At 36.9% G+C, this 144,179-nt stretch overlaps 4 protein-coding genes across 10 annotated transcripts; 2 read left to right on the top strand and 2 right to left on the bottom strand.

Moving 5' to 3' along the window:
- Nucleotides 1-43,488: 43,488 nt before the first annotated feature.
- LOC127127606 (1-aminocyclopropane-1-carboxylate oxidase homolog 1) lies at nucleotides 43,489-45,287 on the bottom strand. Of its 2 annotated transcripts, none has more exons than XM_051056893.1 (3): nucleotides 44,504-45,285; nucleotides 44,093-44,414; nucleotides 43,489-43,996 (listed from the first exon to the last, which is right to left on the bottom strand). In XM_051056893.1, the coding sequence occupies exons 1-3, from the start codon at nucleotides 45,028-45,030 to the stop codon at nucleotides 43,757-43,759; spliced, it is 1,089 nt and encodes a 362-aa protein (XP_050912850.1). In that variant the 5' UTR covers nucleotides 45,031-45,285; the 3' UTR covers nucleotides 43,489-43,756. The 2 variants fall into 2 exon arrangements, with proteins under 2 accessions (XP_050912850.1, XP_050912904.1); XM_051056947.1 differs by having other exon boundaries at nucleotides 43,831-43,979; nucleotides 44,504-45,287.
- A 7,240-nt stretch (nucleotides 45,288-52,527) lies between these two features.
- LOC127127843 (1-aminocyclopropane-1-carboxylate oxidase homolog 1) lies at nucleotides 52,528-88,935 on the top strand. Of its 5 annotated transcripts, none has more exons than XM_051057251.1 (4): nucleotides 52,528-52,681; nucleotides 52,766-53,362; nucleotides 53,441-53,762; nucleotides 55,548-55,930. In XM_051057251.1, the coding sequence occupies exons 2-4, from the start codon at nucleotides 52,839-52,841 to the stop codon at nucleotides 55,785-55,787; spliced, it is 1,086 nt and encodes a 361-aa protein (XP_050913208.1). In that variant the 5' UTR covers nucleotides 52,528-52,681; nucleotides 52,766-52,838; the 3' UTR covers nucleotides 55,788-55,930. The 5 variants fall into 5 exon arrangements, with proteins under 5 accessions (XP_050913208.1, XP_050913263.1, XP_050913314.1 ...); XM_051057199.1 differs by adding an exon at nucleotides 55,975-56,360 and having other exon boundaries at nucleotides 52,585-53,362; nucleotides 55,548-55,824; XM_051057306.1 differs by lacking the exon at nucleotides 55,548-55,930 and adding an exon at nucleotides 88,576-88,935 and having other exon boundaries at nucleotides 52,563-53,362.
- Nucleotides 88,936-94,376: 5,441 nt separating this feature from the next.
- LOC127127753 (1-aminocyclopropane-1-carboxylate oxidase homolog 1) lies at nucleotides 94,377-102,243 on the bottom strand. Its single transcript, XM_051057054.1, has 3 exons — nucleotides 101,602-102,243; nucleotides 101,191-101,512; nucleotides 94,377-94,719 (listed from the first exon to the last, which is right to left on the bottom strand). The coding sequence occupies exons 1-3, from the start codon at nucleotides 102,126-102,128 to the stop codon at nucleotides 94,480-94,482; spliced, it is 1,089 nt and encodes a 362-aa protein (XP_050913011.1). The 5' UTR covers nucleotides 102,129-102,243; the 3' UTR covers nucleotides 94,377-94,479.
- A 25,288-nt stretch (nucleotides 102,244-127,531) lies between these two features.
- Nucleotides 127,532-131,593, top strand: LOC127128166 (elongation factor 2). 2 transcript variants are annotated; one of them, XM_051057427.1, is made up of 4 exons: nucleotides 127,532-127,692; nucleotides 128,412-128,460; nucleotides 128,556-128,643; nucleotides 128,946-131,593. In XM_051057427.1, exons 2-4 carry the CDS (start codon nucleotides 128,458-128,460, stop codon nucleotides 131,384-131,386), a joined length of 2,532 nt encoding a protein of 843 aa, XP_050913384.1. In that variant the 5' UTR covers nucleotides 127,532-127,692; nucleotides 128,412-128,457; the 3' UTR covers nucleotides 131,387-131,593. The 2 variants fall into 2 exon arrangements, with proteins under 2 accessions (XP_050913384.1, XP_050913435.1); XM_051057478.1 differs by having other exon boundaries at nucleotides 127,591-127,697.
- The last annotated feature ends 12,586 nt before the right edge of the window (nucleotides 131,594-144,179 follow it).

Raw genomic sequence — 144,179 nt, forward strand, 5'->3', positions numbered from 1 at the left:
TATGAGGAAGACACTGCCCCAGTAGATGCACATCCTGAGGTTCAATACCCAGGATACATACTTTATGTTCAGCCACCATCGTTGGTGCAGTCAAATGTGATCCGGGAAGTACTACCTCATCCACCTCTTAACCTCCCCATCAGACATCAGAATCCGTTCGGATTCAGGGTCAAGCCCCTCCTCCGGGATCGGTCACTCTCAATCTTTCGATTTGAGTACCTCGAGATGTCCTCATCAGGGACCTCAAACTTCCTTGGTTGATAATTCTCCATGGGTTGTTGGGCAAGATAATCAGGCCTCACACTTACTGCTTTCCGGGAGGTTTGAACACCATGTTCAATCAACAGCATTCGCCCTCATCCAGTCACTGCTAACTTCTCAAGCACACACTTGACCATATCCATTTTGGACATCCACAAAGTGGTATGAATCAGCATACACTGTCTCAGTCGGCGAGCAGCCTATGCCAAAGTACATCAAGTTTTTTCGAACAGTGCGTGTATTGTTACACAGTTGATAAACTTTTTGCTAAGGTAAATTGCATGCTCTTTTCGACAAGACTAGTCATACTGACCCAATACGCGCCTCATAGACCCCTCGAGGGCTGTCAAGTACCAGATTAATAGTCGTTCCTTTTACTGGAGTATCGGAATCAGAGGTCCCTGCAACTTACTCTTTTGTTTTTTTTTCAATGCCCCTTGGCGATCATTATTCACCTGACCGTCTGATCTCCTCTTCTTTTTTTGGTTTCGGTTCAGGCATTTCTTGTATTGTTGTGTTTTTTTTTTTTTTAAAAAAATTTTTTTTTCAACAGGATTAAACTTGATTCCTCTGACTTACTCACAACAAGCCTCGGTAGCTTGACGGGCAGCACTCCATAAGTGCACTGATTCGGACTCAACAGTATGAGTGAACTTGGTCGGCCAAACACCTTGCCCCGGCCTGCCGGATGCTCCTGTTCTGTTTGGGACTTTGCCATCATGTCATGAAACAAAGTCACCGTAGACTTCTGATACGTGGCACCGGCCTCTTGCGACTGAATGGCATCCCTTCATACCAAGGAGGTGCCCCTTGTGTGATGGACATTGTTTACTTCATATCATTTGGCAGCAACGCAATCTGGTCTTGGCCAAGAATCCATCCATGAAGATAAACACTGAGACTTGAGCTGTATAATCAACCGATACTCATTGTGACGTACCGGGAATCCATCTTTCAGATTAGCTCCATTCTCACTTTGGGGGTCCATACACCTTTTCTCTTTCTCATCCTTTTCAGGCCTCAGCTTCTGTTTCAATGGAGAACAGTTTTCTCTTGATGGTAGGTTGTGCCCCACAACATTAGTATTCCACCTTGGTGTATCATGATACAACCAGGCACAACTATCAAACTGCTCTTTCAACAGGGCTACCACTCTGTTCTTGACTTGTCTCTGAAGCGGCCTCAACTTTCACTTCCCTTCTGACCTCGGCGGTACTTGGGATTACCATCTTGACTCGCTCCTCGTGTGGTTGAATCACCTTCTCCTCTTGTTTCAACAACCTGGCTAATCTTCCAACAGATCACAATCTTCTTCGCCTTCTCCTTCGGCATGATAGCTTGGATTGTCGAAGCCATATAGAGGTGTAACCAAATTGTTATCGATGAGATCAGGAGGGTAATCACTTTTGTGGTTGGAACAAGACAAGTTCAAAAGAAAAACGAAAAACATTGCCATTTTTATTTTTTTAAAACTGCAAAAAATGAAAAACAGGGAACACCGCTTTTGATCACAAAAACATCCATTTATTACTGATGCAAAATGTTGCAAAATGAGACACATGAGATGGCCCTTACAATGGACCATTACGTTTCGGGCAAAACGTATGGCTTTCATGCAAACAAAATTAACATAGGAAAACTACTCTTCCGGATGAGCGACAATGATGCTTTTGGAGGCTTTCCAATCGCCTGGTACGCACGACTTTATCCACAGCTCGAGCTCGTGGTCACGGTCGATCCCTTCACTCACTGAACAAGCATGATCAGAATCCAACATTCCTGCACTGACAAAGATGTACGGTGGACGACGTCCTCTGTTTGGTCTAGACGACTCTTGATCTGGCCGATAACCGATCCCGAACATGTCTGCCTTTACCACTATATCGATGATTCTCCCCCAGCCTTGGGCCTCTTGGTTTTTCACCACTTCCAGAGCTTGTTTATAAGAAGAAATGGACAGCTTCTTCTCTTTCTCAACAACAAGGGCGCTCTCCACCTTGACGGTTTCGATTGCTTGACTGGGTGCTTCAACTTTTTCCTTGTCTATTTCCTCTTCCTTGATCCTCTGGGTGGTATCCCTTGTCAGCATACATCCCTCTGTGGCGACGGTTGCACAAGTATTATCAACAACCGGGAAAGCTCCATCCTGCATCAGGGGCTTTGAGACCACAGCCATTGGAGCTTTTAGCTGATCCTCCTCAGTCATCTCTATTCCTCTCTTGGCCTTCTTCACCATCTTGAATTTCACAGGACCCCGCCTGGGCACAGGGTTGACATCTCCATCCATGATCTGGGCCAAGCTGATGATCTTGGAGTCCACCATGTCCTGGACAGCATGCTTAAAAGCTCTACAGCCCTCAATGCTATGTCCGGGCATCTCAGAATGAAACACACAACTAGCATTCTCATCATAGTTTGGAGGCCTATTCTGCCGCTCTATGGGAATCAATATCCTCGGCCGTACCAAACCCAGATCCATCAACCTCTGGAATAGGAGGGCATAAGTCACAGGTGGCTCCTCAAACTGACGTTCCTCCTTTTTCTTCTTCACCTGGCTCCTAACCCTTGGCGCCTTCTGTTGAGGTGGTGGTTGTTGCTGTTGAGCAGGTGTATTACCAACAGGAGTGGTTACAGAGCCAGCGTAAGGGTGATAACGATCCTGACTACGTTCCCTTTTTACCGTCCTACCAACTGGCTTAACCTCCTTCTTGAAAGGACTTCTGTCAGAAAGTTTCTTTACTACAGTGCTAGAGGGTTTGTTTACTTCGGAGGACGGAACCTGGTCCTGAACTTTCTCCACCATCAGCCGCTTCTCGATCTTTTCCAATCTCTCGGCCATGGCTTTCTGCCCCAAGGCAAGCCCTTGTACCATACCGAACAAGTCCCTTACCATCTCTTTCAGCTCAAGGATGTCGGCGTTGGGAAGATCCATCAGCTTGGATTTGTTGACCCCAGCAGGTTATCTGAGCAAACGAGCTATGCGCACCGGTTGAATACTGAACCCTACAAAACAGCAAACAAGTTAGTATGACTCACCCATGCAATGTCTGTCCGTACTAGGAATGTTCTGTCCTTTGATTCCGGTTTCATTGAGACAGATAAAATTTTATCAACAACATTCTGACATCTGGATGTCTCTCGACCTGAGTCTCAATTAAAAATAATGGACCCTGAGTACGGACCGACATGAGTTGAATGCAAATGAATGCCAAATGAGACCAATGCAAATGCATGTATGCAGGCCACTGTGCCGCCAAGTCATCTGAAGACCCAATACTTCTCTGAACCAGTCACAGTTATCTGAGGGACTAGGTCACCATCAATCCAACTTAGGGAGTTCCGAAATAAACGGAACCGGAGATTACATTACTATCACAGGAACATCCACTGAACGGATGACAGCCAGATCCTCTGAACTGGTACTTTCAAATTCAACCCGGGGATCCGAAATAAACGGAACCCGCTGATAAACCACGGACAGAACTCCGGCGTCCCAGAAATAAATGTCCACAATTCACAGTCACCATCAGTACCAAGAGTCACCAACAAGTCACCAACCAGTCAGCAACTGTACCTGTAATAATCATTCCCTCCCACTCACGGGTGTCATCTAGGCCAGGGTAAGGTCGAGAGAAACGCAGCATAAATAACCTTTCGCAGAATATCATCCTGTGCACACCCGATGTATGCACCGATAATATCCCACCAGGGTCTGAACTGCTCGTGATATCAATGTTCCGCTAAGTGGCGCCATACCACCCGCTTCCCATGAATCACTCTATTCCTAGGTTTCCTAGATTGCACTCATAGCCTGGGTATTGGGCCTTTTACCTCGAGTAAATCCCACCCCCAATCAGAGAAAACACAGCCAGCACAGCAGATGGAATGAATAAATGCAAACATTAATGCACACATTGAATGCAAACAGTAAACGACATGAATGCAATAAATAAAGCAGCATATAACAACCAAAGCCCTAACCTAGAGAGCGCTAGGAGAGACTCGCTTAGGGAAGAAGGACCAGCACAGGTCAACTTCTCTAAAATCCCCAGTGGAGTCGCCAGCTGTCGCATTACGCGAAAAACCGGCGGGAGAACGAAACAACAGAGCCGCCACCGTGCGTTATTTATCCCAAAAGAGGGAAAGGAAACGCTCAGAGTAAACCTGGAAAAGACGTGGTCTCGCGACCAAAGAGAATGGGATCGGGAGTCGGTTATGCGAAGGGAAGGTATTAGCACCCCTACGCATCCGTCGTACTCGACGGGATCCACGCACAATAAGAAGGAAAATTGGTTGCTAAAACACTGCTCACACACACACACACTGGCTGAGAGAGACACAAGAAACAGACTGAAAGTGACTCGGCAGGATATCGCATCCTGGGCCTACTTAGTCTATCAGGCATAGACATCAGAGTCGAAGTAGTTCGGACTGGGGAAACGACACATGCTCGCTAGGATATCGCATCCTATGCATACGTATCTCCTTTGGACGAAGAAGAATCAGAGCATCCGTAGCTCGGCTAACACGCACACAAACAACCACAGGCAAAGGCAAACGTGGAGCCTGAATGCCAATCACTGGGCTTACATCAGCATCCGAACCAAAACACACACAAGGAGGCAAACGTGGAGCCTGAATGCCAATCACTGGGCTTACATCAGCATCCGAACCAAAACACACGCACACTGGAATCCGAATGCCACTCGATGGACTTACATCAGCTTCCAAGCACACAACAAGAAGAAGAGTCTCGATTGCAACCAGGGCAAGAGAACGGGAAGGTCTCAATCGCAACGAGGGCGAGAGAAAAGAATTAGTGTTAGTCGTTAGTCAAACTCGACAAGACATCGCATCTCGTGCCTACGTATCTCACCTGAACATGAGAATCAGAGTTGCCGTAGTTCGGCTAAACTATTCCTGTTGGTTTGTGTTTTTTAAGTGGATAACGTCACTACGCAATCTACCGGATGCTCGACCTTTGGAGACTTACTCACCTATAGTAGAAGGAGTTGACGTATCCTTAAGAGGGGACAATGTTTGTTTGTGTTTTAGGAAAGCTCAAGCAAGAAAGGAAGTCCTATACGAAGGAACCGTGCTACCTTAATTGTCATGCAAACGAGACTACGCGGAGTCTAGCAAACCTAGGGGATACAATCACACCACACAAACATATACAGCATGAAATAAACACACCAACAAGGGGGCTCAAACATCAGGGTTAGGCTTTAGTCGAGGGGTCATATCAACCTCAACAAACAAGCCTCTGTATCGGGGTCAAGTTAGCTCTTAACCTTGCCATTGAGGGGCTAAGGTGAAGCTAGATGAAAGGTGATGAGGGGTGTGCCTCATTGCTTCTATCTCAAGTCAGAGAGAGCATCAGACAAGGGAGCGTGGGTCCAGAATGGGGGGACCCTTCTACGCTCAGGACATAGACTCGACTGTACAATGTACAAGATCTTGGGCTTGGATCTCAATGCTACAACCATGTAATGGGAGCAAGGAGAAGACTCACAGAATAGTGGGGGATAGATTGCTTATCCCTACCTTCCACCAATTGCCTCAAATGAGGACTTTTCCTGCTTGGGACAAATATAAACATACACAAGCATTGCCTCTTAAGGAGGACTTCAGACAGTTTTGCCCGGCCCGGTAACAGCCGGGTCTCCAGACTACATGAAGAAGAAAGTTCTATACCTCAATGCCAATTGCTATTTAAGCAAAGCAAAGCAAGTTCTTAAGAGAACTGAGCGACTAAAGGGTACCTGGAAACAATCCAACATAATCAGCATCCCATTCATAATCAGATAACAGCATAAGAATCAATTAACAAAGTACAATTATACGAATAATGATGTGCATAGCACAAGGCTCACATGAACCAAACATCCTACAAAACAAATACATTAGTCATATGTGTCAAGTAACACAATCCATAATGTGGAGCAAATTCCTTAATCATTAACTCCTTAACCTGAAAAGGCACAATCACATTCAAATGTAAGTAACATGACCACTAGGACTAGCCTAGGGTCAAAAAGATGGAAAAATCCTAAAACAGCAACCAATTCATGATCAAAGTCAAATTATATCAAATACAAAGGGATCCCCAGTGGTCCCATATCCAAACTATGCACACATTTTAATTTATGCAACATATAAGGCAAAAGGTGCAAATATGAGTCACATACAAGCAACCAGCAAGATCACATCCAAATAAATGCCAAAAAGGATCCAAAAAATCCACAAAAATTACATTCTAACCAGAAGACATTCAACAAGCTACATGTCAATTTTCAAGCAATTTGGACTAATGGAACAATGGGAATTAATTCAACATATCTAAGCATGCGAAAACACAATCAAATGAAGTCCTTAAATGTACATCCACTTCAATTAAATGGTAAACAGTAATGGTGCATTAGAAACTAGTGGGACCAAAGCCAAAAGATAGCTACAGGGGTTAAGAACTATCCTATCAATTTTCAAGGTCATTGGATTAATTATGAGAATATGGCAACATACTAAAAAATGTGACACTAGCTAGGTTCAAAAATTGTTAGGCAGCAAGCAAAATTCTTAATCAAATTGAAAATGGATTGTAAAAATCCACAAAAATTCATAGGGGATGTTAACATGTCAAACAAGCTTCATGCAAAAAATTAGGGCCATTGGCCAGAGGGAAGCATGGTAAATAATTAGGGGAATACAGCATGTCCAACTATGTCACATTTTTACACATCCAAATTCAATAATTCATATATAATAAACCATAGGCCTAAAAATTACCAAACCTATGTCAAAAAATCCAGAAGGATGTCAAGAATCAATATCTCAATTTTCATTTAATTTGGATATAGCATGTAGTTTATATAATTAAAATGGTAAAGTATGTGGAAATATGTATGCATTAAGAACATTCTATGGCAATTCCAATTTCTACCAAGCACACATTTATTTTGACTTTTATAAAATAATAGAGAAAAATGATGATCAACAAAAAAAGTCTTGCATTTTTTGGATTATTTTTGAAGATTATATGATTTTTAGAAGCTTTAAAAATAAATTTAATATTTGTTTGGAGTTTATTAGGATTTATTTAATTAAATTAGGATGCAGTGGCAAAGTGATAATAATTGAGTCTGCGCCTAATACACTGCCGTTTCAATTAGATGAGGTGTCAACACCGGATTGGGCCTGGCAATTAGAAACAAGAAAATGCAAAGCAATCGGACAGAAGCAAGATCTATGAGCGATTTTTCCAGAAAAACTATGAAGTTCAACGCGTTCTTCGTCAGTTCTTCGTCCAGATTTCCAGGTTTTCGCAAATGGCGATGAGAATACCCAAACCACACACCGGTCGAACCGGTTTTGTCTCAGGAGCATGAATATGTATGCGATTTCATCTATAGATCACTACGCAATGAGAATCGATGGAAAGGAAGAAATGCTTCGAAACTTCAATCATGGATTACTCACTCAATTTTCAACGAAAATACAAACCACAAATTGATACATGATCTATGAGCTATGCACTACACAATCCCTAACTCAATTGAGGCGATTACGAATTTTGGAAATCCAACCTTTCTTGACGACAGCAACGGAATCGCGCGGTTCAGGTCTTGATGATGCGAAACAGACGCAGCAAGTTAATTCATGAGGTGCGCGGAATGATTCTTGTAGCTCAACGATGCCGTATCCTTCAGGAATCTTCAACTGTCATGGAACTTGTACTTGCTTCAATGGCGAAGAACCTTCAAATATTTTCCACTTTCTTGCTTCCAAACCTGCAAACAGAACTTCAACAGCAAATGTAATTGACGAATTCGCCAAAGATTCGTGCAGAAAATGAAGGATTATGGATGAAATTTTGAAAAAAAGTATGAAAGTTCAAAGTGAAAAGTGAGAGAGAGATCCAAAATTTTCTTGAGATTTTCTGTTGTAAATGATGAATTATGATTAGTTCTTAATTTCTGTTATGGATTAAATATATATACCAAGCACTTAAACCATTCCTTAATGATGATTAAGCAAAAATGGTGATTAGTGCAAATGAGCTTATGTCATGCACTTGGAATTTTGGCTCTTGATCATTAGAAGCTTCTTAACAGCAAATTAACACTTTGAGCAAACCACAAATATCATTTGGGAGCTGTAGGTATAGGCCTTATTTTCAAATTCCCAATATTTTCCAATTTCACCATGTGATGGCTTATGTGTCCATTTTTTCCAATTCATTTTCAAACCCAATTCTCAAACCACAAGGCCTAGGCATGTTGTGAATATTCCAACAAATTTCAAATGCCATTTGTGAGGTGTTGCAAAAATCCCCACTCAAAAATTCCAATTATTTCACAAGTTGGACGATTTTGCCCCTGGTTCAATTAACAGTCCAGTTGAAAAGTGACTTTTTGCATTGGCCATTTTTGGAAAAATCCAATGATGCACCCTTGAAGTACATGTCAAATGGAGTTTGTGCATATAAAGAACTTGCAATTTGGACAAAGTATGTGGTAGTTATGGCCTCCTGATTACGGGTCTTTTCTGAAATTCACTGAGCCATATCTTGCAAACCGTACATTGGATTTTCAAGTTCTTGGACTTTTTGGAAAGGTGAGAGCAAGATCTACAACTGTCATGTTGAACAATTTTTCATTTGAAGCTTCCTTGGACTTCTGTTTTTGAGGTCAAAACTTTCCATTTTTGGAAACTTCAGTTACAGGTCACCTGCTATTTTTGGCAGTTTTTGTCCTGACTTCAATTCCTTCAACCTTGGTCTTTGATATGCCAAATGAGACTTATATGGACATGAATGAGGCCTTTCAAGCCATTTCCCACCTTCCAATCCATAAAATCGGGCACAGTTGACCACGGTTGACCACAGTTGACTTTCTAGGGTTTCTGGCTGACTGAACAAGGACTGGTGACTTCTGAGCATCCAATCTTTGGCCAAACCACTTCAAAATGATCCTTGGACCATGTGAGCTTGAAAAATCAACCCTGGGGCTTTGTCTCAATGCAAATGGCACTTGCTTGCTTGATTGATTGATGCTCTTGATCAGTTGGTCCTGATTCATCAACTGAGCTTGCACTTGGGCACATGGACAATGCAATGTTATGCAGTGGACATTGTTAATGCTATGACCTAATATGCAATGAATATTCACAATGGTAGGGTGCAAATTTGAGGTGCTACAACAGGACATCAAACAAGGATGTTGATAGGACATCAAACAAGGATGTTGACAGGACATCAAACAAGGATGTTGACAGGACATCAAACAAGGATGTTGACAGGACATCAAACAAGGATGTTTACAGGACATCAAACAAGGATGTTGACAGGACATCAAACAAGGATGTTGACAGGACATCAAACAATGACCGACCAGACATTAAACAATGACTGGGAAGAAACTCGACGTTTACTGGACATCGAACGATGATGTTTTCTAACACCAAAGAAAGCTCGACCAGACACTTACTGATGACTGGGAAATACTGTTACTCACAATGCTGAACTCCTCGGAGTATCGTCTTCACTATCCGGCAAAACCAAATCCCAAGCGGTAACCACGGCTTGAATCGCGCTGATCGCGTAACATTCTCCAATCTTCATTCCCATCTCGGCCCGACGGAAAAGCTCCCTCCAGTATCGCACTACTGGGGTACATCTCTGATCCAATCATGAGGCTAAACTCTTCGGAGTAACACCTTCACTGTCTGACACAACCACTTCTCAAACGGTAACCACGGCTTGAGACTAGCTCTATGCTTGCAACAATGATGCATGATCTTTTTCTGCGTAATGCTCCATAATTATGGAAATGCTACGCGATTTATTATTATTTTTATGCAACATGCTATGCTTATTCTACATGATGAATGCATACAAAGTATCCCCTCAAGGGACTCCTTTGGGGAGCACGAGACACTCTGCTGAGGAACTCGTCACTGCTCTGATTCCACCCTGCTGGGGAATAGCACTGCTGCTGGGAAAAGGTAACCCTTGCTGGGGAAGAACCTCCTTTGCACCCAATCCTACTCGAGAAACCGCTGGGGATAAGAACCACCAACACTCTGTGGGGATACAACAGCTCTTGACTTGCTGAGGATATCAATCCCAACTCTGCTTTGAGAACCCTCACAGATACCCAACGACTTCACTGGGGAAATGCTCACAGATACTCCGCTGGGGAAATAGCAACCTCCAGGCTCAACTGGGGATGCATCACTCTATCATCTGCTGGGCAACCCTCCTGACCCTGCTAGGGAAACGAATACTACTCCGCCGGGGACAACCCACGCAACCCATTGGTAGAATCCGCTCAGTTGGGGATGCAAAAATCCATCCGTCCGCTACGGAAACTTGTCCGATCCGCCGGTAGGATGAACACTGCTGGAGATATTGTCGCATCCTGCGAAAAATCAACCGGCGAGGCTCAAATAAAAACACAACACAGAGCCGCCACTAAACGTTATTTATCCCAAGATAGGGAAAGGAAACGCTCAGAGAAACCTGGAAAGACATGGTCTCGCGACCAGAGAGAAAAGGTTCGGGAGTCGGTTACGCAAGGGGAAGGTATTAGCACCCCTCACGTCCTAGGTACTCCTAGGGATCCACGTCCTAGAATAAAGAAAAGGTTGCTAAACATCACACACACACGGGGAACGCAGGTGGGGTTAAGAGAAACGGGCTCGATAAGGTATCGCACCTTATGCCTACATATCTTGTCTGGAACAAGAATCAGAGCCACTGTAGTTCGGCTTACGCACGCCAAACAACACAAAACATACAAACAAGGGTGGCAAACATGGAGCCCGACAACCACTGGATGGAATTACGTCAGCATCCGAACCAAAATATGTACAAAACGGCAAACGTGGAGCCCGACTGCCAATCACTGGGCTTACGTCGGCATCCGAGCCAAAACACACAATCAGATAACAAGTTAACGCACGCAAAAAAGAAAAAGGTTGCCCGGAGTGGTCTCGCACGACCACCTGCCTACATACCTCGTCTGGCACGAGGATCAGGGCGATGTAGTTCCCCTGAAAGGGACTAAATTGCTAACCAGAAACCGGGGAAAGACACACAACTAGGGAGCTGAGACTCGAGCCTAATGTTGTCATGCATCGTTAACCCTAAGTTCGGTTTTCTATCCTACTTGCATAAACAAGCCTATCCTAACCAGGAAAGAAGCTAGCACACAAGCATACAATCATATCATACATCAAATGAGAACAGGCATCTCAAACAAGCATGTCAATCAGATATCCATATAGCACGCACTATAACCACACAAGGGGCTCAATCAATCAGGTTTGACTGCCTAAGCAAGTCGTATGTACAGGCTGGTTTTGCTCTTAACCTTGCCATTACGAGGCTAAGGTGAAGCAGATGAAAGGATGAAGTGAGGATCAGACCTCACAGCTCTTATCCCTAACCAGGGAGAGCTGACAAATGAGCATGGGTCCAGAATAGGGGAACCCTTCTATACTCAGTGACTCTGACACAATGTGCACTGCACAGGATCTTGGGCTTTTGATCTCAATGCTACAACCATGTAATGGGAGCAAGGAGAAGACTCACTGAATAGTGGGGGACAGGTTGCTTGTCCCTACCTTCCACCAATTGCCTTACTTGAAGGGCTTTTCCTGCTTGGGCTTGAAAAATAAACATACACAATCATTGCCTCTTAAGGAGGACTTCAGACAATTTGCCCGGCCCGGTAACAGCCGGGTCTCCAGACTACATGAAGTAAGAAGGTTATACCTCTATGCAAGTTGCTTAAGCAACGCAAAGCAAAAGTTCACAAGGAACTGAGCAACTAAAGTACCTGGAAACAATCAAACACAGTTAGTACTCAATCAGACAAACTATACAGCAAACAATCGAACAGTTTAAACAAACTATGCACAACACAAGGCAAGCTCAAGGCTTAAGCCCAAGCTCCAACACCTACAAAACAATGTTATGTTAGTGTACAAACATCCACAACATCAATTAAAATCAACTTGTATCATTCTCCATGTACATTATGCTTTTGATCCTGAAAAACCAAGCAAATATTAGTAACTAGACCACTAGGCCAAGCCTAGGGTCCAAAAGCAAGAAAAAACTCAAAACAGCAAGGTATTCATCATCCAACATCAAATTATCATCAAACACAAGCAAACATCATTGGTCTCATGTTTATATCATACATCATATTCAATTCATGCACAAAACAATCCATATGAGGTCAAATGAACCACCAAGCATACAAACAGAAGTATTGCATTCAAAACCATACCAAAATAAATCCAAAAATTCTCAAATTAAATACACCTAAACAGGGGTCAATCAAGGTCTACCATGTCAAATTTGGGCTTAATTGGGCAAATGGAACCATGTCAATGAAAATCATCAAAAACAGACACAATTTCATGCTTCAATTCACACCATCAATGCATACATCCACTTCAAAAATTCATAACTCAATGAAAACAAAAAGAAATGGATGAGACCAAAACAGGGAGGTCCTATCATGTGTCTATTTCATGCATATCAAATTTCATGGCCATACAATACAATATGAGGATTTCCCAATCAATCTACCAACATGTATCACATGAGCTTGCAATTTCAACAACCAGAAATGAAAAATCAAGATTAAATTGAAAATACAGTGAAAAATCCTACAAAAATTCATCAAGCATCCTAACATGTCAACAAGTCATCATGCAAAATTTCAGCCAATTCCAACATGCATAGGTCATCCAATTAAATTCAACAAGTTGACATCAAGAGGTGTGACACAAATTGTCACACCTAAGTTCCAGAATTTGCTGCTCTCTAACCAGGTATCAAAAATTCATGAAATTTACATATAAATAATCCTCAATGAGTCAAGAACCACCACAAAAATTTTCAGCCATTTATTTTATGATATGAGTATTTCATGATCAAATTGCCAAAATGTATCAAAATGTGACATACATTAGAAAAGCCTATGCCAAATAAAATATTTGCCAAGCACAACTTTGACCAATAGGTCAAAAAAATCCTACACAAGTCAACAAAGTCAAGGAAAAAATTTCCATATTTTTAGGAATTTTTTACTATTTTTAATGAATTTTTCAAGATCATATGAATTTTAATAATTAATTAAAATTACAGTGGCATAATTTTTTACAATTTTATGAATCAATATTAATTAATTGAAATCACTAACGGCAATATGGTAATTACAGCAATTTGGCGCGGTAAACGGCTTTCAAATTTCACAGCCAGCGAAAACAGATCAAACTCCACATATTTTCCAGAACTGCTTCGTCACTTTCCTAGGACTCAAGAACGCAAAGAACATTAAATCTCCACCAAAACTAACAAATCAATACTCGTTGGAAAGGTCTCAGAACAAGGAACGCGAATATGTCCACGATTTCACCTAAATGTTCCTAAATTCTTCGAATCGATGGAGTTAGGGTTTGCACACGAAACTTCAAATCCAAATTGCATGAGCTACAGTTCACCATTCACAAATCTAAGAGTATCATGATGCTCTACAATCAACAAACTATACGAAGCATATAATGATTTGGAAAACCGTGACGTTCGAAAACTCACGTACCTGGCATGGCAGCAGTGGAAACGGACGAATTCGTGAGTTTTTGCTCCAAACAGTCCAACTAGAAGCTCCAGGGAATGGAATGATGCGCTCAGGTTCGAACAACTCCACTCCTATTGCGCACGGTTTGGATTTGCCATTGATGATGTGAGATAGAACAGTCACGAACCAGTGCTCTACTCCTTCCAAACTTCCAAAACAGTTGATGTTGATGATGATGTGAGTTCAGATCAAAAGAAATTTCGAAAAATGGTTGAGAATTGGTGAAGAATTTTTGAGTTGAAGCTTTGTGTTCTTGAGAGAAAACTTGAGAATTTGGAGAGTTTTGAGATCCAACTTTGGAGAATGTGATTTTTGTTATGATTAGGCAATGATTTAGATTATATATGTGCACTTAATCCAAGCTCTAATCACATAATTAGCAATTTGGACATGTTAAGTGAAATTGGTTATTTTGTAAACAAGGGCAAAATGGTAAATACATCATGACAGCTAGTGCCAGCTGTTTTGACAGCTCAAGCAATCCCCAAATGACATATGTAATGTGTAGAAACTTGTTTCATTCCAATTGGTTGAGTATTTCTCAAAATCACATGTGTGTGGTAATTGATCCATTTTTGACCATTTCATTTTTCAATCCAAAACTCAAACCATGTGCATTAACCACAAAATGAATATTCAAACACACTTAAAATGCCATTCCTGAGGTGTTGGAAAAAGTCCCATTCAAAAATTCCAATTATTTTGACATTTGGACGATTTTGCCCCTGGTCCAATTCAGCTGTCCAGTTGAAAAGTGACTTTTTGCCTGGGCCATTTTTGGGAAAATCCAATGATGCACTCTCAAATTACATGTCAAATGGAGTTTGTGCATATAAAGAACTTGCAATTTGGACAAAGTATGTGGTAGTTATGGCCTCCTGATTACGGGTCTTTTCTGAAATTCACTGAGCCATATCTTGCAAACCACACATTGGATTTTCAAGTTCTTGGACTTTTTGGAAAGGTGAGAACAAGATCTACATCTGTCATGTTGAACAATTTTTCATTTGAAGCTTCCTTGGACTTCTGTTTTTGAGGTCAAAAACTTTCCATTTTTGGAAACTTCAGCTACAAGTCACTTTCTATTTTTGGCAGTTTTTGTCCTGACTTGATTTTCTTCATTTTTAAGCTTTGCAATGTCATTCAACACTTGTTCCAACATGAATGAAGTGTGTCTAACTTGTTTCCACCTCCAAATCCACCAGATCATGTACAGTTGACCACAGTTGACTTTTCAACTGACAGATGAATCAGGCAATGCACAGATCAATTTGAACCCCAATCTCCAACTGAAATGGCTCAAGGGTGAAACCCTAGCCTCAATAATCACCATATAATCACAAAATGAAACTCATAACCATCAGAAACCTCATCTCCTGATCCAGCCCTGATTGGCCCAATACAGCTGATTAGGGTTGACCAGTGGTCAAAACCCTAATCTCAAGGAACGTTCTTCAATCTCCTGATGACATCCAACCATGATGATGATGATGTATCAATTCAAACAATATGAAGACCAATACCCTTGGAGAATCATAAAACCCTAATCCACAGCCCAATCCTCAGATGGCCCATGATCAATCAATAAAACCCTGACTTGCACTTGACTTCCTCATCTTCTGATCAAGACTTGGGAGGATAGCTTGCATAACGTAACCACATGATATGCAACATGAAATGCCTAATGTCCTAAAATGATATGCAAATATGTTAATGCTGGTCCCAAAAGAGGAGGGCGAATTTTGAGGTGTTACAGCTGCCCCTATTCAATCCACTGTGAACCTGTCGATACGAAATAGCCTCGGCTTTCGGATGATCAGGATGAAGAGTGATTGAATACCAAGAACAGACGAACAATTTGCACTCTGATGGGATAATAATTAACAACGCCTGTCAGCATTGGCGAAGAAACAAACTCTGAACAACGTCGACCTGGATACCAAAATAAATGGTAACACAGGGATAACCATGGCCTGATCACCACACACACTCGGGATTCTTATTCTCTTCTTTTTATGCTTTTCTTGAACCCTAAAAACTTTCTTTGCGCAAACGATCCTCGGATCTCTGCATTTGAACCCCAAAATATCTGATAATCCTGCTGGCAATGTCGGAAATAACACCAATCACCACTCTGAGGGCAACACGTCAGAGGGTACCCCTTCAACCAGACACTGACTGATGACTGGGAAGAAACTCGACGTTTACTGGACATCGGACGATGATGTTTACTGACACCAAAAAAAGCTCGACCAGACATTAACCAATGACCGGGAGGAAACTCGATGTTTACAGGCACCGAACAATGATGTTGACATGACATCAAACAATGATGCGGACAGACATCAAACAATGATGCGGACAGACATCAAACAATGATGCGGACAGACATCAAACAATGATGCGGACAGACATCAAACAATGATGCGGACAGACATCAAACAATGATGCGGACAGACATCAAACAATGATGCGGACAGACATCAAACAATGATGCGGACAGACATCAAACAATGATGCAGACAGACATCAAACAATGATGCGGACAAACATCAAACAATGATGCGGACAGACATCAAACAATGATGCGGACAGACATCAAACAATGATGCGGACAGACATCAAACAATGATGCGGACAGACATCAAACAATGATGCGGACAGACATCAAACAATGATGCGGACAGACATCAAACAATGATGCGGACAGACATCAAACAATGATGCGGACAGACATCAAACAATGATGCGGACAGACATCAAACAATGATGCGGACAGACATCAAACAATGATGCGGACAGACATCAAACAATGATGCGGACAGACATCAAACAATGATGCAGACAGACATCAAACAATGATGCGGACAGACATCAAACAATGATGCGGACAGACATCAAACAATGATGCGGACAGACATCAAACAATGATGCGGACAGACATCAAACAATGATGCGGACAGACATCAAACAATGATGCGGACAGACATCAAACAATGATCGACCAAACACTTACTGATGTCTGGGAAGAAACGGTGGTTCCAAACTCCCAATGCTGAACTCCTCGGAGCATCGTCTTCGCTGTCAGACAAAACCAAACCTCAAGCGGTAATCACGGCTTGAATCGCGCTGATCGCGTAACGTCTTCTGACTGTATCCCCATCTCTGTCCGACGGGAACATTTCCTCCAATATCGCACTACTGGGGAACATTGCTGATCTGACGTTGTGATGCTAATCTCCTCAGAGTAACATCTTCACCTTTGGTGAACCCCAAATCTTCAAGCGGTAACCACAGTTTGGGTTGCGTTGAATACATCCCTTTTCCATCTCCGTCCGACGGAAGGAGTCTTCTCCAGTGTCGTACCACTGGGACAATACCTGTGATCCAATCATGAGGCTATACTACTCGGAGCAACACTTTCATTTTCTGGCAAAATACCTCTCAAACAGTAACCACGGCTTGAGACTAGCTGACGTTTGCAATGATGCATGCTTGATTTCTTCTGCGTAATGCTCCATAATTATGGAAATGCTACGCGATTATTTATTTTTCTATGCAATATGCAATGCTTATTCTACATGATGAATGCATAAAAATATCCCCCTCAAGGGAATTTTCTGGGGAAAACGAGACTCTCTGCTGAGGAACTCGCCACTGCTCCGATTTCCACCCTGCCGGGGATAGCACTGCTGCTAGGAAATAGACAACCCTTGCTGGGGATACAGATCCTTTGCACCCAACCCTCTCGAGGACATGCTGGGGAATACCTCCTTTGCACCCCACCCTCTCGAGGACATGCTGGGGATACAGATCCTTCACTGCACTCTGTGGGAATACCACAGTCTTTGACTTGCTGGGGATATAGATCCCAACTCTGCTTTGGGAACCCTCACAGATACTCCCGCTGGGGAAAAGAGCAATCTTCAACCTGCTGGGGGAATACCATCCAGACCCTGCTAGGGGAACGACAACTACTCCGCTGGGGAGGACCCAATCAATCCACATGTAGGATACCCTCGGCTGGGGATGCAGATATTCGTCTGCTACGGAAACTCGTTCAATCCACTGGTAGAATGAACACTGTTGGAGAGATATGTCATTGAAAAAACCCGCTCCACTCGGGGACTAGCTGGAGATATATTTCATTGAAACCCGCTCCACTCGGGGGACTGTTGGAGATATATTTCATTGAAACCCGCTCCACTCGGGGAGCTGCTGGAGATATATTTCTTTGAAAAAGACCCGCTCCACTCGGGGAACTGCAACCTTCTGGCCTGGCTGCTGAGGAAACAACGTTGTAACCTGTCCGGGATAACCATCCCGACTCGGCTGGAGAAGTTCACAGACCTTGGATCTGCCGGGGAGCTAGTCCTGTCAACTCTGCTTGGGGACCTAGCTGAGGAAATGAGAAAAGTTGGTACAGAACACCCGTCGACTCGTCGAACCACGGTATCCACCTCCCAATCTCGTATCGACTTTCCACTTTTGAGAATTCCCAGACTCGTCTGGACCTTTTCTGCTCCATCATCTTGTATTTCAAGTCGCTCCGCGCTCGACGAGAAACGTACTCCTGGGGTTTATACAGAAATTCGATTTTCCGACTTGGAAGAGTCTTCTTGGTTAATTTCAAGGGCCGTCGGACGTCTCTCGTCGTCTCTCCACCGTTCCTCCTTCGTCCCTGATCGAACTCTGCGGGGAATTGCAAACTTGCAAGTCTCTCGACTTTGAAGAGTCTTCTTGATCATCATCAAGGCTCGTCATACGTCGCAACGTCGCTTCGTCGTTTCTTCATACGTTCGTCCCTGATCGGACTCTCATGGGGATCTCCCTTGTCAAAGCTTCCACATCACAACCCGCAAGTGAGTGAAAAACATCTAACAGTTCCTGCAAAACAGATCGTTAGATAAAACCGTGCCCCAGGCGTGTCAAGATTTCAACACTCGGGTCACTCAACCTTCCAAATAAGATTTCAAGCTTTCAATCTTATAAACATGCATTGGAAGGAACCTGTATGTTTTAAAAATGCAAGATTCTTCATCAAAAATATCTGGATGTTTTTGCAATCAAAGCGGTAATGAAAAACAAAAACAAAATTATTTGACTGAATTTGCATTTTATTGATTGAAAAAGTGTGGCTCCAATGAGCAATACAAAGGAAGCAATTCCTGAAAAGAGGTAATTGCGCACAAAAGGAAAAATCTATCCTAATGGCAACGTGAAACCCGTAATCTCATCGAGTTCCAACTCGGTTACACCCCATATGTCCTCAGACTCTCCATGCTTTCTGCCTTCTGAACAAGACGATTCCAACTGATCCCTACCGGGTATTCTCCATGATGCTTTAACCAAAGCGCAAACGATCATGCTAGACGCAGTTGTTCGTTTCAATCCCTCTTTTGCCTGGACCGCCCTTTCGGGTTTTCAGTCCACCGGGATACCCATTTTTGCCCAAGTCGCCTTCTCAGGTTTTCGACTTGCCGGGTGTACATTTTTTCATCTTATCCCTAATTTTTGCCCGAACCTTTCTTTCTGTCTTTGGTTCGCCGGGATGCCCATTCTTGCCTGGACTATTTTGTTCTTTTCGTCCAGCGGGTCTTTTTATACGAAGTATTTTTTAACTGCGTCCGCATTCACAGGGGATGGAAAATCCTCGCCATCCATGGTCATTAACAACAAGGCTCCTCCAGAGAAAACCTTCTTGACCACGAATGGACCTTCATAATTCGGTGTCCATTTGCCCCTTCGATCATTTTGAGGAGGAAGGATCCTTTTCAGCACCATATCACCTACGTGATATACCCGAGGTCGCACCTTCTTGTCAAAAGCACGCTTCATCCTTTGCTGGTATAATTGCCCATGACAGATGGCTGCTAGCCTCTTTTCCTCTATCAGGCTCAACTCTTCGTACCGGGTCCTTACCCATTCAGCCTCTTGCAACTTCACATCCATCAGGACTCTCAAAGAGGGAATCTGAACCTCAACAGGTAATACCGCTTCCATCCCATATACCAATGAGAAAGGAGTTGCCCCAGTAGATGTACCGAAGATCAATACCCAGGATACCAGTTTCCTACTCAATCACACCGTCGTTGGTGTATTCAACGTTATCCGGGCAACAAAATCTTATTCTCCTTAACCTCCCCATCAGACATCAGAATCCGTTCGGATTCAGGGTCAGGCCCCTCCTCCGGGATCGGCTACTCTCAATCTTTCGATTGGAGCACCTCTAGATGTCCTCATCAGGGAACTCAAACTTCATCGGTTGATAACCTCAATGGGTTGCAGAGAGGTGTAATCAGACAATACACCCCTTTATTGCTTTCTGAGAGTGTCACAAATCAGTCAACATTCTTTTGCACTCTTGCAACCCGTCCGGTTACTGCTGGCTCTTTCAAACATCTACCTGATCAGATCCATCTCGAAATCCACAAAGTGGTATGAATCAGCATATACTGTCTCAGTCGGCGAGCAGCCTATGCCAAAGTACATCAAGTTTTCTCGAATAGTGAATGTACTGTTTCACAGTCGACAAACTTTTTGCTAAGGTAAATTGCATGCTCTTTTCGACAAGACTCGTCATGCTGATCCAATACACCTCGTAGACCCCTCGAGGGCCGTCAAGTACAGAATTGATAATTGCTCCTCCCACAGGAGATATCAGAATCAGAGGTTCCTGCAACTTATTCCTTTATTTCTTTCAATGCCCCTTGGCAATCATTATTTCACCTGACCGTTTGATCTTTTTTTTTTTTCAACATCTTGAATATGGGTTCACACGTGGCGGTCTAGATGAGATGTGAACCATGACAGGTAGTTCAATCTTTTTAAGAAACCACGAACCTCTCTTTTTCTTTCTCGGTTCAGGCATTTCTTTTTATTTTTTCTTTTTGTTTTTTTTTTTTTTTAGCAGGATCAACCTCGATTCCTCTCTTACAACTTATGATGAGCCCCAACAGCTTACCGGCCCGCACTCTGATAGTGCACTTATTCGAATTCAACCTCAGTTTGAATTTTCTCCACTGGTCAAACGACCTGCCCCGGTCTGCCAGATGCCCCTCTCCTGTTTGGGACTTTGCTATCATGTCATAGCATAGCATTCGATTTCATGACGAATCATATCATGAAACAAAGTCACCATGGCTCTCTGACACAGGCACTGGCGTTCTGCTTCTCCAGAGGACAATCTTCTCTCCATGGTAGCTTGTGTACAACGACATCGGTGTTCAACCCTGGCATATTCTGACATGACCAGGCGAAGGTATCCACATGCTCTTTCAACAAGGCTACCATTCTGCTCTCGACTTGCCTCTGAAGCGGCTCCAATTTTCCTTCCTTTCTGACCTCGGCGGTGCTTGGAATAACAACCTCAACCCGCTCCGCATGCGGCTGAATCACCTTCTCCTCTTGTTTTGACAACCTGGCTAATTCCAGCAGATCACAATCTTCTTCACCTTTTTCTTCGGCATGATTGCTCGAATTGTCGAAGTCATATGAGAGGTAACCAAATTGTTATCAATGAGATCCGGAGAATTATTTTTTTTGAAGTCGGGACGAGACAAAACAAAAGGAAAAAACAGAAAATAAACATTGCCATTTTTATTTTGTTTTTAAACTGCAGAAATAATTGAAAAACAGGGAACACCGTTTTTTGACTGAAAAACATCCATTTATTAATGATGCAGAAATGCAAATTTAAACATGAGGTGGCCCTTACAATGAACCATTACGTGTCGGGCAACACGTATGGCTTTCATGCATATAAACTGAAAACAAGAAATAATACTCTTCCAGATGAGTAACAATGTTGATCTTTCAAACCCTCCAGTTCAGGATTTGCTGCCCTGGTGCACACGGTTTTACCCAACCATCCAGCTTGCAGTCACTGTTGGTCTCTCCACCCACTGCACAGGTGTAATCTGAATTTTCAGCAATTGCACCCACCATCGTCTGTCCATGCGCTGGCATGGGATTGGCATCAGCATTCAATGACAATGTAAAATTGAGGGCCTTGGAATCCACCAGGTCTTGGACTACGTGCTTAAAAGCTTTGCAGTCCTCTACACTGTGCCCGGGAGCACCCGAATGGAATTCACATTTGACATTTTCATCAAAATTGGCTGGCCTTTGATCAGGTCCCATAGGCGCCAAAGTCCTCAACTGTACCAGCCCCATATCTTTCAACTTTTTCAATAGGACAGAGTATGTCACAGGCGGCCTGTCAAAATTCCGATCACTCATCCTCCTCCTGACTGGATATCCTACCCTCGGAGACCTCCGCTGTAATGGCTGACGCTGCTGTTGCTGTTGTGCAGGCTGATTGTCAGCAGGAATAGTTACCGCAGCGGTGTGCTGGTAGTAACGACCCCTACCGTGTCCTCTCTGGGCGTACACAGCACTCGATTCACCCTCATCCTTGTGCTGGTCATTACCAAAAGATTTCTTCGGTCCAGACGACGAAGCGTTTCCTTGCATGTTCCCCATCTTCAGCCAGTCTTCAATCCTCCCCACCTTTTCGGCAATTACTTTCTGCCCAAAGGCGAACTCTTGCATGACATTGATCAGCTCTCCCATCTTCTCTTTCAGTTCGAGGATGTCAGCGTTGGGAGGATCCATCAGTCTGGGAGTATTGCGCCTGGTGTAATATCTGTGAGGGCGTGTTGAGTGCAAAGGTACGGTTCTGCGAGCACGAGCAATGATTCCTGAAACAGACAAGCACGTTAGAACCCGACACCTGCAAAACAGCAAACAGGTTAATATGCATGAATGCAACGTCCATCCATATGAGGAAGCTTCTGTCCTTCGATCCTGGTTTCATCGAGACAGATAACATTTTGACATCCGTATTCTGAAATTCAAGATGTCTCTCAACCAAATTCTCAATCAATAATACTCCCCATATGGCTAGACATAGGTTAGGTGCAGATGAATGCAAAATGAGAATGATGCAGATGTATGCAATGCACTGGGCCATCCTCCAAGTCATCTGATCATTTGTTGCTCTGAGTCACAGCCTTGATTTCTGAACTAATCATAACCATCTGAGGGAATATGTAACCACCAATCTGGCCCACGGGTTCCGAAATAACCGGAAGACAGATACATCATCATCATCATCTGACAATCTCTGAGCAGACATTCTCAACCATCTGAATCGGCCCGGGGAATCCTGAAATAAACGGATCCCCACTGATAAATATCTCGGCCCGGGGAATCCTGAAATAAACGGATCCCCACTGATAAATCACGGACAGCACTCCGGCGTCACGACAATAAATGACCATAAATCCGACTTATAAATAAGACCCACGGAACAAATAGTCACCATCTGAGTCACCATCAATCACCAACAGTCACCATCTGTACCTGTTAAAATGATCATTCCCTCCCCACTCACGGGTGTCATCTAGGCCAGGGTAAAGTCGGAAGAAACGCAGCATAAATAACCTTTCGCAGAATACCATCATATACATACCCGAAGTATGTAACGATAATATCCCACCAGGGTCTGAACTGCTCGTGATGTCAATGTTCCGCTAAGTGGCGCCATACCACCCGCTTCCCATGCATCACTCTATTCCTAGGTTTCCTAGATTTCACTCATAGCCTGGGTATTGGGCCTTTTACCTCGAGTAACTCCCACCCCAAAACAGAGGAACCACCTGTACAGAGGACGGCAACAACATGATAGTATGATGCATGCAGACATTAATGCAAATATATATACACACTGGTTAGAATAATAAATGCAATAAATAACACACAACAAGCAACCCAAACCAATCCTAAAACGCTAGGAAGGACTCGCTTAGGGATGATGGACCAGCACAGGTCTACATCCGGGTCCCCAGCAGAGTCGCCAGCTGTCGCATCCTGCGAAAAATCAACCGGCGAGGCTCAAATAAAAACACAACACAGAGCCGCCACTAAACGTTATTTATCCCAAGATAGGGAAAGGAAACGCTCAGAGAAACCTGGAAAGACATGGTCTCGCGACCAGAGAGAAAAGGTTCGGGAGTCGGTTACGCAAGGGGAAGGTATTAGCACCCCTCACGTCCTAGGTACTCCTAGGGATCCACGTCCTAGAATAAAGAAAAGGTTGCTAAACATCACACACACACGGGGAACGCAGGTGGGGTTAAGAGAAACGGGCTCGATAAGGTATCGCACCTTATGCCTACATATCTTGTCTGGAACAAGAATCAGAGCCACTGTAGTTCGGCTTACGCACGCCAAACAACACAAAACATACAAACAAGGGTGGCAAACATGGAGCCCGACAACCACTGGATGGAATTACGTCAGCATCCGAACCAAAATATGTACAAAACGGCAAACGTGGAGCCCGACTGCCAATCACTGGGCTTACGTCGGCATCCGAGCCAAACACACAATCAGATAACAAGTTAACGCACGCAAAAAAGAAAAAGGTTGCCCGGAGTGGTCTCGCACGACCACCTGCCTACATACCTCGTCTGGCACGAGGATCAGGGCGATGTAGTTCCCCTGAAAGGGACTAAATTGCTAACCAGAAACCGGGGAAAGACACACAACTAGGGAGCTGAGACTCGAGCCTAATGTTGTCATGCATCGTTAACCCTAAGTTCGGTTTTCTATCCTACTTGCATAAACAAGCCTATCCTAACCAGGAAAGAAGCTAGCACACAAGCATACAATCATATCATACATCAAATGAGAACAGGCATCTCAAACAAGCATGTCAATCAGATATCCATATAGCACGCACTATAACCACACAAGGGGCTCAATCAATCAGGTTTGACTGCCTAAGCAAGTCGTATGTACAGGCTGGTTTTGCTCTTAACCTTGCCATTACGAGGCTAAGGTGAAGCAGATGAAAGGATGAAGTGAGGATCAGACCTCACAGCTCTTATCCCTAACCAGGGAGAGCTGACAAATGAGCATGGGTCCAGAATAGGGGAACCCTTCTATACTCAGTGACTCTGACACAATGTGCACTGCACAGGATCTTGGGCTTTTGATCTCAATGCTACAACCATGTAATGGGAGCAAGGAGAAGACTCACTGAATAGTGGGGGACAGGTTGCTTGTCCCTACCTTCCACCAATTGCCTTACTTGAAGGGCTTTTCCTGCTTGGGCTTGAAAAATAAACATACACAATCATTGCCTCTTAAGGAGGACTTCAGACAATTTGCCCGGCCCGGTAACAGCCGGGTCTCCAGACTACATGAAGTAAGAAGGTTATACCTCTATGCAAGTTGCTTAAGCAACGCAAAGCAAAAGTTCACAAGGAACTGAGCAACTAAAGTACCTGGAAACAATCAAACACAGTTAGTACTCAATCAGACAAACTATACAGCAAACAATCGAACAGTTTAAACAAACTATGCACAACACAAGGCAAGCTCAAGGCTTAAGCCCAAGCTCCAACACCTACAAAACAATGTTATGTTAGTGTACAAACATCCACAACATCAATTAAAATCAACTTGTATCATTCTCCATGTACATTATGCTTTTGATCCTGAAAAACCAAGCAAATATTAGTAACTAGACCACTAGGCCAAGCCTAGGGTCCAAAAGCAAGAAAAAACTCAAAACAGCAAGGTATTCATCATCCAACATCAAATTATCATCAAACACAAGCAAACATCATTGGTCTCATGTTTATATCATCCATCATATTCAATTCATGCACAAAACAATCCATATGAGGTCAAATGAACCACCAAGCATACAAACAGAAGTATTGCATTCAAAACCATACCAAAATAAATCCAAAAATTCTCAAATTAAATACACCTAAACAGGGGTCAATCAAGGTCTACCATGTCAAATTTGGGCTTAATTGGGCAAATGGAACCATGTCAATGAAAATCATCAAAAACAGACACAATTTCATGCTTCAATTCACACCATCAATGCATACATCCACTTCAAAAATTCATAACTCAATGAAAACAAAAAAGAAATGGATGAGACCAAAACAGGGAGGTCCTATCATGTGTCTATTTCATGCATATCAAATTTCATGGCCATACAATACAATATGAGGATTTCCCAATCAATCTACCAACATGTATCACATGAGCTTGCAATTTCAACAACCAGAAATGAAAAATCAAGATTAAATTGAAAATACAGTGAAAAATCCTACAAAAATTCATCAAGCATCCTAACATGTCAACAAGTCATCATGCAAAATTTCAGCCAATTCCAACATGCATAGGTCATCCAATTAAATTCAACAAGTTGACATCAAGAGGTGTGACACAAATTGTCACACCTAAGTTCCAGAATTTGCTGCTCTCTAACCAGGTATCAAAAATTCATGAAATTTACATATAAATAATCCTCAATGAGTCAAGAACCACCACAAAAAGTTTCAGCCATTTATTTTATGATATGAGTATTTCATGATCAAATTGCCAAAATGTATCAAAATGTGACATACATTAGAAAAGCCTATGCCAAATAAAATATTTGCCAAGCACAACTTTGACCAATAGGTCAAAAAAATCCTACACAAGTCAACAAAGTCAAGGAAAAAATTTCCATATTTTTAGGAATTTTTTACTATTTTTAATGAATTTTTCAAGATCATATGAATTTTTAATAATTAATTAAAATTACAGTGGCATAATTTTTTACAATTTTATGAATCAATATTAATTAATTGAAATCACTAACGGCAATATGGTAATTACAGCAATTTGGCGCGGTAAACGGCTTTCAAATTTCACAGCCAGCGAAAACAGATCAAACTCCACATATTTTCCAGAACTGCTTCGTCACTTTCCTAGGACTCAAGAACGCAAAGAACATTAAATCTCCACCAAAACTAACAAATCAATACTCGTTGGAAAGGTCTCAGAACAAGGAACGCGAATATGTCCACGATTTCACCTAAATGTTCCTAAATTCTTCGAATCGATGGAGTTAGGGTTTGCACACGAAACTTCAAATCCAAATTGCATGAGCTACAGTTCACCATTCACAAATCTAAGAGTATCATGATGCTCTACAATCAACAAACTATACGAAGCATATAATGATTTGGAAAACCGTGACGTTCGAAAACTCACGTACCTGGCATGGCAGCAGTGGAAACGGACGAATTCGTGAGTTTTTGCTCCAAACAGTCCAACTAGAAGCTCCAGGGAATGGAATGATGCGCTCAGGTTCGAACAACTCCACTCCTATTGCGCACGGTTTGGATTTGCCATTGATGATGTGAGATAGAACAGTCACGAACCAGTGCTCTACTCCTTCCAAACTTCCAAAACAGTTGATGTTGATGATGATGTGAGTTCAGATCAAAAGAAATTTCGAAAAATGGTTGAGAATTGGTGAAGAATTTTTGAGTTGAAGCTTTGTGTTCTTGAGAGAAAACTTGAGAATTTGGAGAGTTTTGAGATCCAACTTTGGAGAATGTGATTTTTGTTATGATTAGGCAATGATTTAGATTATATATGTGCACTTAATCCAAGCTCTAATCACATAATTAGCAATTTGGACATGTTAAGTGAAATTGGTTATTTTGTAAACAAGGGCAAAATGGTAAATACATCATGACAGCTAGTGCCAGCTGTTTTGACAGCTCAAGCAATCCCCAAATGACATATGTAATGTGTAGAAACTTGTTTCATTCCAATTGGTTGAGTATTTCTCAAAATCACATGTGTGTGGTAATTGATCCATTTTTGACCATTTCATTTTTCAATCCAAAACTCAAACCATGTGCATTAACCACAAAATGAATATTCAAACACACTTAAAATGCCATTCCTGAGGTGTTGGAAAAAGTCCCATTCAAAAATTCCAATTATTTTGACATTTGGACGATTTTGCCCCTGGTCCAATTCAGCTGTCCAGTTGAAAAGTGACTTTTTGCCTGGGCCATTTTTGGGAAAATCCAATGATGCACTCTCAAATTACATGTCAAATGGAGTTTGTGCATATAAAGAACTTGCAATTTGGACAAAGTATGTGGTAGTTATGGCCTCCTGATTACGGGTCTTTTCTGAAATTCACTGAGCCATATCTTGCAAACCACACATTGGATTTTCAAGTTCTTGGACTTTTTGGAAAGGTGAGAACAAGATCTACATCTGTCATGTTGAACAATTTTTCATTTGAAGCTTCCTTGGACTTCTGTTTTTGAGGTCAAAAACTTTCCATTTTTGGAAACTTCAGCTACAAGTCACTTTCTATTTTTGGCAGTTTTTGTCCTGACTTGATTTTCTTCATTTTTAAGCTTTGCAATGTCATTCAACACTTGTTCCAACATGAATGAAGTGTGTCTAACTTGTTTCCACCTCCAAATCCACCAGATCATGTACAGTTGACCACAGTTGACTTTTCAACTGACAGATGAATCAGGCAATGCACAGATCAATTTGAACCCCAATCTCCAACTGAAATGGCTCAAGGGTGAAACCCTAGCCTCAATAATCACCATATAATCACAAAATGAAACTCATAACCATCAGAAACCTCATCTCCTGATCCAGCCCTGATTGGCCCAATACAGCTGATTAGGGTTGACCAGTGGTCAAAACCCTAATCTCAAGGAACGTTCTTCAATCTCCTGATGACATCCAACCATGATGATGATGATGTATCAATTCAAACAATATGAAGACCAATACCCTTGGAGAATCATAAAACCCTAATCCACAGCCCAATCCTCAGATGGCCCATGATCAATCAATAAAACCCTGACTTGCACTTGACTTCCTCATCTTCTGATCAAGACTTGGGAGGATAGCTTGCATAATGTAACCACATGATATGCAACATGAAATGCCTAATGTCCTAAAATGATATGCAAATATGTTAATGCTGGTCCCAAAAGAGGAGGGCGAATTTTGAGGTGTTACAGATATATTTCATTGAAAACCCGCTCCACTCGGGGAACTGCTGGAGATATATTTCTTTGAACCCGCTCCACTCGGGGAACTGCTGGAGATATATTTCATTGAAACCCGCTCCACTCGGGGATCTGCTGGAGATATATTTCTTTGAACCCGCTCCACTCGGGGATCTGCTGGAGATATATTTCCTTGAAACCCGCTCCACTCGGGGAGTAGCGACCTTCAGGACTGGCTGCTGAGGCAACACCGTCGTAAACCTACCGGGGATAACCATCTTGACTCGGCTGGGGAAACCACAGACCTCGGATCTGCTGGGGATTTGGTCCTCTACTCTGCTTGGGGACCTAGCTGGGAAATGAGAAAAGTTGGTATAGAACACCCATCGACTCGTCGAACCACGGTATCTACCTCCAATACTCATATCAGCTTTCCTCTTGAGAATTTCCAGACTCGTCTGGACCTTTTCTGCTCCCTCATCTTGTATTCCAAATCGCTCCGTGCTCGACGGAAACGTACTCCTGGATTATACAGAAATTTCAATCTTCCGACTTTGAAGAGTCTTCTTGATTAATTCCAAGGTCGTCGGACGTCTCGACGTCGTCTCCCCGTTCTTCATTCGTTCCCTGAGCGAACTCTCTGGGGATCTGTCACAAAGCTTCCACATCACAACCTGCAAGTGAGTGAAGAATATCTAACAGTACCTGCAAAACAGACCGTCAGATAAAACCATGCCCCAGGCGTGTCAAGATTTCAACACTTGGGTCACTCAACCTTCCAAATAAGATTTCAAGCTTTCAATTTTATAAACATGCATTGGAAGGAAACCTGTATGTCTTAAAATGCAAGATTCTTCATCAAAAATATCTGGATGTTTTTGCAATCAAAGCGGTAATGAAAAACAAAAACAAAATTATTTGACTGAATTTGCATTTTATTGATTTGAAAAGTGTGGCTCAAATGAGCAATACAAAGGAAACAATTCCTGAAAAGAGGTAATTGCGCACAAAAGGAAAAATCTATCCTAATGGTAATGTGAAACCGCGATCTCATCGAGTTCCAACTCGGTTACACCCCATATGTCCTCAGACTCTCCATGCTTTCTGCCTTCTGAACAAGACGCTTCCAACTGATCCCTACCGGGTATTATCCATGATGCTTTAACCCAAGCGCAAACGATCATGCTAGACGCAACTGTTCGTTTCAATCCCTCTTTTGCCTGGACCGCCCTCTCGGGTTTTCAGTCCACCGGGATACCCATTTTTGCCCAAGTCGCCTTTTCAGGTTTTCGACTTGCCGGGTGTACATTTTTTCATTTTATCCCTAACTTTTGCCCGAACCTTTCTTTCTGTTTTTGGTTCGCCGGGATGCCCATTTTTGCCTGGACTATTTTGTTCTTTTCGTCCAGCGGGTCTCTTTTTACACGAAGTATTTTTTAACTGCGTCCGCATTCACAGGGGATGGAAAATCCTCGCCATCCATGGTCGTTAACAACAAGGCTCCACCAGAGAAAACCTTCTTGACCACGAATGGACCTTCATAACTCGGCGTCCATTTGCCCCTTCGATCGTTTTGAGGAGGAAGGATCCTTTTCAACACCATATCACCTACGTGATATACCCGAGGTCGCACCTTCTTGTCAAAAGCACGCTTCATCCGCTGCTGGTATAACTGCCCATGACAGATGGCCGCTAGCCTCTTTTCTTCTATCAGGCTCAATTCTTCATACCGGGTCCTTACCCATTCAGCCTCTTGCAATTTCGCGTCCATCAGGACTCTCAAAGAGGGAATCTGAACCTCAACCGGTAACACGGCTTCATTCCATACACCAACGAGAAAGGAGTTGCCCCAGTAGATGTGCGCACCGACGTTCGATACCCATGCAACGCAAACGGCAACATCTCATGCCAGTCTTTGTAGGTTACCACCCTTTTCTGCACAATCACGCTGTCGGTGCATTCAGACGTTATCCGGGCAACAAAAGCTCATTCACCTCAACCTCCCCATCAGACATCAGAATCCGTTCGGATTCGGGGTCAGGCCCCTCCTCCGGGATCGGTTACTCTCAATCTTTCGATTAGAGCACCTCGAGATGTCCTCATCAGGGAACTCAAACTTCATCGGTTGATAATCCTCAATGGGTTGCAGAGCGATGTAATCAGACAATACACCCCTTGATTGCTTTCTGAGAGCATCACCAATCAGTCAACATTATTTTGCACTCTTGCAACCCGTCCGGTCAATGTTGGCTTATCAAACACATACTCACTCGGATCCATCTTGGAAATCCACAAAGTGGTATGAACCAACATGTACTGTCTCAGTCGGCGAGCAGCCTATGCCAAAGTACAACAAGTTTTCTCGAACAGTGAATGTATTGTTTCACAGTCGGTAAACTTTTTGCTAAGGTAAATTGCATGCTCTTTTCGACAAGACTCGTCATGCTGACCCAATTCACCTCGTAGACCCCTCGAAGGCTGTCAAGTTCCAGATTAACAGTCTCTTTCCATAGGATGTATCAGAATCGGAGGCTCCTGCAACTTTTCTTTTATTTTTTCAATGCCCCTTGGCAATCATTATTTCACCTGACCGTTTGATCTTTTTTTTTCAACATCTTGAATATAGGTTCGCACGTGGCTGTTAGATGAGATGTGCACCATGACAGATAGTTCAATCTTTCTAAGAAACCACGAACCTCTTTTTCTGTTTTTCCTCGGTTCAGGCATTCTTATTGTTCTCTTTTTTTTTTTTTTTTTTTTTTTTTTTTTTTTTTTAAGCAGGATGAACCTCGATTCCTCCCTTACAATGAACCCCAACAGCTTACCGGCCCACACTCTGATAGTGTACTTACTCGAATTCAACCTCAGTTTGAATTGTCTCAACCGGTCAAACGACTTGCCCCGGTCTACCAGATGCCCCTCTTCTGTTTGGGACTTTGCTATCATGTCATAGCATAGCATTTGATTCCACGATGAATCATATCACGAAACAAAGTCACCATGGCTCTCTGATACAGGCACTGGCGTTCTGCTTTTCCAGAGGAAAGTCTTCTCTCCACGGTAGCTTGTACACAACGACATCGGTATCCGGCCCTGGCATATCCTGACATGACCAGGTGAAGGCATCCACATGCTCTTTCAACAAGGCTACCATTCTGCTCTCAACTCGCCTCTGCAGCGGCTCCAATTTTCCTTTCCTTCCTGACCTCGGCAGTGCTTGGAATAACAACCTCAATCCGCTCCTCATGCGGCTGAATCACCTTCTCCTCTGGTTTTAACATCCTGGTTAATTCCAGCAGATCACAGTCTTCTTCGCCTCCTTCTTCGGCATGATTGCTCGGTTTGTCGAAGTCATATGAGGTGTAACAGAATTGTTATCAACGAGATCCGGAGAATTATTGTTTCGAAGTCGGAACGAGACAAAACACAAAAAGAAAAATGAAAATAAACATTGCCATTTTTATTTGTTTTTAAACTGCACAAATAAATGAAAAACAAGGAATATCGCTTTTGACTGAAAAACATCCTTTTATTCATGATGCAGAAAATGCAAATTTAAACATGAGGTGGCCCTTACAATGGACCATTACGTGTCGGGCAACACATATGGCTTTCATGCATATAAACTGAAAACAAGAAATCTTACTCTTCCGGACGAGTGTCAGTGCTGATCTTGTTAAGCCTTCCAGCTTCCTGGTACGCACGGCTTTATCCACCCATCAAACTTGCAATTACCATTAGTCTTTTCACCCACTACACAGGCGTGATCCAAATCTTCAGCAATTGCGCTCACCATTGCCTGACCATGTGCCGGCATGGGATTGGCATTAACATTTGGAGATGGTGCAAAGTTGATGGCCTTGGAGTCTACCAGGTCCTGGACCACATGCTTAAAAGCTTTGCAATCCTCAACATGATGTCCGGGTGCCCCAGCATGGAACTCGCACCTGACATTCTCATTGTAACCGGCAGGCCTCTGATCAGGTTTTAACAGAGTCAACATCCTCGGCTGCACCAATCCAAGATCCTTCAACCTCTTAAACAGAGAGGTGTAAGTCACGGGCGGCTTATCAAAATGGCGATCAATCCCTTTACCTCTCACTTGATACCCGGCTCTCTGTTGAGGTGATTGACGTTGCTGTCGGACTGACTGATTACCAGCAGGGATGGTTACAGCAGCGGTGTGCTGGTAGTAATGATCCCTACTGTATCCTCTCTGGGCATACATAGCACTCGCGCCATCCTCCTTCTTAGGCTGACCATCACCAAATGATTTCTGCGGTCCAGACGACGAAACGTTTCCTTGCATGTTCCCCATTTTCAGCCAGTCTTCAATCCTCCCCACCTTTTCGGCAATTACTTTCTGCCCCAAGGCGAACTCTTGCATGACATGAATTAGCTCTCCCATCTTCTCTTTCAGTTCGAGGATGTCGGCGTTGGGAAGATCCATCAGTTTGGATTTGTTGCCCCTAGCAGGATATCTGAGCAAACAAGCTATGCGCACCGGTCGACACCTACAAAACAGCAAAAGGGTTAATATGCATGAATGCAACGTCTATCCATATGAGGAAGCTTCTGTCCTTTGATTGATTTCATCGAGACAGATAACATTTTGACAATAACATTCTGACATCCGAATGTCTCTCAACCAGATTCTCAATCAATAACACTCCCCATATGGCTAAACGTGGGTTTGGTGCAGATGAATGCAAAATGATGCTAATGAATGGATGCAATGCACTATGCCATCCTCCAAGTCATCTGATCATCTGTTGCTCTGAACCACAGCCCTGATTTCTGAACCGATCACAACCATCTGAGGAAACTGTAACCACAAATCTGACCCACGGGTTCCGAAATAAACGGAAGACAGACACATCATCATCATCACCATCACCAATCTCTGAGCAGATACCCAAAACCATCTGAATCGGCCCGGGGAATCCTGAAATAAACGGATCCCCACTGATAAATAACTCGGCCCGGGGAATCCTGAAATAAACGGATCCCCACTGATAAATCTCGCGGACAACACTCTGGCGTCTCGGCAATAAATGGCCATAAATCTGACTCATAAATAGGACCCACGGAACAAAAGTCACCATCTGAGTCCATCTGATCATGCATCTGAAAGAATCACCCTCCCCTCACAGGTAAATTCTAATCAGGTCATCCTAAGGCGGACAATAGTCTCGACAATCGGGCAGAGATACTCAATGGGTTTGCCCTTTCGGGTGTGCCATTGTAGCTCCCTTAAGACCGTCTAAACCAAAGATCCGGGAAATGATCGGTCACCAGAGTCAACAGTTCAGATGAAGTAACTCAACCAAAGTGGAATACCCACAGAGGAGAGCACTATCAAATGAACCTCGTCCAGCTTGTGGTACATCATGCTGCCAGGCACATATTGACCTAACATGAAAGAGGCAACATGAGACCACACTAGTCCTAGGTGTATACTCGGGCCTGGGTTTTAGCCCCACTCGGAACACCCACCCCACACAGAGGAACCACCTGCATAGAGGACGGCAACAACATGATAGTATGATGCATGCAGACATTAATGCAAATATACACTGGTTAGAATAACAAATGCAATAAATAACACAACAAGCAACCTAAACTAATCCTAGAACGCTAGGAGAGACTCGCTTAGGGAAGATGGACCAGCACAGGTCTACATCAGAGAGTCCCCAGCAGAGTCGCCAGCTGTCGCATTCTGCGAAAAATCAACCGGCGAGCTAAAAATAAAAACACACAGAGCCGCCACTGCGCGTTATTTATCCCAAAATAGGGAAAGGAAACGCTCAGAGAAACCTGGAAAGGAAATGGTCTTGCGACCAAAGAGAAAGGGTAAGGGAGTCGGTTACGCAAGGGGAAGGTATTAGCACCCCTCACGTCCGTCGTACTCGACGGGATCCACGTCCTAGAATAAAGAATAGGTTGCTAAACATCACACACACACAGGGAACGCAGGTGGGGTTAGGAGAAGGGAGCTCGATAGGACGTCGCATCCTATGCCTACATATCTTGTCTAGAACAAGAATCAGAGCCACTGTAGTTCGGCTTACGCACGCCAAACAACACCAAACAATCAAACAAACAAAGGTGGCAAACATGGAGCCCGACAACCACTGGATGGAATTACGTCGGCATCCGAACCAAAACACACGCACAAAACGGCAAACGTGGAGCCCGACAGCCACTTACTGGACTTACGTCGGCATCCGAGCCAAACATACAGTCAGATAACAAGTAAACACACACAAAAAAGAAAAAGGTTGCCCAGAGTGGTCTCGCACGACCACCTGCCTACATACCTCGTCTGGAACGAGGATCAGGGCGATGTAGTTCCCCTGAAAGGGAAAAAGATTCCTAACCAGAAACCAGGGGAAGACACGACACTAGGGAGACTACGACTCGAGCCTAGATGTTGTCATGCAAAGTCACCCTAAGTTCAGGTTTCTATCCTACTTGCATAAGCAAGCCTATCCCTATCCAGGAAAGAAGCCAGCACACAAGCATACAAAATAATTCAAGCATACATCCAATGAGAACAAGCATCTCAAACAGATATCCACATAGCATGCACTATAACCAAACAAGTGGCTCACACAATAGGTTTGACTGCCTCAGCAAGTCGTCTGTACGGGCTGTGTTTGCTCTTAACCTTGCCATTACGAGGCTAAGGTGAAGCAGATGAAAAGGTGAAGTGAGGATCAGACCTCACAGCTCTTATCCCTAACCAGGGAGAGCTTCTGACAAATGAGCATGGGTCCAGAATGGGGGAACCCTTATATACTCAGAGACTCTGACACAATGTGCACTGCACAAGATCTTGGGCTTGTGATCTCAATGCTACAACCATGTAATGGGAGCAAGGAGAAGACTCAACTGAATAGTGGGGGATAGATTGCTTATCCCTAACTTCCACCAATTGCCTCTTTTAGAGGACTTTCACCTGCTTGGCACGAAAAATAAACAACCACAATCATTGCCTCTTAAGGAGGACTTCAGACAGTTTGCCCGGTCAAATAACAGACCGGGTCTCCAGACTACATGAAGTTAGGAAGTTATACCTCAATGCAAGTTGCTTAAGCAAAGCAAAGCAAAAGTTCACAAGGAACTGAGCAACTAAAAGTACCTGGAAACAGTCACACACAGTTAGTACTCAGACAGACAAAACTAAACAGCAAAAGTTTTAATCAGTTAATCTATACAGATCAATGCACAACAAAGCAAGCTCAAAGTTCAAGCCCAAACTTCACAACCTACAAAACAATGTTATGTTAGTGTACAAACATCAAACAACATCAATTGCATTTAACTTGATTCATTCTCCATGTGCATTATGCTTTTGATCCTGAAAAATCAAGCAAATATTAGCAACAAGACCACTAGGCTAAGCCTAGGGTCCAAAGGCAATAAAAATCCCTAAACAGCAAGGTATTCACAAACCAAAGTCAAATTAATGTCAAACAAGAGCAAACACACTTGGTCTCATGTTTATATCATTCATCATGCTCATGTTATGCACAAAACAATCCACATTGGTCCAAATGAAGCATCAAACATGCAAACAGAACTATTGCATTCAAATCCACATCAAAACACTTCCAAAAATTCTCAAATAAGTTACACCTAAACAGGGCCTAATCCAGGTATGGCACACCAAATTTCAGCTTAATTGGGCAAATGGAACCATGTCAATGAAAATCAACAAAAACAGACACAATTATAGGCTCCAAATCACAACATCAACACATACATCCATTTCAAAAATTCATAACTCAATGAAAACAAAAAAGAAACGGATGAGACCAAAACAGGGATGTCATATTATGTGCCTATTACAAGCATACCAAATTTCATGAACATTCAATACCATATGAGCATTTCACATCAAAATTACAAACATGTACCACATGGACTTGCATATTTGACCAACAGAAATGAAAAATCACAATCAATTTGAAAATGCAGTGTAAAATTCCACAAAAATTCATACAACATCTCAACATGTTAATGATTCACCATGCAAAATTTCACATTATTCTACCAAGCCTAGGTCACTCAATTAAATCCAGCAAGTTGACATCAAGAGGTGTGACACAAATTGTCACACCTAAGTTCCAAAATTCATAACTCAATGATCAGGCATCAAAAACTCATGAAATTTACATGGAAATGAGCATCAATCAGTCAAGAATCATCACAAAAATTTTCAAGAATTTATTTTACATTGTGAGCATTTCACATTGGATTTGGTAGAATGTATCCAAAATGAGTACATGTGAAATAAGCCTAAGTCAAACAATAATTCTACCATGCACAACTTTGACCAATAGGTCAAAAATATTCTAGAGTCAACAACAAAGTCAAAGAAACAATCCTCATATTTTTCTGATTTTTTTACAATTTTTTATGAATTATTTCATGTGTTAATGATTTTTAGAATTAAATCAAATTTAATTAAATGAACAATGGCATAATGGTAAATACTGCATGGCGGGAGCGGTAAACATAGAATTCAAAAATTTGAATGAAAAACAAGATCAAACACATGAATATCATCTTCTTCAGTCCAGAAAATTCAAGAACATCCAAGAACACGAGTTTCTCAAATCATCACCAAAACGAGCAAACAAATAACCGTTAGAACCGTCTGAGCCTAAGGATCACGAATATCAACTTATTCTTGGCTAAAAGTTCCTAAATCGAACGAATCGCGCGAGCTAGGGTTTGACATTAAAACTTTGAATCTAGATTTCGCGCGCTACAGGTCACTATTCCACAAACCAAGCACACCACTACACTCTACGTAGCAAGCTCTTTCAAACGCACATAAGCATGAAGCAAATCATGATGATCGAAATTCGAAGGTACCTGTTATGGCAGTGATAATCGAGCGGTTCTTTGTGCGAATCAACCTCAAACAGATGCAGCATACACTGGTGGAAGGTGAGTAGAACGCTTGGATTCACTTGATATCGCTTCTAATGCTCAAGAACTCGATTCACCATGGGAGATGCTTCACGTGGACAGTTGCAATTGGCACGGTTTTGGATGATGGAACACGAAAACAGATGGAGTAGAGGTTGAGGCAAGATGAATGCAAAAAGAAATTCGCAAATTGATCCACGATTGGTGAAGATTGATGAATTTGAAGATTTGGTGTTCTTGAGGGTTTGAGAGAATTTGGAAAGGTTTCAGATCTGAATTGTGGTGAAAATGATTCTCCTTTTCTGTTTAGGAAGTGATTAAGAATATATATGTGACCTTAATCCATGATTAGCCAAGTTAATTAACCAAATTGGAATGTAAGTGAAAATGGTAATTTTCAAGAGAGGGCAAAATTGGAATTTCCATAGGACAGCTCATGCCACCTCAATGACAGCTCACACAACTTCCAAATGCCATGTGTGAGCTGTTGAAACTTGTCTCACTCTCATTGGTTGTGTAATTTGCAAAATCACATGTGAATGCCACTTTGTCCATTTTTGCCATTTCATTTTTCAAGCCAAATCTCAAATTACAAGCCTTTTCCATGAAATGATGATTCCAACAAATTTTAAATACCATTCATGAGGTGTTGCAAAAATCCCCACTCAAAAATTCCAATTATTTTGAAAGTTGGACAATTTTGCCCTTGGTCCAATTTAACTGTCCAGTTGAAAATTGACTTTTTGCATTGACCACTTTTGGAAAAATCCAATTATGCACCATGAAAGTACATGTCAAATGGAGTTTGTGCATATAAAGAACTTGCAATTTGGACAAACCATGTGGAAGTTATGGCCTCCTGATTATGGGTCATTTCTGAATTTCACTGAGCCCTAACTTTCCAACCATTCATGGGATTTTCAAGTTTTTGGACTTTTTGGAAAGGTGAGAACAAGATCTACAACTTTCATGTTGAACAAATTTTCATTTGAAGCTTCCTTGGACACGTGGCTTTGAGGTCCAAAACTTTCCATTTTTGGAAACTTCAATTACAAGTCACTTTCTATTTTTGGCAGTTTTTGTCCTGACTTGATTTCCTTCATTTTTAAGCTTTGAGATGTCAAATAACACTTGTTCCAACATGAATGAAGTGTATCCAACTCATTTCCACCTCCAAATCCATCAGATCATGTACAGTTGACCACAGTTGACTTTTCAACTGACAGATGAATCAGGCAATGCATAGATCAAATTAAGCCCCAATCTTCAACTGAAATGGCTCAAGGGTGAAACCCTAGCCTTAATAAGCTCAATAAAATCACATAATGAACCCCATATCCATCATAAACCTCATCTCCTGATTATGCCCTGACTGGCCCAATGCAACTGATTAGGGTTGACCAGTGGTCAAAACCCTAATCTCCAGGAATCTTCTTCAATCTTCTGATGACATCCAACCATGATGATGATGATGTATCATTGCAATCAAGATGAAGACCAATATCCTTGGAGAATCATAAAACCCTAATTCACAGCCCAATCCTCAGATGGCCAATGATCAGTCAATAAAACCCTAGGCTTGCACTTTGACTTCCTCATCTTCTGATCAAGACTTGGGAGTATGGTTTGCACAATGTAACCACATGATATGCAATATGCAATGCCTAATGACCTAAAAATGTATGCAATATGTTAATGCTAGTCCCAAGAGAGGAGGGCAAATTTTGAGGTGTTACACTTCCATGCAAACTTTGCATTACTTTTCAGGCTTCTTAATTACAGGAATTCCATGTACCAACTTCTTTGAATTCAGATGTTTTAGGCTTCTGAAATTCAAATGACCAAATCTTTTGTGCCACAACTCACTCTCCTTCTCAGCACTTGTTGCACTAAGACATTCTGAGTCTGCAGTTCTGACATTCACCTTGAATGTTCTATTCCTTCCCTGTTCTGACTCCATAATCAACTTCTGATTGCAGTCATACAGCTTCAGAAGATTGTCCTTCATGGTAACTGAAAAACCTTTCTCAATTAATTGTCTCACACTCATCAGATTGCTTCTGATGCCAGGTACATACCACACGTTCTGAATCAATGTTGTTTTCCCATTGTTCAGAATCACTCTGACATTTCCCATATCTTCTGCATTAAGATATTTGTCATCAGCACATCTGATCTTTGTCCTCTTTTCAGAGTCAAAGTCAACCAGCCATTTCTTGTTTCCAGTAAGATGATTTGAACAGCCAGTGTCCATATACCACCAGTCTATCAGATCCATATCATCAGATTCAGAGGCCATCAATAGCACAGATTCGTCATCAGAACTTCTGGCTATATTTGCTTCTTCTGATTTTCTCTCCTTGTTTGACCAACAGTCTCTAGCAAAGTGACCAAACTTCTTACAACAGTAACATTGGATCTTCTTCTTGTCATACTTCTCTTTTCCCTTCTGAGCATTCTTTTGTCTATCAGAGGTTGAGCTTTCTGACTTCTGACCACCATCAGATCTTCTCCTGGCTTCTGACTGCTTCTGATACCTCCTATCAGAAGTTTCTTTCAGAGCCTGCTGCTCTACTTCCCTTTCAGAAGTTCTCTCAGTCAAACGCAACTCTTGCGCTTCTAGACTGCTCTGCAGCTCTTCAATTCTCATGGTGCTCAAATCTTTGGAATGTTCTATTGCTACCACAATGTAATCAAATTGAGAGGTAAGGGATCTCAATACCTTCTCCATGATTGTTTCTTCAGAAAGAGTTTCTCCACACACTTTCATCTCATTAGTGATCAGAATCACTCTGGAGATGTATTCAGAAACTTTCTCATTATTCTTCATGTTGAGATTCTCATATTGCTTTCTCAAGGACTGAAGCTTCACCTTCTTCACTGATGCGTCACCACCATAACATCTAACCAGTGTGTCCCACGCAGCCTTTGCTGTCGTTGAATCTGCAATCTTCTCAAACACATTTACATCAACACATTGATGAATGAAGAACAATGCTTTCTGATCCTTCTTCCTTACTTTCTTCTGCGTGTTTTTCTGTTCATCCGTCGCATCTCCTGCTACCGGAACATAACCATCAGTGACAAGATCTAGAACATCTTGAGCACCGAACAGTACACGCATTTGGATCATCCAACGATTCCAGTTTTTACCGTCAAATACTGGAAGTTTGGTGTTCATGTTGCCGTTTCCGTTCATCTTTCTCACAGTGTTTCCCAACCCACAGAATTAAAATTCTGATCAGATTTTGTTCAAGATTCAACACGAATCTAAGAATCAAAATCAAACACACAAGACCTCACGTTCACTCGTGTTTCCCGTGTTTCCCAATGAATCCGAACCGGAGCTCTAGATACCAATTGTTGGTGCAAAGGTAGAATAAATGATGAACGGAAATATTCTATTAAGAGAATGACGGCTACAAAACATGATAAAAGTTACAATGATTATCACCCTATTTATAAGCTAAAACTAGGGTTACTAGAATAGGATAAAATACTAAAATACCCTCTAACAAACTTAGGGGCTAAGAAAATAGTACAACTAATATATATGAATTACTTCTAATATATCTCTGTATCCCCATTTACTTCATTTGTTTTTGAGCATTTTGGAAATGCATTTTCGAATTTTGCTATGTTAGTTCAAAACAGAAACAAACATAAATAATGATAGAATGAAAAACATAAATTAACTCCAAAATAAATATTACATAGACAAACATTACATAAATTCAACATTACATGTTATTAAAAACAGGTTGTTCGGGACGTTATAACATTTTAATAATATATTTGACTGATCTTTGAATCGTCACATCCACTTCAATCAAACCATTTGTTGAGTAACGGTAAAAGGTACTTCACACCACCTTCAAATCATTTCAATTCAAATATTGTGAATCGTATCTTCTCTTCGTTGTCTACCGAGAGTAAAAGGTACTCGAGCTTGACAATTCTTTGATTTTCTAGATATCGTAAGAGAGTATTGAGTTTGGTTTTCATATCGACGAGAAGTATGTTCTCGCAGATCCGAAATTGAAGTGGGGTTTAATGCCATTGAAATACACAAATGGAAGATGAGGATATGTAATCATTTTTTGTGTAAAGAAAGTGGATTGAGAGACCTTATTTATATAAATTGTAGAGCAACAAGGACCTTGCATATTTGATTATGTATGTAGTGTGGTACATCAGAGATATGTCTTCGGATCCGCCTTTTATTTTAAAAAAATAAGGGTCTCTCCAGAGAAGCAACTCTTAATGCTTCCCTGATTGTTATTTTTAACTTTATAAAAAAGTGTGTCCGGAGATGCATCTCTACTTCCACCAAAATATTATTCAGAATAGAACCATGCTAATTATGCATAGTAGAATTTGAAAAATAAAAAATGTCAAAAAAATACCATCCAATTTTATAACATTATACGATATGTCACTTAGAAAAAAATGTGTTACATTGTTATATCACAACTAAAACACATCAAAAGTTTGGTCATTGCCTAAATCTATTGGTGGCTCAATCTTAGACATTTCCTTATTTGCTTCTCGTTCAATGTCTCTCAATTTGATGAACTAATCCATCATTTCAAGAAAGTGATCCGACCATCTTTCAACATCTTGTGTGAAATGTGTCGTCCATTACGGTGATGTCTTTTGTATAGGACATCGCAGTTTCAAATAAATTTGAACAAAATATTTTTTTAAGTCAACCAATACAAATGATGCGTTGGGATGGATTATGAAGTGACTTACTCCGAAATGGAAATAATGTTTCCGAGAAACCATATCTGTTAAATCAATGCACACTCTATCTTAAACATTTGCTATAAGATGTCTCATTTCGAAGAAAAAAACGCATTCATTTGTCAAATGGAGACAGACCACTGAGACAAAGAACAAGAGCATTAAGAATTGTATCGTAATTTGCTTTGTTCTCATATAACTTTGTGTATGATTCCATATGTGTCGTCATCTCTTATATAAGATGATGGTGGGCAAATTGGTGGTCCTTCTCTCCTTTACCAAATAAACACGAAACAATTTGAAAAACACAGTTGTCATCACCTTCAACATCTACAATTTATTCGATGTATTTGTGCATAAAAAATGACATCTCTTCAATATGTTTGATTTTTTATAACGGCGAAGGAGAAGATGAATTGCTAATGCAAGCACTATTGAAAACACTTTATTTTTGAGATTTTTTGGAATCGGAGAATCTGAAAAATATGAGCCAACATGTTCAAAATAAGGAGATGCATCTCCGAAAATATCACTGAATCGTCAAACTCATAAATGAGTTCAGGAGGTATTTCAGAGATGCATCTCCGAATACATCTAAATATGATACGGAGATGTATCTCCGGACTATTTATTTTCAAAACTTTGAGTGAAACTCAAGAAAGAGAAAATGTTCTTGATTTTGGATGCGTTTAGAGATGCATTTTCGAATTTTTAGGTGTATCACCATAAACACTGGAAAGAACATTTCCCTATTTATTTTTGTAACATATATGATTTTCAAATGCAGGTAAATAAAGTATGGGTATTAAGCAACTCATATTTGATGAAGAATTTAGCTGATGTTCTAGTCAATTAAATTGTTATTTTGGTTTTTAATGTTCAATATCTTTAAGTATAGTTTCTTGTATTAAAGATTTTTAAGAAAAGTAACTTTATGTTTGTTTATGATCTCCAAATGACTATAAGGGCTCCATGAATGGTAGTTACATCAATCATAATACCACCTATCTAGTCTAGCAAAAGTATGGTTTCAAAGTCTTGCATAAATTGTTTCATTCATCATCAATGGCAACATGAGACTGTTCAAAAAAGACATGTTCTTTGCACCATTCTAATGATGTATTGTACGCTTTGGATTTTCAGTAGTTTGTTGCAAGACATAGGCATAACACAAATTTCAAGTCTAGGAAAGGATTTACAGACACATTGAAAATTGTTAATATTTTCCCCTACTTATTTAGTTTGTTTGTTTATCATGCTAAACAAACCAACTAATTCCACAGTTTCAAAATCTCAAATCTTGAAATGTTGAAGAGCAGAACTGCCATCAAGCCCTTTTGCAACGTAGTAAGCTACGTAGTTAGTAAAAGTGGTTTCTCTGTATTTGGAAGGATTGTCTTTTGATAATAATTCTTTTATAGGTCCGTAGAGCTTTTCTTGTCCCCTAAAAAAGCATGCAACAGATACTCTCGGACCAATGCTATTTGCCATTACTCTGTGTTCAACACTCTTGAACCTATCATTTGTTACAAGCTGCATTACAATACAAATTATAATCATCTACATTCATGTTAAGCTCATTTCACACACAATAATAACTGAATTGTAAAGTACTAATAGAGAACTTGCCTGCAAAAGATCACCAATATTAACAACAAGAGCCTCAGGGATTGGAGATACATCGATCCACTTGTCCTGATGAAGAATTTGAAGGCCACCAATATGATCTTGGAGAAGCACCGTGAGAAAGCTACCGTCAGAGTGTTTGGTGCTTCCCATAGTTAACTCTGGTTGAGGACAAGCAGGATAGTAATGACCGAGTAACATAACCCGCTTAGAACAATCCATGTCTTTTAAATGGTTTGGATTCAACCCAAGAGCTTCTGATAGTAACTCAAAGAGTGTCATTCCAAGTTTCTCTACATGTGCTCCATATTCTAGAACTATATCCCTACAACAAGATGAAAAACACCACTGGCAAATATATACAATACCAATTAATGTGGCCTATAATATATATATAAAACAAAAAGAACTCACCTGCAAACTACTGGCAAATCTTCTGGGTTCGGAGCATTAGGAGCAATGTTGCATTTAAAAGAATCCCTCCAATTATGTGCAGGTGAACTATACAAATCAAAATTACTATTATAAACAAATGGTCTTGTCCAATCTCTAGTATACATCTCTTTTTTTACTTCAGTATCTTGTTCAAAGAATCTAACCACACCATCTTTCATATCCTCGAGAACATTCAAGGGAATGTCGTGATTAACCACTTGAAAGAAACCCCATGTCTCAGAAGCTTCCTTTATGCTGCTTATAATATGTTGCCTTGTATTCTTAAAGTCTATAACAGGAATGATGTGTTCTGTGTTGGTTGAATTAGTGGAGTATGAAAACTTATCAGGTGGATGATGAAATAAGGTTGGGATTTGGACAACACCTTCATCAACAAGGCCTTTAACACCAGCTTTAGTCTCATCAAATGCTTTGAGCTCATCCATCCTATTATCAGAATTCGATTTCAACTTGCTTTCAGTTTCATCTGTAGTAATAGAACCCATTTTTGTTTCTCTTGTTTTTCTTTGCAGTGGCGTTGGCGTGAAAAGAGAGAACTATTTGTTCAAGTTGTTTAAGACTCAAATTTATACATTGTATAAATTGTAAAATCCCTAAATCCTTGGTAGCTACTATTATTCTATACAATTATGGTGAAGTTTCTGGTAAATTGTTGGTGGATCCATTTTAACCACTAATTTCCCTAAGAGTTTCCAAACAGCTTTTGGATTCGTTTCTTTAATATTCAATGTAAGAGATGTGTTTTTGGGGTTATGTTTACTATCAGATACTTTTCTGACTTGTTAAATCTTTAGAAAAAGATTGTTTTGATAAAAATGTCATATTAGTTATAAAATCCAGGTCGTTGTCGTAATGACTTTTAAATTCTTTGAAGTTTACAACCACCTATTCCAAAGTTAGAAGCTGAACTTGAATAAGCATTTACGTTCCAGCTACAAACAGCTATCGAAATCAAGTCACTAATCCTTGTAGGTAAAGTGTATTTAAGAAACAAATAGAAAATAGTAAAATGGTGTGACAGGGAGTCAGTAATGACAAACAATTCCAGTCCCAATCAATCTGTTATAACTTTCCACAAATTCTGAGCTCCCAAACAGAACACAAATAGTCGCAAAACAGTGAGGGCAGACCAACTGATATATATATATATATATATATATATATATATATATATATATATATATATATATATATATATATATATATATATATATATATATATATATATATATATATATATATATATATATATATATATATATATATATATATATATATATATATATATATATATATATATATATATATATATATATATATATATATATATATATATATATATATATATATATATATATATATATATATATATATATATATATATATATATATATATACATATATATATATATATAATTGATTAATTTTGTTTTAGTTAATTATTTTTGTTAATTGATTTTTAGTTAACTTGACTAATTGATTAAATTTATTTTAAGTGATTAATTTTATTAATTAATTTTTATTAACTTGATTAATTTGGTAAATTGATTTTTAATCGGTTTGATTAATTGATTAATTTCATTTTAATTGATTAATTTAGTTAGTTGATTTTTAAGTAGCTTGATCAGTTGATTAATTTCATTTTAATCAATTAATTTGATTAAATAAATTTTAATTAGTTTGATTAATTGATTAATTTCATTTTAATTGATTTTTAATTAGTTTGATTAATTGATTAATTTCAAAAAAAAATCACTACTATAATCAAATTGTTTTTCAAAACTAACGCGAATTCATTGAAGGTGGCAAGAAACACAAGAAATGGGTATTTGAATTGGGTTTTTAAAATGAAAGTTTTTTCAACCCAACACAATCAAACAGTAAACAACGAACAAAAATAAATGAAACAATTACTTTTATCCTGGTTCGTTGTTAACTAAGTTGCCTCCAGTCCACCCACCAAGATGATTTTGTCTTATCAACAAGGATTAAATCCACTATAACCATATTGATTACTGATACATAAAGACTACTCGTCAATGTCTTCTTGAGTAATTCTGACTATACCCTAGTCACTCAAGGAATATAAACTCAATCAATGAGATTTACAAGATATGTGTTTACAAGATTGCTTCTAAGAAAACAGAATAACACAAGTTTAAGTACAATAAATTTATCATACAATAACGAACAAAAGTTCTACGTGTGTTTCTTTTCCCTATACTTAATAATATTCAGTTCAGCAAAAATGTTGTGTATTAGCGTGAAGTAGCAGCATGAACTAACAAGTTCTTCGATCTTCCAAGTCTCCTTTATATAAGAAATAAAAAGATTCGTTGGAGGATAGAAATGGAATACCAAAAATGCAGTTGTATCCTTTCATAGCGGCTTGCATAATGGGAGGCAAAATGGTATAATAATACAGTCCTTAGACCACAAAATCAATGTAATGGAAGAAATATTTGATTTTGTATTGTGTACTATTTTTCTTACGCAAAACTTTTCAATCTTATCTTCTAATCTTGAGGCTTCTGAATAAATGATGTTGGAGCATGTTTAGAAGGATCAAGATTCTGGTTGGGAGAAACTTCATAACCTTGGTTTTCAGAGTCTTGACACAGCTCCTCATAACCTAGTCTTTAGAATCTTCAGAGAGCTTGTTCTTCATATATTTGTATGGTGGTCAGTGTAAAGCATCACTTTTTATATATATATATATATATATATATATATATATATATATATATATATATATATATATATATATATATATATATATATATATATATATATATATATATATATATATATATATATATATATATATATATGGGTCAGGATCAAATGTCATCAAAATATCAAATTTCGGAATATGACAAATTTTATAACTCTTTACCGCATATCCATAAATAAAATATATTGTTAGATTGAAATGTATTATCATATAGATTCTCTATAAAATTTAACATCAATCGAGAATCATTTGATATGTTAAAGAGAATGATCAAAATTAACGGTTTTGTTAAAGTTTTGGAAGATGTTAATTTTTATGCATCTCGTTGACATATCAAATTATTTTTGATTAATGTTAAATTTTATATAGACGATCTATATGATAATAGTTTTCAATCCAACGGTGAATTTTGTTATATGAATATGTGATGAAGAGTTATTGGAGGTGTTATGTTTTTTTAGATGAAGATACCGTGCATGTTTGACTCATACATTATATAATATTTTATTTGGGATAACTAATATATATATATATATATATATATATATATATATATATATATATATATATATATATATATATATATATATATATATATATATATATATATATATATAACTTAGATAATAATGATAATAATAATACTATTAATAATAATTACAATAATAACAATTTAATATTATTTGTATAATCTGTGTTTGGGTTCTGAATTAGAGATAAATAATTGGGTTATTTGGCTAACCTAAGTTATATTTAATTTTGTTAGAGTTGTCCACAAAGTTGTTAGAGTTGTCGGTTGTGTTCATAAAAGTTATATTTATGTACAAGAGTTGTCAGTAGAGCATTGTTGAGCATTTTAGAGTTGTTTTAAAGGTGTAAGGATTGTTGTAGAGTTGTTTAGAGGTCTTTGGAAACTTTGTTGAGTTATAATTATGTATTGCTATAATTTTTACCGAGTTAAGAGTATTGTGTTGAAGATATTGTGAACTCATAAAAATGTATTTTTTATTCTTTTGAGTTTTTGGGACCGTTGGGTGTGACTTAATGTATTTTATTATTTTATCATTAAATGATTTTTGAGTTAACCATCTCTCATAAAAATTAACAAAAATCTTTTGGGGTTTGAGTTAAGGGTTGTTTGGCGTGACTTAAATGATTAAAAATAATTTTTAATTAATTTTATGAGACATGGTTATGTATAGACGAGTTGATGATGTTATGTCGGATTACTATACTTTCTCTTGAATATTTGTTGATTTTATAAGTATCTTGTTGTGTATTATTGAGTTAAAGGTGAGTTAGATATATGTGAATTGATAATTTTATTGAGTTGAATTATTATACGTGTTGGAATTGCGTCGTTATGCTAAGTATAGTGTGAGTTGTTCTGGTAATCTAGAAAAGAGGATTTCGCGAGTTTGTCAATGCATGTAAGTTAGGATCAGAATATGGGTCTTAACATATTGAATTTTGTTAACATGTGCATACATTCATGTGAGTTGTGTCATGAGGCATGTTCGCTAGTTCAGAAGATGAGACTAGTGGCTTGTCCCAAGCTCAAAGAGGGGGCTTAAAGCTCAGAAGATGATGATCAGGGATTCAGAAGAGGGGACCAGGTTCTAGAGAGAACCAAATATTGAGTTGGTACCATATGCATATGCGTAGAGTTGCATAGTCGAGTTGCATAATGAGTTATATCTATGCTTGTTGAGTTATATTTGTTGAGTGACGATTGATTGGTAGATTGAGCATGAGAATATAATTGATATACTGTGATCGAGATTGTGTAGAATATGTTATGTGTTGATATCCTACCTTGCAATATATACTTATGATTATTAATTTTGATTTCTCATCCCTTCTGTTTGAATGTTGCCTTTACATGAGCATCGTACATATACTCAAGAGTAGAGACGCTGTTGTGAATGGAAGCTAGCTCTTAGAGCTACTTCTTTTAGTTTCATTATTTTAGTTTTGATCATGCTCTGATATGTAACACTACGGAGTGACTTTTTTGTTTTATGTTGAGCTTTTTCTGAGAGACAATGTATGTTCTCGTATGTTTATATTTTGGTGTGATAAACATTTGGAGAAGACTTGTGAGTAGATGCTTTTAAATTATAATATGAAGTTTTACTATGGGATTTAATTTGAATAGTGTGTTAATTATGATTCCACTGCCATGAAATCAGATAAGTTGGATGTCGTGTAAATATCCCAAGTACAAATTAGATGAATTGATATCGTATAAATATCCTAAGTGTAAATGTGTGTATTAAATTATTTTATTGTAACCCGTGTTACGAAGAAGGTTATGTGTTTGTTGGGTGTGACACCCTGAGTGGTTGTATTGTGTTTAATCAATTCCATGACAATTTTATGTGCAGAGAGTTTAAGGTGTTACATAAGGAACGCTCGAAATATAAATAAAATAGAGTCACCACCGAACTTTATTTATTCCTGAAGAGGGAAAGGGAAAATATCGATAAAACTCACAAAAAACAAAAAAGAAATGATCGTCACAACCAGATCAGGTTCTAGAGTCAGTTATGCAAGGAAAATGTATTAGAACCCCTCACATCTGTTATACTCAATGTGACCCATTTAATTAGTTGCGTGCAAGAGTGTTAGCGTGATATCATTTGCGATCTTCTACTTATCGAGTCAGAAAAGAGAAAGAAAGAAAGGAAAGACTTTTATTAAAAGGGTGCTTTTTATTAAGGTGTGCTTCACAAGATTTTAAAATCCTGCTCATATGTATCTCTAGGTGCTATAGAGAACTCAGGGCTACGTAGTTCTTGATAATAAAGAACTACTAGGTTGGTTGCTTTTAATGAGTGACTCATTAGACATATCGAGTGACTAAACATTTGCTTGTTAACCACTATTGGAGGCGGAAACTTTTGTTTGTTTCACATCGATATGATCAAAACATACTCATTTCTGAAAACGTTTTCAAAGTTTCGCAAGGACGAAAAAGAAGTCTGATTGGTTGTTACTTTTAAGTGGAGACATGCATCCAAACAGGGAACTCTACAACAATATTTAAATGCCTGGAAAGGAAGAGGCCTAAGCGCAATCATTCTATTTTCATCCAAGATTTATTATGAAAATGTGTGATGAATTAGGTCAAAGTTCATTAGTTAGGGTCATGATCAACATAGACGTCATTTTCGACAAAATAAAAGAAGTGCGGTATCCTGTAACTGGTTACCAACGGGCTGTAACCGGTTACAATAGTGAAAAACCGTTCTTGTGGTTCTAGAAAATGCAGAAACAATCCCACATCGAATCCCGAATCAACAAGGCAAAGAGGTTTGCATGCAATACTCCAAGATTGTGATATATTCCAGGACAACGAAGTTAATGACGATGGTGACTTCATCCATTTTCACTTATGGCTGAATTTGAACCCATTAAAATAGAGGGGGATTTGAGTGATATAAAATGGATTTGTGCTATAAAGGAGGAGTTAGAATTGATTGAGAAAAACAAGACTTGGGAGATGGTTGATTTTCCTCAAGGGAAAAATCCCATATGTGTGAGATGGGTGTACAAGGTCAAAACTAATCACAAAGGAGAGATTGTGAAGCACAAAGCTAGATTGGTAGGTAATGGATTTTTGCAAAATGAGGGAATAGACTTTAAGGAAGTATTTGCACCCGTAACAAGAATTGAGACCATATGATTGGTTGTTGGGATAGCAAACAACAACAATTCGTCAGTTTATCAAATGACGTCAAATCTACATTTTTGAACAGACTGTTGGAATATGAGGTATATGTGGAGCACCCCCAATTTTGTTGTGAAAAACCAAGAATCAAAGAATGTATGCTCTTGAGATTTTGAAAAAATATGAAATGGAACATTGTAACAGGGCCATTACTTCTGCTGAACCAAGGTTGCAGATGTCAAAGAGTGAACATGAGCAAGATGTTAATCCAACTCAATATCAGAGGTTGATCGGATTCTTACATTACTTGTTTAATACAATACTAGATTTGGCTTTTAGTGTTGGAATTGTGAGCATATTCATATAGAGATCGAAGGTGTCTCATTTGGCAGCAATCAAGAGGATTCTAAGATGCATCAAAGGTTCTATTGGCTGTGGAATTTTGTTTCCTGCAATGGATAAGGGAAGAAAGTGCAATTTACTGGGATACATCGATTCCAAGTGGTGTGGAGATAAAGATGATAGAAAATACATAGTTGGATAGATCTTTATGTTTGGAGAAACACCAATCTCATGGTGTTTGAAGAAGGAGCTAATAGTGGCAATCTCTTCTTGTGAGACCGGATATATTGCACCTTTGTTGCGTGTGTGCAAGCCATGTGATTGCTGAATTTGTTGAAAGAGTTGTGTTGTGAAGATGGTGAGGCTATAACGCTCATGGTTGATATCGTTTACGCTATAAACCCTGCTAAGAATCTCATTGCACATGAGAGAAGCAAGCATATTGAGATGAGGTTTCATTATTTGGGAGAACTTGTTAATGAAGGAAGATTGAAGTTGGGGTGTTGTCGAAGTGAAGACCAAGTAGCCAATTTACTAACCAAAGGAGGGTTAATTGAAGAAGCATATGGGCATAGAAGACTTGAAGCACATAAATTAAGGTGGTGTATTAAGTGAAAAAGTGTAATTCACGTGTCTGTAATCGATTACTGTGGGACTGTAACCGATTACACCCATTTGAAGAAAACAAACAAAGAGTTGTTGCAATTGATTACCGAATATAGATAATCAATTACAGCAAAAACATAAGTGTTGAGTAACCGCCTACACTTTGTCTGTAATTAATTATAGCTTTAATTTTTTCTGGTTTTTTATACCTCACTCAATATAATTGTCTGTATATACCCTAGTGGATATCTCATGGTAGGTCCTATTTTTCATCTTAATTATCATTTTCTCTCACTCTCTATGTTGAAAATCACAAGTTTTTTTTTGTTCCTTGTCCCAACATTACATTAGAAATCACGTTTGTTTTTATTAATCAAGGATTGAGTTTGTCTGCAGTCATGCAGTTATGCGTTTTTAACCGTCTGATCAAGATTAGACGGTTGTTATTTAAAGGACACGTTTTTAAATTATTATATAAAATTTATCTGTTTGTTTTATAGTATCTGATTAAGATCTAACATCTAACGGCCATAAACATTAATTACGTGGAAGACTTGCCCGTAGAGAATCCATTTTCATTAATCACAACCATTTATAAGTTTTTCCAATTGTCCAGCCAAACAATATTATGATAATACGTAGCGGCAAAAATCAATAGTTGCATGGAGACTCAAATGCAAGTTGACGTGTCCTTTTCATCCTACAGCACTTTGGTCCACCTTATGATTAACACTTTGGTCACCTTATGATTTATGGAAGAAGCGAGTAGTGGCGAAAATCGGTAACACGCTAACACAAAAATCACCACACAACTTTTTATGGATACTTATTGTATAGTACTCAAGATTTTTTCTCAACATTGTAGGATAATTTAAACAATTCTTCACAGCTTCCACAAACACTTTTCACTCCAAGGTCACTACCAAAAAAAAACTAACATGGGATCTACAACTACAAATGAAATTGAAAGCAAGTTCAAATCGAATTCTGATAGGATGGATGAGCTCAAAGCATTTGATGAGACAAAAGCTGGTGTTAAAGGCCTTGTAGACGAAGGTGTTGTCAAAATCCCAACCTTATTTCATCATCCACCTGATACGTTTTCATACTCCACTAATTCAACCAACACAGAACACATCATTCCTGTTATAGACTTTACAAATACAAGGCAACATATTATAAACAAAATAAAGGAAGCTTCTGAGACATGGGGTTTCTTTCAAGTGGTTAATCATGGCATTCCCTTGAATGTTCTCGAGGATATGAAAGATGGTGTGGTTAGATTCTTTGAACAAGATACTGAAGTAAAAAAAGAGGTGTATACTAGAGATCAAACAAGACCATTGGTTTACAATAGTAATTTTGATATGTATAGTTCACCAGCACTTAATTGGAGGGATACTTTTAAATGTAACATTGCTCCTAATGCTCCAAAACCAGAAGATTTGCCAGTAGTTTGCAGGTGAGTTCTTGTTTGTGATTTACTTCCTCAAATTATAGGCCTCATTAGTTATGGCTCGGTTGTTTCATCTTGTTGTAGGGATATAGTTCTAGAATATGGAGCACATGTAGAGAAACTTGGAATGACACTCTTTGAGCTACTATCAGAAGCTCTTGGGTTGAATCCGAACCATTTAAAAGACATGGATTGTTCTAAGTGGATCATGCTACTTGGTCATTACTATCCTGCTTGTCCTCAACCAGAATTAACTATGGGAACCACCAGACACTCTGATGGTAGCTTTCTCACAGTGCTTCTTCAAGATCATATTGGTGGCCTTCAAATTCTTTATCAGAATAGTTGGATTGATGTTTCCCCAATCCCTGAGGCTCTTGTTATCAATATTGGTGATCTTCTGCAGGTAAGTTCTCTATTACTATTTGGCTTATGTATATTTTATGCAACAATTGAGTTCCTTTTTACCCACTAGTGTCCTTGATGTGAACCAAACAACAATTGTGTGTTTTACCAAAGCATAATTCTCCAAATTCCATAATCAGTCATATCTGTTCTTGCTTGCATCTTATTTATTTGTTTTCTATAAAATTCGTTAGTATGACTCATATTAAGATAACGAGGAACACAAATATATGTAAATTCGAAACATGTTTTAAGTCCAACTAGTTATAATTAGGTGATTGGGGTGTGTGGGCGGTAGGTCTGCGGTACGTGAAGGGGGTTCAAAATCGTGGGCATAACAAAGGTAAAACAAGTCCTAGAAAGAAGAGGTCTAAATCCAAGAATCGAAAAATAGTTGAGTGATATAGTAGCAAACATATTGAACATTGAAAGAGGGATTTTCCAAACAAAAAACAATGTTCTTCCAATTCTACAGATGTGGTTTAAATCAATGATTCTTTCAGTGAAAGAGATATGATGTGTGTTTCATCCCGCAAAAGCAGTATGCGCGGATTCTGAAATTTTGTTGTTCTTACCACATGACCCGTCACCAAAAATGGTTCACTACATTCAACTCATATAATTTTGAATTTATTTATCTGGATGAGGATAAAGCATATATTATCACTAGAATGAGCTAAATTAAATTTCCGTAAAAGATGGTAGCGTGCGAACATTGAACAATGTCACGTATATTTCAAAATTGAAGAAGAACTTGATTTCCCTAGGTAATCTATAGGAAAATGGTTTCTCCTACAATTTTGATGGAGATAAAGACATTTTGAAGGTTAGCCAGGATGCCTTGATTGTGATTAGAGAAAGGACTGTATATAACATCTATAAACGGTTGGAAAATACTATTTTAGGTGATGTTGCATCAATTTAGTATGATAATGATGTAACCAAACTTTGGCATATGCATATGGGTCATCTCTGTGAGCGTAAGATGATGAAACTTCTAAAGAAAATCTATTAAAAGGTGTTCATAGTTGTAAGATGGATTTGTGTAAGTATTGTTCACTTGGGAAATAGTGTTGTGTTTGGTTCAGGACTTGAAAGCATAAAACAAATGGAGTTTTAAACTATGTGCATTATGATGTGTGGGGGCCTACCGAAGAGGTTTTCATGGGTGGTTCAAAGTATTTTTTTTACTTTAAGAAATGATTTTACTCGCAAGAGGATCCATGAAGAACACGGTATTCAAATAGATTTTTCTCTCCGTAAGACACGATAACAAACTGTTTGGCAGAGAGAATAAATATGTCTCTAGCTGAAAGAGCAAGATGTCTCTGGTTAAGTGTTGAGCTATCAAAATGTTTTGGATAAAAAGTTAACACGACATGATATCTTATCAATAGGTCACCACATGTTTCATTGGAGGGGTAGGATGAAGAGGAGGTATTGACATGTAATCGTATTGATCTTGACAATTAATATATTATTGATGTCTAACTTATGTGCACATATCTAAGATCGATCCAAACTTGATCCAAAATTTATTAAAACAATTTGTCTAAGGTTTGGAGTTGTTGAATATTTATTTTTACGTTTACATTTTTTAATTGTGGTGAGGAGTGTCATTTTTATATCATCAAACAATACCTAAACAATGCCTTATTTGCTATAACTTTTCAACCATGTGATGTGAAAGGTTATATACTAATTTACTATCTCATAATTAAATTATCTTATATGTGAAATTAGCTTAACATGAATGTAGATAATTATAATTTGTATTGTACTGCAGCTTGTAACAAATGATAGGTTCAAGAGTGTTGAACATAGAGTAGTGGCAAACACCATTGGTCCGAGAGTATCTGTTGCATGTTTTCTTAGGGGACAAGAAAAGCTTTATGGACCAATAAAAGAGTTATTATCAAAAGACAATCCACCCAAATATAGAGAAACCACTTTTACTGATTATGTAACTTACTTCAATGCAAAAGGGCTTGATGGTAGTTCTGCTCTTCAACATTTCAAGATTTGAGACTTCCAAACTGTGGAATTAGCTGTTTTTTTTACATGTATGCAGATATTAACCATTTTCATTATGTCTGTAGATCAATTCTTGGACTTGAAATTTTTGTTATGCCTATGTCTTGTATCAAATATATTTATCTTCTAAACTCACTAAGACAGCATTTAACTAAGGAGAAAACTTTGATAACTTACAGAAAATCCAAAGCATACAATACTTCTTAAAAGCGGTGCAAAGAACATGATGTATTTTCTGGACTCTCGGGGAGTTTGGCAAAATCAGATGTGGAGGTTTGAAATTTTTCAAATGTCGGTGGTTTTGGTTTTAAAACATGATCATGTGAGGTGAAAATAGTGCCCATGTTGATTATTATTTTCAAGTGAAGCTTCAAGTTGATTTATGCTCTACTGCAAATACTAGCCAACACTCCTCAATTACTCAAATTCGGAGGGATGAACTGCACTAAAATATCATGCAGAATTAAAAAACTTTGATTTGCTGAAATTATGTTTAATTAGTGACTCACCCAATGTAGAAACTATAAGTTGAGAATATATTGCGTAAGTTGTTACTTTCATTAAATTGAGATTTCCTACTTATACACAGTGAATATGACGGTTTCAGAGATTTGCTAAAATCTCTCTATAAAGCCACTAACATAACTTACAGACCACGTATTCAGCACAAACTAAGGAACAACATTGACTGAGTTTATTTAAATAAATAACATTAAATGAAAAAGGTAAATACGATTAATTTGATTCTCTAACACGCCCCCGCAAGCCGGACGGCCGTTGGGAAAGTCCGAGCTTGTTGATGATGGACTCAAACTGTGGACGGTGGAGAGGCTTTGTCAAAATATCGGCGAGCTGGTCGCCTGTGGACACATGGGTTACCCGGAAAACACCGTGTTGCACATTCTCTCGAACAAAGTGATAGGCGATGGCGATGTGTTTCATTCGGGAGTGGAATACAGGATTGGAGGAGAGAAAGGTGGCACCCATATTATCACAATATATGGCAGGTTGGTGGATCCGGTGGCGGAGCTCTTTGAGTAGAGATAGGAGCCAGAGAACTTCAGATGCTGTGTCGGCGAGTGCTCGGTACTCAGCTTCCGTGGAGGAACGAGCCACAGCTCTTTGCTTTTTGGAGCCCTAAGAGATAGGGGTGGAACCGAGATAAATGATGAACCCGGTTGTGGAGACGTAAGTGTCCCTGTCACCAGCCCAGTCAGCATCGGAAAAGGCATGTAATGTTGTGGATGGGCTGGAAGAAACGACAATGCCCCTGTCGATAGTTCCGACAAGGTACCGAAGCAAGCGTTTGAGAGCAGCCCAGTGAGAAGAGGTCGGATGTTGCATAAATTGGGACAGTCTGTTGACGGCATATGCAACATCGGGACGGGTTAAGCTTAGGTACTGCAAGCTGCCGACGAGACAGCGGTAATCGGTGGGTGAGGGAAGTGGCTCACCATCTGTTTTGAGCAGGGGAGTTGACGCAGAGAGTGGTGTTGTGACTGGTTTGGCATCTTCCATGCCAGCTTTGATGAGTATGTCACTGATATATTTTCTTTGGGACAAAAACAGGCTTCCAGAATGATGTGGGATGACTTTAACACCCAGGAAATATGACAGTGTGCCTAGATCCTTGAGAGAGAAGCGAGCAGCAAGGCGTTGAACAAGTTGGGTGACGACTGTGTCGGTGTTCCCAGTGACGATAATGTCGTCCACATAGACCAATAAGGCAATAAAGACTGACTCGCTGGAATGGATGAAGAGTGACGCATCTGCAGCAGAAGTGACAAAACCAATTTGGAGTAGAAAGGTGCGAAGTTCAGTGTACGACGCTCTCGGTGCCTGTCGGAGACCATAAAGGGCCGTGTTGAGCCGACATACGTGGTTGGGATGAGATGGATCGACAAAGCCCGGTGGTTGGCATACGTACACCTGCTCAGAAAGGGAACCTTGCAAGAAAGCATTGTTGATGTCGAGTTGACGCAAGCGCCAACCCTTGGAGACAGCCAACGTGAGAATGACTCTGACGGTAACCAGTTTGACCACGGGGCTGAACGTCTCATGAAAATCTCATCCGGGTCGTTGATGGAACCCCTTTGCGACGAGCCTTGCCTTTAGACGATCAATGGAACCATCGGGAAGATATTTGGTTCGAAATACCCATTTGCTGCCAACCAAGTTTTGTATGGGGTGGGGTGAAACTAGAGTCCAGGTATTGTTGGCGCAGAGGGCATATATTCCTTTTGCATTGCTTCTCGCCATGCTCGATCCTTGAGAGCTTGCGTGATAGTTCGCGGTTCAACTGGTGGATGGGGAGTGGCAGAGCGGTTCATCTTGTGGAGGGGTTTGATGATGTTGTTTTTGGATCGAGTGATAATGCCACGATCCGGGATGATTTGAGTTGATGGGGGTGTGGATTGTGGTTCTGAGAATGATGATTGAGAGGTAGAGGGAGTGGCGGCTAAGGGACTGGAGATAGGGGAGTTATGTGGGCTGTTAGTAGAGCTTTGTGGGGCTGGAGTTGGGGTAGGTGGGTAACTAGGACATGATGGGTCCGATTGGGAAGGAGAGGGAGGTGGCATGGGAGGTGGTAGGATGGGTAGTGATATGGTGGTCCAATCGGTATGGTGGGCTGAATTTTGTGGGGTTTTTGGTTGTTGCCGAAACGGGAATTCTGTTTCGACAAATTTGACGTGCCGTGAGGTGTAGATTCGTCGGGTTTTCGGGTCCATACAATAGTAGGCATGTTGAGTGGTGGAGTAACCTACAAAAACACAAACAACAGATCTGGATTCCAATTTATGAGCAGTGTATGGTTTTAACCACGGAAAACACAAACAACCAAAACTTTTTAACTTAGCATAATCTGCATTTTGTTTAAAAATAATAGAAAAAGGTGATTGGTTTTGAAGAGTTGGGGTAGGAAGACGGTTGATGAGATATACCGCGGTGAGAAGTGCGTGAGGCCAAAACTCAAGTGGCATACCAGAGTGTGTTAGTAGGGCCAAACCAGTTTCGACTATGTGACGATGTTTACGTTCAGATATACCGTTGTGTTCGGGAGTATGGGGTGGTGAAGTAAAGTGACTTATTCCATTTTGACTTAGGAAATTTTGGAGAGCAATAAACTCACCGCCATTATCAGAATAGAAGATTTTGATTTTTGTTTTGAAGTAATTTTCGACAAGTGATCGAAATTTAATAAATGTGAGTTGGACATCGGATTTGCGTTTGAGGGGATAAATCCAAGAATACCGTGTAAAGTGATCAACAAAAACTACATAATATTTGAATCCATCATACGGCAATATTGGAGAGGTCCATACATCAGAGAAAATAACTTCTAGAAAATAGTTTGAGCAAAGACTGGAATTGTAAAATGGGAGCTTATGACTCTTATTTAATTGACAAGAGGTGCAATCAGATTGCTCGAACGTGGGAGAGCGAATTCGAAGTTGTTGTTGAATTAATTTAAATGTAGCAGTAGATGGATGACCTAAGGCATGGTGCCATAATGGGCTGGAGATGCGGGACGAAGACAGAACTGTAGGAGAGGAGGGCCACACGTACAAGCCGTCTCTGCAAGGCCCATTAAGAAGAATTCTGCCTGTTTTGAGACACTTAACATGAAAAGAATGGGGTAAGAAAACAATAGCACAGTTCTGTTGATTTGAAAGTTGAGAAACAGAAATGATATTTTTGGTCATTTGTGGAACACAAAGAGTATCGGGTAAATTAAACTAAGATCCAGAAGTGCTAAGTGAAAGAGTTCCAGAGTTAGTGATTCGCAAACCTTCGCCACTGCCCATGAATAGTTCGTCCGGGCCATTGTAGGGATAATGGAGAGAGAGTTGGTCGAGGTCAGTGACAACGTGGTGCGTTGCTCCGCTGTCGACGATGTAGTTTTGAGATGTGGATGCAGCGTTGACAGTGTGAGCCTGGGGTGGGGGTGGAGGTGCAGGAGTTCTGGGTAGTGTTGGAGGACGAGCATTTGGATGTTGTTGGCGGAAGAGAGGACAGTAGGCAACGACGTGGCCCGTTTCACGGCACCATTGGCATTTACCAAGAAATGGCCGAGCTTGTGGCGGGGGAACCATGGGAGGAGGGCGAAAATGAGTGGAGGGTGAGCGGTTGGATGGCGGCTGGTGGCGTTGCCGATTGGTGCGTGGACGAGACTGTGCGTTCAGGGTTGTTGCCGGTGCGGCCAAGTTGGTTGCTGCAGAGCGGAGTTCGAGTTCCTTGACAAGGAGCTTTTCGTGAAGATCGTCAATATGGATGGTGGTATCTCGGGCCTTGATCGCATCAACAATGGACTGATAGTTACCGTCGAGACCTTGAAGGACAAATGAGACAAGGTCGTCAGCGTCAACCGGTTTTCCGAGCGAAGCGAGCAGGTCGGCAGTCAAAGTGATCGATTGAATGTATTCAGTGATCGACATAGAGCCTTTTGTGGACGAGCGTAGCTTGGCTTTGAGTTGATTAATGTGGCCCTTTGATGGGTTGGCGTAGGTGCGGGCGAGAATATCCCATGCTTCTTTGGAGGTGGTGGCTCGAGTGACTAACGGAGCGACAGAGGCGTCGAGGGTGCCGACCAGAGCGCCATAAAGGAGTTTATCCTGACGCATCCAGGAAGTAAACGCCAGGTTGGAGGTGGTGACGTTGTCGGCAGTAAGAGTTGTAGGCGGAGCAGGGTGGTCGCCGTTGAGAAACTTGAAAAGGTCATAACCTGTGAGAGTCGCCTGAATTTGCGACTTCCAGGTTATGTAGTTGGAAGGGGTAAGTTTTATGGCGTTGGTGAGGTGCACAATGACGAACGGACGAGCGCCGTCGTTTGGGTTAGTAATGGTTGTGGAAAACTCAGCAGCCATGGTATAGGATTTTGGAGAAGGGATAGGTGTCCAAGATCAGCGGCTGATACCATATAAGTTGAGAATATATTGTGGAAGTTGTTACTTTCATTAAATTGAGATTTCCTACTTATACACTGTGAATATGACGGTTTCAGAGATTTGCTAAAATCTCTCCATAAAGCCACTAACATAACTTACAGGCCACGTATTCAGCACAAACTAAGGAACAACATTGACTGAGTTTATTTAAATAAATAACATTAAATGAAAAAGGTAAATACGATTAATTTGATTCTCTAACAGAAACAATGGATAACACAACACAAGATTGTCTAAAATAAAAGATGAACAATCAAATAAAGTAATAAAAAAATAAACATAAGGAATTATTAACACAATTCAGTATAATTGTCACCTACAAGAAATTCACTAATAAAGTAATAAATAGTACATGATAGTCTTATTTGAATTATTTCCGATTCAGAGCCCATTTCTTAATATTACATGTGAGTTTTAATTCAATCTCCTTTTGAATTTGAGATCCCCTCACTTCACTCAAAAATTCTCCCAAATTTTTGTAAGTCTTAATAATAAGAATGTGAACAATTTCACGAATACAACCTAAAACCCTAATTTTACTTAATGATAGAGAATAACACATGACATAGTTTCTACACAGACAAGAAACACACTTTGTGCTTCCACCAGGGAAAGTGATATTTTTATACACTTAATCCTAAAGAAATATTTCCAAAACAAATCATGCAAAGTACTATAACAAAATAAACCATGAAGTTGTTGCAGGTTATAGTTAGTAAGTGTAGTTTTTATCGTCTCCATAGCGACTGTTTGTGTTTTAAAAATCATTTGATAGTTTCTATGATTTTAAGAATGGTATATCAGATGCTTGATTGTTGTGAATACTGAAATGTAAAATAACATAAAGTAAAATAAACTTTGGTGTTTAACCGTTGAGAAAATTTATTGGGGTTAAATTTCATTGACGTATTCTAATGTAGCATCTTTGACCAATAATATGCAATTCTAATAAGCTATTAATATTACCTTCTCAAGCTCTCATCGCAACTCGTATTTAAGTCAACATTAATACAAATCTTGAACATAAATATATGTTTAGACTTTAGTATATCCAATAGATATTGGTTCTAGTAATGACCAATATCTTTCGAATATCAAGTCATAGCATTAAAATGTGTTTTAGGCTGATAATAAAAAAAAGCTTTAAGAATAAAAAATTCATCAATATTAATGCTCAAAAAGAAGACTTATATAGTCTTTTGGTCCTCGTAAGTTAGCGTGCTTTTGATTTTGGTCTCTGAATTTTTTTTTGTTTGAGTCCCTTTATCTCACTTTCTTGTTGATGTTAGTCCCTAACGTTAAAGTTTTGTTAAAAAAAGTCAATGTGGCAAACGTTGCGGACGTGACAATTGTTTTATTATTTTTTTCTTTTGACACCTTTTATTACATGTAGAAATGCAACATAAGGGTTTTAAAAGGAGGGATGAAATCCAAATTTTGAATGATTTTGCAATTTTTTCTTCCTTTCTTCAATAATACCATTACCTTCTTCTTCCTCTTTTCAACGCCATTGCATTCTTCTTCTTCTTCTTCTCATTCGGGGTATAAAACCTATTTTGAGTTGCTGAAGCTAAATGACCAGATGAATAATTCTTTTCTTCTATTCTGTCAAAAAAATGCCGCAACAAAAACCCATAATTAAGGTTGGATATGTTGCTATAATCAACAAGAAGAAATGTTTTGATATGTTGTTAAGATTGAATCCATTTGATTATTGAGTCTGTTGTTAGAAGCAAAAATAGAATTTTTTTGGATATGTTGTTAAAGTTGGATCTATTTGATTATTGGATTTGTTGGTAGAAGCAACAAGAGAAAAAATTTCACCATAAACAAGTGTTGAAGTGTCCTTTATTTGAAATGTTTGTTCTTCCTCTGCACCTTAATTTTGGATTCCTTCTATGAAGGTTGGGGACGGAAAACATTTGGGCTTATATATTCTTATCGTCCTTGTAAGTTAGCATATTTTTTGTTTTAATCCCTAAATATATATTTTTTTGTTTAGGTCCCTAATTCTGGGTTTTTGCTACTACATTTTTTTTCCCTATTTCAGAGTTTTTGCTACTGCATTAATTTGATTTTAGTTCCTAATTACAGATTTGTCTTACTTCATTATATTCACTTCGTTTCAGAATAAAAGATTTTAAACCAATGATGGAACTCAAAAGCTCTTGACTAACATTAGAAATTAAAGTATTTAACTAGCAAGTATTCAATTTTTTACTTCGTATGCCTTCTTTGTTATGACTTAACAGTGGAATAAAATTTAATTCCTGTAATACAACAAGAGAAGTTGTTCAGAAGAGTTTAGTTCACAACAACAATGTATCACCTTATTCCTTAATTTGAGATCCTTTTTAAATTTGCTTTTGTCTCTTTTCATTTCATGGTCTCATAGATATTATTATTGGTTTGCAAAAAGAGGGAGGATTGAAGAAATGAGAGATTGAAATTAAAGGTTGAGACTTTATGTGAAAATAAAAGATGAGTTTGAATTTATTTGGATTATTGGAAAAAAATTGTGGAAATTTAATGAGAGAATGTTGTTTTCTTTGATTCCACGTAATAGAAATGCCACTGAGGTCTTACACAAAGGAAGATTACATTACTAGGCTTCTCTTTTGATATGTTTAAATGTGAACTATTTTAGTTCAGATAATTTAGGATTTCAATTTGATTATTGCACTTTTAACTTTTAAATGTGTAAAATTGCCATGCTCTGATACAACACAAATGGACATAGGCCCAACACAAATGGACATAGGCCCAATACTCACTGAACCCAACAAGGAAATGGAAGGTCCAAGTGAGATACCAGCTACAGCGCCAGCTAAATGCAAAACCAACCCACCTATGTGGATGAAAGATTATGCTTGCTACCAAGGGACCCATAGGAGAATGGATTAATCATTTAATTGTTTATTAATTATGTTATTTTCTTTTACTAGGTTTACTGAAGTTAGTTAGATTGCATGAGGTCATATAAGTTGTACTAGTGAACCTTTTTGGGTTATGTTGAATGATAAGAAATTCTTTTTTTCTCTCTAAATCTATTCCTTCTTCCTTTTTTTGGAGTTGGCACTCACTCGAAGAGTGTGTATTCTGATATTCCATCGTACTACGGTGTATCATTGGTGCTTTCATTATGGACCCTTCTAAACTATTGGGCAACCTTCAATCCAAATTTGATGTTCAATTCACTGACCTTCGTTCATTGCTCAAATCATCCCTCACCTCTCATACAGAGCAAATTCACAACACTCTGCACAATCATCTCCTTGACGTGGATACCAAGGTTGCTAATTTGAAGCTCCACACACCGACGTCATCTCAAGGGTTCTCCGGCGCTGCTTCCCGTACACTAAAGCTTAGTGTACCACGATTTGATGGTTCCAACCCCATCGATTGGATCTTTCAAATCGAGGCGTTCTTCGCATTCCACGACACACCGGACACCGCTCGACTCCAAATCGTTTTGTTTCATCTAGAAGGGTGTGCCGCTGCTTGGTTTCAGTGGGCGATGCGACATAACTTGCTTCCGTTTTGGTCCGTCTTCTTGGAGGCCGTTCGGGACCGATTTAGTCCAACCGCTTACGAAGATGTCGAGGGAGATCTTTCTAAGCTTACTCAAAGGGTTCCGTGACCGATTTTCAGGCCCAATTTGAAGATTTGATGAACAAGGTAACAGGCATTTCGGAACCATTGCTTATCAGTTTTTTATCACTGGTTTGAAACGAAATCTCCGACAAGAGTTGCAATTCCACCGTCCTCCGACGCTGATGGCGGCGTTTGCCATGACACGTGCGTATGAGGCTCGTCTGGATGACAATCCAACGCATGTTAAAAGTTGGTCTCATGGGTCCTCTTCTGCATCAAGCCCAATTTTCCTTAACCCTACACCCGCCTCCACCCATAACCCTTCAACCCAAACACAACACAGAGCCTTGAACCCATACACTAGCCTAACCCAAAAAACCACCCCTCAACCTGCCCTCTTACCCACTCCAAATTCCACCTCCCTTGTTCATTTAATCTCACCTGCTGAAATACGAGACCGGCGTGCAAAGGGATTATGTTTTAAGTGTGACGAAAAATTGGGCCCATCACACCGTTGTAAGAGTAACGTGATGCTTCTTTTGGGTTCGGAGGATGACGAGCCGGAACCGGAAACTGAGGACCACCCACCGGACGAGGTTTCTGGTGACATCTCTAGTTTACATGTTTTATCTAGTCAATTGCAGGGACGTTCTCTACGGGTTACCGACTTGTACAAGCAACATAAGTTTCCCATTCTCATTGATAGCGACAACACACACAATTTCATCAAACCAGCACTGGTTGAGCAATTGGGTATTTCGGTTACGCCATGCCACGTTTTCGCGTAGCAACTGGTTATGGGAATTTTCTGGTGTGTCAATTTTGTTGCAAGGATATGTCCATCCTCCTCCAAGGTATTACCTTCTCAGTGGATTTCTTCGTATTGGCTATTGAAGGTCCGGATGTAGTGTTGGGATTTCCTTGGCTCCAATTTTTGGGAAAGGTTGCACATGACTATTCAGCCTTGACGACGGAATACACTTGGCAGGGTGTTCCGGTGACTTTGGTTAGTGATCCATCCCTGGCTACGAATGTGGTTTCGTTGCACAAACTACAGGCACTGGTGCAGAGCGAGGACATTGCTAGTATGTTTACCCTCACCAATTCACCTACTGAACCTGAGCTATCTGGTATTTTAGACCCTGTTTTTCCTTCCTATCTTCCAGCCCCGGTGTTAGCCCTATTACACCGTTTCTCCCAAGTGTTTTCCACACCAACTGGCCTTCCGCCGCATCGCCCCGTGGATCATCGCATTCATTTGGTTGAGGGCACAAAACCAATTAATGTGCGTCCCTATCGATACCCACGGTTTCAGAAAGCTGAGATGGAAAAGTTGATTCGTGAGATGTTGGATCAAGGGATCATCATTCTGAGCCATAGCCCATTCTTTTCTCCGGTGTTGTTGGTTCACAAGAAAGACGGTTCATGGCGCTTTTGTGTAGATTATCATGCTTTAAATACAGCCACTATTAAGGACAAATTTCCTATTCTCACCATTGATGAGCTTTTAGATGAATTGGGAGGAGCCACCATTTTTACCAAGTGGACCTTCGTACTGATTACCACCAAATCCATGTGCACTCCCACGACACTTACAAGACAGCCTTTCGAACTCATGAAGGGCATTTTGAGTTCCTCGTTATGCCGTTTGGCCTCACAAACGCCCAATCAACTTTCCAAGCCACAATGAATCAACTTTTCTCCCAATATCTACGAAGGTTTGTGATTGTTTTCTTCAATGATATATTGATCTACAGTGCTACCCTTGAGGAACATTTACACCACTTAGATGTTGTTTTTGGCTGTCTATTGCACCACTCTTTTTACGTCAAGCTATCGAAGTGCTCATTTTGTCAAGAAACTATTGACTACTTGGGCCATACTGTCTCCTCCAAGGGGGTTCATGTTGATCCGAGCAAGCTGGAGGCAATGGTTAAGTGGCCAATTCCGTCCTCAGTTAAGCAACTTCGAGGATTCTTGGGTCTTACGGGGTACTATCGCCGATTTATTGCCAATTATGCCAGCATCGCTGCCCCTCTCAAAGATTTACTCCGCCATGATTCTTTTGTGTGGACCTCAGCTGCTACTTCAGCTTTCGAGTTTCTCAAGCGAGCTATGGTTGTTGCCCCGGTTTTGAGATAACCAGATTTTTCTAAGGACTTCGTGATTGAAACTGACGCGTCTAATGTAGGCATCGACGCCGTTCTCATGCAAGATGGCCAACCAATTGCCTTCTTCAGCAAGAAAATTGGCCCAAAGATGCAAGCTACTTCGGTTTACCTCAAAGAACTCCATGTTATCACTGAAGTCGTCCTTAAAAGGTGTCAATACCTCTTGGGTCATTTCTTTGTTGTTCGCACAGATCACAAGAGTATTAAGGGGCTGCTACAACAAGTGATACAAACGCCGGATCAGCAAACATATGTGAGGAAACTTTTGGGGTTTAAGTTCCGCGTAGAGTACAAACCGGGGGTTTCCAACCGAGTGGATGATGCCTTGTCCAGGGTACCAGCAGAGTGGGAAGAGGATGATAATTTGTGTTCTACAACACTTATGGCATTGGTGTAAGACCCTAATTTTGACCCTAAGATCCCTCATGGCATCATAACATTTCTCATTGCAGTTTGCCTCAAGGATCATAGCATCTTGGCTCCTTAACCCTGGGGTTGGGACTTGTGTGAGTTGGTTTGAGACCACCAAGCATGCTTGAATTGTATATTATTGCTTTTCTTCTTTTTATTACTAACCAAAAGCATAAAAATATGGCACTAACTTGTTTTGTTTTGAAGCTCAAGCAGTCATGTGATCCAAGGCTCCTAGGAGGCCCATATGCTCAATGAAATGGCTAGATGAAGATGAAAGAAAGCATGACAATGGTTCCCAAAGCTCTAAATCATCATATATGCCTCCCAAGTATCTCAATTTGTCAATTTGATCAAGATAAACCAAAGGGCTTGAGGATTGTTTCCCAAGGAAACCCTAATTCATTTGTGCATTGACTGTGCCTTGCTCATGAAGCAACCTCAACGTATGATCAAATAAAATAAAGGGAAGTTATTTCATTCATCATTTTATGCATATATGAGCCTATGTGAGTATCTGTTGATGTAATTTTAAGTGTCGGGTTTTTGTTATCGTCTCCACAGGGATTGTGAGATATCACCGCCTTTCGACAGTTGTTTTAATTATTAGCTTAAGGTAACAATGGGGTTTTGGTGTTTGTCACGGTATCTTGCATAAAAGTGTAATAAAATACGGTAAAAGTTTTGGTTTGAATATTTGAGAAATATTGCCAAAGTTAGGGTTCGACGATCACTTTGCATGTATATGTTCGATCAACAAAAATTATAAACTCCTTTAGATGATAAACTATTTCACAAAGTCCTCCCAATGTGTTATCTCTAACACACATTGTGAGTTTTCCCATTTTGATCCATTGTTTATCTCTAACACAATCTATCAAAATGACAACTTTTTGGTTCAACCTTATGGTGAACAAAATCATTCATTACTATCTCTAGCTAACAAACAAGATTGGATGAAAACCTAGGTTAAGAGTTGGTAAACATCTCTCGATCATAAACCAACACAAAGAGTTTTCAATAAAAACAAAGTTTTCACCATATATTCACCATTAAAGAGTTTACAAATGAAGATCCTTACATTTACACACAAAGCTAATGATCATCTACATCTAACCTTGACAAAATGAAGGACTTAGCTACTCATTTTCATGGTAGCTTGTTCAACAAGTTTCGGAAGAAGGTTGATCAACATCCGAGTCGAATAATCGAGATTGGATGGGAATCCACCTTCTTTTTGTGAAAGATTCTTAAGAGATGAAGAGAAATGGTTTCTAGGTCACAAAAGATCCTTAGAGCAATGCTGGAAAATATCTAAAAAAAAGTACAAAAGTATGGAAAGTAAGGTATGGCTCCAAAAAGTAGCCCTTGCTACTTATAGAGCTGCTACTGAGCTGTCATGCTCGCTAGGCGAGCAGAATGGCTCGCCTAGCGAGCCCCTAAATGAGGCACCTGAGGCACCTGCGCCCAGAGAAACAACCATTGCCAGACTGTCATGTTCGCTTAGCGAACAAAACCTTCGCTAGGCGAAGGTCACGCTTAAACCTTCACTCCAGCGAGCTTGAGAGGTTTTGCTACTGGAATGCTCGTTGGGAACTCGCTAAAGGCTCGCCTAGCGAGTGAGTGCTGGCTGCGCTTTTCACCAAGTCTGGACTTGTTCGCCACACACCTCGCTGGAAGCTCGCCTAGCGAGTGTGGTGATGTTTGCCACTGTAAAATACTGGAGCTTTTCGCTGGGCTCTCGCTGGACGCTCGCCTAGCGAGTCCTTCGCCACAGCCCTCGCCTAGCGAGCAAGCTGATGAATGCTTGTATTATTTGATCCCTTTGCCAAATTTCTTGTGTCTTCATTTTCTATTATTTCATGCCTACTTCCTGCACAATAACACACAAATCAAAGGTACCAAGATCGTTTATCATTGTATTGCATTTCATCTAAAACAAAGGTGGTTTCGAACACTTTAGCAAGGAAATGGAGTGAAAGATACCCATATTTGATAGCTCCAATAAGCACTTTTGGGTATCTAACAACTCTCCCCAACTAGATTCTTGCTTGTCCTCAAGCAAAGTATGCCTCTTGAAGGACAAGAAGATTTGCTTTAAGAGAAAGGTTTCTCCGAAGTTGGATAAAACGGCTCAAACACAAGCGAATCAGCAGATATAATTTTCCAACGGTTCGAATAAAATAATACACAAGAACTAAGACTTAGTAGCAATGCGAAATATGTATCTATCTACAACAATATTATCTTGAATGAATCACCCTATCTCTCCTCTTCGAATAAGGATTGAAGAAATTACGCGTTTGCAACCGCGGGAATAATCTCACTCTCTAACAAACAATGAAGAAATCAATTCGATTCATACAATGTCTAACAATTATAAATGGTAATGTGGAAGCACGAAGATCACTAAGGGCTTTTCGGTTGAAGCTTGGTTAGGTTAACAAACAAGGGTCATTTCTAAGGCCATTGAAAACGAAATTGCCGATGCAAAAGAGACATTCACTGTACATTATTCACACATCTCAACTTCGTTCCATTTATTTCTCATTTGAAACCTTCACAACTCTTATTTCACAACTCAATTTTTGTTTTTTCACTATTTTTCTTCCAAGCAAGCATTCATTTTTATTTTCTCTATATTTTTTTTTTCTTTCACATCATATTTACAAAACAGATGTTTCTCTTTTCTATATTTTATATATTTTTTTTTTATGCTTGCTCGGTTTTTCAGGAGTTGTGGCACTTACCGATTCTCATTTTCGTTCTCCCCAACTTATTTCTTACTCACCCTAAGTGAATGCTCTTGACTTTTTACGGCAAAAGAACAATTATCAAAATTTTCCGGGTTTCAAGAAAAAGATTTTTGAAATCTCGCTTTATTTCAAGCTAAGATTCAACTGTTTAAGCTCAAAGGGGTTAACGAATACTCTCTCTGCTCACAGGTAAGTTGTATTTTGAACTGGTTGTGCTCGATAGAAAACAAGTGCCTTGATCATTTCTAATTGCTTCCACATATTCACAATAATAAAAGACAAAGCATGAATCAAATGAATCAACAAAGCTTATTAGAATCCAGCATTTAAGTGTAAAATGGAGGTTTCCTCACAATTTGTGGTTTTAAGTCCTAGATGAAACATTCATTCAATTTTGTTGCAAAAAGACAATACTCAATTACAAAAAAGAGTAAAGTTCTTGGTGCATTCTAAAATTCTAGCCGGAGGTAACCATGTACCTTAGCCTTGTTCACTTGTTTATTTTTATCATTGACATCCAAGCTCGGATGCACCTTCATTGGATACTTCTTTGAGGAGCAACCAATCTAGAAGGTTTGCCACTCAACCAACCAAAAATTTATTAAAACAAACAAAATTTAAAACATAAATAATAACATTAACTTCAAAATTTAAAATTGTTCATGGGGGACAAAACACCCCAAAAGTACATAGCCAAAATCAAAATACACAAGTCTGAAAATACAATCGAAATAAAACATAATATGAAAAATAAAATAACTTAGCCCTCCACGGACTCATAACCCTCATCAGTACCGGCCTCAGAACCGGTAGCCTCATCATCATCATCTCCATCAGTCGCACCAGAAGAAGCACCAGCACCCGCCCCCTCACCAAACACAGGCCTGTCCACAGGCCAGTTAGCGTTAAGCAGAAACTGCTCACGCGTCATCAATGAGTGATCACCGGTGGGGTCACGTCCCTGCAGCTGTAACAGCTGCATAGAATCGTGCATATCGAGCATGGCACGCTGAGTTGCCGCCATCCAGTCCCAGTTGTAATTGCAGACAGCCTGCTGGTAAGGATCGGGTCCGAGAGTAGAAGTACCAGGACCATCAGAAGCCCGGGTACCCTCAGCAGCTGAACTACCTCTAACATTCTTAGCCCTGCAATACTTGGCCACGTAACGGTCATCAATGGGTGGCGGGATCCTTACTTAACCCCTAGAGGGTAGTCTCACCCTCGCTTGCATGCACAAACTCATGATTAGGCAAGGGAAAGCCAGGGGACAATTCACTCGTGCCCCCGCCTTCAGCCCGCTTTCAATCACGGACTTTAATTCCAAAGCAATAATCCTCGCCACATCGATCTGGACGTTAGTGAGGATACAGTGTACCAAGTGTGCCACTGGGATCGGCACTGTAGAAGTGTGGGACTTAGGTTTGATGTTTGTAAGAACCAACAGCAGGATCAGTTGAGCCAAGGGAGTCATGTCCTCCCTATGGTATCTCATGGGAACCCCAGATGGGTTCAGCTCAACTGATTTCCCTCTCAAAAGCAGGGCAGCAGAAATTGCATTCGTATCCCAATGAAGCCTTAATTCTGTGTGGTAGGTGTCTCTCTCCTCGGCTCCCAGTTGGAGCGGTTCACCAAGGACGTGGTTAATAGCATCCCGATCAAAAGCAACAGGACGACCGGACACTCTAGATGTCCATGTAAATGGCTCGTCATCATCCGGAAGTGCGTTCGCATAGAACTCACGCACCGTTGCTATATCGTAATGCTCCAGGGGGGAAATTAACCGATCCCACTTTTTGGTGTCAATCAACCCGGTGAATGTTCGGTTCGTGCCTTCAGGGTTGATGATGAATCTCTTTTCCGGTAGAATTTTTCGCTTCTCCAAAGCAACGTATCTTGCGGCTTGCTTCGGCCCGACAAATTTGTCGGTGTCAAATTGTATTGGTACGGGACGGGAAGTGTTCCCTCCCTTTCTCTTCTTCGAAGCTCCGGATCTGGATTCCATCTGCAAAACATAAAGAGGAAGCAACACAAACACAGAACAGATTAGACAGCAAAACCAGAATTCAAAGTACTATCATGCTCGCTGCTGCTTCGCCTAGCGAAGTGGCAGCGAATGCTCACCCCAGGTTCGCCTAGCGAGTTGCTAGCGAACCTTACGGGTTTTTGGGTTCTGCAGTATTTACAGTGAAATTTTCCCAAAACCCACACTCTCAAGGTTTCAATTTCAGAGCAAAACAATCTATCAAGAAAAGAATCATTCTATGCTATATGTAATTACAAACCCACATGCAAAACCTAAAATTTCCCACATGCAAAACCTAAAATCCCCATTCCCCCAAATTCACCCTAAATGACATGCAAATCAGAAATTCACAAAGTTCAAACATAAAGAAATGGCATTAGGGCAAACCTTAGCAAACAGGATTGATTGAATTTGAAATGCAGTGAGGTTTGCAATGCTTCAGTTTAGGGTTTGAGTGTTTGTGAGAGAAATGAAAAATGAGAGAGTGTGGTGAGTGTTCGTGCGATTGCCTCAGCAGAGTTGTAAAAGAAGAAAATTGTGTTTGGGCCCAAAATGAGTGGCCTGCTGAGAATTTCAATTAGTGCTGTCACGCAGCGCTCGCTGCTGCATCGCCTAGCGAGCAGCTAGCGAATCTGCTCGCTACTGCTTCGCCTAGCGAGCATCAAGCGAGCATGACAACATTTGGCTTTTCAAAAACAGCATTCTTGGTACATTCAGAAAGGTTTTAACAATAGGAATCCCACTACAACAGAACAGAAAAACTGTAAATACTTATAATGTTGGGGTGCCTCCCAACAAGCGCTTGTTTAACGTCGGCTAAGCTCGACGGTGTGATGCTCACAGAGGAGCATCCAAAGGAATAGCACAGCTCTCGCGATCCACATGACCGCCAAGATAAACCTTCAAACGTTGGCCATTAACGGTCCAACTGTCCTTCTTTTCCAGGTCTTCAATGACAATAGCTCCATACTCCTTAACTTCTTTGACCCGAAATGGCCCGGACCATTTTGATTTCAACTTTCCGGGGAATAACTTCAACCTGGAATTGAACAAGAGGACCAACTGTCCGGGCACAAATTCTTTCTTTCGGAGCTTTTTGTCATGGTATTTTTTTTACCTTCTCTTTGTACAACCAACTTGAGTGATATGCGGCATTGCGCATCTCTTCCAACTCAAGCAGTTGCACCTTCCTTTTCTCACCGGCCAAATCATTTTCAAAATTTAAAAATTTCAGAGCCCACACGGCTTTGTGCTCCAATTCGACCGGCAAATGGCAAGTTTTACCAAACACCAATTGAAAAGGAGTTAGGCCAATTTGAGCTTTAAAGGCGGTACGGTATGCCCATAACGCTTCATCCAATTTTTGTGACCACTCTTTTTTCGAATTTGACACAGTTTTTTCGAGGATTCTCTTAATCTCACGATTAGAGACCTCAGCTTGCCCATTAGCCTGTGGGTGATACGAAGTTGCCACTCTGTGTGATACACCGTAATGTTTTAAAATGCTTTCCAACGGTGCATTACAAAAGTGTGACCCTCCGTCACTTATCAACACTCGGGGGGTTCCAAAACGGGAAAATATGTTTTTCTTCAAAAAAATTATCATCGTTTTCGCATCCGCCCGAGGTGAGGCAATCGCCTCAACCCACTTAGAAACGTAATCAACTGCGACAAGCATATACTCGTTACCATAAGAGGGTGGGAATGGTCCTACAAAATCAATGCCCCAACAATCAAATACTTCGACCTCTTGGATGTTTTGGAGAGGCATCTCGTCTCTCTTACCAATCCCACCGCTTCTCTGGCAACTATCACAACTTTGCGCATGAGTATGTGCGTCTTTGAAAATAGTGGGCCAATAAAATCCTGACTGAAGGATTTTAGTGGCCGTTCTCACCCCATTATAGTGTCCGCCGTAAGGCGAGTTGTGACAATGTCAAAGGATGCTTTGCGCTTCATCGCCAGTAACGCATCTCCTTAAAAGGTTATCACTACCCAACTTAAACAAGTACGGGTCATCCCATACGTAATACTTGGCATCCGAAAGAAACTTCCTTTTTTGGTTCGAAGTTAGGTCGGGAGGCACAAAACCACTAGCCTTGTGGTTCGCAAAGTCTGCAAACCACGGCCTAACTTGAACTTTGAACAGTTTTTCATCAGGAAATTCTTCCCGGATTTCCTTCTCTGACGCGGTAACCTCCACATTCACTAAGCGGGATAAATGATCTGCCACCAAATTTTCCGATCCTTTCTTGTCTTTGATTTCAACATCAAATTCTTACAACAAGAGGATCCAACGGATGAGCCTTTGCTTCGAATCCGATTTGGTGAGCAAATATTTAATCGCCGTGTGGTCGGTATACACTACGACTTTAGACCCTATAAGATAAGATCTAAACTTTTCAAGCGCATACACTATCGCAAGTAATTCTTTTTCAGTTGTGGCATAGTTAATTTGAGCCTCATTAAGAACTTTACTTGTGTAATGTATCGCATGAAATTTTTTCTCTTTTCTTTGGCCAAGTACCGCTCCAATTGCATAGTCGCTTGCATCACACATTAGCTCAAAATTTAAATTCCAATTTGGAGCGACTATAATTGGAGCGGTAACCAATTTTTCTTTCAAAGTTTCAAAAGCTTGCAAACATTCATCGGTTAAGAGAAATACCTGGTCCTTAGCTAGCAAATTACTCAAAGGCTTAGCCACCTTTGAGAAGTCTTTGATAAAGCGCCGATAGAACCCGGCGTGCCCCAAAAAGCTTCGGATTCCCTTCACATTCACCGGAGGAGGTAACTTTTCAATCACTTCAACCTTAGCACGATCAACTTCAAGCCCTCTTGAAGAGACTTTATGGCCAAGCACGATCCCCTCGGTCACCATGAAGTGACACTTCTCCCAATTAAGCACCAGGTTGGTCTTCACACATCTTTCGAGCACCCTTTTCAAGTTTGCCAAGCATAGACTAAAGGATCCACCAAATACCGAGAAGTCATCCATGAAGACTTCCATTGTTTTCTCAATAAGGTCGGCAAAAATGGCTTGCACACATCTTTGGAAAGTCGTCGATGCATTGCACAACCCAAAGGGCATTTTTCGGTATGCGAAAACTCCAAACGGACATGTGAAAGTCGTCTTTTCATGATCGGTCGGGTCAACCGCAATTTGGTTATACCCGGAATAGCCATCCAAGAAACAATAGTATTTTTGCCCCGAGAGTCTTTCGAGCATTTGATCCATGAACGGGAGTGGAAAATGATCCTTTCGAGTTGCGGTATTCAACCGCCGATAATCAATACACATTCTCCACCCCGTTGCAACTTTAGTAGGGATCAATTCATCCTTGTCATTTCGGATCACGGTAATTCCACCTTTCTTCGGAACAACATGCACGGGACTAATCCATGGACTATCCGAAATCGGGTAAATCATTCCCGCATCCAACAACTTTACAACTTCTTTTCTTACAACCTCCTTCATGGTAGGATTTAGGCGGCGTTGTGGTTGAGCTACCGGCTTAAAATCCTCTTCCATCAAGATCTTGTGCATGCAATAGGAAGGGCTAATTCCTTTTAGATCGGATAGAGTCCAACCCATGGCTTCTTGATTTTTTTTAGCACATTGATCAAGCGGGCTTCTTCATCATTTGACAAAAGGTTGCTTATGATGACCGGCTTTGCTTCGGTCTCATCTAGGAATACATACTTCAAAGTAGAAGGTAATATTTTTAATTCGATAGGCGCTTTTTCGTCATTAACCTCCTTCTTCAAGTCTTCCTCCTCAACTTCCCACGGTTGTAGTTCGTCTAAACCATCAAGTTCCCTTAAGCATTCCTCCAGAGCTTGCTCTTCTTCAACTGTGAAAACTTCCAATGAGTCGTCAAGAGCTAACTCCATAGGAGATATCTCATGAATATGCTTAGAAACCTCCAGAATTGCCTCTTCGATCACATCGATGCGAAAGCTATCATTTCTATCTTTTGAATGCTTCATTGCTTCGAATAGATCGAATGTAACTTCCTCATTTTGGACTCTCACCTTCATCAAACCGTCATCAACGTCTATCATCATTCGCGTGGTTTTCATGAACGGTCGGCCCAAGATGAGCGGAGCATCATCATCTTCTTCCATATCAATAACAATAAAATCGACCGGGAAAAAGAATTTGTCGACTTTAACCAAAACATCTTGGGCTACGCCATGAGGATGGGTAGTCGACTTATCTGCCAATTGCAACGTCATTCGGATGGACTTAATTTCAATGTTGCCAAGCCTCTTTATAATAGACAAAGGTATAAGATTAATGCTTGACCCTAAGTCAATTAGTCCTTTCCCGACATAGATATCACCAATTTTAACTGGCAAAGTAACTCTTCCCGGATCAACCTCTTTTTTTGGAAGCGTCCTTTGAATAATGGCACTACAACTCGCATCTAGGACGATGGTCTCCGGTTCCGTATACCTCCGTTTTTTTGTAAGTATGTCCTTCATGAATTTGGCATACTTGGGCATTTGCTCCAAGGCTTCGGCAAACGGAATGTTGATTTGTAGTTGTTTAAAAATATCCATGAACCGGGCGTAATGTCGTTCATTCTCCCTTTTGGACAGGGCATGAGGATAAGGAAGGTTTTGGATTGGAGTAGTGCTCACTACCTCCTTTCCCTTTGCAACTCTAGAACTCCTTCATCTAGGCTTTTTCACTTCCTCCCCCCTTATTTCATCACTTTTATTTTTCTCAATTTCCACACTTTTTTTCTTTTCAACTTCACCATTCTTGTCGTTCTTTTCAACTTCTTCCTCCTCACTCCACTCCCCCACTTCACCATCAATATTTTCCTCCAATATTTCCTCCTCATTTTCTTTCTCATCTCTTTTTTTATTCTCACTGATCAACTCCCTCCCACTTCTCATCATGATCGCTTTACAATGTTCCTTAGGATTTATTTGCGTGTTTGCCGAAAAGGAAGGACCGGGTTGTTGTTCCGCGAGTTGCTTAGCAAGTTGCCCAACTTGAGTCTCGAGATTTTTTATGACCGCGTCATTGCTCTTTTGATTTGCCATTGACATTTGCATGAATTGTGTCAATGTCTCCTCCAACTTAGAAGTTACGACCGGCGGTTGTTGAGGTTGATAAGGATTTTGGGGAGGGTTTTGACGGCTAGAAGAACCACCTCCATAACCTTGGTTATGGTAATAGTTACTCCTAGGTTGGAACCCTTGGTTCCCTTGGAAATGTTGTTGTTGATTTTGAGGGTGTGGTTGATAAGGTTGTTGTTGTTGTTGTCTCGGTTGGTAGTCCCTTTGGTTTGCCATGTAGTTTACGTCTTCGAACCCCGGAGGTGGACAGAATTCGGTGTCATGCTCACCTTTGCAAAGCTCACAACAAGCTATTTGTTTAGCTTTAGAAGGTTCTCTCAACTCTTTTATTTGCTGCGTTAAGAGTTCCACTTGTTGTGAGATGAGCTTGTTTTGGGCAAGGATGGCATCGTTCGTCCCAAGTTCAAGCACTCCCGGCTTCTTCAAAGAGTTGCCTCTACTTTGACTCTGAAGATCATTTAGAGCCATTCGATTTATGATATTTGTAGCTTCTTCGGCACTTTTAGACAATAAAGAGCCACCCGAGGTAGCATCCAACAACGTCTTGCAATTTGGTTGAAGTCCATTTTTGAAAATATGGATTTGAGTCAATTCATCAAATCCATGCCCTTTACATTTCCGAAGCATGGATTTGAATCTTTCCCACGCTTCATTTAAGGATTCATTGATTCCTTGTGCAAACACTGAGATGGTCGTCTTGGATTCCATGAACCGGTTATGGGAGAAGAATCTTTCGATGAACTTCTCTTCTAACACGTTCCAGTCTGTCATGACGGCTGGTGTTTGATCTAAGTACCAATCTTTTGCTTTGCCGAGCAAAGCGTGGGGAAATAATCTTCTGAATAACGGTAGCTCCTGAGCCTGATCCACTCCGGCCGCCAATGCTATCTCATAAAATTTTGTGAGAAAAGCAAAGGGATCTTCATGGTCCATTCCGGTGAATGGACTTCCATATAATAAATTGAGAGTTCCCGTTTTCATCTTAGCTTGCCTTCCCGTGTGGTTGGCAAACTGAGCAGTGTTTCTTGGACTGTTTATGCATGGAGTGGAAATGGGCGGTGGTGGTGGTTCCATGGTAGGTATGAACGGTGGTGGATGTATGGTAGAAGAACTTTCTCCTTGTTCTTGACGTTGTCTAGCCTGTTGCCTCCTTCGTCTCGTTTTGCTATTAAGCCTCCTTGCGGTTCTCTCGATCTCAGGATCAAAAAGAAGTTCGTCCACAGGGATTTGCCCTCGCATAAAACGTAAGTTGCACACTAAACCAAACAAATTACAAGCACAAGTCAAAAATTCGAAAGCTAAAACTTAAACAACTATTGCGATGCTCACAATATCAATTCACAATCCCCGGCAACGGCGCCATTTTGTTGATGTAATTTTAAGTGTCGGGTTTTTGTTATCGTCTCCACAGGGATTGTGAGATATCACCGCCTTTCGACAGTTGTTTTAATTCTTAGCTTAAGGTAACAATGGGGTTTTGGTGTTTGTCACGGTATCTTGCATAAAAGTGTAATAAAATGCGGTAAAAGTTTTGGTTTGAATATTTGAGAAATATTGCCAAAGTTAGGGTTCGACGATCACTTTGCATGTATATGTTCGATCAACAAAAATTATAAACTCCTTTAGATGATAAACTATTTCACAAAGTCCTCCCAATGTGTTTATCTCTAACACACATTGTGAGTTTTCCCATTTTGATCAATTGTTTATCTCTAACACAATCTATCAAAATGACAACTTTTTGGTTTAACCTTATGGTGAACAAAATCATTCATTACTATCTCTAGCTAACAAACAAGATTGGATGAAAACCTAGGTTAAGAGTTGGTAAACATCTCTCGATTATAAACCAACACAAAGAGTTTTCAATAAAAACAAAGTTTTCACCATATATTCACCATTAAAGAGTTTACAAATGAAGATCCTTACATTTACACACAAAGCTAATGATCATCTACATCTAACCTTGACAAAATGAAGGACTTAGCTACTCATTTTCATGGTAGCTTGTTCAACAAGTTTCGGAAGAAGGTTGATCAACATCCGAGTCGAATAATCGAGATTGGATGGGAATCCACCTTCTTTTTGTGAAAGGTTCTTAAGAGATGAAGAGAAATGGTTTCTAGGTCACAAAAGATCCTTAGAGCAATGCTGGAAAATATCTAAAAAAAAGTACAAAAGTATGGAAAGTAAGGTATGGCTCCAAAAAGTAGCCCTTGCTACTTATAGAGCTGCTACTGAGCTGTCATGCTCGCTAGGCGAGCAGAATGGCTCGCCTAGCGAGCCCCTAAATGAGGCACCTGAGGCACCTGCGCCCAGAGAAACAACCATTGCCAGACTGTCATGTTCGCTTAGCGAACAAAACCTTCGCTAGGCGAAGGTCACGCTTCAACCTTCGCTCCAGCGAGCTTGAGAGGTTTTGCTACTGGAATGCTCGCTGGGAGCTCGCTAAAGGCTCGCCTAGCGAGTGAGTGCTGGCTGCGCTTTTCACCAAGTCTGGACTTGTTCGCCACACACCTCGCTGGAAGCTCGCCTAGCGAGTGTGGTGATGTTTGCCACTGTAAAATACTGGAGCTTTTCGCTGGGCTCTCGTTGGACGCTCGCCTAGCGAGTCCTTCGCCACAGCCCTCGCCTAGTGAGCAAGCTGATGAATGCTTGTATTATTTGATCCCTTTGCCAAATTTCTTGTGTCTTCATTTTCTATTATTTCATGCCTACTTCCTGCACAATAACACATAAATCAAAGGTACCAAGATCGTTTATCATTGTATTGCATTTCATCTAAAACAAAGGTGGTTTCGAACACTTTAGCAAGGAAATGGAGTGAAAGATACCCATATTTGATAGCTCCAATAAGCAACTTTGGGTATCTAACAGTATCCTCAATCATTCATTCATCAAGATTTGATGTTTGGCTTTGAGAAGTTGATCAGTCAAATCATCTAACTATTTTGAAATCCATTGAGACCTAACTTTTGATGTGTTTGTCAAATCATGATGACCCCAAGATCAAACCTGTTCTTGATAACCATATGAACAACTTTCATGTTCATCAAAAATATATTTGAAACTTGGAAGGTCATCATTCATTTCAAAACATTATAGGTTATTTCGACTGAAACCCTAATTTTGGGTCAACTTCCCAAGGACCTAACTCCTTCATTTTTTATGATTTTGAGATGAGACAAAGTTCATTGGAAATTTTAAGATGTCTAATTCAAATGTTATGTTGGAAAAAAGTTCATAATCCTAAAATAAGTACATGTGATAATACAAAACATTATAGGTCACTTTGGACCAAATCCATTAAAATGTGAAAAAGTCCAACTTCAAGTGCCCATAACTTTCTCATCAAAAATCCAAATGATGCAAAATTGAAGTCCATATTTATTGTAGTGAAAAGATATACAACTTTTATGTTGAAGGTTTTGTCATTTGAGGCTTGCATCATTGAAACCGAAGGGCTTGAAGTTGGTCCTTTTTGGCAAGATTTTCAAATACATGTTTTGTACCTTGAACTTCATGGCTAGTTTTCAATATTTTCCAAACTCCAAATGGATTTTTGTTCAACATAGCTTATGTTCCTTATGTCAAGAACTTTCCAACCATTACTCACATGCCTATGTTTCAATTTTTCAATTGGCATTTTCAAAGAGGTGAATATTTGTGGTCATTTATGGAAACCAAGTGAAATCATCATGCACAAGCTAATGCCTTGCAATATGCATGTCCAATTCCATTTTGCTATTATTTAGAACTCATTTGAAATGGATTTTGGGCCTCACATGCGCCTGTACAGGCCCATGCATGGAGGACCCAAGTTCATGCACACGAGTATGATCACACCTTGCATCAGCTCCATCTATAAATAGAATGCCTTGCCTCACTTGGATCTCAACCTGAAGGCGCCTGAACCTCTGCTGAATTGCTTCCCTAACCTCTCACCAAAGGAATTCTGAAATTTCACTTCTCTTTTCAAGCTTAAATTTCAACTTCCCTGGTTGATCTTTAGCTTCTAATTCCTTAGCCTTGCTTCATTGTCACTTCAAGATCAAGCTGCAATCAAGAGTTGGATTGGATTTTGCTCATAAAATATACACTTCAAAGGTTTAATCCTCAACTGTTTTGATTCGAATCTCTCTGATTATTGTGTATTGCTTGTGTTGGTTTGCATTTCTGAAGTCCTCATTTGAGAGGCAAGCCAGTGGTGACTTTAATTTTGTGAATTGGTTAACTTCAAATTGAACACCTTGTTTTTCAACCTCAAATTTCTTCTTCTATAAGAATCTTGAGCAAAAACTAAGGTCACAGGGGTGATGTACATCACCCCGGCTTTCATTTGGTATATGGATCGCGTATTTTAGTTGAGGTTTCAAAACCTGCAACTGGTGGCCGGAAGGGGCCTTCTCACCGGAGAAGACGGTGGTTTCCACCACCGTCCCCACGCGTCCAAACCCTGGCCATTGGATGATGATCTCCAGATCTAATCTTGGCTGTTGCTTTGTATGACTTTATTTAATTCATGATGCCACGTTGTTGACTAGTGCTCACCATACACGTGCGCTTGATAGCCATATGATCAGCCACGTCAATTAATGAAGTGGGATCTGACCCTTGTGGTTTTTTTCCTATTTTTTGAATTTCCATTTTAATTTCTTTTATTCCATTTATTTTCAAAAATTCATAACTTCTTTATTTGGAATCACAAAAATATGGGACCAATTGCAAAAAAAATCTCTTAAATTCTAGTTTCATAAAATGATTTTTAATTATTTTTATGATTCCATTTAATACTTTTTGTGAATTATTTCTTTTCTGATTGTTTTTAATTCATTTAAAATACCACTTGATATTCAAAAACGCCAAAAATATTTTCTTAACATCTTTGGATGATGATGAATCTATGAAAAATATTCTCATCAATTTCTTAATTGATTTGAGATTTATTTGAGATTTTAGTCCAATTATGTTATTTTTCTCCATTTTTAATTGTTTAAAATTAGTTTCTGTTTTCAAAAAATATTGAGAAAATTTGTCAAACCTTGTTTGACCATGTTAGACTTATGATGATCCAATTGGACATATCCAAGTTGATTTGAATTGGATTTGAAGTTTGACCTTTATTTGTTCATTTTATTTTATGTATTATTTCAATTCGAAAAAATACCAAAAATATGTTTGACCTTTCTTGACTTCTAATCTTCATTTCACTTCTGTTTACCATTGATTGATGTTGATTCCATTCATGTTTGATCAATGTGTTTTGGTTATGTCATTTGAATTTCAATTTTGTACATTCCATTTCCATCTTCATCTTCTTCTTTTTCTTTTGACCAATGAGTTAATGATTTGTGGTTAGCCTTGACATATGAGAGGCTTAACCTTCAAAGATCAAGTGAATTGCTTTGTGGTCAAGATAGGTTGCTTCTTGGTCAAGCAAAAAACCTAAAATCCATACAAGGTCATTCTTCTTTTCTTTTGGCATGACAAGTTGTAGGAGCTTGGCTTACTAGTCATGGTCTCTAACTTGTGTTTATTTGCCTACAGTTTTATTGACTGGCCTCAGATAGGTGTAACTACTACATTAGTCCACTTACGATTGCTTAACATAGCGCTAAATTGCCTTATGGCACACTAACACTAACTACTAATTACTAACATTTAATTCAAGCATTTAATTTTTGCAATTTACTTTAATGCAATTTAATTTCTTGCTCATTTATTCATATTGTCTTTTGCCCTTTGCTCACTTGAGCTCATGTTTATGTTTATGCCATTTGCCTTTTGCTCACTTGAGCATATTATTGTGTATATACTATTGTCATGTGCTTGTTTTGTTTTGTTTGTGTGAACCCAATGCAAAAGGAGAAAGGACTTAGAATTAGGACCTTACCTATGCTAAATGGAGTTTCAAGAGCAACTAGGCCTCATGCCTTTAGAATGCTAAAATTGTTGAAGAGCAACTAGGCCTCGTGCCTTTAGAATGCTTAATCTTGAAAGATGAATTGAAAGGACCCCTCTAAACTCTCTCTTTGTCCATTTCTATTATTGCCTTGTGGAACTTTTTGATTTGTTTGTTCTTGTGTGATAGGGATCCTAAACTTGAGCTATTTAGAAGGACCATTGTCATGAGCATCCAAGATAAGAGAGAGACAAGTCTCATTGGAAGATCCTAGGAGCTTGATTGAATATTTGCTTGATTGCTTGAGTTAATTGCTTATTGCTTGCTAAGTCCAAAGGAAATGAGCAACTTGGATCATCTTTATGATCTCAAGAAAGGAACTCCAAGGGTTTTATTTCTCATCTCTCATCTTTGCATGTTTAGGACCTAGCCATTCTCTTCTTCTCTCCACTCTAACCCAAGCCAAACCTATTTTATGCAAACATTGACATTGTTTTCAAAATTAAAAACCTAGGCACTATGCCTTTGATTTTTCAAACTCTTTTCATAATGCTCATTTTGAATTGAACCTTAAGTCAACTTTGACTTACTTTTGTGAATACTTCTAATTTGTAAATACAACTCATTCAAATTGTTTTTTTGTGGTTCCAATGGCCACCTTTGCCAAAGCTTTTCATAAACATTAGCTATTAGGTTTGAGTTATCATAGTGGTTGATGTAAACCTCACCTTATCCTTAGTGATTGGAATATAAGTCTTTCATACTTATTATAGGGTGGATCCCTCACTAGTATGTTGAAGCTCTCCTCACATGGTGGATTGTGGTTTAGGTTGAGTTTTCTCCCTTTGATAACAAAAGACCTTAAGGCTTTTGACAAACCAATTCACCAACTTATTTTGAGATTTTTACCCCGAACTACGAGGTTTTGATCCTACCTTTGTGATGGTACGTAGGCAATGGGTTCATCCATTCAAACAACAAAATTGTAAATAACTTGTATATTCTTTTCTCATCTCCCCAATCATGTTTGCACAAATATTTTCACAAATACCAACCTACCATACAACATTTGCAAAAAGGGCTCCCTTAGAGTACTAAGGTGTTTTGGGTGCTTAAAACCTTCCCATTGCATAACCAATCCCCTTACCCAGATCTCTGACATTTTTATTAGTTTTTGATTTGATAAAACTTCTCGGTTTTTGTTTGCTTTCAAACCTTTCCTTTGGATAAATAGAAGTGCGGTGGCAACTTGAATTGTATGATTTACTTTTGATTTAGTCAATAAATCTAAAGGTAACGAATACCCCGCTACAGAAAAGTGGCGACTCTGCTGGGGACAATCTTCCTAGTGGGTTTAGCCTACTTTTTGCCTTTGTTGTATTGTATGCTATAGTTATTTGTGACATATTTTTGTGCAAATTTGGGATTAGTGTATTGTTTGTAATGTATGAATTGCTTTATATATAAATTGCTTGTGTGCTTGGTGGTCTCTTGTGAGATGAGTTCTATACCTAAACTCGAGTGCACTTATGATAGGAGAATGGCATAGTCTTGTTGACTTGTGTGGAGTTATTCCTTAGCAAGTTGACTTGCAAGTCCATTCACTTGGTGGAGGTTATGTTGGGATCAATAATGTCACACGAGTAGTCGTGGTTAGGCATTACTCTTTCCAATATATGCCTTAGAAGCCAATGACCTTAGATTACCTAGCCCATCTTGTCCTATTTTAGGACGTAGTGCGAAGATCGTTCAAGTGTAAGAATTGATACGATTGTTACGCGATACTACACTCATAAGAGTCTCTCTTGAGAATATTTTTGGAATACGAGTAGTCGTTTATCCGATAATATCCGAAAGATGGGATGATGACTATGGGGACCTCTTGTAGAACATGATTGTCAGGTTTAACCATAGTACACTCACTTTGGGTGGTTCTTAACCGAGACTACATGCTCGTGACTTGCAACAAACCCTTGATTCACGGGTGATCCGTTCTCGTATATCCTTAATATCAATGGAACTTGGGTGTTGATAAGGTGCAAACCACAATCCACCAAAATGGATGATTGATATTAAGGATGACTTGATCCATCCCGTGACCTTTGTGTGGTGTGATTTGCTTGATCCTTGAGTGTGATTGTTGCATCCATGCATTCATGCATCTATATCATCAACGACAAGAAAATTTTCAAGGAACTTAAGAGGTCTATTTGCAAATTTTCAGACATGGATAAGCAAAGAAGGAATACAAAGAAGTACAGTTTCAGACAACCCGACTTGAAAGAGTTAAGGAGTTTGACATCCTATGTATTAGATCCCTTGGAGTTTAAAGCTCGCCATGGGAAGCTTCTGTCTATTCTTGCTACTCAGGTGGATGAAGGTCTGATGAGTGTGTTAGTTCAGTTCTATGATCCCTTGTACCGTTGCTTCACTTTCCCGGATTTCCAACTTTTGCCTACGCTTGAGGAGTATGCCTATCTAGTGGGTATACCTATCTTAGATCAGTTGTCGTTCAGTGGCTTGGAGAGAGTTCCTTCTTCCCAAGAGATTGCTGATCTATTGCATATAGATGAATCTATTATTGGTGCTCATATGACTACCAAAGATGGAATTCAAGGTCTCCCGTCTGATTTCCTCATTGCCCAAGCTACTTTGTTTGGAAAGGCCATGAGTGAGGACGCCTTTGAGGCCATATTTGTATTTCTCATTTATGGGCCAGTGTTATTCCCCAACATCGACAATTTTGTGGATGTGAACGCTATTAGGATTTTCTCTACTCTTAATCCCGTTCCGACTCTGTTGGGTGACACGTATTTCTCTTTGTATATGAGGAATGCAAAGGGTGGTGGTACCATTGTGTGCTATTTTCCTCTGTTGTACAAGTGGTTTATTTCGCACTTGCCACAAACGCTCGCCTTCAAGGAGAACAAAGGATGTTTACGGTGGTCCACGAGACTCATGTCTCTCACTAATGATGATATCTTTTGGTATAACCGTGTGTATGATGGCGTCTAAATTATTGACTCTTGTGGTGAATTCTCCAATGTGCCTCTTCTTGGTACATGTGGTGGGATTAACTACAACCCTATTTTGGCACGTCGTCATCTTGGGTTCCCCTTAAAGGATAAACCTAATAACATTTTGTTAGAAGGTGTGTTCTTTCAAGAGGGTAAAAATCCCCAAAATTGAAGGGCAGGATGGTTCGCGCTTGGCGCAAGATTCATAGGAAGGGAAGGAAAGAGCTTGGTTCGAAGAATTGTATTGCTTTGGAACCCTACACCTCGTGGGTGAGGAGGAGAGCTTCTGAGTACCGTATGCCCTATGAATATCCGAGACCTACACCTATGGTTATGGTTAGACCTTCAACCCTCCCTAACCAAGGAGTAGAGGAGTTGAGAGATGAAGACCGTTCGCGTGCTTGGGTCCGTGAGCGAGAGGAGCTACTTCAGAAACTCAGAGCTAAGGATGCTTTGATAGAATTTTTGGAGCATCAGGTTATCGACGAGCCTGATGATGTGGTTGCTTCTCTTCTTCCTCAGTCATCCAGGTTTTGGAAGAGGAAGTATGATCGGCTCGCCAAGGAGAAGGCAGATATGGAGGCAGCCTATGAGAGAGAGGTGAAGAGGCTTCGTGTAGGTTATCTTCCGGTCACGAGAGCTTTGGAAGATTGTTTCTAGGGTTCCATAGGATGTTCACTTTCCTTCTCCCTTGTATTTGGTTACCAAGACTGTACTTCTTTGGTGTAAAATTTTTTTCCAAATATTATTGATATGAATATTCCATTATATGTTTAAAATGATTAATATTTCCAAATATTTACAAATAGATCTCTAAAAGTTCCTCTGCTTTGAAGCATTGTATGGCCGCAAACCTCCCACTATTCCCGATAATAATAGGGGTTCGACATCCATTCAAGTCCTGGATGAGGCTCTCACCGCCCGCGATGAGCTCTTGCGGGTTCTTAAAGACAACTTATTGACTGCTCAGCATCGGATGACACAGAAGGCAAATGTGCACCGTCGCGACCTTTCTTTTGTTGTTGGGGATATGGTTCTTGTTCGCCTGCGACCATACCATCAAACTTCAGTCTGTAATCACCGTCATCATAAACTCTTCGAACGGTTTTATGGTCCTTTTCCGGTCATTGAACGCATCGGTTCTGTGGCATATAAACTTCAACTACCACCTGAGAGCCGCATTCATCCGGTCTTCCATGTTTCGGTTCTTAAACCATTCCGCGCTACCGAATGCCCCCCACCTCAAGACTTACCCTTGGAGAGTTTCCACAACCAGCTTGTGGATGAACCAGAGGCTATCCTGGACCGTCGGGCGTTACTTAGGAACGGCGCCAGCCACACCCAGCTTCTTGTTCAGTGGCATAACACTCCAGTGGAAGAGGTATCATGGGAAGATCTTTCCACTTTCACTACTTGCTACCTGGATTTCCACCTTGAGGACAAGGTGATGTTTGAAGGGGGAGGGAATGATACAACACAAATGGACATAGACCCAACACAAATGGACATAGGCCCAATACTCACTGAACCCAACAAGGAAATGGAAGGCCCGAGTGAGATACCAGCTACAGCGCCAGCTAAACGCAAAATCAACCCACCTATGTGGATGAAAGATTATGCTTGCTACCAAGGGACCCATAGGAGAATGGATTAATCATTTAATTGTTTATTAATTCTGTTATTTTCTTTTGCTATGTTTACTGAAGTTGGTTAGATTGCATGAGGTCATATAAGTTGTACTGGTGAACTTTTTTGGGTTATGTTGAATTATAAGAAATTCTTTTTTTCTCTCTAAATCTATTCCTTCTTCCTTCTTTTGGAGCTGGCACTCGCTCGAAGAGTGTGTATTCTGATATTTCGTCGTACTACGACGTATAATGCTCAAATCAGATGCAACTAAATGAGGGAGTTTTTATCTATTGACTTTTTTTATTATTCCAATTGTATCATAAATTATATTTTTTATTGTTCAATACTAAATAATTTCTTTAATCAGAACTTATAATTTTGCCTTTATTTATAATTAGAATTTGAATTGGTTTTAATTATTATTATTTTCTTGAAAATTTTATTATTATCTATGCTTCTGAATCTTTAATAGGTAAATTTCCTACCAAAGGACTTGCATATTGGCATTTATTGTAAAGATGCGAGACCAAGTAGGATAGAAGAAACTACCGACACTATTATGATAATGTACGTAGTGGCAAAAATCAATAGTTCACCAGCACTTAATTGGAGGGATTCTTTTGCATGTCACATTGCTCCTAATGCTCCAAAACCAGAAGATTTGCCAGTAGTTTGCAGGTGAGTTCTTGTTTGTGATTTACTTCCTCAAATTATAGGCCTCATTAGTTATGGCTTGGTTGTTTCATCTTGTTGTAGGGATATAGTTCTAGAATATGGAGCACATGTAGAGAAACTTGGAATGATACTCTTTGAGTTACTATCAGAAGCTCTTGGATTAGATCCAAACCATTTAAAATACATGGATTGTTCTAAGTGGATTACACTACTTGGTCATTACTATCCTGCTTGTCCTCAACCAGAATTAACTATGGGAACCACCAAACACTCTGATGGTAGCTTTCTCACAGTGCTTCTTCAAGATCATATTGGTGGCCTTCAAATTCTTTATCAGAATAGTTGGATTGATGTTTCCCCAATCCCTGAGGCTCTTGTTGTTAATATTGGTGATCTTTTCCAGGCAAGTTCTCTATTAGTACTTTACAATTCAATTATTATTGTTAATATTGGTGATCTTTTCCAGGCAAGTTCTCTATTAGTACTTTACAATTGAATTATTATTGCGTGTGAAATGAGCTTAACATGAATGTAGATAATTATAATTTTTATTGTAATGCAGCTTGTAACAAATGATAGGTTCAAGAGTGTTGAACATAGAGTAATGGCAAATATCATTGGTCCTAGAGTATCTGTTGCATGCTTTCTTAGGGGTCAAGAAAAGCTCTACGGACCTATAAAAGAGTTATTATCAAAAGACAATCCTCCCAGATACAGAGAAACTACTGGTACTGATTTTTTAGCTTACTACCATGCAAAAGGGCTTGATGGCAGTTCTGCTCTTCAACATTTCAAGATTTGAGACTTCCAAACTGTGAAATTACCTTCTTTTTTACATGTCTGAAGATATTAATAATTTTCTTTTCCATGTTGATTATTATTTTCAAGTATAGCTTCAAGTTGATTTATGCTCTACTGCAAATACTAGCCAACACTCTTCAATTACACAAATTCGGAGGGATGAATTGCACTAAAATGATCAGACAGAATTAAAAAACTTTGATTTGCTGAAATTATGTTTAATTAGTGTCTCACACAATGTAAAAACAATGCATAACACAACACAAGGTGGTCTAACATAAAAGATGAACAATCAAATAAAGTAATAAATAAAGAAACATAAGGAATTATTAACTCAATTCAATGTAATTGTCACCTACATGTAAAAGGAATAAATCAAGTGGAAAAGAAATTCATTAATAAAGTAGTAAATAGTACACGATAATTTTATTTGAATTATTCCCGATTCAAAATCCATTTCTTAATACTACATGTGATTTTAACTCAATCTCCTTTTAAAATTTGAGATCCTCTCACTTCACTCAAAGACTCTCCCAAGTTTTTGTAAGTCTTGATAATAAGAATGTGAACAATTTCACGAATACAACCTAAAATCCTAATTTTACTTAATGATGGAGAATAACACATGACATCATTTCTACACAAACAAGACACACACTTTGTCTTTCCACAAGAGAAACCGATCTCTTTATACACTCAATCCAAAAGAAATCATTTAAATTCTGTAACAAAATAAACCACGATGTTGTTGCAGGTTATAGTTAGTAAGTGTAGTTTTTATCGTCTCCATAACGACTCTGCGTGTTTTAAAGACCGCTCAATAGTTTCTATAATTTTAAGAATGATATATCAGATATTGGAGTCTTTGTGTATACTGAAATGCAAAATAACATAGGATAAAATGAACATTGGTGTTTAATAGTTGAGAAAACTTGTTAAGGTTAAATTTCATTGACCTATTCTAATGTAGCATCTTTAACCAGTAGTAATATGCAATTATAATCAGCTATTAATATTACGTTCTGAAGCTCTCATCACAATTCATGTTTAAGTCAACGATATGGGATCAATTGTATTAGCTAATAGACAAGCTCTCAGTCTATTAACCAATACAATGACATTAAGTTTCAACAGTAACTAAAGATAAATCTATGTCTAGACTTTAGTATATCCAAGAGATTTTGGATCTAATAATGACCAATATCTTTTGAATATCAAGTCATAACATTAAAACGTGTTTTAGGTAGCTAATCCAAAATAAGCATTAAGAATAAATAATTCATCAATATTAATGCTTAAAAAGAATTATATAAAACGTCATGGTCGGGATCAAAACATAAGTACTATGACAACTACATTTAACCCCCCAACAAAAGAGAAAATTAGTTATGCTTACTCATCGTAGCTTTACACTTAAACCCTAGGAGAAAGATGTTAAGAAGTATTTGTTGATGATTCCTTGGATAACGCTTCTGCCACCGGTCTCCTTCTCTTTTCCTTTCTTGTTGTGTTTCTCATTCCCACTGAGATAAATAGACAAAGCTCTAATAAGGCCTCTAAACTATTTTCAAGATATTAAAGATATTTCAAACTTAACAACCTGAACCCTATTTATAGTGGTATGACCTGCCATTCTCGCGATGTGAGCTCTAAACCTCGTTTAGCGTGCCTCCATTTTTTCTCCTTAAGTAATGTTAACTCATCTACAAGTGGTATTGGTTGCCTTAATCTCGCTTAGTGCGCCTTTGGCTCGCTTAGCAAACTAACCGTTGATTTTCCCTAAAGTAACTTAACCTTGAAGCTTTCTAACAAACCATATTTCTCTTAGTGCATCTGCCAGTGAGTTTTAGTGTCTGTCTGAAGTTTTCTTAACCTTTTGTAGCTTATTTTTGGCTTAGCGAGGCATGATCCTTGGTTAAGTGAGTCTTGGTGCTTAAATGATGTGTTTTGTTTGATTTTCGTGTTTTTTTTAAATATTTTTTATGAATATTTTGGAAGTAAAGAAAATTGATCTTGATTCTAAGGTACTCAATTGCAATTTATTATGTATAAACTTTAGATACTCAGAGAAAATCTCACTCATTCATATCATAGGTTTCTAAAACAATCATCCATCAACACATTTCATGTCAAGTTTTTAAAAAAGTAAACAAATATGTTTGTTTGTAAATTATCGCATCTGAAACCGCCATAATCACACTTCCAGAGCCGCCACAATTTTCTTAAGTTAGTGCAGTCGGTTGTACGGAACTCTCTACCTTGAAATTTTTTATTTTTTTGAAGATGTCAATCGATTGATTCATTTGTGCAATCGATTGCTCCTTTATTTTTACTGAAATTTTTTTAACATTGAAAACAGGACAATCGGTTGATCCTTTTATGCAATTTGATTGCACCTTGGAACATTGTGTAAAATCTGAATCATTGTGATGCATATTCATTGCAATTGTTCATGAATATTTTTCATAACATTGCCTCAAATCCTAGAGGCATCATATGATGTATTTAAACAAAATTTTATCTGATTTTACATTCACCACTTTTATACAAAATTCACATACAAATTCAAATAGTTTTCAAAATGTTCATACATTAGAAAACAATGAAACTTTGTGCATAAACTTCCATATCATTAAAACAAATTCATTCAAATTTCTGAGCATTTAAGGTTCATATATTATTGAATTGTACATTGAAAAACAAGTTCAATTGTCTATTGAAATTGAGTCAAGAACAACTTTATATATTCAAATTTGTTCAAGTATTGTAATTGATTACCAAGTGAGTGGTGACTTAGGGCCTGTTTGAATCACTTCTCAAAAACTATTTTTTAATTTTTAAAAAATAAAAACTAAAAAACTTGTTTGATCAACTATTTTTAAAATAGTAGTTTTGAAAATTAGTTTTGTTTTTTAGTTTTAAAAACTGAAAAAGTAAAATTGATAAATATAGTTTCAGTTTTCATTTTCAATTTTTGTTTAAAGAAAATCAAAAAGTAAAAACTTACGGAAAACTGTAAATTTTTATTAATGATATTTTGATAATTTTTTGATTTTTTTATTTATAACTTCAAAAGGATATTAATATTGTATGAGATTTTAAGAAAAAAAAATCCATAATAATAGCATAAAACCATTACCAATAAATATTAATGGTTGATCATTTTAATTTTATTCATGCATTCAAGTTCTAATTTTTTTCTTTAAACAACTTAATTCTTCCGATTTTTATATTTTCATTAATGAAATAATATATATATATATATATATATATATATATATATATATATATATATATATATATATATATATATATATATTAATTTTAAAATATTTTATATATACATCCAACTAAATTACATCAAATAAATATACTAAAAATTAGTCTAATAATGTATCACTAGCATGTATTTTGATTCGATTAAAAAGTTTTAGGTAATAAGAACATACAAATTATAAATGGTAAATTTATTTAAGATTATTTTTAAAAAAGTACGCCTCAAAAACCTAACTAAAAATATCTAAAATATATAACTGATAAAAGTATTTTACCAGAGGAAAATATATATCATAAAAATAATTATTTGAAACTTTCAAAAACAAATATTTAAAATTAATAAATTTATAGTTATGGTTTTTATTGAGTTTTAAAATATATGGAATTTTTCTATTTGAGACAACATAAGTATAAGAATATATTCTTTTTATCAATAAAAATTAGGTTTAAATGCATTTTTGCTCTTCTTACTTTCAAAAAAATAAAATTTTGATCCCTCAGTTTTAAAATTTGTATTTTGGTCCCCGACTTTGAATTTTTTTTAGTGTTTTGATGTGGAAGTGTTTAAGTGGATAAAATTTAGATGTCATATCAGCAAAATTACTCTTAAAGTATGACGTGAATATTAAACTTATCAATCTAAGCACGATCACATTGACAAAATTGTGTCTCAAATGGAGTATGAGACTCAAACTCAAAAGCATAATAAAATTAAGACACCAAAAATATAATTTTTAAAATTGAGGAATTAAAACTTTTTATTTGAAAATAGAATGACCAATATTATATTTAAACATTATTTTTGTTAAATTATTATTCAATATATTAACATTTTAGTGAAAGCCGGTGGTAGTTGTTAGTGATATCCATTAGAGTAAGAAGTAGACATTCTGAGAGTATATTGATAGATTCATCAAGGTAGTCGTATAAGTAGAATGACTCAATGATAAACTAGAGTGTTGGATCTTCGAGAAGAGATTGAAGCTGAATTTCTTGTTCAAAAATAAGTTCGGGGTGAAGGAACCGACAAATATGAGTGAGCTCCTCACTCAAGTCAAACCCTATATAAACTATGAAGAGAAGTTCTTAGTTTAAGATGTTGGAAGGGGTCACACATATGACGAGAGAATAAGAGTTTTTGGAAGCATCACTATAGGAAGGCATGAAGACAATAGGCGCCACGTGGACGGAAGTAGAGAAGGGCATTGAGGACCCCGATCCAGATTTTCAAAGTATACTCAGTTGAACATGTTCAGAGAAAATATTCTACAAGAGTGTGCTAAGGCCTAGGTAAAGAACGTCAGAGGTAGGATATCCCAATAACGTAAAGTAGTTAGCACAAATTGATAAATTAAAATTTAATTATTAATTATAATAAAAATATTTTTAAAATATATATATTTGTTAATAAAAATGTTCTTAAAAAATAGACTACCAAAGAGATTTTTTATTTTCTTATCTCTAAAACTGTTTTTGAAAATTTGCTTACCAAATAAATTTTTTATTTTCTCATTTCTAAAATAGTTTTGAAAAGTTAAATTATCAAACAAATTTTTTATTTATTCTCTTCTTAAAAAGACTTTTCTAAAACAATTTTATAAAATAATTTTTAAAAAGTAAAAAGTAAAACTCATTCAAACGAGCCCTTAATTTGTAAAGAAAGTGTATCTAATTTCTAAAAGTGTTTGTAAATAGAAAGTTGTTTATTTTCTGTTTTTGTTGTAAAAGATTTTTTGATTAGGGGGAAATCTTTAATAGTGTGAAGGACCTAGATGTACCCTTAAGCTAGAAAAGGGAACTAGGATAAATCTATTATATCATTTACTTTTATGTTATTTATTTTCTGCATTTTTGTTCTAAGGTCATCAATATAATTTTGGAAAAATAAAAATAAAAAGATCATCTGCAAATTAAAAAAAAATTGATGAAACTTAATTCACTTCCTCTTAAATCGCATTATCTAATTATAAAAAAAAATGTGTTACTCCATGTGTTACTCCATGAGAGATACTTTATGTGAGACGATTCCCATTAGGAAAAAATATGATTCTCGCTTCGCCCCCTTTAAGGGATACAGTCCTCCCGTCTTTGTTATGCCTATTACAAATATAACATTATAATTACCAAGATCCAAGAAAAGAAAAAAGGTAAGAAAAAATTTCTATTTCCACATTGAAAAGTATGCCGTAGTTTCTAGCTTCAATTTATATCATTGTGGGTCTACCATAACAAAAACATATATTTACTTTGCAACATATATGTTGCAAGGTATAGGCATAACACAAATTCAAGTCTAAAAACAATCATATTGAAAGTTGTTGTTTTTCAAATTATTTAAGTTTATTCATTTATCATGCTAAACAAACCAGCTTATTCCATATTATCCAACTTAAATCTTGAAATGTTGAAGAGCAGAAATACCATCAAGCCCTTTTGCGTTGTAGTAAGTTACATAATCAGTAAAAGTGGTTTCTCTATATTTGGATGGATTGTCTTTTGATAATAACTCTTTTATTGGTCCATAAAGCTTTTCTTGTCCCCTAAGAAAGCATGCAACAGATACTCTGGGACCAATCGTATTTGCCAGCACTCTGTGTTCAACACTCTTGAACTTATCATTTGTTACAAGCTGCAGTACAATAAAAATTATAATTATCTACATTCATGTTAAGTTCATTTCACATATAAGGATAATTTAATTATGAGATAGTAAATTAGTATATAACCTTTCCCATCACATGGTTGAAAAGTTATAGGAAATAAGGCATTGTTTGATAATATAAAAATGATATTCCTCACCATAATTTAAAAATGTAAACGCAAAAATAAATTTTCAACAACTCCAAACCTTAGACAAGTCATTTTAATAAAATTGTTAGGGTACAGAGTCTGATAACGTTAGAACAATAATTAATATAGAATATTAAATAGAAATGAAAATAAAAGATAATGAACATGATCCATTATTATTAACATAATTCGATCAATAGTATCCACCTCTATGACTATAGAGCTTATATAGTTCCCTTTTACTTATGTGATTAATTAGGGTTAGTCTTACCAGCAATACATATAATATTATGGTCGAGTTTACAATAGTATCTTTGAATTGTACCGCGGAGCTACAACCCACTCACCCCAGGAACCTAACCACGACAAATAATTGGACCTAAGACAGGTTTTGAGTTTCTAAATGTTAGTGTTTCTCTTTTCTTAATACGAGTCATACTCAACATTCTTCATCTTGGCAATTATAAAACTCCTATGAAGACTTCTTCCATGACGATCACATCTTGGCACAAGGGATGTACACTTCCTACTTAACATCGAAAAACATGTAACAAGTTCAAGCAATGCTTGAACTTGTCAGTGATTATTGATTTTATCAACATATTAGTTGCATTCTCCGAAGTATGAACATTTTCAAAGTAACATTTGTTAAGTTGTAAGTAATTCTCTAATCTTGTGAAATCTCACATCAATATTCTTGGTCCTGGCATGATAACCAAATAGTTTGTCAAATAAATGACACTCAGACTATCACAATTAAACTGAAATCCACTTTGATTAACACCGAATTCTCTCATCAATCTTGTAAGTCATAAGAATTTTTTTTCCAGTTTCACCTACCGCAACGTGATATACTTCTGTTGTCTACATGGCCACTTTGGATTGAACAAATGATTTCCAACAAATAAGACATCCTGCTAAAATAAAGACATACTACATTGTAGACCTTCTATGATTAATATCATTAGCATGGTCTGAATCAACATATCCTATAACTTAAGGATCCTCATGCTCACTACTAAACACGATACCAAAATCTGATGTACCATTCAAGTACCTCAAAATCCACTTGACGGCTTCCCAATGACGTTTTTACGATTTGGACATAAACTTACAAACTTGACTTACAATTTGTGTCAAATCTAATCTAGTACAAACCATAACATACATTAAACAACCATAACCATTAGCATAAGAAACCTTTGACATATAGTCACCTTCTTTATCTTTCATGGGACACTGATCCAATGACAACTTAAAGTGATTCACCAATGGAGTGCTCATAAAGGGATTCATCTCATCCACCATTGCACTCATTCATTTATCTTTCTTCTGGGCACCTATAGCATCTTGAAAGATGGAAGGGTATCCAAAACTAATAATAAGTGTTTAAACTCTCAAGTATCCATACCCAGTCTTTTTGTGGATTTGTTGAGTTGTGTTCTCTTTCACGTTAAATAATATAATCATGTATTCCACATGAAACTTTAGGTTTGTTATTTATTTCAGTATCAGAGTTTGGTTCCTCTTGTTGTTCAGCCATTATATACATATTGTTCTTTGGTGGTGGATCAACATCAATTTGAATCATTTGTTTGCTTGAAGTTTCTACTTCAAATGCTGACATATTTGTTGCAACTAATTACTTCAACATTAACTGCTTTATGAAAAATAATTTCTCTGTTGATTACCATCTTCTTTTCAATTGGATCACAATTTTTCGACTTTGGATCAATTTTGGATTGATCTTAACTAGATGTATGCACATAAGTTAGACATTAATAATATATTAATTGTCAAGATCAATATGATTACATGTCAATACCTCCTCTTCATCCTTCACCTCCAATGAAACATCTGGTGACCTATTGATAATATAGCATGTCATGTTAACCCTCTATCCAAAACCTTTTGATAGTTCAACATTTAATAAGAGACATCTTGCTCTTTCAGCTAAAGACATATTTGTTCTCTTTGCGACACCATTTTGTTATTGTGTCTTACAGAGAGAAAAATGCCTTTGAATACTGTGTTCTTCATAGAACCTCTTGAAATTATAATCAGTGTACTTTGTCCCGTTATTTGATTGCAAATGCTTGTTTTTTCTACCTATTTAATTCTCTACCTCGACCTTCCACAACCTGAATTTGGTAAATACTTCTTATTTTTTTCTTCAAGAAATACATATAAACCTTACGAGTAAAATCATTTGTGAAAGTAAAAAAAAAATACTTTGAACCACCCATAGAAACCTCTTTGGAAGACTCCCACACATAATAATGCACATAGTCTAAAACTCCATTTGTTTTGTGCTTTCAAGTCCTGAACCAAACACAACATTATTTCTCAAGTACACAATACTTGCGCAACTCCATCTTACAACTACAAACACATTTCAATAGATTTTTGTTACGAAGTTTTATCCTCTTACGGTCACAGAGATGACCCATATGCAAATGCCAGAGTTTGATTACATTATTCTCATACTCAGTTGATACAATATCACCTAAAATTGTGTTCCCCAATAGTTTATAGATGTTATCTACAGTCGTTTTTTTCTCTAATCACAATCAAGGCACCCTTGCTAACCTTCAGAATGTTTTTATCTCCATCAGAATTGTAGGAGAAACCATTTTCCTATAGATTACCTAGGAAAATCAAGTTCTTCCTCAATTTTTAAATATATCTAACATTGTTCAATGTTCACACGCTACCATATTTTATGAAAATTTTAATTTAGCTTATTCTAGTCATAATACATGCTTTATCATCACCTAGATAAATAAATTCAAAATTATCTGAGTTGAATGTAGGGAACCATTTCTGGTGAGGGGTCATGTGGTAAGAACAACAAAATTCAAGAATCCACACGAATTGTTCTTGCTGGATGAAACACACATCATATCTATTTCACTAGAAGAATCATCGGTTTGAACCACATTTATAGAATTGGATGAGCATTGCTTTTTGTTTGGACAATCCCTATTTCAATGTTCAATCTATTTGCTACTATATCACTATATTATTTTTCAATTCTTGGATTTAGACTTCTTCTTTCTAGAACTTGTTTTACCTTTGTTATGCCCACGATTTTGACCCCCCCCCCCCTTCACGTACAGATTGTCTCCTTTGAGATTGTGCATGAGGTGGTGCCACCCTATAGTCCACAGCAGAATGGAGTCGCAGAAAGGAAGAATAGAACCATCATGAATATGGTGAGAAATATGTTGAAAGGTAAGCATTTACCCAAAGAGTTATAGGGAGAAGTTGTGTCGACCGCAACATATATCCTGAATAGATGTCTGACGAAGAAGCTAGAAGGAATCACGCCTAAAGAATGTTGGTCTGGTGTCAAGCCTAGCTTGAGTCATCTAAAGGTGTTTAGATCTATCGCAAATAGACATGTGCCAGATCAATTGAGAAGAAAACTTGATGACAGGTCGAGTCAGATGATCCTGATAGGATATCATTCGACTGGAGGATACAAGTTGTTCGACCCAGTGAACAAACAAGTGGTGATCAGGAAGGATGTGATCATAGATGAGCTTAAGGAATAGGATTGGATTGAGAATGTTAAGAAGGATTTAGTGAGAATATTTTGCTATGAACCAGCTAGTGAAGTCGAAAGAGAAGTTCGACAAGAATTCAGAGGAGAAGCAGGCCCAAGCAGACCTCAAAGAACAAGACACATGTCTGCAAGGTTGCAAGAATGTGTGATTACATCAGATGATGTGGTCAATGAAGAAGATGAGATGGTACACTGTGTTTTCTACGCAGATGTCGAATCAGTCAATACAGTTGAGGCATTGAAAGATTCGAAGTGGGTGAAAGCAATGAACGAAGAACTGAAGTCAATCGAAGTCAACGACACTTGGTCACTTGTCGAATTGCCCGAAGATAAGAAGGCAAACAATATGAAGTGGGTATACAAGGTGAAGTTAAATCCCAAAGGATAAGTGACTCAACACAAGGCGAGACTTATGGCAAAAGAATTTTTTCAGAAAGAAGGAATCAACTTCGACGAAGTTTTTGCACCTGTTGCTAGGATCAAAGCAATCAGATTGGTTGTTGGTCTAGCAAACATGAATAATTGGCAGGTGTGTCAGATGGATGTGAAATATGCATTCCTGAATGACCCCTTAGAAGAAGAAGCTTATGTTGCACAACCAGATGGATTTGTAAAATAAGGAGAAGAAAGAAAGGTGTACAGGCTGCATAAAGCCTTGTACGGACTTAAACAAGCTCTAAGAGCTTGGAACAAGAACATAGATGACTTTCTAAGGGAGAAGGAATTTATGAAGTGAACAACTGAACATGGAGTATATGTAAGATGAAGCAAGATTTAATTGCTTATATTATATCTCTATGTCGATGACTCGTTGATAATAGGTAGCTGCAAGAAAGAGATCTAAGAATTCAAAGGTGATTTCAACAAGGAATTTGAAATGTCAGACTTGGGTGATATTTCATATTCCTTTGGCATCAAATTCTACAAGAGTGGTAGAGGTTTGATGATGCATCAAAGAAGTATGCAGGCAAAATACTCAAGAGATTTGAGATGCAAGATTGCAACCCAACTTCGACTCCAGCTGAGCCCAGATTACAACTGTCGAAATATTCAGATGAAGATGATGTCAACCTAACCCAATATAGAAGACTTATTGGTCACTTCGATACCTTTGTCACACAAAGCCTGACTTAGCATACAATGTAGGTATTGTGAGTATATTCATGCAGAAGTCAAAGGTATCACATCTAGCAGTGGCGAAGAGGATACTAAGGTATCTGAAAGGAACTCTCGACTATGGCATTTTGTTTCCTACAGCTGATGAAGGAATAGAATGCAAACTAGTGGGATACACCAACTCAAGTTGGTGTAGTGATGTTGAGGATCGAAAATCCACAACTGGTTATGTGTTTATGATAGATGGTGCACCAGTTGCTTGGAGTTCGAGAAAGGAGCCAGTAGTGGCATTATCGTCCTGCGAAGCAGAATACATAGTTGCTTTCTTTTGTGCATGTCAAGCAACATGGATGATGAATCTAGTCGAAGAGATAACTACAAAGATTCATGGAGCAATTACCATGAAGATCGACATCATGTCAGCTATCAATCTGGCGAAGAATTTGATAGCGCATGGTCGAAGCAAGCACATCGAAATGAGGTTCCATTATCTTCGAGAGCAGGTAGCAGATGGGAAGATGAATTTGGAACACTGCAGAATTGAGAATTAGATTGTAGACATCATGATGAAGGGTGTGCAGGTCAAAGTATTCAGAAGACTAAGAGTTATGATGAAAGTAGAGAGCTTAGACACAATGAATTAAGTGGTGTGTTGAATTGTAATTCCTTGTGTCGAAGCAGGTTTCTCGACACGACAAGGATGTGTCGAGTTGTATTAGTGTGTCGAAGTGTCGAAGCATGTTGCTTCACACATGATTTTGACTTAGGACTATTTTTAGTAGTGTTAACTATTTTGGCCTTTTATAGTGTTGGGTTTTGGCTTAGGGAGCAAGCTAACCTAAATCTATAAAGAGAGAGAATAACGCTTATTCTTGTATGAAGAGAAGAAAGAACTCATAACATTGTATTTGCTTAATTTTGCAGTTCCAAAGTGAATAAAGAAGTTTTTCACAGGTTGTGGATAGAGAAAAACTCTGTAGAAAATATTCTTCTTCTCAAACGTTTCTTTTCTTTCTTTCTCAATCAATCTTTTCTTTTCACTGTCATTGCGTGGTTGATATCATTCTTATTCATCAAAATTGATAGAAATTCTCCATAAATTATGGTGGATTTTCAACAACGATCAATCTTTATTACCGCAATCAACCAATAGTCTCTACCTCTACCTCTACGACTAGAGCGTCTATAATTTCCTTTTATTTATGTGATTAATTAATGTTATGGTATTATAAATAATATATATAATACTACCGCTCAACTTATAATAATATCATGAGTCGTACCGTGGGATTACACCCGATCACCTAACTACAAAAAATAGTTGAATTTAAAACACTTTTAGTTTCCATATATTATGTTCCTCGTTATCTAAATAACTATAACAAATAGTTGAACTTAAAACACGTTTATATTATTTTCCTCATTATCTTAATATAGTCATGCTAACGAATTTTATAGAAAACAAATAAATAAGATGCAAGCAAGAACTGATTATGGAATTTGGACAATTATGCTTTGGTAAAACACACTATTGTTGTTTGGTTCACATCAAGGGCACTAGTGGGTAAAAAAGAACTCAATTGTTGCATAAAATATACATAAGCCAAATAGTAAAAGAGAACTTGCCTGCAGAAGATCACCAATATTGACAACAAGAGCCTCAGGGATTGAGGGTACATCAATCCAACTATCCTGATAAAGAATTTGAAGGCCACCAATATGATCTTGAAGAAGCACTGTGAGAAAGCTACCATCAGAGTGTTTGGTGGTTCCCATAGTTAATTCTGGTTGAGGACAAGCAGGATAGTAATGACCGAGTAACATAACTCGCTTAGAACAATCCATGTCTTTTAAATGGTTTGGATCCAATCCAAGAGCTTCTGATAGTAACTCAAAGAGTGTCATTCCAAGTTTCTCTACATGTGCTCCATATTCTAGAACTATATCCCTACAACAAGATGAAAAACACCACTGGCAAATATATACAATACCAATTAATGTGGCCTATAATATATATATAAAACAAAAAGAACTCACCTGCAAACTACTGGCAAATCTTCTGGTTTTGGAGCATTAGGAGCAATGTTACATGCAAAAGTATCCCTCCAATTAAGTGCTGGTGAACTATACATATCAAAGTTACTATTGTAAACCAACGGTTTTGTTTGATCTCTAGTATACACCTCTTTCTTTACTTCAGTATCTTGTTCAAAGAATCTAACCACACCGTCTTTCATATCCTCAACAACATTCAAGGGAATGCCGTGATTAACCACTTGAAAGAAACCCCATGTCTCAGAAGCTTCCTTTATTCTGCTTATAATATGTTGCCTTGTATTTGTAAAGTCTATAACAGGAATGATGTGTTCTGTGTTGGTTGAATTAGTGGAGTATGAAAACTTATCAGGTGGATGATGAAATATGGCTGGGATTTTGACAATACCTTCATCAACAAGACCTTTAACACCAATTTTTGTCTCATCAAAAGCTTTGAGCTCACGCATCCTATTATCAGAGTTCAATTTGAACTTGTTTTCAATTTCCTTTGTAGTTGTAGACTCCATTTTTGTATCTCTTCTTTTTCTTTGCAATGGCTTTGGAGTGAAAACTCTTTGTCCAAGTTGTTTAAGAGTCAAATTTATACAACTTCTCCAATAGTTGCTGAATTTGAAAACTGTATCATACAAAATAGTAGTACCACATGGTCATGGTGGCTTAATATTACACCACACGTATGAACTGCTTTTCTCGCTCGCTAAATCTTTTTTAAAAAATTGTTTCATTAATATTTTTTATATATGTGGTGTCAAAATCTCTTGTATTTTCAAAGTTTGTTTCATTAATATTTTTTGTGTTTCTCGGACTCCTTAACGAATAGTATCAAAATCTAGTCGGCTTAGTGAAAAGTAGAAATGAATCTTAGTGTAGATCAAGATTAGTGATGTGAGTGGTTCATGCTTGTGGTGAAGATTGTTGGACTTCAAGTGTGAAAGTACTAAGACTCACATCGATTAACAATGGAGCAATTGTTTTAAAATTTTGGATGAATATACGATGTCAAAACCTTTTAAATCATAGATATTTATCTTATTAACGTTTCATGCGCTCCCTAAACTCTCCGATAATTAATTAATTTGTTTTGTTAATAATAAACATGAATAATGTGTTGGGGATATGTTAAAGTAGAAACATAGACTCGGTCATTGGTCATTGTATGTGTTACGCATGAGCGTGCCCTTAAGATAGGTATATATAGAGTTGAACTAACTTACCTATATTTTGAGCCTATATCCCAAATATCCCCTTAAGATAGGTATATATAGAGTTGAACTAACTTACATATATTCTGAGCCTATATCCCAAATATCCGCATAACATGCATGCATTGTATTTTTTTATGGGAAAGATGTATTTGATTAATCTATTTATATATATTAAATTCAGTGCATCAAATTATTTTACGATACTTCAACTTTTTTATGTTATATCATTTATTTTCTTATGTGGCATCTCTCAAAATTCATCTTTAATTTTTAAAACGTCAAAACATATTGTTTCTCTTTATAAGAGGTTACGGGTCCGAATTCAAATAAATGTAAAAATACAATTACCTAATATTTGATTATTGACTTTGTTTATTTCAAAAAAAATCATTTTAATTTACTCACAATAAATTTATTATTACTCAAACTAAATATATTTTTTAAAATTTTAAAAATAGAAGAGATGTTTACATCCACACACTTTAAAATGTTTTTTGTTTTCTTAAAATCATAGCAACAAAAGAAACACTTGAAAATACTTTTAATGTTAAAGTATATATTCTAAAGTTTCAGGACTAAATTACTCTTAATTGATCGAAAAGTATAATAGAGAATGCAACACTTCTATTTATTTATATATATATATATATATATATATATATATATATATATATATATATATATATATATATATATATATATATATATATATATATATATATATATATATATATATATAAATTCAGTGCATCAAACTATCTTGCGACACTTCAACTTTTTCTATGTCACATCATTTATTTTTCTATATGACATCTCTTAAAACTCATCTTTAATTTTTAGAAGGTCAAAATATATTGTTACTCTCTATAAAAGGTCACAGGTTTGAATCCAAACAAATGCAAAAAAAATATAATTACCTAATATTTGATTATTGACTTTGTTTATTTTCAAAAATATCATACTAATTTACTCACAATAAATTTATTATTACTCCAACTAAATATATTTTTCAAAAAATTTAAAATAAAAGAGATGTTCGGTTCCATACACACTTCAACTTTTCTATGTCACATCATTTATTTTCCTATGTGACATCTCTCAAAATTCATCTTCAATTTTCAAAAAATCAAAACATATTGTTTCTCTCTATAAAAGGTCATGGGTTCGAATCCAAACAAATGCAAAAATACAATTACCTAATATTTGATTATTGATTTTGTTTATTTCAAAAAATGTCATACTTACTTACTCACAATAAATTTATAATTACTCAAACTAAATATATTTTTCAAAATTTTAAAAATAAAAGAGATCTTCATATCCATACACTTTAAAATAATTTTTGTTTTCTTAAAATTATAGCAACAAAAAAAACACTTGTCTATTTATATATATTAAATCCAGTGCATTAAACTATCTTGCGACACTTCAACTTTTCTATGTCACATCATTTATTTTTCTATGTGACATCTATCAAAATTCATCTTCAATTTTCAAAAAGTCAAAACATATTGTTTCTCTCTATAAAAGGTCACAGTTTTGAATCCAAACAAATGCAAAAATACAATTGTCTAATATTTGATTATTGATTTTGTTTATTTTAAAAAATGTCATACTAATTTACTCACAATAAATTTATAATTACTCCAATTAAATATATTTTTCAAAATTTTTAAAATAAAAGAGATGTTTAGATCCATACACTTTAAAATATTTTTTGTTTTCTTAAAATCATAGTAACAAAAGAAACATTTGAAAAATAATTTTAATGTTAAAGTATATTCCACAATTTTAAGGGCTAAATTATTCTCAATTAATCTAAAAATATAATATAGAATGCAACACTCTTTATCGAATATATATATATATATATATATATATATATATATATATATATATATATATATATATATATATATATATATATATATTTCTTAATTTCTCATATTTAACTAAAATTTGACATTATGGTAATAGATTTATAGATTTATAAAGCTATTGAATGATGTTTTATTTGATAATAATTGAAAATATAGTTTAATTTTCATTTAAGACTAAAAATAAATTATGTTTTATAATCAAATATTTAAAAGAGAGATAAATATTAAAAACACATTAGAATCAAAATAAAAAATAAATCATTAATAATATCTTTTAAAATTATTTTAATTTGCAAAATAAAATCTTGTATGTCACTCTCAACTTAGAAATATTTTTTTATTCGTAACTAATTCATATTATTGTCTCATTTATTTTATAATAAATTATTATAACATTAATTTTTTGTTCATATTTACAAAATAAAAGTTCTTAACATAATTAAAATTCAATATAAAATAAATAAAAATTAATTAACAGCCGCGCATCACGCGGGTCTCAATCTAGTTTATTAATAATTATGACTCATGTAATTAAAAGTTTGACTTAAATAAATGATATCATAATCACATGATTATTTGAACAGATGAATAATTAATACAATGGAGATTTATTTTGAAATTCAAAATTTAAATCTCTCTTATCTATCTTTATAAATGTTGGGACATGTCTCTTGAAATGAAATGGAATGAAATGTGTCGGTTGGAGTAAGATGATTATTATAAGAGTTGAATTTGAACTTGCTTTCAATTTCCATCGTAGTTGTAAACTCCATTTTTGTTTCTCTTCTTTTTCTTTGCAGTGGCTTTGGAGTGAAAACTCTTTGTTCAAGTTGTTTAAGAGTCAAATTTATACAACTTCTCCAATAGTCGCTCAATTTGAAAACTATATCATACAAAATAGTAGTATCACATGGTCATGGTGGCTTAATATTTCACCACACGTATGTATTGTAAAGATAATAAAAGTCTCTTGGTGGTTATCAATCTATACATGGTGGACCCGTTTTAACTACTAATTTCCCCCTAAAATAAATTATAGGGAAAAAAATAATCTAATAAGCTAGGTATGTACCACACAACTTAGCCCCTAAGAATCTCCATGCAGCTTTTGGATTCGTTGTAAGAGACGTGTTTTTGGGTTATTTTGACTATAAACTACTTTTCTCGCTCGCTAAATCTTTAAAAAAAATTGTTTTCGATTAAAATGTCATATGAATTTTATAGGTTGTCATATGTGATGTCAAAATTGTTAAGAAACAACGCAATATTTTATCATACTCAAATTCGTGGAATAGTGATATAAATGCAGAATAATACACAGAAATTGATACGCTATAGATTTTTTATTTACTGAAAAGATAAAATACACATTGTATTTAAGAATTTCTCTCACTTAGAGTTTTTCTAACAGATGTATTTCTCTATTTATTGAAAATGCTCTCAATGTTGGAATTAATATTGTTTTAGATTTGACATCTTATATAGCCAAAGCATTGGATGCATCATCCGTAATCCATTCATTACGGTTCGTATAAAGTAGAAACATCTTCCATTTACTTATAAATAATAAGAAAACATTGATCATCCAAATAATAAGAAAACAATGACTTTTTCAACAATCTCCCACTTGAAGATTGACTTCAGTCGGTCTTCACACCTCGATCATGCAGCAGCCTTCTCTGGTATGTTATTCTAGCAGGTCAACTGAAGTTGAGCACAACTTCAGTTTATCAATAGTCACCACCTTTGTCAACATGTCTGTTGGATTCTTACTTCCAAAAATCTTCCTCAACGTTAGTATCTCATCCTCAAGCAGAGTTCTGATGAAGTGATATCAGAGATCAATATGCTTCGTTCTAGAGTGGAATATTGAATTCTTAGTCAGATGTATTGCACTCTAACTGTCGTTGTGCAAAACACTCATCTCTTGAATGAATCTCAACTTTGTCAACAATCCTTGAAGCCATATCAACTCTTCGCTAGCTTATATTACTGCTACATACTCAACCTCTGTAGTGGATAGAGCGGCGATCTTTTGTATCCTTAACATCCAACTAACAGCTGTAGTACCAACAATAAATATGTAATCGATGGTACTTCTTTGGTGATCAACTTCAACAGCAAAATTTGCATCTACATAACCCTGTACTTTTAATTCACCTTTACTAAAGCACAAACACTTCTCCTTAGTGCCTCGTAGATACCTCAAAATTCATTTCACAACTTTCCAATGAGCTTTACTTGGATTTGACATAAACCTGCTTACAACTCCCACTGCATGGTCAATGTCTGGCCTCGTGCATACCATCACGTACATCAAACATCCAATGGCTGAAGCATACGGAATCTTAGCCATCAATTCTTTTTCTTCCTCCGTCTCTAGGGTCTAGTCCTTTGATAAGCAAAAATGACTAGTTAAAGGTGTGTTAACTGGTTTGGCATTGTCCATGTTGAATCTTTGCAAAACACGATTGATGTACTCCGCCTGAGATAACTACAAAAATCCTCTTTGATTATCTCTCGTGATTTGCATTCCAAGAATCTTCTTTGCTGGACCTAAGTCCTTCATGTCAAATTCTTTTGACAATTGCATCTTCAAGTTTCTGATTTCATCAATATTTGGACCTGCTACTAACATATCATTGACATAAAGTAATAAAATGATATAACTTGAACGACATCTCTTGAAGAAACAACAGTGGTCGGCATTACACTTCTGGAAACCTTCCTTATGCGTGAAGCTTTCAAAATTCCTATACCACTGTCTTAGAGCTTGTTTTAGACCATACAAGCTCTTATTTAATTTGCACACCATTTTCTTTTTCCCTTCTTCTGAGAAAGCTTCTAGTTGATGCATGTAGATCTCCTCATCTAAGTCTCCGTGAAGAAACACAGTTTTCACATCCAACTGTTCTAGGTATAGCTCTTCACTGGCAACAATACTTAACACATACCTGATAGTATTGAGCTTCACAACTGGAGAAAAGACTTCAGTGTAGTCAACTCCTTCTTTTTGCTGAAATCTTTTGACAACTAGTCGGACCTTGTATCTCTTAGAGCCATCACGGTCCTCCTTCACCCGATACACCCATTTGTTGTGAAGTGCCCTTTTTCCCATAGGTAACTCAACAAGTCCCCATGTTTGATTGGAGATCAAATACTTCATCTCGTATTTCATGGCAAGTTCCCACTTGCTAGCATCTGCGGTCTGACATGCTTCTACATAATCTCCAGGCTCCCCTTCATCTGTCAATAACATGTATACCATGTATCTTCTGTTAGGAACACGAGTTCTAGAAGACCTTCTCAATACATGAGTTGGAGTCGAAGGCTCTGATATGTCAGGTTGCTGCTCACTTCCTTGTTTAGTTGTTTCCTTTAGCTGAGGATTATAAACTATTGGACTTTCTGGGACATCGTCCACCTCTGCATAAACTGGCCCACTCGAATCTGAGTTATTGACACCTGTATTTTGTTTGTCCTTGTACATCACTCTTTCATTGAAGATCACATTTCTACTGATGGATCATCTTTTTCTTTTCATCATCCCATAGGCGATAGTCAAACTCATCCTCACCATAACCGAGGAAAGTGTACTTCTTGATTTAGGATCAAGCTTATTCCTACCATGATCACTAATATGCACATATGTTACACAATCGAAAACCTTAAGATGTGAGAGTTTTACCTTTTTTTCGCTCCATACCTCTTCTAGTATTCTAAGATCCAATGGTACCGATGGACCTCAATTAATTAAGTAAGTTGATGTATTGACTGCCTCTGCCCAGAACTGCTTCAGTAAGCCTGACTGCACATGTAAGCTTCTGGCTCTTTCAGTCAACATCTGATTCATAGGCTTAACTACACCACTTTGTTGAGGTGTCCCTGGCACAATCCTCTCCATTCAGATTCTTTGCTCATAGCATAAATTCTTGAACTTGGTGTCTACAGATTCACCACCATTGTCAGTTAAGAGCTTTTTGATCTTCAATCCGGGTTTTTGAATAAGACTTAAGTTGTTGCCCAATCCTTGATTGAGAACATGTCATTTAACTCCCAATAGTTCACAACAAGGGATAATTTTACGGTCCAAATAAAAGGTGTAAATGGGATTCGGGTTTTTTCTTCTAACACGGCTCTAGAAACCAGAATTGATGAACTTACATCTTTAGTGAAACAGTTGGTGCTACCCCTGCTACCACCACCACCATATAATCCTCCACAAGTAACCACCTTTTCACCTTTTGAACCTTCACTAGAGAAACTTGTCAAGCAAGTGACTGTAAATAGTCTTCAATTTCAGCAGCGAACAAATTCTAGTATTCCGACTTTGCAAACACAAATTGGACAGCTTGTCACTTCAATGAATTCCATGCAAAAAGCTCAAGGATTGAACCAATTACCTGCCCAAACAGTAGTTAATCCAAAAGGCCCTAATGTGAGTGCAATTTTCTTGAGATTCAAAAAAGTTGCAGAACCAGCCCAGAAAAAATAAAAAAATTGTTAGTGTAACACCTGAAAATAAACTTGAACCTTCTATTATTGTTGAGGCTAAAAAAGAGTATGTATCATCAATCCCTTTCTCATAAAGAGTACTGAAAAATAAGAAGATTGACGAGGAGCAACATTTTGTTTTTCAAATAGAGTTGCTTTCTGAAGTTTTTGATGAAGCTTATTCTGATTTTTTTTCAACTGATTTTCCAACTTTTTCTGGTTTTGATGATATTTACTCATGTTATAATTATATTAACACTAACCTTTGTGATGTTTGTGTTGGGATTGATGTTGTCTTGCAGGGTGACAGTGTAAATGAAGTTGTTTATATAGCTGAAGCTCTTGACATCCTGGCTTCCCTAAACATACCTTCCATTGAACAACCACCTTCTTTAGAGTCTAAACCACTTTCTGAGGATTTATATTATTCATCAAAGCTTCAACTTGAGCAGCAACATAAGAAGGGAAATGGATGGACCTTTGCTTACACTCGTGATATTAGCACATCCATATTTATGCATAGGATCTCACTTGAAGATGAAGCAAAAGTAGTGAGGCAACCCCAAAGGAAGTTTAACCCCTTGATCTTGGATATTATGAAAAATGAGATCTATATTGTACCAGAGAATAAAAAGAAGATCACTTTCATTTGTCCATTCGATACTTTCACCTATAGAAGAATGTTTTTGACCCAGGAATAAAAAGTGAAGGCATGATAAAAATTTCAAAGTCAATGGACACCGCCTTAAGCTACTCCATGAGAGCCCCACTTTGGAAGAAGATACTTGTCACACCCCAAATTTTACCCCTAGATTTCATAATCATTTTCATCATAGACATCATTCATGCACAGCTAACCTCAAGATCAAGATATGCCTGGTTTATTTCATATGTGAATTAGGGTTTCCCTCAAAGATCTCAAAGGATTGATCAGTCAAAATTTTGGATTGATCATAAATAAATCAAGTTCTCATACACTCAAGATATCTCTCTCCATCAACAAATAAGGGTATTGTGGCCTAATCACAAGTGCATCAAGCTTCACTTTCATCTGATTCACTAATTAGGGTTTCTCAACAACATTCAATTTCGTCTGAGAATTTTGATCAAGACATGATCTCAAGCCTTGAGACATCAATCAACACACTAAATTACATCTTAGGGCCCATCCATGATGTTCAATTGGCTCAAGAGTTTGAATTCATTGAAGATGAAGAAATTCAAATTCATCTGATACACAATCAATGCACTACAAAGTCAAACCTTTGACTTTTGAGATTTATGATCAAATATGAATTTCTCAAGTTAAATTTAATGATTATATGCTTAATTGATGAATTTGATCAAGAAAAATCAAGATAAATGAGGTTACTTGCAAAAAGGGCAAAACATTGAAAATTTCACTAAGTATCCAAATTTCATGTTCAATTGCACTACTTTACCAAGCCATAACTTTCAATCCGAGCATCCATTTTCTTTGATCCAAATCACAAATGAAAGCTCTTGTTCCATGCTTCAACTTTGTATTAGAGGGTTTATTCCCTAAAAATGCAAGGATTTTGAGTTATGAGGACATAAAGTTGGTGTCTCAAGTTGAAACACTTGGAAAATTTTCAAGTCAGCTTTGATCCCTAAAAAGTGATAAGTTTACAGCCAGTTTTCATCATGATCCACTTTGATTCAGAAAAAACTCAAAACATGAAAGTTGTAGAGCATGTTTGGGGCTTTTTAAAAAGTACAATTATATTTTTTCCCCATGCATGAGCTATAGTTTCGAAAATGGGAAGTTGGGGTTCCAAACTTGAATTTCAAGTCATGTTCATGATGAATTTTTGGAGGAAAACCATTTCAAATGTGAAAATATCTTGATTGCAGGTCCTCTTGTGTATAAATATCTCCATAATAATATGTTTATATTAATCCTAAGTGCATTACATAAGGAGTTGAGGTTTTGTCCATTGTATTATACCATTTATGGGTGAATTTGCAAAACGTCACATTACTACTTTGATAAAGCAAGCTTTATGTTAATAACTCACTCTTTCACCCTTGAAACTTGTCCCAAAAGATCACAAATAATCTTAAGAGATCAGAAGCAATCTTGTAGAGGCTAGGGAAATATGACAAACTCCTTAAAACTCAACTATTCATGCAAACTTCTCATTCATTCTCAACCAAAACCATAACTTCACAACTTTTGTTTCTAATCAGTTCCAATCCTCACTCTTTTCCTATAAATAGAGGGATCCCTTAAGCCTCAAAACACACAACAATAACCCCTCAACACTTAATCAAACTCTCATTCCATTAGAATTTACAAAAACACACTATTTTTGCAAGTTCTCTAACCAAACTTATTCTTCACGTGTATCTTCCAAACAAACACCACAAATCATCTCTAGACATCATTTAGAGCTTGTTTAATCACTTGAACAAGTTTTGTAGCCTCTATTTTATCATTTACCATTTCACTTATTCACTTTGCAAGAACATTTGTGTGAGATAATACAAGTTGTTTCTGGCCATTCTCATTGTTTAAACACTATCCTAAAAGATCAACAAGGTTGCTAGAATCTATCTCTTATCTTTGTAATAGCTAAGAAGAAGCATTGGACTTTCTCCAATAGGTAATCACTCACACTTTAAAACTCTTGTGCATGCATCATTCTTGGATATTTATTGAAATCAAAATGTAGTACATAGTGTATTTGTTGTATGTTTGCTACTGTATGCATTATACCATGCTCATGCATTGAGATTTTATTGTTAGAAAATTAAAAGTGTAGTTCTGGTTTTTGCCTTGGCACGCTTTGTACATTAAGTTTTAGGATGAGATAATGATACCATTAGATTCCTTGCGAGAAATAAAGCAATTTAGGTTCTTACGGTTTTTAATTTTAGGGAAAGTTGAGAGGGTTATGGTTGTTGAAAGTTTGAAGGAAAAAAAATGAAAAGAAACATGCAAGAACACAAGGAAGAAGATGATGAGTTTGTGCCATTTTCCAATTTCTTGAATCTTTTTATTATGTATATTAGTGTTTGAATTTTACTTATTGGATGTATCATCACCTTAGTGGTTAGAGTGAGTGTGTTAAGGCTTTGTCTGTGCAAGGGGTCTGTAGTTCAAATCTTGTTTGTTGCAAACCCATTTTTATTCATTATTTTTTTGCCTATTTATTTTTGTTATTTTTCATAACTTCAAATGCTTATAACTTGATGATCCCTAAGCCTTTTTGACCCACTCTTTTTGCTATATGTTCATAATTTTGTCTATTTTATGATGGTAGAAATAAATTCCATAATTGATTTATTTTTCACATACTTATACTTGTCTAAATTTGGTACCTTTTTAGGATTATTTTAGGATTACAAATGACCTTCTTTGGTTGATACTTTATTTTTTCTTGATCACCATGACTTGTATGAATGTTATGCGTCATATATGAACTTTTTTTTGATGTTGTTAATATGTGCCTCTTGGTTTTTACCTAATTTTGACTTACTTTAATGTATGTTTACATGTTTATGTGCTTTGAACTTTTGTTAATATGCCATGAACTTTTGTGTGATTATTTTTCCATTGATCCATGATTCACATGTCATTATCTCATGTCTTGTTGGACCTTTGTATGCATATGTTCCCTTGTGTTTGTCTTTGTTTATGTGTTTACAAATGCTTTAAACTTGTAATAACATGTATTTGTATGACTTGTATGCTTACATGTTCAAACATTTTGTATGATGTTGAACCTTTGTTTGTGATTATATTGAACCTTAACATGCATGTCTTTAATACCTTAAATTGTTTTCATGATTAAGTTGATGTTATGTCCAAACCATGTTTTACTTCATGCATACACATGTTCATTCATACTTATTATGACATCCATATACATGTTCATGTTTTGTTATGTCATTCATTTTTGTTTCTTCATGATGATATATCCATGTCATTCATATTCATGTTAACTTTATACATCTTTGATTGATGTTATTGTATATTTGTTCATGTTCACATGTTGTACATATGTATTTACATACCATGCTTGATATTGTTATGATCATGCTTCCATATATTTGTTGATGTCATGCTTGAGCATCTTCTTCATTTGATTATCTTTATGGATGTCATGTTTGAACATCTTCTTCATCCTTGTTTGTCATTGTTGATGTCATGCTTAAACATCTTCTTTACCATTTGTTTATCTTTGTTGATGTCATGCTTGAACATCTTCTTTATCATGTGCTTATATTTATTGATGTCATGTATGAACATCTTCTTCATTTGCTTATATTTGTGGATGTAATGTTTGAACATCTTCTTCATATTTGTTTGTCCTTGTTGATTTCATGCTTGAACATCTTCTTTACCATTTGTTTATCTTTGTTGATGTCATGCTTGAATATCTTCTTTATCATGTGCTTATATTTGTTGATGTCATGCTTGAACATCTTCATCTTGCTTATATTTTGTTTATCTTTTTGCCTAAATCCAAGGGAAATACCTCTTTATTGACTTAATGTCATAGGTAGTTAGCAATCCCTAGTTTCCCTTTGACCTTGTTATAGTCATTCTTACTTTCAACTTAGATTTAAGTAAGAGTTTATAACTCTTGTAAGTATGTTTTTTATGAACACTTACTTCCCCCTTTGGAACCTTAATCACTACAAAGTGTTCTTTCACCCTTAGTTAGGTGAACTACGGTTGCTCTTAGTCCATCCTTATAAGGATACGTAGGCACATGACCGCGAAGTTTTGGCGAGTAAACTTAATAAAACCTTTAGGTCCTTCCCAATAAAACATTTCCAAACAATAGCAAACAAATAATAACATAACACAAATAATTTGAAAAGGTTCCTATAGGATACTATAGATACTGAGGATGCTAATATCTTCTCTTAGTATAACCAACCCCCGAACTTTAGATCTCTTCGCATTGTTTTTACATTGCATAATTAGGGTTTTATTCGATCTTTTCCCTTTCCCTTGGATAAATTAAAGTTCGTTGGTGAACATTTAATGTTTTGTGATTCAAGTTAATACAATAGCTTGATATCCGATTCTCACCACGACAATATTATAAAAGAGCTCTCTTTGAGAAAGGTTGTTTATGCGGTCATCTATCCGCCTTGACTCCTCGGGTGTGTTCTTTCATATCTCTCTTCTCTCTTATTTTATACTTATGTTCTTTCATTGAGGATAATGTGTGTCTTAAGTGTGGGAGAGAGAATCATTTACTTGTGCGTTTTATTGTTTTTCATTTACTTACTTGTTTTATTTTATTTTTAAAATGGCATGTTTTTTCTGTGGTTTTCGAGTTGCAGTTGTGAGTATTTTCTTTGTTCTCTTGATTAAAGACTTATGGTGTGATGTGATTGATTCTTTTTGTGCATTTCTAGTATGCTATGTAGGACTAAACTATAAATTGTACATCATTTGTGATATATCAATTAACCTTGTGAGATTTTGAGTCTTTTAATGGATAACATTAAAAAAATCCATGTCTTTCTTTCTTGTGTGATTTCACTCATGTTTGTTAGTCTCTAGAACTTGAATTGACTTTTTTGAAACTTTTTGTTTACTTATGAACATTGATATAATAATGGAAACTTGTTTTTGTTTTGTTTATTTTTTTAGCCATTAGCCAAAAAGGCAACCCTGAATAATATCATCCCTTGTTTGAAAACCCCTTTGGGCCTATTATCACATTCTTTGTTTAAACTCATTACAAACTTGAAAGTGAAAAACAATGTTATCACCCATTCATAGGGTTAAAAGAGTCTTGTATGGGATTGAATAACTATAGTTGTGATATTTCATTCAAAAGTTGGCAGAACAAGAAAAAAAATATGCAGAAAAAGAAGAAAAAGATATATAAAAAAAGGAAAAAGCAAAAAAGAATGTCATTACATTTTCCTTCTGAAAAAATAAATAAATAAAAAGATAAAAGAGACGAAAAATAGTGGAAAAGTTATTATTTGAAAGTGGATGAATGTAGTTCAACTCCCGCAAGTTCTTTCATGTCTCTTTTCTCCCTTTGAATCTTAGCCTAGTACCCCTTAGGATTTATCTCACTCATACCCTGGTCAAGTTACAATCGAATAAAAGTCTTTTTGCTCTTTGTGTGCATGTAATTCAATTATGGATGTTAGAGTCTTTTCAAGCTTATGATAGTATTTTCTTTCATGATGTACTTTGAGTGTAAACAGTCTACCTAAATACTTGAGAGTTTAGTGAATTTTATCTTGTGAGGATTTTGTTGTTTTTGATGTACTCTTTGGTAATCTGTTTTTCATATTTGCTTTGAATGTCACAAAAGAGTTACTTACTAATGTTATTTTCTTGAAGCTTAGACTTAGAATTTTGATTGCATCTTGTATCTTGATAACCTTTGGAACTGCATGTTGTGTTTGTTCTTATTTTTTCTGTTTTGAATTTATAATTTTGCTCGGATGCAAAAGTTCAAGTGTGGGGGAATTTGATCAGTGCATTTTGATGCACCTTCTTCTACTATTGTACCTATGAAAATCTATAGTTTATTCTATTATTTTTACTATTTTAGTGTGATTTTATATTTAAGTTTATTTTTGGCTTTATTGTATTTTCGTACTTTATTTTCAACATAAATAGTTATTTGATACTTTATCACTATGAAGATCATAACTTGAGATACGAGAATCGAATGGACGCGTTCTAATAGGTGTTGGAAAGCTGGAACGTTAAGCTAAAAGTTCTATGTTGAAATCAGAAGCTGATTCGGAGTGAAAAAGGATCGAATAATCCGTTTTAGTTCCAGAGTTTAGAAGATACTTAGTTTTTGGGTCGATTTTGTATTTTTTTCGGGTCGGTTTCTATTAGACCCGAATTCCCTTGCTTTATTTAAATAACTTAGTAGTTTTATGATGGAGAGATTCATCATTCATGAAATAGAGAATAAGGCATACAAATACCATGGAGAGCTAATTCCCAAAGAGTTGATCTGCTGTATTCGAATTCCATTTTGAGGTTTTTATTAATTTCAATTTCTTTTCAATTCTTCCTATAAACTCGTTTGCTTAATTCGATTGTTTCTTATAGGATATAGTTGATTAGATTTGACTGTGTTGTATGATCCTTAACTATAATCACGTTAGCATAGCTTTTTTGTTATCGTGTTTGATTAATTCGAGTTTGCTTAATTCGCTTTTTCTTAATTTGCGAATGCTTAAATCCGTTTGCTTAATTCGGAAATTAGGAACATACATCATATAATACCAATTGCGCTTGTCAGTGGGTATTGTAATCGAATGAGATCAAATCCGCTAGGGAATTGAAATCATAAGAATCGATGATAAGTAGAAAATCGATACAGTAGATTAGCTTATTTATCAATTTTGTTTTTACCTTTAATCATCTTCGATTTAAGGTATGAACCTTAAAAAACTCATTCTTTTCATTCGTTTGATTACAATATTCAAGAGTCCTTGTGATACGACATTCGAGTGTCGCTTCCATTTTACTACACTTTTAAACTCGTTTTTGACCCGTGTGCGACAGCGGATCACAAACCAACTTGTTTCTTTCTTTTTCTTTAAAAAAACATGTGAGGGACATTGGAGAGATATGGGATATCTTATTTTTTCTGATTTCTTTCAGTCTTTTAAAATTTTGATTATTTAATTCAAACAAAAATGCTAAAATCAAAGTTTACTAATTAAAATAAAAATCAATACACAAAATAAAATCGAATTTTAAAAACACAATTAATTATAATTAATTATAATAATTAAATTGGCTAACAAATAAAAAATAATCAGATAAAAAATGAATAAAAATCGGACGCAAATATGCTAAAATAAATAAACTGAACGTATCAAAATAATCAGCGCGAAATAAATTTCTCGGAAACATACATGTTTTGATCAAATTTTGAAAATAAAAAATGATTGGTTAAAAGGATCAGGCTGATCAAAATGCGACTGAAAAAGTAGCAGAAAAAATAAAACAGGCATACCATGTTAAACTACGCGAATTATGGATTAAGAATACTAACGTCTCCAAGCTCGATTTTGAAATTTTTTCGTTCGTTAATTTTACGCACATTTGCAAATTGATTCAACTGGTCTGCTTGTAGATCCGAAAAATTATTTTGGTTGATATTTTAAGCGTTATACAGAATAAAATGTATACTGTGATAAGTAGAAAATGCAGATGTCTTATAAATGCATTGAATTACTGATCAAATAATATGAATAGACAATCAGATGCAAATGAATCAATGTTGGACCATTTACTTTTGACTCTCAATTACAATTAAACCTTACAAAGATTTAGATGACGACAATACTCTTGACTGTCACCCTTTGAACATCTGAAACATGATGCAATCAAATGAACGATGCATTGACATTGAGAAATCAAGTCTTTGACTTCTTAATCAACAGATGACTGAATGAGTGTCATTAAGACCAGATAAAAATGCCATAGCTCATGACTTTTTAGCTAAACCTTGATGAATGCTTTTGACTGAAAGAAGGCATGATAAAATTAAATGATTATGCTATGCTGATGCAAGTGAAAAAACTTATGGGTAAAATTTAGGGTATGACAACTGCCCCTATTTAAACGTCTTTTACTGGAGAATATGAATAACTCTTGACTTCAAATGATCATGGTGAAAGATAATTTATATATTAAACATACCTAAATTTTGCCTTCTTATGCAATAAAATGATATGCTTATGGTTATGAATGAATGCATAGATACTAAGAAATACTCTCAATTTATTAATCACCAGAGGGTAATGCAAATGGATACAGTGAGATTTAGGAAATAGTCTTGATTTCCTAATCATCGGGTGATATGCATGCAATGAACATTAAGAAGTTCTCTTGACTTCTTAAAAATGAATGCAAATGAATTAAGAAATACTCTTGATTTCTTAATCATCATATGATAGTGATATGTACGCTAAGAAGTACTATTGACTTACTTAGAAATGAAGGAATTAAGAAATACTCTTGATCTATTAATCATCAAATGATTGAATGAATGCAAATGAATTAAGAATTGCTCTTGATTTCTTAATGATATACATGTTAAGAAGTTCTTTTGACTTCTTAAAGATGAGTTCAAATGAATTAAGAAATATTCTTGATTTCTTAGTCATAAGAATGTTAATAAGTACAATTGACTTCTTAAAAATGAGTGTAGATTAATTAAGAAATACTCTTGATTTTTTAATGATCTGCAGGTTAAGAAGTATTATTGACTCCTTAAACATGAATACAAATGAGTTAAGAAATACTCTTGATTTTTTAATCATTAGATGATGATATGAATGTTAAGAAATACTCTTGATTTTCTTAATCATTAGATGCTATGTAAAATGATTGGGGATGAATTTGTGACAAAGTATCAAGCTTGACTGTTCTTCAGATGTTATTCGTTGAAGGTAAACTCTCCTGAGGAGGAAATGATCATATTCAGCTACTATTGGCTAGAGATGTCATATTCAACTGCTCTTCGTTGAAAACAAAATATTCAGCAACTCTTGGTTGAAGCTAATTTGTTAGGGAAATGTAAAAGACTCTATGGAGAATAACTGCTTATTCAAGTTGTTATAGGTTGACAGTAAACTCCTATGGGGTTACAACATATCAACTCGGGGGTTGAGAAAATAAACACAGTATCGACTAGGGTGTCGAGAATAAATCAAGACATAAGTCATCTCGGGGGTTGAGGAAACATCAAGATAAAATGACATCAACTCGAGGGTTAAGGAAATAAAGACAACGACATCGACTCGGGGATCGAGAACATACCAACTCGGGGGGTTGAGTAAAAATAAAGACAACGACATTCCCTCTGGGGTCAAAAGTAAAGACGACATCAACCCGACGATCGAGAATTATGACAAGATATCAACTTGGGGGTTGAGGAAATAAAGACAATGATATTAACTTAGGGGTCGAGAACATAATAACTTGTGGGTTGAGAAAAAAATAAAGACAACGACATTGACTCGGGGGTTGAAAGTAAAGACAACATCAACTCGGGGGTTGAGAATTATGACAAGATATCAATTCGGGGGTTAGGGAAATAAAGATAACGACATTGACTAAGGGGTCGATAACATACAAATCAGTGGTTGAGAAAAAATAAAGACAACATCGACTAAGAGGACGAGAAAATAAAGCCAATAACATCGACTCAAGGGGGAAACACAAATCAACTCGGGGGTTGCGGAAACATCAAAACAACATTGACTCGGGGTCGGGAACAAATCAAGAAAACGTCAATTCAGGGGTTGACAGGCATTAATAGTCGGTTGTGGAAATAATCGAAAATGACTCCCTTAGTAGAAAACTTACCGGGGAGAGCTCTACAAAGAAAAAATTGGTTTCCTCAAATCAAAATAATCTAAGATTTGTGAATTACTTACGGTATAAAAAATATTTATAAAGATATATCAATTAAATTCTACGGGTGTTTAGTCATTTAAGTCTAGCAATTTGATTTCGAGTAATAAATTGCAAAGTTTTTTTTAATAAAAAATAATAGATTAACTCAAAAAAAAACCAAGAAACACAAGGCGATCGCCAGGATTCAACCCACAAAGACAAAACAAATAAGCAAACAACCTACGACAACATCAGATCAACTATATATGGTCTAAGCTTATGACTAGTCCACCCTCTTATGCTAATCATATCTATAATATTCTCATCTATATTTGTATTATTAACATTTATCCCATAATAAATATCATTCAGGTACTTCCAAAGCTTATATAATTTTTTTGTAGTTGCCAACTTGACCAAAGTTGTTTTCCACCCTTTACCTTTGCCATGAAGAATAAGCCAATTGGTTTCATCTTCCCACTCCATCGGGTTATGCTGGAAGTGGATCCAGTCCAACACCTTTTGCAAAATTTTCCTCAACTCTGTGCAGCTAAAGAATAGATATTTAAGGTCTCCTCTTTGCCACAAAAGCAACATTACATATTATTAATCATACCAAACCTATGCAGTCTGGCTTTAGTAGATATCTTGTCATGGAAGATAAGCCACAATATCATTTGAGCCCTAGGTTTGGCCTTATTGCAATAGAACAAGAAGTTCCACGACACTCGAGGTTCTTCAACATTCAAATTAATACACATCTTCTTCACACTGAATTTTCCCTATGTATGCATTTGGTTCCACGGCCCCTGCACATCTCCCACTACCTCTATTTGTTTCAAAATATCTTTCATGATTCAGGAGTCATTAGCCTTTATTTGCACATCCATCAATTCATCATGCTTCATATAATAATTGTGGATCCACTTAACCCACATGTTGTCCATAAAAAGCTCCACTTGTCATTAAAAAACCTACAAATGAACTCAATTCTATGAATGACATATTTGGGGAGTAAGAAACATTACAACTAATAATTAGACATAACAAACAGAACACTCTTGATGAGTTGGACCCATCTTGCATAGCTCAATAACTTGACACTCCATGAGTAATTCTCCCAACAATTTTACCCACTAAAGGCATGTAATGCATAATGGACAGTTTCTTGTTTGTCAAAGGAACCCCCAAATATCTAAAAGGTAGATTACCTTCTATGTAAGATGTTAAGTTGAGGATGTCCTTTTTAGTACTGTCAGTCACACTTCCAAAGTAAAATTTGCTTTTTGTGGGATTGACTTTGAGGCCAGTAGAGGCAAGAAAGTTGTTGAGAGTATTCAACATCATCTATATGGAAATGTAGTCACCCCTAGCAAATAACAAAACATCATCAACAAAGGTCGGATTAGTAATCTTAAGATTGTCACATTTGGCATAGTGATTGAAATTTGGATTCTTCTACATTTTGTGAAGGGACCTGTTCAAATACTCTATAATGATTACAAAAAGAAGAGGAGACAAGGGATCCCCTTGTCTGATCCCCCTCTTGGAAGCCACGATATCAATATAAACACCATTTATATTAAATCTATAAGAAACTGTAGACACTGTCACCATGATCTAGTTAACAAACTGGTTTGGAATACCAATCGCATTAAGAATGCATTCAAGGGCATGCTAATCCACCATGTCATAAGCTTTTTGAAAATCTAATTGCATCACGCATCTAGGTGTTCCACCCTTTATAGTATATCCCTTGAGTAATTCAAAAGGCAACATGATATGGTTATGGATCTTTTGGCCTGGAACAAAGGTTGCTTGGCACTGGCTAATGATGTTACCAATGATCCCTCCAAGTCTAGCAGTAAGGAACTTAAAGATGATTTTATAAAAGGTAGTGCAACTTGCTATAGGTATGTAATCCTTAATAGTTTTGGCTTCATTAGACTTGGGGATAAGAGTGACCACAATGTTGTTGAAAGCTTTAAGCAAATAGTCTTTGTTAAATAACTCATGCATTGTTGCAATCAAATCAATCTAAATGATACTCCAATTGACTTTGAAATTTTTTGCTCTATAACCATCAATACATGGGGACATTAGGTACCCATGCCATTGAGGACAGTTAGGATTTCTTCCTCATGCACAGGAGCAGTCATAGATAATCTTTGCTCCCTAGTCAGATAAGGCCCCTCCCTCGTAACAGTAATGTCAATGTGGTTCAGATTACCTTCTCTAGTGCCCATTAAACCACCATAAAAGTCAAGGATTTCTTTTTCTATCACATCATGAGTGTAGATTTGAGTGCAATCCTCCTTATGTAAAACTTTCAAGCTATTAGCATGATATTTGACTTTCAGGGAAGCATGGAAGTCGGATGTGTTACTATCACCCATGTGTTATTCTATATTTAAATTGCAAATTTAAATATATATATTTTTAATTAAATTAGTTTAATTTTTGAAATAAAAGTTAATTAATTAAAAATAAAATCATTAGTTACTTTTTTCACATTATATTATATGCTTTAGAATATTAATAATTTATCTTAAAATTATATATATTTTATTTTAGAGTGATGTAATTATATCTATTAAATTATACTTTTATATATTAATAATACCTCTTAAATAAAATAATTTGAGTCCAGTCAAAATATTTAAGCGACCTGACTAAAATAAAATAATTTAACATTTTTTAATTTTTCAGTCAAAGTAAGAGAATAAAATAAAATAAATATTTAGAAAGTTATTATAATAATTTAAGGAGGATTTGGTGTATAAATTATAAAAGTTCTAAAAGAATCTACATGTTTTGCAAACATTTGTTTTTATTGAGTCAAAGAAAAACATTTTCATTTCTAAGGTAGTTTTTTCCAAAATCCATGGTAGTGGTATATCTTTTGATATTTTATAAAGCTATAGTTTTAGAGCTAAAAACAAAAATTTATATTTATTAAATTAATTTTTTATTGAGTATTTTTAATTTTTATCACAAGAGAAAATAGAATATATATTAAAAGTGTAAATTAATTTTACACTGTCAATTAATCACCATCGTATATTCCGTCAAATCAGATTATAATAAAAATTATTGATATGACATAGTTGGACGATTAATTTCTATTGGATAATAGTGTAAAGTTTTTTTTTACATAGTGAGTGCATAATTATTAAACTTTTATCATAATAAATGAGCTACAATATTGTATTCGCGTATAAATATAGTCTAATGTAGTATGCATTTTATTTTTCAAAAATCAAAATAGATTCAAACTGATCAAATCTAGTATTTTGGATCTAAAATATCATTCTGAATTCATACCAATTCACTCACTTCAGTATTCATTGTGAGGAACTTTATGAATGTTTAATAAAGAGTTTTGGAAATTATATAGAAACCAGGAAGATATATGTGTGTTCGAACATGTAAATTTATTTGATAAAATATAAACTGTATTTAAATATGTATGTAAGTTTGAAATGTTTAATCATAAAATGAATAATGATCATATATTAAACAATCATACGTAAAAAACTCGTGAGATGAAGAAAATTTTTGACATTTGAAAATAAAGATTTTGTCTATTAAATAAAAAACAATATTGATTAATAGATAGTAAAATGAAACATTTTATCAACCTATTTATTCTACTATTAAAATAAGTTATACATACAAAATAATTTTATTATATTATTTATCTTACTATTAAAATAAGTCATACATACAAAATATATTGTTAAAGATATCAGTTAACTCAAGAAATTGTAAAACCTGGATCTTGTGGACAATAATATATGTAAAAGAACATAATGTTGGCAATAACATAGTAGGTGTTGTTGTTGGTAGGGATGTAATCAGATCGGTTCGGATCGATTTTTGATCTAAAAAGGCCTGAACCGATGATATTTTCATCAATTTGGTTTGATTTGGTTTTTTAATATTTGTTAAAAATGGAACCAAACCAAACTATCTGGTTTGATTCAGTTTGGTTTGGTTTGGTTGATCAATTTAGAATGTTTTTTTAAAACATTATATTCATCGGTGTATTATCCACTATCGTGTTTTTGTGTGTGTATTTTATACTATTATTTTTTAAAATAATATATTTAATGCTCTATTTTTTCAAACAAATTATATATTGCTCTTAATTCATATGAAACATGGACATGATTTCCATTGCATCATAAAATCATTTCACTATCAAATATAAAAGTTGACACTTGACATCAGAAGGTTGGAATTTTTTTTGAAAACTTAACAAATAGAACACAACAAAACACACATCAATTAACATATTTCACACCTCAAACACGACGCTTTCTATCGTGAGAGACCAATAATCCATTTTTTTTTGTTTTTTAACCATTTAGTAGGGTTATTTTGTGGGTTTTTTAATTGTCGTAGTCCAAAAAAAAGCTTTGAAATGGCAAGGGTTATTGACCTCCGTAATATACTGAACTAGTAAACAATACTATGTAGTATAAAAGTTTAAACCCCTGCAAATTTAAATCCGCTAAATGGTTGAAAAATGAAAAAAAAATGGAATCTTAGTCTCCCACAGTAGTCAATGCCCTCGAACACATCAAAACTATTTTGTGATAAGATTAGAAGAAATTTTGTTGAAGAAGAAAAAACAAAAAAGGTAAAAAATAAAATAAAAAAATTAACAAAGCGAATTGGACATGAAGAATAAGACCATAACATATCAAAATAACGGTAGAGAGCAACAATTGTGACAAGCAGCGAGAGCAGTAATTCAGTGCAAGCAAGTTTTTGCAACTTATGATTTCTATTTTTTATGTTTTGAAGTTTGATTTTAGATGTGTGTTTTGCTGAAAGAAAGGAAGTGTAAACAAAGATAGAGAATGGTTGTACCGATAAATTTTTTGGATTTAATGACGGGTGGAATAAAGATTTATAGCGTAATTATATCCATTCGTTCGGTTCACCAGTTTGACGGTTCCTAAAATCTAAAACTGAGAATCAAACCAAACCACACCGGTTTTCTTTGGTTTGGTTTAGTTTTAGAATCGAACCAGAAACAATCAATTTCATTTCAATTTGATTTGGTTTGAATTATCAATTTAATTGGTTTTTTCTGATCTGCTTACGCCACTAGTTGTTGGAATCGATGAAATTATAATAAATGAAATTACAATGTTTGAATCTGTCAAAAAATGGGTTTTCCTTCCTAACTTGCAATCTCTTTATCTCAATTTTTTTAGCATTCATGTTGAAGAACAAATGAATGATATGTTGGTGTCGAAACAACCTATGCCCAAAACACATTCTTTAACCTAACACTAGTCAATATGCATCTAACTCTTAACTAGTATTGGGTTAAAGAAGGTGTTTTGAGTATAGGCTGTTTCGGTAACAACACATCCTTTGTTCTTCAACATGCATGCTAAAAGATTTGGGATAAAGAGATTGCAAGTTAGGAAGGCAAAACCAACTTTTGTCAAGTTCAAATATTGCAATTTCATCGATTCCAACAACAACACCTATGATGTTGTTGCAAACATTACATTCTTTTACATATATTATTGTCCACTCAAACTTTTTAGCATTCATGTTGAATAACAAATGATATGTTGTTGTTAAAACAACATCTGCCCAAAACACCTTCTTTAACCTAACACTAGTTAATATGCATATAATTTTTTCCAAAGTTTATTCTTCAACATGCATTCTAAAGGATTTGAGATAAAGAGATTGCAAGTTAGAAAGGCAAAGGCAACTTTTGTCAGGTTCACATATTACAATTTCATCGGTTCCAACAACAACACCTACGATGTTGTTGCAAATATTATGTTCTTTTATCTATATTATTGTCCACAAAATCCATGATCTACAATTTCTTGAGTTAACTCATATATTTAACAATATTTTTTTGAATGTATGACTTATTTTAATAGTTAGATAAATAATATAATAAAACTATTTTGTATGTATGACTTATTTTAATAGTAGGATAAATAGGATAATAAAATATATTTTTTTACTATTTATTATCTACACAATATCTATTTTATTTTAATCAATATTTATTTTTATTTAATAGACGCAATTTTTATTTTTAAATGTCAATTTTTTTTCTTCATCTCATGATTTTTTTTGGTATGATTGTTTAATATATGATTATTGTACATTTCATAATTAGATACTCATTATATATATATATATATATATATATATATATATATATATATATATATATATATATATATATATATATATATATATATATATATAATTTACCCGTTCAAATACACATGTATCTTACTATTTTCTATATAATTTCTCAAACTCTTTATTAAACATTTATAAAATTCCTTACAATGAAGAGTGAAGTGTGAAGTGCAAGTGAATTGATGAATTGGTTTGAATTCAAGATGACACTTTAGATCCAAAATATTAAACTTGATCAATTTGAATCTATTTTGATTTTTGAAAAATAAAATGTATATTACACGAGACTATATTTATAAGCGAATACATTATCTAAACTTATTTATTGTATACAATTTTAATAAACATATAGTTAAAATCGTTTTACACTATTATTCAATAGGAGTTAATCATTCAACCATGTTACATCAATAATTTAAAAATTATAATAATTAATTTATACTTTTAATATATATTCTATTTTTTCTTGTGATAAAAATTAAAAATATTCAATAAAAAATTAATTTTAATAAATATAGTTTTTGTATTTTTGTTTAAAACAATAGCTTTATAAAATATCAAAAGATATACCACTATGGATGTTGGAAAAAACTACCTTATAAATGAAAATGTTTTTCTTTGACTCAATAAACACAAATGTTTCGAAAACATGTAGATTCTTTTAAACTTTTGTGATTTATACACCAAATCCTCCTTAAATTATTATAGAAACTTTCTAAATATTTTTTTTATTTTTTTTCTTTTATTTTGACTGAAAAATTAAAAAACATTAAATTATTCTGTTTTAGTCGGATGGCTTAAATATTTTGACTGGAATCAAATTATTTTAGTTAAGAGGTATTATTAATATATAAAAGTATAATTTAATAAATATAATTACATCACTCTAGAATTAAGTATATATAATTTTAAGATAAATTATTAATATTCTAAAGCATATAATATAATGTGAAAAAAGTAATTAATGATTTTATTTTAAATTAATTAACTTTTATTTTAAAAATTAAACTAATTCAATTTAAAAAATATATATTTGACTATGCAATTTATTACTTAAAATCAAATTGCTAGACTCAAATAACTAAAAACCCGTAGAATTTAATTGACATATTTTTATAAATATTTTTTTGATTTGAGAAAACAAATTTTTTGAATTATTAAAAATATTTAACTTTTATTATAATTAATTTTAACATTAAATTTGTTTTAAAATAACAAATTAAAACTAAAAAAATTGTTTTAAATTGAATTTTAAAATTATTTAAATTTAAATCTTAGGTGAAATATTTTTTATTCCTAATTAATAGATAGATCAGTTTTCCTTTTTAAATATATCGTAGATTTTTTTTTTTGAGATACATAAATTTTAGAATTTTCTTCAACACCATTAAGTTTTTATACAAATGATTTTGTTAATAATTTAATTAATTTTTATTCAATAAAATAATAAATTTTTTCAAAAAGATATTTTTATATTAAATAACATAAAATATAATATAATACACTATAAAATAATTTTACACCATTATCTAATAAGATTTTATGATTTAATCATGTTATAAACTGATTTTACAACTTTTATGTTTCAATTCTAATTTGTGCGTATCATTTAATACTTATATATTTATTAAATAACTAACTTATTTTTTTAAAATATTTTTTGAGATAAAATTTGAAAGACAGCTATTATACGTGCATACCAAGTAAAAATAAGCATAACCAATTAATAATAAAATAATTTTCTGTTTTTTTATATCGAAAGTAAAAAATCTTATAAGATAAATACGCGTTAATATTTAAGCTGCGCCTCAGTGTCTCTCAATTCACTTTAGGGTTTTATTTCGCTCGGCTGTGAAGGGAACCTCTGCTCCCTCTACGGTCGTTCTCGCCGATTTTCTCTTCCTTCTCTCTGGTTAGGTTCTGTCATTCACTTATATTTCCTTTAGATCTGTATTATATTCAAACAATTTGTTTTCCTTTTCATAATTTTTTGTGTGTTTTAGATTATCCTCTTTTGTGGTAAATTGTTGCAGTTGATTTTCATGATATTTGTATGCATTTGATGCTATTATTTGTAAATTTGTTTACTTTTTTGATTTGGTTAAATCGTTTTTCCCTTGAATTTGTTTAATAGCTTTTTTATATGTGTGATTTGTTTGAAAATTACCTAGGTTTTTCAATGACTATATTAGTTCATATCTGTTTGCTACTTGCAATGGACAGATCTTGGTTTTAAGTTTAAACGATATTTTAGATGATATGGCTTTTGAGATTTTAGATGATTTGGCTTTTGAGATTTTAGATGATTTTGTTCTGTGATTATATAGCCTTTTTTTTGGATATTTTTTGTTGTTAGATTTTTTACTAATCAAAACTAAGAGAGCATGTTATGATATTGTTTGCAAATCTGAATTAATCCTGCTGCACGGATGTTCCCAAGTATACCAAATAAATAATCTGTTTTGATCAATTTGAATGTCCAATATCATTGGACGGTAACATATTTGATGTTGAAGCATATTGTTTTATATTTTGTAATTTATTTTGATAGAGGGATTACATCAATGCTTAGCATTTTATTTACTTGTGATATTTGTCTATGTGGCTAAATTGAATGTTTTGATATTTCAGCTCTAATAGACTCCTTTGTGGACATTTAAGCTACAGACTAGACAAGATGGTAAGTTTATGAACTGTGCTTAATGGAATTTACTTGTTTGTTTACTTTGAGTGAATAGTTATAATCTGATATGTGATTTGTATATTTCTTTGCAGGTGAAGTTTACAGCTGATGAGTTGCGCCGCATTATGGACTACAAACATAACATCAGGAATATGTCTGTCATTGCTCATGTTGATCACGGTAATGATTAAAAAATTGTTTTTTATTTTTTATTTTTTTGTTGTTAATTTCTCTAGAATTTTTAATCTGGGTTTTTACTTGACAAGATAATATTAGCTTCGTAACTTAAAAATGTGTTTTTTTAGTACTTTTTAAAGTACATCTATTTCTAGTATAGACTTCAAATCTTATTACTCCATTAGTTGATTTTTTGTATACCATTGTTTAGTTGTTTATAGTGTGGTATAATATTTATTGCACTATTGTGCACTAGTGTGAATAATAATAAAATGATTTATACTCTGATTTCATTTCATTTGCAGGAAAATCAACTTTGACAGATTCCCTTGTTGCTGCTGCTGGAATTATAGCACAAGAGGTTGCTGGAGATGTCAGGATGACAGATACCCGTGCAGATGAAGCTGAGCGTGGTATCACTATTAAGTCTACTGGTATCTCTCTATACTATGAGATGACTGATGATTCTCTCAAGAGTTTTAAGGGGGAGCGCAACGGGAATGAGTATCTCATTAATCTCATTGATTCACCCGGGCACGTTGACTTCTCATCTGAGGTCACTGCTGCGCTTCGTATTACTGATGGAGCATTAGTGGTGGTGGATTGTGTTGAGGGAGTTTGTGTTCAAACTGAAACTGTGCTGCGACAGGCTCTTGGAGAAAGGATCAGGCCTGTTCTTACTGTTAATAAGATGGACAGGTGCTTTCTTGAGCTCCAAGTTGATGGAGAGGAGGCATATCAGACCTTTTCAAGGGTTATTGAGAATGCCAATGTCATTATGGCTACCTATGAAGATCCACTTCTTGGTGATGTTCAGGTCTATCCTGAGAAAGGAACAGTTGCTTTCTCTGCTGGTCTGCATGGTTGGGCTTTTACTTTGACCAACTTTGCTAAGATGTATGCCTCCAAGTTTGGTGTTGATGAATCCAAAATGATGGAAAGACTTTGGGGTGAAAATTTCTTTGATCCTGCTACTAAGAAATGGACCACCAAGAATACAGGTTCAGCCACTTGCAAGCGTGGGTTTGTACAGTTCTGTTACGAGCCTATCAAGCAGATTATTAACACATGTATGAATGATCAGAAGGATAAGTTGTGGCCTATGTTGACCAAGCTTGGGGTCACCATGAAGTCTGAGGAAAAGGACCTTATGGGTAAGCCATTGATGAAGCGTGTCATGCAGACCTGGCTCCCAGCAAGCACTGCACTACTTGAAATGATGATCTTTCATCTTCCCTCTCCACATACGGCCCAGAGGTATCGTGTTGAGAATTTGTATGAAGGTCCCCTTGATGATCAATATGCTACTGCTATCAGAAATTGTGATCCTGATGGTCCTCTCATGCTTTATGTGTCAAAGATGATTCCAGCATCTGATAAAGGAAGGTTTTTTGCCTTTGGCCGTGTCTTTGCTGGTAAAGTTTCAACAGGTTTGAAGGTCAGAATTATGGGACCAAATTTTGTACCTGGGGAGAAGAAAGATTTGTATGTGAAGAGTGTTCAGAGAACTGTCATTTGGATGGGAAAGAGGCAGGAGACTGTTGAAGATGTTCCTTGTGGTAACACAGTTGCTTTGGTTGGTTTGGATCAATTTATCACCAAGAATGCTACTCTGACAAATGAGAAGGAAGTCGATGCACACCCTATTCGTGCTATGAAGTTTTCTGTCTCACCTGTTGTGCGTGTTGCTGTTCAGTGTAAGGTTGCTTCAGATCTTCCTAAGCTTGTTGAAGGTCTCAAGCGTCTTGCTAAGTCAGATCCTATGGTTGTTTGTACCATTGAGGAGTCTGGAGAACACATTGTTGCTGGTGCAGGAGAGCTTCATCTAGAAATCTGTTTGAAGGACTTGCAGGATGATTTCATGGGTGGGGCTGAAATTGTCAAATCCGACCCTGTTGTGTCATTCAGAGAGACTGTTCTTGAGAGGTCATGCCGCACAGTGATGAGCAAGTCTCCCAACAAGCACAACCGTTTGTATATGGAAGCAAGACCACTGGAAGATGGGCTTGCAGAGGCCATTGATGATGGCAAGATTGGACCAAGGGATGACCCCAAGATTCGTTCTAAAATCTTGTCCGAAGAGTATGGTTGGGATAAGGATCTTGCTAAGAAAATCTGGTGTTTTGGACCTGAGACCACTGGACCCAACATGGTGGTTGATATGTGTAAGGGAGTTCAGTACTTGAATGAAATCAAGGATTCTGTAGTTGCAGGGTTCCAATGGGCATCCAAAGAAGGTGCTTTGTCAGAAGAAAACATGAGAGGTATCTGCTTTGAAGTGTGTGATGTTGTGTTGCACACTGATGCTATTCACAGAGGTGGTGGTCAGGTCATTCCTACTGCTAGGAGAGTCATCTACGCGTCACAGCTGACAGCCAAACCCAGGCTTCTTGAGCCTGTATACATGGTTGAAATCCAAGCTCCTGAGCAAGCTCTTGGTGGTATCTACAGTGTTCTTAACCAGAAACGTGGTCACGTGTTTGAAGAAATGCAGAGGCCTGGTACTCCACTTTACAACATCAAAGCATACCTTCCTGTTATTGAGTCTTTTGGATTCTCCAGCCAATTGAGGGCTGCAACATCTGGGCAGGCTTTCCCTCAGTGTGTGTTTGATCACTGGGACATGATGTCCTCGGATCCATTGGAGGCTGGTTCACAAGCTTCAGTACTTGTTACTGATATTCGTAAGAGGAAGGGTTTGAAGGAGCAGATGACACCACTCTCTGATTTTGAAGACAAGATTTAAAGAAACTAATTTTATTTTCATCATGAATTTTATTATATCGCTGTTTTCTTAGTTGAGTTTTGTTTTTGGCTTTGTCAGTAAATTGTGCTGTACTTTGGAATATTTATCTTTGCATCGTTGTAATTTTGGTGATAGTTGTAGCTTTTCCAATGGTGCTGGTCAAACTTATTATGAATGTTTTGTTATAAAACTCCTTTTCAAATCTAATTGGTTTTGATGAATAATTATATCACTACTACTGCCTAAAATCATCCTTGATGAAAAGGGGTTTTGCTAATCAGCAGTGAAGTCCACAGTTATAATTATATATTTACTATGTTTAAATTTTTTATTGGCTCAATGGAAATAGTATACTATGCTGTGCAGTGCAAAAAGAGAATAACTTTTTCTTTAGAATGGTAAAACTTTCTTCTTATTTTGGCTTATGAAAAATGCTATGATTTCTTGACCAAAAGTTCATTCACTGTCTTACTTTTCACAATTACAATAAAACAAACATTTATAATTTTGATTTTTTCACATCTATCTCTTTCTCCTAAATAGTTAATTTTGGTTGATGGTGCATATAAATACAATTGATAATTTGGTTAATGTGTCTTGAAATAAAAAAATAGTTTTAAATGAGAAAATAAAATTGATTAATTAAGTCAAAAAAATTGATTAATATTTGAGTATCTTGACATTAAAATTAAAATCTTACGTGCTAAATACATTTTAGTTAATGTTGCGTTGTGTAAAATATTAATTAATGTAAATTATAATTTAATTAATGAGTTTTTAAACATAAAAAATAATTTTAAATAGTATAATAAAATAAGATAATAGAGTATAAAAATTGATTAATACAATTTATAGTTAATTTAGTTAGTGATGCTATATGAAGCCTATAACAAAATTGCAAGAATGAGTTGTGACCATAAAATAATAATAAGGTTTAAATGCACTTTTGGTCTTTCTAGTTTGAGGGTTTTAAACAATTGGTTCCTCTATTACAAAATCTGCGATTTTGGTTCTTGAAATTTGATTACGTTTGAATTTGCACGATCTCCTATCCATATTTGATTATATGGCAATTCATTAATGACGTAGCAAATACTATTTGGATCCATGTCAACATTTTCAAATATTTTAGTTCCCACCTGAATATTTTAATTTAGAAAATATTAAAAACGTTTTGGGGAATACATCATATGGGTAAATTAGTTGAGACACATGCAAAGTGGTATGTAAATGGGGAAGTTACTGAGATGAACTATAGTTGGGATGTTGATTATATGTCTTACATGGATTTAAAGGCTATGATGAAGAGTGAGAGTTATGTAAATATAAAGTGCTTGTGGTATTGGCACCTTGCATATAGCTTTTCTCGTGGTCTTAGACCCTTGAACAATGATCAGGATGTACTGCAATTTTCAAAAGATGTTATAGGATATGATGTAATAGATGTGTATGTGGAGCATAATCTAGGGATTCTACAGATTATTGATGATAGTGAACTAGCTGCTGAAGATGAAGTACAATGCACTGGGTTTAAAACTGAAGATGTTACTAGGAAGTCACTATTGCTGAAGAAGTCAGTACTGATCCTAATGGTATTGTTGAAGAAGAAAATAGTGATCCTAATGGTGTTGCTGAAGATGGCGTGGGCAGCTGCTAGGGCAACAACAATTCCAGCATGGAAAATGGCAGTGTTGAGGATGAAGGCAATGAAAGAGGATGCATGGAAAGACATGTTAGAAGTCTCTGCTTGCCATTGAAGCAGATCACACTTCAGAACATATTCAAAGTGTGACTTATAAGTGAACAACATGTGTGAAGCATTCAATAAGGCAATATTGGAGCATCAGGGAGAAGCCTATTATCACTCTATTAGAAGGCATCAAGCATTACATCACCAAGAGGATGACAAGTCCGAAGGAGTTGCTACATGGCTACACTGGATCCATATGTCCTAGAATTCAGTTGGTTATTGAGAAGAATAAGAAGCAAACACAAGGGTGGAGTCCCACATGGCATGGTGATGATGACCTATCAATATTTGGTATCACCAATGGCATTGAAACTTACTATGTTGACCTGAAAAAGGAAGCTTGCTCATGCAGAAAGTGAGACTTGTCTGGTATACCTTGCTGTCATGTAATTTCCTGCATATGGAACATCAAGAAACAACCTGAGGATTATGTTACTGCATGCTATAGGTCTGCTTTGTTTTTCTATACTTGGTATGTTTTGTTTATGTATAGTTGTTCTGTTTTGTTTATGGACATTTGTGAACACTTACATTTGTTTACTGCATGCTATAGGAAATCTACATATATGGACACTTACTCAAACATTGTATATCCAACTAATGGACCACAATTGTGGCCTATAAATGATCTGAATACACTGGCACCACCAGCGATGGGGAGAGCCATAGGCAGGCCAAAAAACAGAGGAACAAGATGAATGATGATCCCCACATACTACCAAGGAGGTTTTCAACTGTCACATGTGCAAAATGTTGTGCCATGGAACATAATAAAAGGAGCTATAAAGGCAAAAGGAAAGCTGACAGAGCAATTCCAAAGAGTGATAATAAGTCAAAGAAGACTAAAAAAGTGAAAGATGGAAAAGAAACAAAAAAGTCCAAAGAAAATAAAATAAAAATTGCACAAAGTTCACAAGCTCCTCAACCCACTCAATAATAGTTTCATTAAGGCTTAAGTAGTTTATGACTTATTTTTGTTGTAATGTATGACTTAATTACTTTATGACTTAACTAGTTTATGACTTAAGTAGTTTATGACTTAAGCAGTTTCATTTTGACTCAAGTACTATCTTGGATTTTATTTTGGATGTTCATATATTAATATTCAAACAAGGTCAATGTTAAGTATATCAATTATTGTTATATTAATGTTCATTTTCATTTTGAAAATATTGGTTATATTAATGTTCATTTTGGTTATTTAATGTTCATTTTGACAATATTGACAATATTGGTTATATTAATGTTCATTTTGAAAGTATTTTCAATATATCAGACAACATTATCAGTACTTTATAACATAACAAACAATATTATATTAGACAACCATTGTATCGGACAACATTAGAACTGAATCACTACTTTCATTCAAATTCTATTACAATATTATATCAAACAACATAAGAACATAACCTAAAACCTAATTAACCTACAACCTATTTCATCAATGTTGTCCCAATAAATGCAAACAAAATAACAAACATAAACATCCAATTAATCTTCAACTGTTTCTTCAACATCTTCACTTTCATCTTCAATTTCTTCCTCTTTTACTTAGTAAGATTTAACCGTCGCCTTCTCTTCGTTTATGTTCTTTAATAGAGAAAATATTAACTCTTTTACCCTAGGATTCATCTCCTCATCCAACCAAACAAAGTGACTGCATTTCTTGAAACTTTGAACCTATAAGCTACATTAGAGATGAAGTTTTAAACATCAACATAGCATACCATTCACATTGAATCTATAAACATCAATGGAGATCCTTATACATGCCTTATACATCCAACATCCATAAAAACGATGACCTGGGTTAGCATCTGTCCATGCCGTCATCAACGGAGCATCCAAACCACACTTGCATACATACCTAGAACGACTTGAAGATCTACTTCCATGGCTGAAACCAGAATGTTGCGACATCATCAACAGAAACGCTTGAGGAGATGAAGGAAATCATTTTTGCAGGCAAAAGATGAAGGAGACAGTTCAAATCTGAGGTTGAAAAATGATGAAGGAAAGGTTGTAGAAAGCTGGGCACAATGAAGATGATGAATTTGATTCCTATTTCACTAATTTATAATTTCTTTTTTCAATATCCAAAATGTTTTTTAATATTTTCTAAATTAAAATATACAAATGGGAATTAAAATATTTGAAAGTGCCGACATATATCAAAATAGTACCTAGCAAAGTCAAAACATTTTAATAATTTCTTTTTAATAAATTGCCACATAATCAAAATTGGATGGAGGATCATGCAAATCAAAACACAATCAAATTTCAGGGACCAAAATCACATGTTTTGTAATATGGGGACCAATTGTTTAAAACGCCCAAACTAGGGGGACCAAAAGTGTATTTAAACCTAATAATAATCACATAGATAGTTGAGTGGTTACTTCAATGTAGGAAATTGATATTAAAACGGTTTATTCAATTATAATATGCCATCTCATTTTTTTTTCCACATTTTTTTATCTCTTTTTTATTTTATAAATTTTAGCATTTTTTATTTAGTTAATATTATATATTTGATTGATTGATGAATTATAAGTAAAATAAGTAGATAATACATATATTTTTGTGATATTAAATAATAAAATTAGTTAATAATATAATTTCATATTTGTATTATAAAATAATATTTTATATTTTTAAAAAGATATTTTTTTTATTGTTGAGAATGTATCAAGTGTGAGTAGTGTGGATAATAGTCCCACATTGGTTGGAAATGTGGAGATTTGAGCATTTATAAGTGAGAGAATCTACCCACTTATCCTTAAGGTTTTGGATGAATATGTGGTGTGTCTCTCACAAAAGGTGTTGCTCTAGAAAAGAGGAAGTCCCACAATGTTCAGTGTTCCCTAGTGAAAAAATTCCCCAACAAATGGTATCAGAGCCTTTGGTTCGAGAAAGGGACCGACTTACTTGTATCGAAAAGTCAACGACGCCAGTATGGTGAATAAGAAGCGTTCCGTTGAAGAATGTCAACGGTGCCAGTGTGTTGAGGGGGAGCATTGTAGACTCACACTTGAGGGAGAGTGTTGAGAATGTATCAAGTGTGAGTAGTGTGGATAATAGTCCCACATTGGTTGGAAATATGGAGATTTGAGCATTTATAAGTGAGAGAACCCACCCACCTATCACCTTAAGATTTTGGGTGAATATGTGGTATGTCTCTCACAAAAGGTGTTGCTATAGAAAAGAGGAAGTCCCACAATGTTCAATGTTCCCTAGTGAAAAAACCCCCCCAATAAATGGTGAAGAGGATACTAAAGTATCTGAAAGGAACTCTCAACTATGGAATTTTGTTTCCTACAACTGATGAAGGAAAATAATGCAAATTAGTGGGATACATCGACTCAAGTTGGTGTAGTGATGCCGAGGATCGAAAATCCACATCTGGCTATGTGTTTATGCTAGGTGGTGCACCAGTTGCTTGGAGTTCGAGAAAGGAGCAAGTAGTGGTATTATCGTCACATAAATCAGAATACATAGCTGCTTCCCTTTGTGCAGGTTAAGCAACATGGATGGTGAATCTGGTCAAAGAGATAACATCAAAGAGTCATGGAGCAATTACCATGAAGATCGACATCATGTCAGCTATTAATTTGGAGAAGAATCCGCTAGCACATGGTCGAAGCAAACACATCGAAATGAGGTTCCATTAACTTCTAGAGCATGTATCAGATGGGAAGATGAATGTGGAACACTGCAAAACTGAGAATCAGATTGCATACATCATGACGAAGGGAGTGCAGGTCAAAGTGTTCAGAAGACTAAGAGCTATGATGAATGTAGATAACTTAGACACAATGAATTAGGTGGTGTGTTGAATTGTAATTCCTTGTGTCGAAGCAGGTTGCTCGACATAACAAGGAAGTGTCGAACCACCTAATATATTTAGTTGTGTTAGTGTGTCGAAGCATGTTGCTTCACAAAAGATTTCGACTTAGGCCTATTTTAGTAGTGTTAGCTATTTTGGGCTTTTATAGTTTTGGGCTTTGGCTTGGGGTCAAAGTTAACCTAAATCTATAAATAGAGAAAGTAACCCTTATTCTTGTAATGAAGTGAATAGAGTATTCATAACATTGTATTCACAGTATTTTACAGTTGCAAAGTGAATAAGAAGTTTTCCACAGTTTGTGGGCAGAGAGAAACTCTACAGAATTTAATTCTTTTTCTCCTTCATCGTTCTTTACTTTCTTTCTTTCTCCATTATTCTTCTCTTTTCATTGTTATTGTATGGATGATAATAATCTTGTTAGGTTGACTGTAATTCTCCATAGGTTGTGGTGGATTTCCAACATCTGATATCAAGAGCTCCGGTTTAAACGATTCGTGGGAAGAAAATCACCATGAAAATGAATCATCCAAATGGACATTTTCCAGCAAATCTTATGATTCTCAAGAACAACAATTATGAGAATTGGTGTAAACATATAAAGGTTGTGTTCATTTATCAAAATCTTTGGGACTTATAAATGAAGGAGTAGCAACACTCGTAGAAAATGTGATAGATCAAAAAAAGGTTACGCATAAAGAATTGAAGAAGAAAGATTATAAATCCCTCTTTATAATCCACCAATATATTGATGCAGATAAATTTGAAAAGGTTAGTGATGTAGAGTCCGCGAAAGAAGCATGGGAAATTTTGGAGAAATCGTTTGGAGACGCAAAGAAGGTGAAAGAGGTGAGGTTACAAACTCACAAAAGAACGTATGAATTGCTTCAGATGGAAGACAATGAAAGCACAACTAATTTCTTCACCAAGGTTACGAAACTGGTGAATCAAATCAAGGTATGTGGAGAAGTGTTGACATCAAGATCTGTTGTTGGAAAGATCTTGAGATCGTTGGCTCCAAAGTCTGACCATATGGTAGTAGCCATAGAAGAGCCGAAGGATTTGTCAAAACTGACAAAGGAAAAGCTTCAAGGGACGCTTGAATCTCATGAACAAAGAATGGCTGAAAAATCCGTAGGAAATTCAAAAAGTGATATGGCTTTGCAGGCGCAATCAACAAAAGAAAGGAAAGTCAAAGGAAGTTGGAATGGCAACAAAGGAAGAGGAGGCTACGATAATTCTACTGGTCAAAATCAGCAAGAAGGAAACATGTTGAATCAGAGAAAACCCTGTAACCAAGGCAACCAAAGAGGTGGTACTACAGGTAAAGGAAGGGGTGATGGTGAAAATTCATACAAGAGTTACATTCAGTGTTACAATTGTCAGAAATATAGTCACTATTAGTGATTGTCCAGAAAAGCAGAAGAATCAAGAAACTTATGCAAAGCTGGCAAAACATGAAGAAGAAAAGACGTTTTTGATGGTCACAACAAGAGAAGAAGAGAGATTCAAGGACCAGTGGTACTTGGACTCAGGATGCTCATCACACATGTCTGGAAGAAAAGGTTGGTTTTTCAACATAAAGCCCTCAATGAAGAACATGGTGAAATTTGCAAATGATAACACTCTAGCCGCTGAAGGTGTTGGTGATGTTCTGATTATGAGGAAAGATGGCAAGAGGTCAGTAATTTCAAATGTGTTGTACATACCAAGCATGAAGAGCAATTTTCTACGCATAGGGCAGTTAGTCGAAAAAAACTACTAGGTGTCGATCGAAGACAAGATGATGAAAGTTCTCGACTCAAATGGAAGGTTGATCTTGAAGGCTCCAATGTCTCAGAATAGAACCTTCAAGATTGAACTAAATGTGATTGAGCATAAGTGCCTTGCAACAATAGCCAACAGAGATGAATGGGTATGGCATTATAGACTTGGCCATCTCAATTTCAAAGATATCTGAGATTTGAAGAGAAGAAATATGGTTTCAGGATTACCAGAAATCGACATTCCAAACGAAGTGTGTGAAGAATGTGTGCATGCGAAGCTGTAACACTTTAAACCCCACACATAATTTATTGAGTATATTAAATATAAAATGAAACCACGTAGGGTGTTACACATTCATAACACACATGACCTACTTCGTAACACGAGTTTCAACAATAAATTTCAATACACACATTTATAATAAGGATGTTTACACGACATCCCACTTATCTGAATCATACCTGGGATGTTTACACGACATCCTTCTCATCTGATCGGTATTATATATTCACATAATAAGACATTCATAACTTGTTACTGCATGCTCACTTCCATTTTAAAGTATCATCACAGGGGAATTATCATCACAATTATGGAAGATAAAGCAAGTAATAACATCTAGTCCCAACTTCAATTGTAATAACAAAATAAGAGAGTTTTCATCAATCAACTCAACATCTTAAGAATTCTCAATAATAAAATTAGTCTTATGACTTCAACATAATCAGACATAAGGAGTAAAATAAGCGTTTAACCCAACCCGATGTTACATGATCAGAGCAAGGTACCACTAGTAAAAGCGACAAAATAAAGAAGTAATCCCTACCTTCCACTTACTTCAGCATTACTACTCTTGAGTATCTGCACGACGTCCATGTAAAGGCAACATTCGAACAGAAGGGGTGATAATTCATTTCAATAATAATGATATAGAATGAAGAATAGAGTACGACATCTACACAATAATATATCACATTCTTACATCTAAATAATAATCAATATCATACATGACAATATCTCAATTATCATCAACGTCATACAAAACCACGTCTCAATTATCATTAACATCATATGCAACAACATCTCATCCAACAACACATCAACAACAACCAATACAAATGCAACACTTATACAATATACTCAACACTGACTCGACATGCACGTGGTACTAAATATGAACACTCAGGTTCATCTCACTCCTTGATCCCCACCATAGGATCGATTCCCTCTTGGAACTAGAGCACACCAAAAATCTCTACCATCACCATAGGTAACACTTCATTAATCCCCCATAATAGGAATTAACTTCTCACACTCGATCCATCACAATGGGATCGAGGCTCACAAAAACTCGTTACCATCAATATAGATAACGCTTCACTAATCCCTTATAATAAGAATTAGCTACTCGCATCCGATCCATCACCATAGAATCGAGGCTCACCAAAATTGGACTGAAGCCCGTACACCAAGAGGCATGACTCTCAAATAACATGCATTAACACAACAAGGTTCATCTAAAGGATCCCCACACACATCTCATCATTTATACATCACATGATTCATCATGCAACAACCAATTAATGTTACCACGTGAATAATATCAACAAACAACATCAATTTGTCAATATCTTAACATCATCGACATAACAACATAATTATCACAACACAATATTGCAACATTACAACGATTCATCAACCAAACGTATAAACCAATACATTTGTTAACATAGTAGGCATGTGAATATTATTAAAACATCTCAACAATCACTACCATGTTATAGGTCTGAGCGTTATCTTTCTAACGCTTCAAACCCAAACCCAAACCCAAAATGATTCATGAGTTGAAAGTTATGGTCAAATGGTCAAAACCGTGCACGCAGGCGTTACTAAAAAGTTGTTGTTTTTCTAAAATTTCCAACACAAATTTCATTTTCTTCAACCCTAAAAACGTCTATGAAATAATCACAAAAATTATTTTATCCCTTATACAAAGTTATAGTCCTCTATTTTAGATATCCAACACTTCAAACGAAACTCGATTTGGACTTACAAACCAAAAGTTATGGCCAAAACGATTTTGGCCGAAAAACAAAAAAAAGGCTTCCGCACTGAGCGTAACTGTGACGGACAAAATGCAGAATTTTCTGCGTTTTTCATCGTTGGAGGTCTTCCAGACCTCCGATTACGATTCCTTAAAAAGCCAAACACTCAGAACATTATAACTCATACAATACTCTAATTATCTAAAGTTAATTTACAGTTTTAGCACAATTAAATCATTTAATCATAGTTTTAAGATTATACCTAAAACCTTCGAAATCGCAACAATGGTGGATATATGTTCAATCTTAAAAACAGAAAAATGCACGCAGATAAGGGACACAAAATTCATCATATAATCATCATATAACAACCATCATAGCATCTAAATTCAAAATTATGAATCAAAACACCTAACCCTAAGGAGATTAAAGGTTTCTACATTCTACCATTCTACCATACCCATTACTATTGGAATAAGTTCCCACCCTTACCTGAATTCCTTGCAAAAATTCTGAATTGAAACCTTCACTCTCTTCCCTTGATCATCTTTTCTATTGCCTCTTTGCTCTTTTTTCTCAAATGTCACGTACTGTGAAAATCTCCCTAAACCTAGGTTCCTCTTAACTTTTTATTTTTAGGGTAAACTTTTCCAAATCACCAACTTGACCCAAACTTAATTATCTCAAATTCCTTCCTCCCACTAACTTTCTCAATTTCTCATATTTGGCCCAATTATTCTATCTTCACTAATTAATATAATAAAAATAAATAAAACTATTTTTAATTATCAAAATAATTCTAAATCATTCCACTTACTTCTATCATCCCTCTATACCCCTAACTCAATGATACATACTCCACCAATACCCAACCATAAAATAAATCATCAAAATCCATAATTCAAATAATTAAAATATGATAAAATATCTAATAAAAAACAGGGTGTTACAGAAGCAACATAAGATCAACTTCGGTAAGGATGCAAGAAGCAGGTCGAAGGCAGTTCTTGAAGTCATATACTCTAATGTATGTGATCCTCTCCAGGTGGATTCGATTGGAGGTAACAAATACTTTGTTACATTCATAGATGATTTCAGTCAAAAACTATGGTCTTACCTGATCAAGAAGAAAAGTGAAGTGATCGAGGTATTTGCCAATTTAAATCTATGATCGAAAGACAGAGTGGTCGAAAGATTAAGATTTTGAGGACTGATGGTGGTAAAGAATGTGTCGAAAGACTTCGATACATTATATGTGAAAGAAGGGACTATGCATGAGGTGGTGCCATCCTACACTCCACAACAGAATGAAGTCGCAGAAAGGAGGAATAGAACCATCATGAATATGGTTAGAAGTATATTGAAAGGCAAGCATCTACCCAAAGAATTATGGGGAAAAGCTGTGTCGATGACAACATATATCCTGAATATATGTCTGACGAAGAAGCTATAAGGAATCAAGCAAGAAGAATGTTGGTCTAGTGTCAAGCCTAGCTTGAGTCATCTGAAGGTGTTTAAATCTATAGCACATAGACATGTGTCAGATCAGTTGAGAATAAAACTTGATGATAAGTCGAGTTAGATGATCCTGATAGGATATCATTCGATTGAAGGATGCAAGTTATTCGACCCAATAAATAAGCAAGTACTGATCAGTAGGGACATGATCATAGATGAGCTTAAGGAGTGGGATTGGACTGAGAATGTCAAAAAAGATTCACTGAGAATCTTCTGTGATGAACCATTTAGTGAAGTCGAAAGAGAAGTTCGACAGGAAGAAGTCAGAGGTGAAGCAGACCCAAGCAGACCTCAAAGAACAAGACACAAGTCTGCAAGGTTGCAAGAATGTGTGGTTACATCAGAGGATGTGGTAAATGAAGAAGGTGAGTTGGTACATTATGTTTTCTACGCAGATGTCGAACTAGTCAATGCAGCTGAGGCATGAAAGATTCGAAGTGGATGAAAGTAATGAATGAAGAACTGAAGTCAATTGAAGTCAACAAAACTTGGTCACTTGTCGAATTGCCCCAAGACAAGAAGGTAATCGATGTGAAGTGGGTATACAAGGTGAAGTTGAATCCCAGATGAGAAGTGACTTGACACAAGGTGAGACTTGTGGCGAAAGGATTTATTCACAAAGAAGGAACCGACTTCGATGAAGTTTTTGCACCTGTTGCTAGGATCAGAACAATCAGGTTGGTTGTTGGTCTAGCACATGAACAATTGGCATATGTGTCAGATGGATTTGAAATGTGAATTCCTGAATGACCCCTTAAAAAAAGAAGTTTATGTTGCATAACCAATTGGGTTTGTGAAACATGGCGAAGAAAGAAAGGTGTACAGGCTGCATAAAGCCTTGTACGGACTTAAACAAGCTCCAAGAGCTTGGAACAGGAAGATTGATGGCTTTCTAAGAGAGAAGGAATTTGTGAAGTGCAAATCGGAATATGGAGTATATGTAAAAAGAAGCAAGAGTGAATTGCTTATACTATGCCTCTATGTCGATGACCTGTTGATAGCAGGTAGCTGCAAGAAGGAGATCGAAGACTTCAAAGGTGATCTCAATAAGGATTTCGAAATGTCATATCTGGGTGACATTTCATACTTCATTGGCATCGGATTCTACAAGAGTGGTAGAGGTTTTATGATGTATCAAAGAAGGTATGCATGCGAAATGCTCAAGATATTTGAGATGCAAGATTGTAACCTAACTTTGACTCCAGCTGAGCCCAGATTACAACTGTCAAAAGATTCATATGAAGATGATGTTGATCCAACCCAATACATAAAACTTATTGGGTCACTTAGATACCTTTTCCACACAAGGTCTGACTTAACATACATTCTAGGTATGGTGAGTAGATTCATGCAGAAGCCAAAAGTATCACATCTAATAACGATGAAGATGATACTAATGTATCTTAAAGGAACTCTCGACTATGGCATTTTGTTTACTGCAACTGATAAAGGAAAATAATGCAAATTAGTGGGATACACCGACTCAAGTTGGTGTAGTGATGCTGAGGATCGAAAATCCATAACTGGCTATGTGTTTATCCTAGGTGGTGCACCAGTTTCTTGGAGTTCGAGAAATGAGCCGGTAGTGGCATTATCATCATGTGAAGCAGAATACATAGCTGATTCCCTTTGTGCATGTCAAGCAACGTAGATGGTGAATCTGGTCGATGAGATAACAACAAAGAGTCATGGAGCAAATACCATGAAGATCGACAACATGTCAACTATCAATCTGGCGAAGAATCCGATAACACATGGTCAAAGCAAGCACATCGAAATGAGGTTCCATTATCTTCGAGAGTAGGTAGCAGATGGGAAGATGAATGTGGAACATTGCAGAACTGAGAATCAGATTGCAGACATCAT

The sequence above is a fragment of the Lathyrus oleraceus genome, chromosome 1 (genome assembly GCF_024323335.1).
Source record: "Lathyrus oleraceus cultivar Zhongwan6 chromosome 1, CAAS_Psat_ZW6_1.0, whole genome shotgun sequence".
Lineage (NCBI taxonomy): Eukaryota > Viridiplantae > Streptophyta > Magnoliopsida > Fabales > Fabaceae > Lathyrus > Lathyrus oleraceus.

Bases quoted from the DNA above. Each gene is read 5' to 3' on its own strand.
- LOC127127753 (XM_051057054.1), bottom strand. From the start codon at position 102,128: ATGGAGTCTACAACTACAAAGGAAATTGAAAACAAGTTCAAATTGAAC. The intron at 101,513-101,601 runs GTGAGTTCTTTT...ATCTTGTTGTAG, and splicing joins GATTTGCCAGTAGTTTGCAG to GGATATAGTTCTAGAATATG. The intron at 94,720-101,190 runs GCAAGTTCTCTT...ATTGTACTGCAG, and splicing joins ATATTGGTGATCTTCTGCAG to CTTGTAACAAATGATAAGTT.
- LOC127128166 (XM_051057427.1), top strand. The intron at 128,644-128,945 runs GTAATGATTAAA...TTTCATTTGCAG, and splicing joins CATTGCTCATGTTGATCACG to GAAAATCAACTTTGACAGAT.
- LOC127127843 (XM_051057251.1), top strand. From the start codon at position 52,839: ATGGGATCTACAACTACAAATGAAATTGAAAGCAAGTTCAAATCGAAT. The intron at 53,363-53,440 runs GTGAGTTCTTGT...ATCTTGTTGTAG, and splicing joins GATTTGCCAGTAGTTTGCAG to GGATATAGTTCTAGAATATG. The intron at 53,763-55,547 runs GTAAGTTCTCTA...ATTGTACTGCAG, and splicing joins ATATTGGTGATCTTCTGCAG to CTTGTAACAAATGATAGGTT.
- LOC127127606 (XM_051056893.1), bottom strand. From the start codon at position 45,030: ATGGGTTCTATTACTACAGATGAAACTGAAAGCAAGTTGAAATCGAAT. The intron at 44,415-44,503 runs GTGAGTTCTTTT...ATCTTGTTGTAG, and splicing joins GATTTGCCAGTAGTTTGCAG to GGATATAGTTCTAGAATATG. The intron at 43,997-44,092 runs GCAAGTTCTCTA...ATTGTAATGCAG, and splicing joins ATATTGGTGATCTTTTGCAG to CTTGTAACAAATGATAGGTT.